The sequence below is a fragment of the Leucopleurus acutus genome (assembly GCF_964270905.1).
Source record: "Leucopleurus acutus genome assembly, chromosome: 3".
Classification (NCBI taxonomy): Eukaryota; Metazoa; Chordata; class Mammalia; order Artiodactyla; family Delphinidae; genus Leucopleurus; species Leucopleurus acutus.
The window spans coordinates 74,462,001-74,606,179 of NC_139145.1; the positions used below are offsets into that span (position 1 = coordinate 74,462,001).

At 36.6% G+C, this 144,179-nt stretch overlaps 1 protein-coding gene across 5 annotated transcripts; it reads left to right on the top strand.

Annotated features, from left to right (window-relative positions):
• Positions 1-2,122: 2,122 nt before the first annotated feature.
• Positions 2,123-115,637, top strand: CEP120 (centrosomal protein 120). 5 transcript variants are annotated; one of them, XM_082837206.1, is made up of 21 exons: positions 35,657-36,205; positions 36,682-36,762; positions 40,445-40,601; positions 42,721-42,835; positions 45,950-46,091; positions 56,236-56,384; positions 64,000-64,197; positions 65,868-66,095; positions 67,067-67,283; positions 68,730-68,907; positions 71,999-72,148; positions 72,949-73,131; positions 74,947-75,043; positions 75,148-75,300; positions 75,859-75,948; positions 79,843-79,935; positions 80,996-81,157; positions 84,724-84,846; positions 92,067-92,165; positions 109,819-109,964; positions 113,795-115,637. In XM_082837206.1, the coding sequence occupies exons 2-21, from the start codon at positions 36,714-36,716 to the stop codon at positions 114,027-114,029; spliced, it is 2,964 nt and encodes a 987-aa protein (XP_082693332.1). In that variant the 5' UTR covers positions 35,657-36,205; positions 36,682-36,713; the 3' UTR covers positions 114,030-115,637. The 5 variants fall into 5 exon arrangements, with proteins under 5 accessions (XP_082693333.1, XP_082693332.1, XP_082693331.1 ...); XM_082837205.1 differs by lacking the exon at positions 35,657-36,205 and adding an exon at positions 36,310-36,435; XM_082837204.1 differs by lacking the exon at positions 35,657-36,205 and adding an exon at positions 36,310-36,435 and having other exon boundaries at positions 36,685-36,762.
• Positions 115,638-144,179: the final 28,542 nt, after the last annotated feature.

A 144,179-nucleotide genomic window follows, 5' to 3' on the forward strand; every position in this document is an offset into this window, starting at 1 on the left:
ATGTGTGATGATAACCATGACTTTCAGTCACCTATATATGAAGAACTGAAAACTCTTCTAATATCCATTTGATGTTTCCAGTCAATGTTATTATCTTATCAGTGATGCCAGAGTTCATCGTGAAAAGTGCACCATCATAATCTTTAAGCACTGACTAGGCTATTAAACCGCAATTACAATATGGTGTGTTAAGTGGAATGATAGGGAAAGTAGACGGTGGTATTTTCAAGGTGGTGAATTTGGAAGACAAGGAAAGTTTCCTGAAGGAAGTGACCTATATTATGAGACCTAAAGAACACATAGGAGGTAGACAGGCAAAGATAGAGGAGGAGTGAGATGGAGAACGTGATTCAAACAGAGGGATTATCACGTGCAAATCTGAAAAGAGAGGGAGCACGGCAACCTGGAAAGCGGAAAGCAATTTCATCTATACTGAGTGTAGATTTTGAGGTTTTGTGGGGGTTTTTTTTTGCGGTACGCGGGCCTCTCCGGACAGGCTCCGGACGCGCAGGCCCAGCGGCACGTGGGATCCTCCCGGACCGGGGCACGAACTCGCGTCCCCTGCATCGGCAGGCGGACTCCCAACCCCTGCGCCACCAGGGAAGCCCTTGAGGTATTTTTGAGGTATGAAGTGGTGATAGGTAAGCCTGGAGAGATAAGCAGAGATCTAATTAATCATAGAGGTCTAAGGCCCATGGACAGGCAGGAGAGTTTAAGCAGGGGGATGGCATGATCAAGTCTGGAGCAATTGCAGTGATCCAGCACAGGGTGATGACGAGCTTGAGAAGTAATTGTAGTTGTATCAGAGGATGTGTAAATGGAGTTGTTGAAGGGGATGGAAAGTTGGTGGAGGCAGAATTGACAATATTTAGCATTGATTTTTCTCAAATTACAAATTCCTAGAGGAATTTCTGATTATTGTTTGACCCCACATTAGGTAGCACAGAGTAAATACTCAATAAATATTTGCAGAATAAATGAATGAATGAAACAAATTCAACCAAATTTATTTTCCTTTTCAACCTAACTTGGGAGAGGAGTTTTCACCTCTGTTTATTATATCGCATTTTTTTCTCCCACATATTTGTCTCTGCTCATTACATTTTATTTGACTCCTACAGGTCTGGAAAACAGGCTTTTCCCACCATTTTTAACGTTGGTGCTCCCTGGAGTGTTTGTTTTCATCAAACTGTCCTAACTGTGAAAGAGAAGTTATTTTCTCAAATTTTTATTATGACAATTTGCAAAAATATAGAAAAGTTGAAAGAATATTGCAATAAGTAACCAAATACCCACCACCTTGTTAATTATTTGCACTATTTCCCGTATTTATATATGTGTATATAATTTTGAAGTTACAGACATCACACCTCACCCTGAAGTATTTCAGCTGCAACTTCTAAGAATAAGGATAGTTTCATGGAAAACTGTGATAGCATTATTGCCCCTAAGAAAATTAATATTAATTCCCTAATATAGTCATTTTCAAATTTCTCCAATTATCCCCAAATGTCTTTTATATATATTTTTCAAATCAGGATCCAATCAAGTTTCACAGATGTCATTGATTGTTAGGTCTCTGAAAATGAGAGCATTTTCAGTGAAGAATAAAAGTGATAGAATTATTTAGCCTGGAACAAAAGTGCTGAGGATGACTTAGTATTCAAAAGGAAGTACTAGGCAACCAGGTTTGTTTCCTAATTGGAAATGCTTTCTTTTTCTTTGGCCAGTGAGTTCAGTTGGCAGTGCATTGTATTTATGAGTCCTAGGTCAAGGGTTCACTCTCTATGTGGGTCTCCTCCCACTCCATGGGGAATAATCTCTGTCCATGTGATCATACATTGTACTCCATGCTCTAGGTAATCACATGGTAAAAGATTGGACTTTTGTCACCAGCAGGAACTGAATGAGTGTATCTAAATGGTTAGGTGAAAGTCTATTATTTCTTTAGAGGGAAAAAAACCCTCAATAAATAATAAATTATTCATTTGGTGGGGCATCTTCATATACAAAATAGTCTATTTGATTTAAGGTGATTACATCATAGCGTGATTTGCACGGTGCTTCCAGTTGAGTTTGTGTCTGGGGACAAATGATAAGCTGAGAGAAATGCCGAACAAAGTTGGGCATTTGTCTCTTCCACTGCACCTGCCAAATCATCAAAGCATTGATAATATTAACAGCAAGTAAGTGAGCCTACTTTTAAGGGCTAAGTTTTTGTCCTCCTTTAATTTCCCTTTCCCTCCCCTCCCACTTCTCTCTCTTTAATGGAAATGCCAATAGGAATTTAACAGTGGTGGACAGCCTAGTGGCACCTTAACGAAGTTTGCAGGTCTGGTCCAGCATCTCTCTTCTAACTGCACAAGATTGAAAAATCATTATAATCTGCATCCTTTGCCTATATTCCGATGCAGTATGGTATTCTAGAGTGATGACTGTCTCTTCTAAAACTGTGAAACTTCCAGTTGTTTGTTAGCTCTGTCGTTCTGAAGAGGCTAAGCGAATGTTGGTTTATATGCTCTAGTTTGTAGCAATAAAAAGGCTACTTGAATCTTTCAGTACTCCCTGTGAGCTGGATTAGAAAGGATAGATGACCAAAACAGGAACATTTGCATTCTCTGAATGACTGGGGTAGCTCCTTTATGAGCTTTATCCTTTCTTTTAAAATTTATAAATAATATATACTTTACTACATTATAAAATCTAGTTTTATGTTAAAACAAGCATCCTTATCTTTCTATGCAGATTACTTTTTAAACATAAATGTTTGTAAGGTGATATTAGTGATAATGATGATAGCACAGTCATAGTGGTTTTGAAAAGTTTGTGCATGAACAATGGTCCTTTGCAGTGGTACATATCAATATTTCAGGCTTCCACTGCTACCTGTAGAGCCTGGTCTTCATGGTAAGCAGCTGTGTCTACTCTTAATATCTTTCCTTAGCCTTTGCTTCATGGAAACTGCCTAGTCTTCAATTGCTCCACAGCAGACTAACCCAACCTCTTGTCTTATAGTACAGTTGAATGGCACCAAAAGGCTGCTAGAATGCATATTTTAGACAATCTCTGTGTAAGGCATTCTTTCAACATTCCAAGGTCACTAGAGTCAAATAAAACTGTACATTCTTGAAATGCACAGGTAAATAGGGTTCCAGAACCAAGTTATTAGAAATGCTTCAAGAAATTGGCATTTTCTATTAAAGTTGATTCAGAGATAAAACTCACAAAACTGGAAACACCGCCAGATGGGAAATCACCTGGAGGTTAGATATACTTCAAGATACATTAGCAACTGCAATCACAAATTGTATGACAGTATGTTCATAGTAGAAAGGATTAATGGTGGAACCAGGGATTCCTAATCACGAGTGTGTGGCAGATTAGTGGGAAATGAAGAGTGGGCTTACAGGCAGCCTTTAGATTTTTGTGTACAACCTGTAGCCAACTGTACTTCTGCTAAGCTTATAGAAACAGTGGGTATATATACTTGTGCATATAAACATTATCCATTAGGAAAACCCTGCAGAAAAATATAGATTGCCACTCTCTACTATCATGAAAAACTTCATATTTTCCCCAGAGCTTTATGCCTATTAATTTCCTTCTCTATCTGCCACTCTGAATCTCAAAGAAAATGCCTTGTAGGTAACATTAAATCAGTTGATTGCCTCAACTGATATAACATTGAGCTGAGAACATTGTTAACAGTTGATATTATGGAGAAATTTAGTAGTCCTGATGGAAAGTTGTTTAAGGAAGTAGACAGACGTGGCACTATCCTACCAGCAGCAAATAGTTCAGGCTTTTATGGTACTCACATAGTGGCATGCTGAAAATCACAAAAGCATATGGAAAGCTTTACTTTGCTTAGAAAATATATTTACTGGAAATAGTACAGGAATGTACAATTGCCCAAAAGCGAGCACTGAAAGGAGTCTCTCTCCACTGGTTGCTCAAAGAAGGTGTCAGGATTTCACTAGCATCTTTGCATAACCAAGTATGCAGGATCAGAGTCCTGGGTTGAAGCTGGGATAAGATTCGAGCCCACCCAAGCATGTCTGAGGAGCTGCTGGGCAGGACTTTCCTGAGCCAATTTTCAGGAGAATTACTCATGGAAGAGTAGAGAGGGAGTAACAAGGACAAGGGGTTTTTGTCCTCAGATATCACTGTTCCCCAACCCAGGGCTTCAAGTGTGGAGCTTATGGGAAATTGGAAGGGAGAAGGGCATGAGAGACAGAAGTCAATTTCCTGAGGCACACAAAGGGTAAAACCTGACATCAGGAGATAAGAGGAGATATATTCCTTTCCCTTACAGGTGGAACAGACTTTGGCTTTGGTGCAGTAGGAATCTGAAAGCATCTAGAGACGGCACCTTTGGTGTGGTGGGATATTAGCCTTGCTACAGGGCCAGAAGCAGGGGAGTCAAAAGATGCCCTTGGGTGGCTTAGGCCAAAGCAGAAGAATATGAGATTTTTGTGGACTCGCGAGAACCGTAATTGGAAAATCCTAGAAGTCAATTGGTGAAACTTTAAATAGAGGCTGAATCCCTGCAATAATAGGCAGAGGAATGAACCAGTGTTCGCCCATGAATATTAGCTCATGTGTAATAATGACCATAGATAGCATTTCTTTTCAGCAGCCTACATGTCCAAAATCATCAATCTATTATTACCCCCATTTTTTTAACGTGAGAAAACTGAGGCACAAAGAAATAATTTGCCTAAGATCACACAGTGAATTAATGGTAGTGCCCCAAATCAGACCCACCTAAGCAGTCTGACTCCAGAACCCACACTTTACCCCTGTGTTACACTGTCTTGTCATAGGTCATCCCACGGGTTTAACAACAATCAGCTTACATATGTGATGTTCTATTTTATTTTAGGAACATCATCTATCCCTTGTAAATCTAAGTAAAAATTAGAGGCTGCTTATATTACTATAAATGAGTTAATATTGAAAGATTTCTAAGTATAGTTTGATTTGAAAGATAAATGGCTCTTTAACTTAGGGGAGGCTAATCAGTATATAAAAACACTGGAATTGTTTATTTCTTAATTTGAGCCCTCTAGCTAAATACTCATGAATAACTATCAAATAAGTGAAGCAAAATTAAAAATATAAAGAGGTCAGTTGAGGTAACTTGACGTATGGAATGGACATGAAGGGAGAAAAAACAAGTTCCATGTTGATTCCTTTGGCCACAGTTTTTACCTTAATCACTTGAATTTCCTATGTGAGAGGTTCTGGTAGATGACAAGAAAGGAAAGAACTTCAAAAACCTCCAGAAATGTCAGTTTATAGCACAGGAACTCAGTACTCTGTAATGGCCTATATGAGAAAAGAATCTAAAAAAGAGTGGATATATGTGTATGTATAACTGATTCACTTTGCTGTACACCTGAAACTAACACAACATTGTAAATCAACTATACTCCAATAAAAATTTAAAAAAAAATCAGAAACATGCAAACACTATTTCATAGTAGTAAGCTAGTTAAGGAACGATGGTGAGAAAGTAGAATAATACCAAACTCTGGGAAATAGGAAGGGCAGCCTTCCTCTCATTTAATTATTCTACCTTCAGAAAGTAGGTGCGTTACAACTTGACGATGGTATCTGCATCTGATGAGAGAAATTTCTGCTTGATCATTGAAAGTGCTACAGATGTTTTCTGGATGTAGTATTTTATTTTCTTTAAGTTCTCATTTTGAGAATTTAGACTAGGGGTTAAGATTTTTTTTATTCAGTCTTATCTGGGCCACTTCTGTGTGTATGTGTGTGGTAAGAACACTTAACATGAGATCCATTCTCTTAACAAATTTTGAAGTGCACAATACCATATTGTTAACCGTAAGGACTATGTTGTACAGCCGATCTCTAGAATTTATTTATCTAGTATAAATGAAACTTTATACCCATTGAATAATGGCTCATTTCCCCAACCCTCCAGCCTCTAGCAACCACTATTATAGTTTCTGCTTCCATGAGTTTGACTGCTTTAGATAACTCACGTAAGTGGAATCAGGCAGTATTTGTCCTTCTGTGACTGCCTTATATTTCACTTAATTTCCTCCAGGTTCATCCACATTGTCACAAATGGCAGGATTCCCTCCTTTTTTTCTAAAGGCCAAATCATATTCCATTGTACGTATAGATCACATTTTCTTTATCCATTTATCTGTCAAAGAAACGTATGCTACCGGCATAAATCAGACATATAGACCAACAGAACAGACAAGAGAGCCCAGAAATAAACCCACATATATATGGTCAACTGATCCTTGACGAGGGTGCCAAGAACACACAATGGGCTACATTCTGTTTAAGTTTTATTCTAGGCTTAAGAAACAGACGCAAAAGTGGATTTACTTTTCTTTCTGGCTTCCCATGATAGATAAAAAGGAAGGGATTCAGGGCCCCAAAACATTGCCCAGGTCTAAAAGCTGACTTAAGCTTGAGCACCAGCTCACAGGACCTTAGACAAGGGGGGAGATCAGAAGGGGGATAAATCCCAATGACTCGAGTGTATTGATCGGTTACCATATGTGTGGTGCCAAACTTCTGAGTCTTGGTGTCTCACCTATAAAATGATAATAGCATTATATATTCTACTTACTATATTGTATTATTATTATATATTCTACTTACAGAGTTTTTTGATAATTAAATAAGATGATGTGTATGTGAATTCTTAGAAAACTATGAAGATCTTGTTTTTAGTAAGCAGTTATTGAAATCTATGATTTTATATTTACTTGCTATCAGTTTTCATTAATAGTCTTGATTATCTTAATATAATAGGGTTCTATATTAGTAGCAAAATCAGGGATATTACAATGTATTTTAGAAAGTAAAGGTCTTACAACACAACACTCTGCACTCTTATTCAAGCCAAATGACTTTTTCTTCATATATTTTTATTCTTTCCTATTCTTTTCGTGACTTGAGTTCAGGGAGTATTGGATTTATCTTTATTCTGAAGTTCATGTCACTCAATAAAATATGTGATGCAGATGCAACCAATCAGTGATTCATTAATAGTCACCAAGGTGAACATGTGAAGGAAATACGATAGAATTTTCATCAACTGAAAAGTGTAGATTCTTAAATAAGTTTTGAGAAGACGAAGTTTTGGATTATTTGTTAAATTACTAAATTAAATGTCCTTAACTCTGGCTTAATGTATTTAGGGCTACAAAAATTCTTTCAGGCTACCAGGGTGCCTTTTAGTTAAACTAAAACTCTCATTTGCTAATGGTACCCTAATGACCTTTAAGCATTAATGAAAACTGACCGATTTATGCCTGAGGCTAACTCATTCATCAAGTGAAGCCCTGCCCAGAGAACAGAGCATAAAGAGAAACAGGGTTAGGCAGCTGCAGGGGCAAGTGGGCACCTGCCCAGTGCCCCAGGAGGCAGGATATTGAAAAACACATCCGAGAGGGAAGAGATGTGGGCCCCAATCCTGACTCTGCCACCAGCTGGCTGTGTGAGCTTGGCAGATCAAAGCCTGTTCCTTCATCTTGAAATGAGCAGTGGCCTCTCAACTAAGAAAAGCATACAGGTAGCATAGATGGCACACCTGAATCTTCTGAACATATTCTAAGATGTTATCGTAATGGTAGAAAGTACAAAACTTTTCAGAGAAAACTTTGTATTTTGGGCTTTGGTTTTTGCTTTTGTTTTTCCTGTTACGATGGGACCCTAGAGCTTGTAGATTTATACCACATAGAGTGTTGAGAACCAATGGAACCAGCTAATTCCAGATGCATCTTCCAAACCACAGGTCTGTGATTCTAGTCAGTTGCTGGATGAGTGTGTGGAAGGAGACAAAGCTGGCCAAGAGCCAGAGTTGGTTCTGTTATCAAGCCAAAGCCTGCCCTTCCAAATAATGAACTTTTGAAGAGGCCAAAACTGGTTTTGTTCTTTCAGTGAGCAGCCTGCTTATAATGAAAGGAAAGCAGACTCCAAGTTAAGAGTGTTCCACTGCCTACAAATCTAATATCCACATCAAATGAATCTGCCATAGACAATTATCATTGCAAAATTAGAAATGATTATCCCTTAGAGTTTAACCATTTATGACAGGGAACATCTTCAAGGTTACCCACTGTATTATAAAGACAACCACTCTCTTATTCTGTGTAAAATGCTAAATGCTTTTTTTAAAAATCAAATGAGATAAAATGATCATTTTCTACATCTCATTGAGAAAAAGAGAACAAGACAGTATGTTCCAATTAGCATAAACAGACAATAGAGATTTTCTTTTCTACTGCAGTCTCAGATCTCTGATAGGAGACATTATGTCTGGCACAAATTATCAAGGAAGGATTAGAAGTATTTTGTAGCATGACATAAACAAAAGCTCTGAAAGCAGAAGGGAGAAGAAAACTGTAACCACAATAGTAATAATGAAACAACATAACAGTTTGGTAACCTTTCAAAATACCCAAGATTCGGGAGTGACTCTAAATTAGTGAGTTGTTTTGCAGGATAAAATCAGAATCTGAACATTTTCTAACAATTCTAAAGGTGGAAAGAACAGAAACCATATAATCATTATGAAAACTTACAGTGATGGAAATAATTAGAAATATCAAGGGGGAAAAGAGTCAGTATTTGAAAGGATATGGCATTTTATGTGTGTATATATATATATACATATATATATATATGCCATTTTTCATTCTTTATTATAACAAATTTGCCTTTATCTCAAAGTAGACTAGGCTGGCTAATAACTTTTATCTCTAATTTATATGAAGAGGATTCTGGAAGGACAAGATTTCTAGAAGTAAACCATTAGCCTATTCGTTAATGTTTTCAGAACTGAGAAGTTTTGCAATATATACTTGTTGGGAGACAATTCTTTGGAGTCTTTCATATTTCTGCACATATTGTAAGTGAGGCACCGATTGCTCTTTGTTCTGGACAATCTCAAGGATGTTTATAAAATGAACACACTTGCAAAATGGAGAAAGTGTTGCCCTTTGGAGCAAAGGGCAGGTTTACTTACAGGCTTGAAAGATAGGGACAGTATCAGCCTCCAGAGCAATGGACAGGCATGCTTAATATTTTGTATAGCAAAGATAACATCGCCCTCCAGAGCAAAGCACAGGCATAATCACTGCCCATTATAAAAGATTCTGGCTCTCTAGGCTCAGGGTTCCTTTACTTCAACACACCAACTGTAGGTTACTGCCGTTCCCTGGCCCTCTTCCTGTTGTCCTGTGGAGACAGGGGTAAGGGAACCAGCACAAAAATGCTGGCACTTTAGCTACTGCTACTGTACTTCATCTCTCATCTGGGGATCTTGTGTTTTCTGCCAGCATCCATGATACTGCTGGCAGGCTAACTTGTGAGCTAGCAGGTAGAGTAAAAAATCTCAGAACCTTCACAGTTCTTGACAATACTTACATTGGTAATTACTTTGGAAACATAGTGGTCTCTTCTCTGGAGTTTTGGTAAGTAGTGAAAAAACTTCATGTATTTCAAATTATTTTTCAGGATGTGTACTATAGAGATACGGATGTGTGTATAGAATCTGACTGACCAATTCATAAGCCCTTAAGGGTACTAGTACTTGCTGATCCAGAAATTCTATATTGTCTGTGTCCTTAGAGTTGATACACCTCAGAGGACTAACAAAACTTATATGAGACTGAGATATAGTCCATAGTGGTGATTTGTTTATTTATATTTAAAAAAAGAACATTTCAAAGCAGATCAGAAGTTTGCCAGAAAAGAAAGGTAAATGCATCTCTCTCCCATATGCAAGTCAGTTGTAATAATCTAAGGGTTAATTAAGTGTTCTCAATGGTTAGTGTCATCAAGTCTGATACATGCATGGCCACTTTAGGTTGTTGATTATTCATACCAGTTAGTCACATTGTTCTCTCTTCTGGATAGTACCAAATAACTACAAATTTTACCTTGAAGGATTTCCTTTTCCAGAGTCTATATAGACCACTCCTTCTCTGTGAATAGCTTTTTTCTTTCTACGGATTACAATTCAACCGATTAGATTTCACCTCTGTGTCACAATCACTTTTTAGTAATTTAATCTCATTGAAGGTATGACCTTTGTACCTTGGCCAGACTTCGTGGTTTCCACATCATCTCTGTCACACATTTACGGATAAAAAAAGGACTAGTTTTGTGAGTTGTATTTACATGGCAAAGATAAGATGTTCTGGTGGCACTTATATGAGGAAACAATGATGCTTACTAAGCAGCCTGTGTTATATTGAAATCTCTCTTACTTTTGCTCTTCATACCCGAGAGAGAGAGAGAGAAACACATGAGTTCCAAAGATACAATGTCTACTTGGGAACTACATGACAAACCATAAACAATTAAATTGATATTATTCAAAATTGAAAATGACATAGAATAAGTGATTATATTAACAAAAAGAGTTTTGTGGCTATTAGAGTTTAATTCATAAAAGTAGATGTGTGAGCTTTATAGATTTTCATTGACATGATCATGCTTCTAAGGATAAAAATGACCATGTGTTAGGGATTGGTCTTTGTATTAGTTCAGGTCCTCTCAGAAGAAGATGCCACAGTAGGATTAGACATGCAAAAAATTTACACGGGAAATGCTTATGAAGGATAAAGGAGAGGAAGTAGGAGTAGGTGGGGAGAGCCATCAGACCACAGTGTAGGTCTAACACCTGTGAAAGGTGAGGGGAAAGCAAAGAGGTTTGGAAAGAAGTCTCAGACTGTAGGGACCTAAGTAAGCTTTGCATTCCAAAGGGAGTCCTTGAACAAAATTTGCCTTGTAAATGTGCCCTTCTGCTGGCAGCAGTAGGCCTGCACTAGCAAGTTCTCTGTGCTGAGTCACTGGCTGGGAGCAGCCCAGGGGAAGTGTGTCCTCAGCCCAAACCCTGAGGTGAATCCAGAGGGCTGGGCTGTCCATCAACTATGCACCCTGTAGCAGATCTGAGTGGTGCACTTTCATAGCTATTGGGGTTTTCAAGTGATTTCAAAAACATAAAAGCATAATTATGAAAATACTATATACTCTGTTCAAACTACATAGTTATCAAGATATAGGTGTCATACTTCAGATCTTCCAAATCATTTTTCTCATACTTGGAAATTGTTGAAATGAATACAATAAATGGCAACTAAGATATTTTTAAAGGAATTTAGTACTAAGATTTTTGAAAATATGGTTTGAGGCCAGAATGTTCTAATGTATCATGTGATGATTAATATAATAGCTTGTATGTATGCACCCAATGTAATTCTTTCATGATTGAAGAATTGAAGGACTTCTGGTTGCTTCCAAGTTTTGGTGATTATGAAAAAAGCTACTATAAATATTCATATGACAATTTTTAACTCATTTGGGCAAATACCATTCAGTTTAAGTTTTTAACTCATTTGGATAAATACCATGGAGTGTGGTTGCTGAGTCATACAGTAAGAGTATGTTTAGTTTTGTACGAAACTACCAAACTGTCTTTCAAAGTGGCTGTACCACATTAATGACTTTTTTATAAGAGAGATTATTGTGTGGCCTCTTTAAAAAGCAAAATAATACCTTTGTGAAATCTTACCAACTTCCCTATTAGCGATGCAAATCTGATTTTCTCTTCAGGTAGTAGAAGGCAACAATAAAGCAGGGAGGACAGGTAGAGGTGTTCTCTGCTCAAGACACCCACAAACCTTTCTAGCACAAAACAAAGCTTTAATCATAAGTGGGAATTTCTGAAGGGAACTTAGTGTTTATGTCTGTTTTCATCTTAACCTCAGCTATTAATTAACATCCTACTCGCAAGTAAACTTTGAGACTCTGGCCTGAGGCAAATCTTGTATTTCCAAAACTTTGTGAACAGTATTGTTGGTAGTTTCTAAATATATATTCACAGAAAATAACAGCAGAGTGCTGTTATTGTAGGATGCTGCATTGTAGGAAAGGTATTAATTTTCTTCTCCTAGATTTTCAGTCAATGAGGATGGATTTTAAATCCTTTTCCATCCTCTTAAAAAAAATCTCTACAAAGAGAAACAGATGGAGGCAGGGTCAAAATGGCGGTGTGTGAAGATGCAGAGTTAGCGTCTCCCTGCAACTAGGGTGCCTGCTGGTCACTGGTGGGGGACTCTGACACCCAAGGAGATGGGAGGAACCCCAAAGTGAACTGGCAGCTTGCGGGATCTTGGTTCACAATCCTGGGGTTGGGCTGAAGCTCCTGTGGTGGGAGCTCTGAGTACAAACCACTGGACTAACAGAGAACCTCAGACCCCAGGGAATATCCATCAGAGTGAGGTCTCATGGAGTTCCCCATCTCAGCACAAAGACCCAGCTCTACCAATAGCCTACAAACCCCAGTGTTGGAAGCCTCAGGCCAAACAACAAGTAAGACAGGAACACAGTCCCACTCGTTAAAAAAAAAAAAAAAAAAGAGAGACGGCAAAAAATATGTCACAGATGAAGGAACAAGGTAAAAACTTACAAGACCAAATAAATGAAAAGGAAGTAGGCAATCTACCTGAAAAAGAATTCAGAGTAATAATAGTAAAGATGATCCAGAATCTCAGAAATAGAATGGAGGCACAGACTGGGAAAATACAAGAAATGTTTAACAAAGATCTAGAAGAACTAAAGAACAAACAAACAGAGATGAACAACACAATAACTGAAATGGAAAATACACTACAAGGAATCAATAACAGAATAACTGAGGCAGAAGAACGAATAAGTGAGCTAGAAGACAAAATGGTGGAAATAACTGCCAAGGAGCAGAATAAAGAAAAAAGAATGAAAAGAATTGAAGACAATCTCAGAGACCTCTGGGACAATACTAAACGCACCAACATTCAGATCATAGGGGTCCCAGAAGAAGAAGAGAAAAAGAAAGGGTCTGAGAAAATATATGAAGAGATTATAGTTGAAAACATCCCTAACATGGGAAAGGAAATATTCACCCAAGTCCAGGAAGCACAGAGAGTCCCATACAGGGTAAACCCTAGGAAAAACACACCAAGACACATATTAATCAAACTAACAAAAATTAAATTTAAAGAAAAAGTATTAAAAGCAGCAAGGAAAAACAAAAAGTAACATACAAAGGAATCCCCATGAGGTTATCAGCTGATTTTCAACAGAAACTCTGCAGGCCAGAAAGGAGTGGCAGGATATACTTAAAGTGATGAAAGAGAAAAACCTACAACCAAGATTACTCTACCCAGAAAGGATCTCATTCAGATTTAATAAAGTCAAAAGCTTTTCAGACAAGCAAAAGCTAACAGAATTCAGTGCCACCAAACCAGCTTTACAACAAATGCTAAAGAAACTTCTGTAAGTGGGAAACACAAGAGAAGAAAAAGACCCACAAAAACAAACCCAAAACAATTAAGAAAATGGTAATAGGAACATATATATCGATAATAACCTTGAATGTAAATGGGTTAAATGCCCCAACCGAAAGACACAGACTGACTGAATGTATACAAAAACAAGACCCACATATATGCTGTCTACAAGAGACCCACTTCAGACCTAGGGACACATACAGACTGAAAGTGAAGGGATGGAAAAAGATATTCCATGTGAATGGAAATCAAAAGAAAGCTGGAGTAGCAATACTTGTATCAGATAAAATACTTTAAAATAAAGACTGTTACAAGAGATAAGGAGGGACACTACATAACGATCAAAAGATCAATCCAAGAGGAAGATATAACAATTATAAATGTTTATGCACCCAGCATAGGAGCAACTCAATACATAAGGCAAATGCTAACAACCATGAAAGGAGAAATCGACAGTAACACAATAATAGCAGGGGACTTTGGCACCCCACTTACACCAATGGACAGATCGTCCAAACAGAAAATAAATAAGGAAACACAAGCTTTAAATGACACCATAGATCAGATAGACCTAATTGATATTTATAGAACATTCCACCCAAAAGTGGCAGAATACACTTTCTTCTCAAGTGCACATGGAACATCCTCCAGGATAGATCACATCTTGGGTCACAAATCAAGCCTCGGAAAATTTAAGAAAATTGAAATTGTATCAAGCATCTTTTCCAACCACAACGCTATGAGACTGGAAATCAATTACAGGAAAAAAAATGTAAAAAACACAAATACATGGAGGCTAAACAGTGTGCTACCAAATAACCAAGAGATCACTGATGAAATCAAAGAAGAAATCAAAAAATACATAGAAACAAATGACAATGAAAACATGACAACCCAAAACCTATGGGACGCAGCAAAAGCGGTTCTAAGAGTGAAGTTTATAGCAACACAATCCCACCTCAAGAAACAAGAAAAATCTCAAATAAACAATCTAACCCTATACTTAAAACAACTAGAGAGAGAAGAACAAGAAAACCCAAAGTCTGTAGAAGGAAAGAAATCATAAATAAATAAATGAGCAGAAATAAATGAAATAGAAACAAAGAAAACAATAGCAAAGATGAATAAAACTAAAAGCTGCTTCCTTGAGAAGATAAACAAAATGGATAAACCCTTAGCCAGACTCATTAAGAAAAAAAGGGAGAAGACTCAAATCTATAAAATTAGAAATGAAAAAAGGGAAATCACAACTGACACTGCAGAAATACAAAGGATTATAAGAGACTACTACAAGCAACTATATGCCAATAAAATGGACAAATTCTTGGAAAGGTACAATTTTCCGAGACTGAACCAGGAAGAATTAGAAAATATAAACAGTCCTATCACAAGTAATGAAATTAAACCATAATTAAAAGTGTTCCAACAAACAAAAGTCCAGGACCAGGTGGCTTCACAGGTGAATTCTACCAAACATTTAGAGAAGGGCTAACCCCAATTCTTGTCAAACTCTTCCAAAAAATTTCAGAGGGAGAAACACTCTCAAATTCATTCTATGAAGGCACCATCACCCTGATACAAAAACCAGAAAAAGATGTCACAAAAAAAGAAAATTATAGACCAATATCACTGATGAACATAGATGCAAATATCCTCAACAAAATACTAGCAAACAGAATCCAACAGCACATGAAAAGGATCATACACCGTGACCAAGTGGGATTTATCCCAGGGATGAAAGAATTCTTCAATATACGCAAATCAATCAATGTGATACACCATATTAACAAACTGAAGATAAAAACCATATGATCATCTCAATAGGTGCAGAAAACGTTTTTGACAAAATTCAACACCGATTTATGATAAAAACTCTCCAGAAAATGGGCATAGAGAGAACCTACCTCAACATAATAAAGGTCATATATGACAAACCCACAGCAATCATCATACTCAATGGCGAAAAACTGAAAGCATATCTACTAAGATCAGGAACAAGACGAGGATGTCCACTCTCGCCACTCTTGTTCAACATAGTTTTGGAAGTCCTAGCCACAGCAGTCAGAGAACAAAAAGAAAGAAAAGGAATATGAATTGGAAAGGAAGAAGTAAAGCTGTCACTATTTGCCGATGACATGATACTACACGTAGAAAATCCTAAAGATGCCACCAGAAAACTACTAGAGCTAATCAATGAATTTGGTAAAGATGCAGGATACAAAATTAATACACAGAAATCTCTGGCATTCCTATACACCACAATGAAAAATCAAAAAGACAAATTAAGGAAACACTCCCATTTACCATTGCAACAAAAAGAATAAAATACCTAGGAATAAACCTGCCTAAGGAGGCGAAAGACTCAGAAAACCATAAAACACTGATAAAAGAAATCAAAGATGACATAAACAGATGGAGAAATATACCATGTTCTTGGATTGGAAGAATCAATATTGTGAAAATGACGATACTATCCAAAGCAATCTACAGATTCAGTGCAATCCCTATCAAACTACCATGGAGCTCAATATCAAAAAAACAAACAACCCAGTTAAAAAATGGGCAGAAGACCTAAATAGACATATTTCACCAAGGAAGACATACAGTTGGCCAAAAGGCACATGAAAGGATGCTCCACATCACTAATTATTAGAGAAATAAAAATTGAAACTACAATGAGGTATCACCTCACACCGGTCAGAATGGCCATTATCAAAAAATCTAGAAACAATAAATGCTGGAAAGGGTGTGGTGAAAAGGGAACCCTCCCACACTGTTGGTGGAAATGTAAATTGATACAGCCACTATGGAGAACAGTATGGAGGTTCCTTAAAAAACTAAAAATAGAACTACCATGTGACCCAGCAATCCCACTACCGGGCATATACCCTGAGAAAACCATAATTCAAAAAGAGACATGTACCACAATGTTCATTGCAGCACTATTTACAATAGCCAGGACATGGAAGCAACCTAAATGTCCATCGACAGATGAATGGATAAAGAAGATGTGGCACATATATACAATGGAATATTTCTCGGCCATAAAAAGAAATGAAATTGAGTTATTTGTAGTGAGGTGGATGGATCTAGAGTCTGTCACACAGAGTGAAGGAAGTCAGAAAGAGAAAAACAAATACCGTATTCTAACACATATCTATGGAATCTAAAAAAAAAAAAAAGTACTGATGAACTTAGTTGCGGAGCAGGAATAAAGATGTAGACATAGAGAACGGACTTGAGGACACGGGGTAGGAGGGGGAAGCTGGGGCGAAGTGAGAGTAGCATCGACATATATACACTACCGAATGTAAAATAGTTGGCTGGTGGGAAGCAGCAGCGTAGCACAGGGAGATGCTCGGTGCTTTGCGATGACCTAGAGTGGTGGGATATGAAGGCTGAGAGGGATGCTCAAGAGGGAGGGGATATGGGGACATGTGTATGCATATGGCTGGTTCTGTTTGATGTGCAACAGAAACTAACACAGTATTGTGAAGCAATTATACTCCAATAAAGATCTATTGAAAAAAAAAAGAGAGAAACAGATGGTCTACCCCACCCAGCACATCTGTTTTACTGATTACTCTTACACAAAGCTTCCAACACAAAAGACTCATGCCGATTTACTAAAAATACTGCATAATTGTAATATGCATGTTCCTCTACAAAGTGTAAAGGAACTGAGGTGTCTTCTAGTTTTATTTTAAAATACCATTGTCATCAATAAAAGATTTTACTTCAAAACTGAGGAGAGATCAACTGCTTTTTCTTCAAACTATAAAAGTAAAGCATGTTCAGTGTAATAATTTTAAGAATGTGGAAAAATGTTAAGAATGTGATAAAAACCACCCCAGATTTCAACACCTAGAAATAATCACTATTAATATTTTGGGTAACATACTTCCAGGTGTCTTTCAACATATAGGCTTATAAAGTAAGGATAATATTATATAAGTTGTTCAGTAATCTGTTTTTTAAAATCTGTGTTATGTTCTTTCCATGGTAAATACAGACATAATTAATCATCATCATTTTTATGGTTGCATAGTATTCCATTGCATGTTTATATTATAATTTATTTTATAAATCTCTTATTGATTAACAGTTAGCTTATTCTAATTTCTTAGTTTTATATGCAAATGTTATATACCTATAAAATATATTTTAGGATTTATTTTATTATCTTCTTCAGATAAATTACTAGCAGTGTAATTATCAAGTTAAACTTGTGTAGTGTATTGAGGTTGCTATATTTTGCCAAACTGCCCTCCAAAAGATTTGTACCAGCCTAACTCTTACCAACATGAAAGAGTTGGCATTTTCTCAACAACTCACCAACCATGGGCATTTGATAGGTTAATAAAGTACTTATAGGTGAAAAATTATATTTCAGTGATATGCCTACTTACATTTATTTAAATTTGAAGTGAAGCATATTTTCATTTGCCTGTTGACCATTTGTTTTAATTTTGTCCTTTGCCCATATTTCTATTAGATAATGTTTTTCTAATTGAATGAAGATCTCACTCTATATTAAACTAAGCAAAATGAGTTTATTGAATTTTTAAAGGAGCTGCTTTTCTTACATTTCAGTTTGGAAGCCTCAAATTTTATATTTTATCTCTAACTGTATAGGCAAATTACTAAAATTCTGCTAAGAAAAAAAATGCATATTGCTAGGACAAAATGATTCAAAAGGCTTTCTTTTCTACTGTCAAAAGAGAGTTCAAATGACAGTTGTAAAAAAGTAATTTCTAATAGTCACTTTCTGACAAATTCAGTTATTCACTAGCAGTGAAAATCAAGGCAAACCAAAGAACACAAAACTAATTTATGTATGTATATACACCACTTTCAGTGTATGGTCCCTGTGAATTCTTTTTTGCACTCTAAAATGATAGCATGTAACGTCTACTCTCTGTATCACTTACAGAAAAGAACTGGAACTGAAGAAGTAAATTAGCACCAGAGCATGCTCCCTTTGTGAAAATCACAGAGCCACCTGTGTCCCCAGTTATGCTTAATTAGTTAGTCCACGTCACCCCCAGGAGAGCAATCCACCCTAAATTAATGCTTCTACATTGTTTCCTGAGGAACATGGTAAATTCAGACATCTACTCAACTAAGTCTCCAGGTTCCACATTATTCCAGGGGCCCTAAAGAATGTGATGTACAGGCAGATGAAAGCTTTTCTTATTCTCTCTGAGCCTAGAAAATAAGTAGGTGCCATCCTCTGAGGTCTCTAGAGAAGAGTCAAAAAACAGAGAGCAGAAGTACATCATATGTGGGTTTGTTGCCACTGGATGGATTTTTTGGTTAGTTTTTCAACCTACCAAGGATGTACTACAATATATGCAGATTTCCTGTCTGTATAGAAAAATTGAGTAGAGATTTAGGCTTATATTCTGGGTTATCAAGAAACAGATCTACAACAAAATTTCTTAGCCTTTATAAACTGTAAAAGAACACACCTCATGGAGACAGGAAGCATCTTATTTAATCTGGCTCTGTTTTTCATCCCTTTCCAGTAGAAAACATGAGCTGTTTACTCAATGCATATGCATAGGATTATTCTGCTCTTGAAAAGCATAGGATCATTCATCCTGGTCAAGCCACAAGTAATACAAAATTAAAAATGAAACTGTGAATTTCTTCTTTCTCTAATTGTCTTTTAGAGAAAGGATGTGTGGAGGAGGTGTCAAACGTTTGTATAAAATCAGAAAAAAGAAGTGATTTTTGTGTTTGTGTAAAAGCCTGTCTTATTCATATGTTCACTCTTGGTTTTATGAGAATATCTTATTTCCCAGTTAGATTGCAAACTCCTTTTGGGCAGTTGACTTTATCTCATAATTTTCTTGTATTCTCTCACAGCATATACAATGAGTATTTGCTTATAGATTGCTTTACAAGGCTTTGGGAAAATGAGCTAAACATTTCTACAGTTATGTGACAGAAATTATTCATAATAAAATAGCATCTTGAAGAAGATATTATAAACTCTATTAAAGAATTCTGCAAGACAGGTTGTATCTCAAAATAATTTAAAAAGACATATTTAATAGTTTCATAGACTATAGTGAATCTCTACTGAAAATAGGCCATTATACATTCTTTGTGTATGTGTGTGTCTGCATGCATTCCCTACCATGGTGTAAAATCAATTTTAATCCCAGACATGATAAATTATTAAGGATAGAAACACAGCACTTTATAAGTTTGATTCCTAGGTTAAAATACATGATTGAAAACCTTTATTTTTCCTGCAAAAATAGCAATCAAATCGAAAACTGACTATCAGCTATTTGTTCTTCTGTAAAAGGCTGCCATTAGATATATCTCTAAAGCCAAACTGGAATTTCAAGTTTCCTTAGCCTCTCTCTTTAACTACAACCCTTTATATTCAGAGGACCCAAGAGTTTATGTTCCTGAAATACACACCCACACACCTACACTCGCTTCTAGATAACAGGTGATTAAATGACATTTTACTGCATGCGTTTTTCAAACAGAAGTGTTTCATTTAGATGCTTATATAAATCAGTCATAATGTGAAGTTTTCATAATTATTTGCATTAATGTCAGGATCCTATATGGACAATTAATAATGGGTAAAGATGTGGAATGCTCTGTTAAATACATAATAATTTTTAAAATAGTTTAATACATTTTTATGCTGTAATTATTTTCAATAAATGTCTTCATTAGCCTACATAATAAATTATGAGTTAATTTTGCATAAAATATGTCGACTAGATTTGAACACCAACATTCTAAAATAAAAATAATAGACTATGATTCTTATAACTAGTACAGTATAAAATGAGCATTTCCAAACATAAGTTTTGGTGGTCAGGATTTTTTTTTAAATAGGAATCTACAAGGCACACAGAAAAAAAAAGAGGTAGTAATAATCAGTGATTTGTATGATCTGCTTTTGCCCAAACAGTCCTTTCTCTGTCAATTAAACAAACAGATTCCATGTTTCTGTTATCTTAGAATAATTATAATGATATTAGTTTTTACTAGGCACTTATGTACCAGGTGCTATGCTAGCTCATTGAATCCTTAAAATAACACTACAAAGTAGGTATTACTATAACTACCTTACAGGTGAAGAAACCGAGGCTTAGGAAGGTTAAATAACTTGGCCAAGGTCACAGAGCTGGTGAATGGGACACCTGAGATTCAAATCTAGTTGCTCTAGCTTCATAGCCTCTGCCCTTAGCTCTTATTTATTACTTCAGAAAATACTTCTTGGGCATATACTATGTGTCAGGCACTCTGCCATATACTGAGGATAAAGTAGTCAACTAGAAAATTCCTGATCTCAATGGGGCTTAGCAGGAGAGACAAACAACAAAAAATTTAAAAGACGAATGACTAAAATAACTACATTTGTGTGAAGTGCTGTAGCACAGGTATATATCTCCTGGGAATGAGGCATTGCTGAGTTAGATGGTTCTCCCTAACATAACTGGGACATCTAGTTTATGCAGTAGCAACTCTTTGATATTCTGCTGTCCTGCACTGTCTCCATTCTCAAGGAGGTTGAAGTAACAGAATACAGAAGAGCCTTTAATGTATATTACTCACAAGTCTATCAGTGGCACTATCTCTTCAACCATAAGGGAAATTAGAGGAATATATGCCTGGATGGATGATCCACATTTTATATGGGGAGTTTGCTGCCAGCCTCAGGAGTCACGCCACCCCTCAAAGTGGCCAGAGTGGGTCTCAGATCCACCTGGTAGACTGGGTCAGTCTTTTTAAATTGTACACCAGGACAGATGGCTATCGCTTGATGGAGACAACCCAATTACTATCCCATTTATGGCTTATTTTATGATTTTATGGAGGCCTCATTTTGGAATAAGTTCCAGTTGCATCTTGTGGCACTTCTAAGAACACTGTCAGACAGACTCGTGTCTCCGTTTTTACCTGAGACTCTTTCCTCACTTGCAGTACACACCTCATGACATACCAATACACAGGATTGCTTTTAATCACTTGAACTGAACGGGTCCCTTATATATGTATTACTGGAAGTCTTCTTACACACAAGTTTCATCAGTAGCCTTAAAAATACCCATTACTACCCAAGGAAGCTAATCCAAATGGTCTCCACAGGAGCTCTAGACCTTAGTACCTTTATGGTATTTCAGGAAACAAGTCAAAGCAGTTGTACACAATTCATCTCTTGAATTTTGTACCACTAGGAAGGTGTATTAATTTGCTAGGGCAGTCCTAGCAAAGTAGCACAGTCTGGGTATGACAGAAGTTTGTTTCCTTACAGTTCTGGTGGCTAGAAATCTGAGATCAAGGTGTCAGTACAGTTTGTTTCTTCTGAGGCCTCTTTCCTGGCTTGTTGCTGGCTGTCATGCCTCTGGGTCTTCACGTGGTTTTCTGTGTGTGCGTGTGTATGTGTCCCAGTTTTCTCTTCTTATAAAGACACCAGTTATGTTGGACTAGGGCCCACCCCTAATGACCTCATGTTAACTTAATTACCTCTTTAAAGGCCCTATCTCCAAATATAGTCACATTCTGAGGTACTGGGAATTAGGACTTCAACATGTGAACTTGGACGGGGAGTGGGGCACAATAGAGCCCATGACAGGAGAGTTTACAAGAAATGAGAGTGAACCCAGTCCAGTCTACCATTCACTTACAGAGTATAGGGGTTTATGGTAACTCCTCAACTCCTAATATCTCCTAAGTATGGCCTAAGAGCAACACTGGAATCCTCTCCCTACCCCTTTACAGAGGGCAGCTTCCCCTAGCACAGTGCTTGCTAGAGAGGCGTGTACACTACTGGACAGGAAGCTAGGTGGTATAAATAACATTGAATCACTTTGTGAAAGTGATTTCATTCCCTTGCAGTTCTTCTGAAGGAGTCCATGGGCAGTCTGGGTTTGTTGGTCATGTTTTTAACACTTGCTAATTCCTCCCTACCCACTTCCCACCTTCCTTTCCCTACACAAACAGAAATCAGGCCTCAGGCTCAAGAGCCTTTGGCAAGCACCAGTATCTAGCCCTAACTAAATACTGTTTTTGTTGCGTATTTGTTTTCAGTGAATTCATGAGGTCACCCACCATTGCATTTGTGGCAAGTGATTCTGTTTTCCATTTAAAATCATGATATGTGTTTTATCTAACATAAAGTATTTAAGTTAAAAAAAGTGAGTCAGTTCAAAGAAAAATATTAATGATAGCACAGGTGGTAGGCAGACATGAAAAAACCATGAAGGTGGTTTACAAGAAAACTAAAGTCTTAGAAATGTGACTCTAACATGTAAGATAAACAGAGATATTGGTCTTACTGACTCTTGAGTTGTTCACTAAGGGAAATTCCTTAGAAAAATGGTACTTCCAACTCCACCCTGAGCCTCCACTGCCAGTCAACTCTTGCTGCCAGGGGCCTGGTCCACTTTCCAAAGTGACATGACTTCTCCACCAGAACCCAAGAGGAGACAGGGTAGGACAGAGCTACCTACCTCTTTTTGTCTCCTAGAAACTCCTCCATATCTAGCATCTAATCAGTCTCTACCCACAGGACCGAGGTTCACTCTCTGGATCCTTTCCCTTTTACTTTAGTTCCAAACTTGATGTAAAGCCCTCACCTCAATTAACGAGCAGCTAATAACAGAAGTTTAGTGCAGACACATGTAGACAAAGTATTTTTGACTTGGATCTGAAAACTTCCAGGAAATTCCAGTACATATCTGATTCATAATTCTTTCCCATGCTTGTTTCCTCTGTCACACTTTTGTTTTACAGTTTGGAGTTTCATTCCTAGCTTTCCATCTGGATTTCTGGTTTAATACTAACTTTAAGACTCAGGTAGTTCATATAGGAGGCTAGGCTTATGTTTGTGTTGGACATTCTAGCTTTGTAAACATTTGTAAAATGTTTTATTTGCAAGACTAAACTATCTGCCCACTAGAGACTGCTTAAATGATCTATCGTGTAACTATATGATGGTTTTAGAAGAATTATTAATACATGGGGGAAGTGTTCATGGTATAATAAACAAAGAAAGCAGGTTACAAAAACAGCATTTCTGGTAAAGTACTACTTTTTAAAAACATTATATATACATATTACAATTTATTCATCTATAATTGGAAGACTATGCCGTAATGTTATCAATGGTTCTTTAGCTAGAGAGATTATGAGGATTTAAAATTTTGTTCTTTATATGCTTCTATATGTTCTTACTTTTTTTTTGGACTATACTTTTTTTTGCAATTTTTAAAATTGAGGAATAGTTGATGTACAATATTATGCAAGTTTTAGATGTATAACACAGTGATTCACAATTTTTAAAGGTTATACTCCATTTATAGTTATTATAAAATATCAGCTATGTTCCCCATGTTATACAATCTATCCCTGTAGCTTATTTATTTTGTACATAGTAGTTTGTACCTCTTAATACCCTACCCCTCTCTTGCCCCTCCCTTCTTCCCTCTCCCCACTGGTAACCACTAGTTTGTTCTCTGAATCTGTGAGTCTGTTTCTTTTTTTTTATATTCACTGGTTTTATTTTTTGTATTTCACATCTAAGTAACATCATACAGTATTTGTCTTTTTCTGTCTGACTTATTTCACTTAGCTTAATATCCTCCAAGTCCATCCTTGTCGTAGCAACTAGCAAAATTTCATTCTATTTTATGGATGAGTAGTATTCCATAGTGTGTGTGTGTATATCTATAGCTATATCTATATTTATATAGAGATGTAGGTATATATCTCATATTCTTTATCCATTCATCTGTTGATGAACAGTTGGCAATTGTAAATAATGCTGCTATAAACATTGGGGTGCAAGTATCTTTTCAAATTAGTGTTTTCATTTTTTTCAGATATATACCCAGGAGTGGGATTGCTGGGTATTATGGTAGTTCTATTTTTAGTTTTTTGAGAAACCTCCATAATGTTTTCCACAGTGGCTGCACCAATTTCCATCCCTACCAACAGTCTTTGAAGTTTATATGTTCTCAATTTTCTACACTGAATTTTTTTTTTTTTTTTTTTTTTGCGGTACACGGGCCTCTCACTGTTGTGGCCTCTCCCGTTGCGGAGCACAGGCTCCGGACATGCAGGCTCAGCGGGCATGGCTCACGGGCCTACCCGCTCCACAGCATATGGGATCTTTCCAGACTGGGGCGTGAACCCATGTCCCCTGCATCAGCAGGCGGACTCTCAACCACTGCGCCACCAGGGAAGCCCTGCATTGAATTTTTATTTTGTTTAAAATTAGAAAAAGAAATCATTAGATTTTAAATTAGCTCACATAAAAAGAAATTCTCCTATTCAAATGTTTCCAAGATGAAGTCTATACAATGTAAAAAGGTGACCACTGCTGGTCAGGGCTTTTTGAGAAATTATTTTTGCCTTTTTTTTTGAGAAAGGGATGACAATGCTACAGTTACTCCTGAACCATCCTCTACCAAAGAGACACACTTAGGTGAGATACAAGATCAACAAAACAAAACAAGTTAGGCTGCTCTCCTTATCACTAGGTTAGGTGAAATCTGGTTTTTTGCCTTTTTTTTGGAAGAGATATTTTTAAAAACCCAGTAATAGCCTTTATCACAGGATTTCTGAAACCAAAACAGCAAGTGAAAAGAGGCTGACATCAGGATGAAATATGAATAACCAGCTACATTATTTTATTCCTTTACAACCATTTATTTTGGCCCCTCACATTAAAAAGTTTTTTCTACAGCCATAGCTCTCAATAATTTTAAAGTCTTCATCCATCAGATCCAACAAGGCTCCCAACAGTAACTAATTTTCAGTGGGACAAGGAAGAGAGCCTCATACAGGTGCAAATCAGAATAGGGACGGGAATTTAACTTCAATAAAAATGGTTTTAGATGCTTGTAATATCCCCCTACTTGGATGATTACTGCTTTATATTGTTTTGTTGCCTTTAACTGAATATTTACTTCAACATCACAGGCAATTACCTATTAAAAAAAAAGCTTTATTCTGCCAAACATTGTTAGTGCTCCTCCATTCTCCATTCTCCCTTCCTAACTGTATCCTATCTTGCTGTCCTGTCTCTGCAAACCATGTGCTTCAGAGAAAGGTGACTTCATCTCCAGCCTCCGGACTAGACCTGGCTGGTTTAAAGCTAATCTCAAACTCTTGCAACAATGTCTGGTTTAGGAATAGGGTATAGATGAGTCAACTGTGGCATTCCCCTGGCCATAGGATTGTTCAGAAATGAGCCCGAGGGACAGTGTGAGCCCATGAGATTCCAGCTGCTTAAAAAGGAATGTCCTTACTGTTAGGAGAAAGGCGCCCCAAAAAGATGCTGTTTCTCTGGAAATCATTCTGTGCTGTTACAGTCTCTCCCCAGTGAGGGATACTGACCTGAGGATGAAATAACTCAAAATGAAGAGCACAGGCGATGGACTTGTAGGGATTGCACGAACACTGAAGCTCTCCCTACTTCTAAAGTACCAAGTACAAACATTTCCTTATGCAAACCAGTTGGGGTCAAGTTTTCCACTTCTTGAAGCTAAAAGCATACTGATACTTATACAACATATGGAATATTGAAGAATTCCTCAACATATTGTTTTATAATTTTAGTGTGAACTGTTTCACGTCATAGGCTGGAATAATAGGGAAAGAGAAGCTGCTTGAATCTCTGTAATTATCGATTTAAGTTAATCACTTTAAATAGCATCTGAAATATTAATTCTAAAAGTTTCCATTAAATACAACGTAATAATATGGCTGGTTATAAGAGACGAGGGCTTTTAGCAATCACAAAATGCCAAAGATCTTAAAGCAAATCTCAGTAATAGGATTTGTGCTTAAACTATGTTTTACCTACAATGTCCTTGAGATCTAATCTTAAAATATCAATGCTGATAAGAAGTGATTAAGATACATCTCTTCCTGAATAATTTATGTACCACATCATCAAGTTGAAGAATTACATTGAAGAGGGAGTTCAATAACTATTTATAGTATTACAAAAATAATCCTTATGTTTTTAAAAAGTGGTCTCTTTTCAGATCATTCATTCCTTTACCTTTATTGAAATATTTAAAAATAACATCAAAAATACAAAAATAGAAGCAAGTGACCTTTAGAAATAAACTTAACTTTTTCCTTCTTTGGTGAAATTTCATGTTTTGTTCCATAGCTCGGATGTCTAGGAAATCAGTATCTTTAAGGGTATGAGGAGAGGGGGAGGTGATAAAAAACAGATGGAAGGTAATCCACATGATTTTTTCTAGCAGAAATGTAACTGCATTGAAAATATATGCTTTTGAAGATTTCTTAGGTGCCAAAATAATTGTGGAAAACTTGTGCTGTATTTTGATAGAAAATCTTCTGCCCTTCAAAGATGCTTATTTTGGGGTTTCTACATTCTCTCCATTAAACTCAGCAGTATTTATTCTGCAGACTACAGATCCATAGGCTCTTTGGCATCCATCCTCCATTATTTACTTATACTTAATCTGTTGGATTCATAATTCCTACATATTATAATACCATGTGGCCACAGAGGAAATAAAATATTCAAGCTAGCTAAATACTGATCATCTAGATTTAAATTGATTTCTATTTTGCTGATATAAGAAAGTAGAAAAAAGATAGAGCTTCATCAAAAGAGAAAGTTCTCAAATTAAGGGAAATGTATTAAATTAACTATCTTCTTCTTTTGTGTTTGGTGGTTCATGTATGAGATTTTAGAATGGAAAGCAGTATCTGATAAGGTACAAACAACTAATATAAGCAGATTTGTTGGTTCTGTTTCCAAAAACCTGTAACATTTTAATCCAATGAGATTTTGTTTTGGGGGGAGGACTTGTAAACAAAATGTCCCAATGAGTGAAATTTTGACCAAAGTAAATAACGTATCTGGATGTTATTATCTTTGAATATAATCATGGATGATTTGAGGGGAGGGAGAGAAAAAAATGTATGGAATAATTGCCTCATTACCAGGTATCAGATTAAATTGTTTGATTTAAATGAATGTGAAGGTAATGAATACAAGGAACTGCTATGAAGTTCCACCTTTTCTTATCAAAATGATAACATTAGGCACCCATACTCATGAGAACCAGGCTGGGTAGGGAGAAAGCTAATTGATCTAGGCAGAAACCTTCAGGGGAAAGGACAAGAAGAAAAGAAACCTGGCCACCTGTGTAAGATGAGCACTCCCTAAGCTCTACTCTGAGAAGTGGTAAGTTAACCATTTGGATGGGCTGATAATTGGGTCCGTTGCAATGCATTTGTTATACCATTTAATACTTTTTAAATGGAAACAAATTCAAGCCCTGGAATCTCTGCTCCGTTTTCCTAAAACTTAGAAGCTTACTTTAATTAAAAAAAAAATCACCAGTGAACTTGACTGAACATAGATATATGATAAATTTATTCAATTCCTCTGATTAAGTTCAGAGGTAAATTTTCCAAGATAGACGGCAATGTGAGTTTGGGTATTTGAAATTTGAAGAAACTCCTGGGAATCTTATGGTTCTATTTTGGTCAAGGTAAGAAACAAGAGAAAGTCCTTGAAAACTTCTGATTGCTACATTAAAAAAATTGAAGTATAGAAGTTTGACAAAAGTAAGCTACTAGCTAAATATAACAAAATAATATTATAGCATTTTATTTGGAAGAAATGAATATTCCAAGAAAATGTTTAACATTTTGATAAATTTACTTTATAATAGAGGATATTAGTCAAATAGGTCATGTCACGTTAGGTTTAGAGTCCATCTACTGGCTAAAATCCTTGTAGTTTTGTCCATTCATTCAACAAATATTTATTAAATGCCTACTGTGTGCCAAGCACTATTCTAGACCCTGGGGATAGAAAGTAGAACAAACAAGATCCTGTCTCATGGAACTTAATTAATGGATTGTACTTCATTGGCATGTGTTCTACTAATATAATGACTTGTTAATTTAAACAAGGATTTGGGATGTTGTTAATTTAAACAAGGATTTGGGATGTGCTGTATCAAAACAGTGTTAACATTCCCGACAAGAAAATAATAGCAAACAAGTAGTAAAATATCTTTTTAACTTCTCCCTGCTGAATAGACATCATTTTGGCATGTACATATTCCTTGATAGAGATGACAGAAGCCAGTTTGTTAATAAACACTGCTGGATGGTGGCCAAAACTATAATATTCCATATCTTGATACAATGCAAATGTTGTTTAACTAAGAATTATTAGAACTGGTTGATAAACACTTTTTTTTTTTTTTTTTTTTTTTTTTTTTTGCGGTACGCGGGCCTCTCACTGTTGTGGCCTCTCCCGCTGCGGAGCACAGGCTCCGGACTAATGCGCAGGCTCAGCGGCCATGGCTCAGGGGCCCAGCCGCTCCGCGGCATGTGGGATCTTCCCGGACTGGGGCACGAACCCGAGACCCCTACATCGGCAGGTGGACTCTCAACCGCTGCGCCACCCGGGAAGCCCGATAAACACTTTTTAAAATGTATTTCGAAAATACGTCTCGTTGTGTCTATAACTATTGGTTTAAATTCTGCAGAAGTCTAGATTTTAAAATAGTTCATTTTTCTTATTTTAAGTATCCTTCTCACTCCCTAATGGAGTAATCCTCTTTCCTTGTCAGGCTTCTTGAGAACACTAATGAAACATAGAATTTAAAATTATATCTTTTTTTCCTTTTCTTCAAATTTTCCTTTCTCCTCTTAACATGTGTAGAATAATCACTTTTTCAAGGGTAGCTCACTCACTCTCATCCTTGACATCCTTGACATCATCTCTTTATTGTCATCTCAGCCTTTGAGCCTTTCCCAAAGCACCACTGTAGGTCTTTCCTCTCTTCTGTAGTCCAATAAATCATTTCTTTTCATATTGTTAAAAAGTTGTTGAAACTAAATGGATTACACAGTGTTTTTAATGTATCAGAGAATGGTTGGTGCAATCTGATCAAGAAAATTTCACAGCTACACTTCTTGAGCTGCACCGAATTATGTATTCACCTCTGTCCTCTGCACATGTACGAATTACATCTCTATTACTCTCTATAACTGATGCAGATATAATTCTATGATTGTTGTAAATTTGGCTTGTTTACTCAATAAGAGTCTATTGAGCCTCTACTACACATTTACTCAGCACTCTTCCAGGCAATAACAATAGGACAATGAACAAAATAGACATGTTTTCTAACTTACTGGAATTTACATTTACTGATATTTGGAAGATGGTATATTTCTGGTTAACATTATGATAAGCCACTCAATGTTAATGTTGCAGTTTTTAGCCAAAATTCTTTTTTAAATCACTGCTTTTTACTTTTTAGTCAGCTCTCATCTGGGACATTAATTATTTTTATGATAAAAAACCAATTCACAGTTGTGAAAATTAACAAAGTGCACTAATATTCCGTTATCACACTCAACTATCCTAAGAGTACCCTTCAGCTGAAAATGTCCAACCATTTAAATCTGGGGTAACTAGAATATCAAAGTCAACCTTCCTAAGAACTTCATTCACTGTATTGAAATAACAATGATTTCAACATATAATTAGGATGACTTTAATCTTCTCTAACCCCACGGAGTGTCATGTGGAAGTAGGATATTACTTCCCCTTGGACATTATATTTCCTCCTTTCACTATTGCAAGCAGCTTTAAAGATGAATCTAGCTCAAGAGTGTAAGTGAGGGGCTTTTCAAAGGGTCCACTAAATTACCCACTAACTGGAGAGGAGGGTTAACATGGACAGAGTCTGGGTTAGTCGAAGGCTGACCGTGTAGTCCAAAGCAAACTTCTTTGAAGTGTTATGTTCTATCTTTAAAAACCATGCAAAATGTTTATTGTATCCATATAGTTTCATGCTTGTTTTAATATAAAAAACATGTTTTCATTTCTCACCACTGATTAACATTGTTGCCCCACAATGTGATATAGAAATTTCTACTCCAGAGCTCTGGCGCAGTTCCATGTTCTCAGGTCATATGTGTACCCCAGTTTGAGAATCACTAGGGTACCTTAACAGAAGCACTCAGAGGACCTGACCTCTGATTGTTATCAAATTGTTCAAGTTAGCCAACTTCAGATTTTCGTTGAAAAGTGGTAAAAACCTTGCTTTATTCTCCATAATGTTGCTGGAAAGATCAGAAGAGTCAGTAGAATATTATTATTATTATCATCATCACCATCATCATCATCAAATGACTGGTTTGTTCAACAATCAGAACTTAGGTCAGGGTACAAATATGAAATGGTTCCATTTTTCTCCAGTTACTGCTTTCAACTATGCAGCATTGAGTTTCCTTCTCCCATCCCTTTATGACAGCTTAGTCAGACCCCACAGCTTTCTGATCACTTTCAGCTATTAAAATATCAGCTCAGTCCAATTTATTTCCAGTTGAAAATTTTACCTCACATCTGTTTGAAATCTCATCTCCTCCCGCCCTCCCTGTTTCAATGAAGTTTCCATTTAAGTAATTTAGATTGGGAAAGGAATGGGATCAACTGTTCTATTCCCTTTCCTCTCTTTCTTCCTCTCTTTTCTTTCTCCAAAGAATTGGGATCAAAGATGCAAGTATCCCTAACTCAGCAGATACAGGTGTGGTCCTCCCTTCTCTGTTGCTCTTTCTTGGTTCAAGACCCATCTATCCCTGATGCCCTCTGAGTGGCTCCCGGCTCAATGCTGAATTTCTCCTGGGACACATGTGTGAGTTCTTGTTATACTTACTAGAACCTGCTTGGAAAAGTACACATTTATGCAAATAAAAAGTATTGTGTTGGCAGCAGGAACACATGTAAAAATTCGGGAAGTATAGTATTGTGATTTATGCAAAATCGCATGGGATAACAGTTTTGTTGTACCCCTCATGAAATGGTGTGTTGCAGCTTGCTATAGCTGCTGATTAGCGGAGCTGCTTGTGCTACGGCTTAGGGATGTGGGTGAGAAGTTAAGGGAGGCTTCTGTCTTCTCTGAATCTAGGCCATATGTTTAGAGACTTTCTCTTAATTTAAGGGGTGGGGCTGTAATTACTTTTATGTAATTTGTTGTGGTTGGTTCAGTCTAACACAGTGAGGTAGGGAATAGCATTATACGCTTCAGGTGTACTTGTAACATCAGCATTAAATAGAACTCTTGTGCCAGGGATATCTTTTAGCACAGAAGACTCTGTTACCATTTAGTGGGGTCAGACTTCTATGGGCCCAACACTCACCCAGAAGCCTGGGGAATTTCTCCACCAGACAGCTGAGTAGGCTGGCACCAGCTCTTCCACCAGTATTGGTTTCAGTTTTTCAAAAGGGAGCATTTTAGAGAAAAACAAACAAAAAAACCACATCAGACATTACATAATAGGTGAAGCAAAGTCCCACAATGTCACATAATGTTTCTCAATGTCAATGTTACTGTGGCGGGTCTTTCATCCCAGCGTCTACCATCTGTTCTATCCTCTACCCCTAAAATGGACCCCTGAAATTCTGCTGCCCCTAGTATGTGGCCACTCTACTGACGGCATAGTCTTTGTAAAGCAAAACTGAGCAGCATTTTCTATTGGCCTGCAGCCCTTTCCACAGTTCAGGAGTGTCTCCAGCTCTTCTGTCTTGAGTAGGGTGCATTCTCCCACTCTCTACTCTACACCTTGCCTCAGAGAGAGCCACGGTGACAACATACCATAACAGGGTGGCTCAAAGCTCACCTCAGCCTAAAGTAACCCCATGAAGCTTACTCCACATAGGAGAGAGTGCCAGAAATGTTGCTTTTCTTTAGACTCTTAACTTCAATCTGAAGCTCCTTTCAACAGCAGAAATTCCATTTCAGTCATCATTGGAGCTCCCCTCATCCACGCACAAAATGTTGTGCAAAGGTGCTAAGGTTCTTACACCGAGTAAATATTGAGGAGGCCTTGAAAATTTTTGTCCTTGCTGGTCACTGCTCAGCTGTCTCTCATCCAAGCCCTTGAAGTCTAGTGAATTTGCTGATTCTATGTGAAATTAGGGGCATAAGAACCTGTGCCAAGGATGATAAATTGGGGCCTAACTCCTCACTTCCCTCCCCATTTCCATCCCCTCCTGAGGGGTTTGCCAAGAAGTGGACTGTGGGTCCCCACCACGTTCCCCTTCACTCCTCTCCTTCCCAGCCGAAGACAACCTCTTCTCCTTTCCTTACCACTCTCCGCAGCCGGTCAGGGACAGCTATTAAAACCACCTTCATGAATTTAGGTTGGGAGTGGGGGATGAGGTGTGGTGTTGGTAATTAACCTGTGGCTGGCAGAAGTTTTGGTTTGGTTCCTGCAGTGGGTTTTTTTTTTTTCTTTAAACTGAAATCAGTTACCAGCATTTAAAAATTGAATCGGTTCACATAAATATCTATAATGCTAGCTTCTTATGGAAATTTGGAAAATCTGCCTATTACTGCATGACAATACCCAGCTGGGGCAGAGAAGGGCTGTCTCTGCTTCTGCTCAGGCCAGGCCCAGCCCACTGCACTAGTTAACAGCACCTGCCTGACATGAGGAGTATCTGACTTTGGAAGGTTCTGCCGTGGTCTTTCACAAAAGGCAAGGAGAGGGGCTGTATGGGGGGATATTACCCCAGAACATAAATATAGGCATAGGTGGGGGGGATATAGAGGATCTGGTTATTTCTGAAGAACCAGAAAAGGAACAAATCACAAAATAATAGCAGAATAAATTATCCCTCCACATTCACAATAAACACAGCTACCATATTCAGAGATTTCATCACATCCTAGGCCCTTAAAAGAGGCAATGCCATTTAATCCTCACAAAAACCATGTGAGGTGAGGACTACTAACTCTGTTTTACTGATGGGAAAACTGAGGTTCAGAGCAAAGTAATTTTGGCTAAGCCGCAAGGCTGATAGGTTGAGAAACTTGGAATGCAGGTGTGTATGACTCTTTACTATGGGGCTCCATTGTGTCCACTACCATAGATACTAGTGGTCCTTCTTTAAGGGATTAAAGGCACAGAAATTAATGACCAAGTTTAATGAGATCAGACCCTAGATTGGAAGTCACCTTGACACTAAGTGAGTACTAGTTATTAAGTCTATTCCTGCTCCCTCTTCTAGAAGGAGGCTATTTTCTAAGCATGCCTTGAAGGTCAGGGTGGCACCATGCTTTTACAAACAGCAGTTATTCAATAGATATGTTAGTTTTATTAGTCCTTGGAGCTTGCCTTAAATTTTACTAAGTGTGAACGTGTGAGTATGTGGGGAGGGGACAAAAAGAGGCAAGGGGCTGAGGAAGGGGAACACAGCTCATGATCCCTCCTGTGGTGGCCACAGACGTGTTGATAAGAAATATAGAGACATACTACTAGGAAAGAGGTTTGCGGGAATATAAAATAGCTACAGAAAAAGAAAGGCTTGAAATGAGTCAAAATGCTTTGTTTGGTTCTGGGAAATCCCTAGAAATAGAAAGCTACCTAATATGATAAGCTTTTAGGTTGACAAACATGATTTCAGAATCAAGGATTTAATCAAACTTGTTAGTTTGAATTTGCATGTTTACAGTGTAATGAATCTCACATTATGTAATAGACACAAATTTTATATCTTATTAGCACTTATGTATTTTGAAACAGTATTGATACTTTATAAACTTATAACAAAATTTCCTCTCATGAATTTAAGCTAAAATACAATGATTTATGCAAGAACTGAAGTTATTACTGCTAAATATCACATATGAGAGGAAATTAGATTGTAGAATAACAGATAAGGAGGCTCTAGATGCTCATAGAATTATAATTCCATTTCTAGGTGGGATAAATGAGAAATTTCATGTCATTAGTTTTATAGTTGTAAAAACAAAAAAACCATGCCAACTAAGTTGATGACTTTTCATTAGCTGTGATGAGGTGATTTTAGAAGTAATAGTGTTGTTTTGGGGGGAAAATCCAGAGAAAGAGAGCCATGTGAAAATTTTACCATGTGAAAAAGTTTCTTAGTTTATGTCGACGATTTGTCAGATTTTTTTTCTCACCTGAGATTACTCTCTGGCATTCAGCGATGGTTTACAATCCAGGTTTTCAGCCCTGGTGGATATCCTAAAGCAAAACAATGAGGTATATTGATGGCAGTTCCTAGTTCTTTTACAGCTACTATTTAAGGTCTGAGATTGTTCATATAAAAAGGTAACAATTAAATGGCATTTACTACATTTAAGTTCTGAACTAAGGCATCATCTATGCTACCACTGTATAGCTGAAACTGAGGCTAAAACAGATAGTGACTTGCTTAAGGTAACCCAGCATGTAAATTGGCAGAAGTAGGTCCCAAACTCTGATCTCTTTCCACTGGAGACCCTTAGTCTCATGCTTTGACCTCCCTTTTTCTAGAGTTTAGGGCTAAGTAGTGTTTTACACCACTGATAACCTTGTGTTTTGCTTGTTGTTGTTCATCTGTTTGCTAATATTCTTTGAGTATTGTCAATGTGGACATATTTATTAGACTGCTCAACAGAGGATATGTTAAATAACAACACTGGTATTGCATCAACAAAATTTTGACAGGGGTAAACTCTATAAAATTACGTGGCCAGTTTCCTCAATGAAGTGTTTCAAGGAAAAAAAAAAAAGTGGAGGCAAGTACCTACAGATTAAAAGTGGCAAGAGATAGATCAACCAAATACATTGTGTTTTGGAACTTGTCTGGGTCCTGATTTGAGCAAACCAACTGAAAAAAAATTATGAGACAATCAGGGAAATTTGAACAGTGTATATTTAATTGTATTAAGGAATTATTGTTAACTTTTAAGGTGTAATATTGCAATTGTGGTTGAGTATCTAATATTTTAAGATATTTTAAAAAATCTTTATCTTTTAGAGGTACATATTGAAAGAGATGAATTGATATGACCTTAGGGATTTCCTTCAAATCCCTGCTCCTCTGCAACAGATGAAGATGATTGGTCTTTAGTTGACAATTTCTGAAGCTGCGTTCTGAGTACCTGCTGGTTCATTATATTATTCTACCTACTTTTGAGTCTGTTTGACATTTTCTGCAAGGGAATGTATTGTTCAATGATGAACCCAAAGTAGATCACTACTTTGATATTATTTTGCATAATGCTTTCTATCAGGGAGGGCTCTGAAGGGGCCTGAAAGGATCTTAGAAGTAGTGTGGTCTCCACATCCTCCTTTTCTTTGGGGCACAAAGCGGAGGTTGGGGTTGAGTGGGGGTGAAGGAGTGGAAATTGTTCTCTCTTCCTCCTCCCTCCCACCTATCCCGCCCAAGATCGTTTCAAACTAGGTGCCCTCCGAAAGATTTCTAATGTTTTCTAAAATAAAGGCTGAAGTGTGTGGGGAAGAAGGGGTAGAAAGAGGAAAATGTCGGTTTACAGCTTTTAGATGCCTTCTTTATTCTGGTCTTGACTTTGCTCATTACTTTGTCGTCAGGGGGTAGAAGAACGTATACCTTTAATTCCCCGGCCCACGTGACAACGTTTTTGTTTTAGGGTAAATTTTACTGGACAGGAAATTCTCAGAGAGCTTACGTCACCGCCAACAGTTTACAGCAATTACCGTATTGACGCTACTTGTTTACAAAGCATGGAAACTTGAGCAGCCGCGCGAGGACAATTTTAGTTTATTTTAGAGTTCAAACTTAAATCATTATTTTAATGTGACTTAAATCTTAAGCAGTGTTGACAATGAGGGCCTGAACAGAGCTAGTTTTTTTTTTTTTTTTTTTTTGTAATCTCTATTGATATATTTCCCAGGCTGTGTCTAGGGCGTAAAGCAGAGAACAAATCCACTTTCGTTTCTGGAGAACTTCCGGAAGCGTTTACTGCAGTAGTGCGCCTGCGCAGTTGGTCTCCACCAAATTGCCCGCTTTCCTTCGTCCGGCTAGCAGGGGGCGCTGTGAGGTAATGGCTAGTCTTCTCCTCAGGCCTCTGGAACTTTGAGTAAAACGGTAGGAGGCGAAGCGGGCTGAGGGGCGTTCTATCCTCGACTGCCCTGGTCTCTATGACCCTTTGTCCTCCAGCCTCGCCCGGGCTGTAGGCCTGCGGGCCTGGTTGCTAGGTGGAAGCGGGGCGCGGCGGCGGCCGCGGCGGCTACCCGGGCGTTTAAAAAGCTGCTACGCAGGCGGCAAAAGGTCCTCAGGCGGCGGACTCGCGTCTCCCTGGAAACAGGCCGGGCCGGGTGGCCGAGCGGCTTTTGAGTCGGGGCCGGGTTGCGGGTGCACTGGCGACCCGGGGCCGGGGAGCCGGGCGCGCTGCAGGCGGACCGCAGAGCGGGGTCCGGGTGTCCCGGGCCGCAGGCGGGTGGCGGGAGCCTCGGCGGGAGTCCAGCCGTGGGTTGCGGGCTGCCAGCCACTCAGCCGGGCTCCTTTTCCTCGCAGCAGACCCCGCCTGCGGGCCGCCGACCGCGACCATGGTCTCCAAGTCCGACCAACTGCTCATCGTCGTGTCCATCCTAGAAGGTGAGTGGCCCGGGACTTGGCGTTTGCGACTGCTGCTTCCTGAATTTTAACAGAGTAGTATGGGACCGAGGCTTTATTAACCTGAAAAACCCTGTCATCTTTGGTTGTGCCGTCCCCAGAAACTTCTTCAAAGTTGTACACAGTGAGGTCTGTTGGCCAGTTGATTTAAAAATCCCCCAAGGGAGTGTGAGAGCTCTTAGGGATAGGTGATATTTAGCGTGACTAGCCGTAGACCTAGAGAATGTTGGAAAAACGATTTCCATCAGAGGCAGCACGTCGATGACGTATATTATGAGCCGAAAGTGTGCCTGGAAAGCACGTTCTGTTTAGCAATCTCCTGGTAGTACCATTGGTGAGAACTTTACTTTGACTCGAGTACACGTTTCCTGCATTTTCAGAAGTGTTGCGGTGGCTGTTCCCTTAACAGCTCTTGACGGGGGACGTAGAGGACTACAGTTGTCGAGAGGGTCTATTACACATGCCTCGAAGTTTGGTTTGTTGAATGAGTGACATTTGTTTATTTGGAGACTCACTGTCAGGCACTGTGCTGGGAACGGAAGAGTAAAATAGTTCTGGTTCTAAAAGCTAAGGGAGTAGCATGGAGAACAATAAATAATTCAAATAATTCATCATGATGTGGAAGAGAGAATGACCATCTCTGTCTGGGGAAAAGCTGGGAAAGGTTTCCCAGAGGAAGTGACATTTATTTGGGTCCTACAGGATGATTAGAAATTTGTCAGACGCAAAAAAAGGAAGGAAGGGCATTCCAGGCAAAGGGAAGAGCCAGTGGCGTGTTTAAGGTATAGAAAAACAAGGCATGTTCTTTGATTGCTTGAGTTCAGTGTGGTTGGAGAGCAGGTTGCAGGAAAGTGGAGGGTATAGGAGTTGATAGGTAAATTGAGGATAGGTTTTGAATAACATGACGCGAAGACGTCATCTTGAGTGGTGAGAGGAATGGCTGGCGACCCCTGCCCTGCCGTGGGAGGTATCTTGTGGAGGCCTGGCACCATTTGGGTGGTGAGAGGAAAGAAAACATTACAAACCCGAATTTTGAGTTTTGGAAGAGAAGACTGACCAGAAGCTTTAGTGTTGGGGCAGATTTAACTGTTAGGTTACTGACTGTTTAAAGACATGGGACTGAAATCCCATTGTAATTTGGTGAACATAAGCTTTTGGACTTGGAACAGTGCCCATGCTATGAGGTAACAGTAATGTCAAGTGCTCTCTCCCTTCAAGGTTGTAGGGTTCTGTCTCCTTGGGGAGATCAAATTAATGTGCAGGACATATGTTGGGATGTAATATAAATAAAATAAAAATAAATGATACAGGCTGTAAATGCAGGTTTTGGAGGTGGGAGAGGATGATGGCTGAAGTGCCTTGAGTGGTAGGTAAGCTTTAGATAAGCGAGGATAGAAGAAAGTCATTCCGGGAGATTGGACAACCCAGGCCACTGTGGGATTGAGCATGGTGGGTGGAACAGTGAAGAGGTCAGCAAGGTGACCAGACCCAAGGAAGGTGAATATTCAGGAATATTGTGGTAAGAAATAAGCTTGTACAGATAGAGTGAATAGGCCTTGGAGGACCTTGAAAGCCAAGGAATTTAGGTTTAATGTTCTAAAAAATAGGGAGCCAGTGTATATTCCTAAATAGGAAAGAGTCTTTTTGCAAATGTACTTTAGTAGCAGCATGCAGGGAAGAGAACCTGGAGTCCGGAAGGTCAGTTAGGGGTTGCTACGAACATATCTAAAACTGGCCCACGGTCCTCCAAACTGTTCCTCCTCTTGTGTTTGTATTTTCATTCATTGTAACCACGCTGTTGCATCAAGCCAAGACCCTGGGAGTCATCATCTTCCTGCGTTCCCTCTCCATCCCCAACTTATAAATGGTCACTGAGTGTTGATTTTATTTTTAAAATAATAGTACGTGCTTCACATAAACTTTTAAATGAATGAGTTTCCATTCTGGGTGTCTTGCTTTGGGCCGTCATTATCCACCTAATCTACTGTAGTAATCGTCTCAGTAATCTGTTTCATGAATGTTTTCTTTTCAGAAAACACTTAGTGTCCACCTTACTGTCTGGGGATAACCTTTCTGAAGTGCCAATCTAATTTTCTTAAAATCCTTCCGTGTGCTGAGGGGTAAGGTCTGTACTTAAGAGTGGCGTACATGGCCCTTTATGGTAGACCTGTTGCCTATCTTTTCACCCTCATCTCCCCTCCTGCCATATGTTCATGTGTTCCCAGTCCTTCAACTATACTGAGCTGCTTGCAATTTCTTGACCACATTTCTAGAAATGCCCTTTATTCAAAATAAAATGATTGGGTTTCTACTATGAGCAAACTTTGGGCTATTTACTGGATTCCAAGGACGAAAATGACAGCGTTTCTGTTCTCAAGGTATTCATTGTCTTTGGGACGAGGCAGGGACCTGTTTGTTCTATTGCTTATCCTCTATTTTCAAGTTTATTGGAGGTTGTAGTTAGGATAGTCTGAAAATACAGGTTTTTTTGACATATATGAAATTCATTTGGGAAACTTAGTGATCTTTCAGAGCAGCTGAAAATGAGGTCCAGCGAGAGGCCTCCAATTAGTGCTAATTGGGAGAGCCATGCCATGTGTGGTAAGACTCTTAATAGGGAATTTCAAATGAGAACATCAGGTTGAAACTCACAGGTTTGCAATCAAGCTCTTTCTGGCCAGCTTAATTCCTTACTAAGTGGCTTGTAGCAGGGTGAGTAGCAGCAGGGATGTATTTACTTAACAGTGGTTAAAACTCCCCTAACTGAAATCCCGCTCACCGAAATCCCCCTCACCAGACCTGGAAACATGTTGGCTGTAAGACTCTTAGTGCTTCTTTCTTAGTTTTTTAACTTTCTGTTTTCAGTGTTTTAAGTTTGTCTCTTTCCACTAGACCCTCAATTCCTCAAGAACAAGTACTCTGTTTTACTCTTTGCATCCCATTTTCTGGCGTATACCCGACTTTGAATATGCCTTCAACAAACAGTAAAGGAATGAGGTCAGGCAGTACAAATGGACAGTAATGTGTAGATAGAATATTTTAAGATTTCTTGATAATATACAACATTGTCCTTGAAAATAACATGAATGAATAAATGTGTTTATTTTCCTTTGGCTAATTTGTAAAGTATTCTTAACTGTGTTAGCAGGAAAATTAAGATGCAGGTGAATTTGTTTTTGCTAATTTATTTCTCAACTCTCCAGATGATTTAACTGTTCTATATTAAGTACTGGTATCGTAATATCTAAAATTGGTGTAATCACATTTTTAACTCTTTAATTCAAATGTTATTAAGATCATTGCTGCTCACAGTGTGAACCAAGGACAACACCATGGACATCTCCTGGGATCTTGTTAGAAATGCAGACTCTCTGGCCCACCCCAGACCTACTGAACCAGAATCTACATTTTAACAGGGTTCCTGGGTAATTCATTGCACATTAGTGTTAGAGAAGCACTAATTTATTAATTATAGCTTTCAATTTGATAAATGTTTTTTATGAATCATGAATTTGAGTGTATCTGTGAGTATGTGCTAGTGAGGTAGTTTATGGACTATACAAGTCAACCACTGTTAACATATGTCAGTTTTTAAAACACATGCTAAATGATCATATTTGATTTTTGTACACTTGTGGTTAACCTGTACAGTCTTTTTTTCTAGGTCGCCATTTCCCCAAACGTCCAAAACATATGCTTGTAGTAGAAGCAAAGTTTGATGGAGAACAGTTGGCTACTGATCCTGTGGACCATACTGACCAGCCAGAATTTGCTACTGAGTTAGCCTGGGAAATTGACAGGAAAGCACTTCATCAGCACAGGTGACTGTTATTTTCAACTTGTTTGGCTCTTTTTCAGTCTGTTATAAATAAATACATATATATCTCTAAGTAGATAATAGTAATATTTGTTGAGTGGTTTTTTAATGTGTCAGGAAATTTGTAAGTACTTTGCAACAGTAATTCATTTAAACATCAGACTAACCCTATGAAGTAGGTATTATTTCCCCCGTATTACAGATGAGAAAACTGAGGACTAAGAGGTTAAGTAACTTGCCTTAAGTCAGTCAGCTGGACCGTGGTAGAGCCCAGCAGCCAGTTCAACTCCAGAGCTAAGCTTTTTTTTTTTTTTTTTTTTTTTTTGCGGTACGCGGACCTCTCACTGTTGTGGTCTCTCCCGTTGCGGAGCACAGGCTCTGGACGAGCAGGCTCAGCGGCCATGGCTCATGGGCCCAGCCGCTCCGCGGCACGTGGAATCTTCCCGGACCGGGGCACGAACCCATGTCCCCTGCATCGCAGGCGGACTCTCAACCACTGCGCCACCAGGGAAGCCCCAGAGCTAAGCTTTTAACCACTACACTTAGCTTAGCTTGCTTTTTTCTTTCTTTTTTTTGCTAATGTCTGAGAGAATAAATATTCTAGGAGTGCCATCATGATGCCTACCCACTATTAAATGTGGGTTGGAATTCACTGTAATTTTTTTTTTTTTTTTTTTTTTTGGCGGTGCGCGGGCCTCTCACTGTTGTGGCCTCTCCCGTTGCGGAGCACAGGCTCCGGACGCGCAGGCTCTGCGGCCATGGCTCACGGGCCCAGCTGCTCTGCGGCATGTGGGATCCTCCCGGACTGGGGCACAAACCGGCGTCCCCTGCATCGGCAGGCGGACTCTCAACCAGTGCGCCACCGGGGAAGCCCCACTGTAATTTTTATTAATAAATTTATTGTATATTTTACCTGGCTTGCCAAGGAGATACATATATATATATATATATATATATATATGTAGTAATTATATAAGGTATTCTTTCTAATTTTACACTTGATTTTAGACCTCTAAATACTTTATTGGTATATAAAACATATTTAAAGTTATAGCTTCTTATTATTTCATGAACTATTACGACCAGAGCAGGCAAGAACACTAATACTTTTATTTTAAAAAGAATTGAAAATATGGTTCCTCTGGGGAACATAGAATCTCTTTAATATTTGTTCTTTCTTAGTACTAAATGAAATAAAAGTACCAAGTTTAAAAAATGAAAGCAAGGAGAAATTTAATTTCTTCTATTGTTAGATTAGTCCATGGATTTATTTGAAAGGGTATCAAATTCCTAGAGGATATTAGAATTTTGTATTTCATCTCAGTGACTTCTGTAATATCTGCTCAGACAGAGACTTGATATATTAGTGCCTGCCTTGGTGGTTGTGTATCTAATTGTGTTAGTGCAGAGTGGTACCACTCTGTATTTTGTAGATTGAGAAAATAACACAGATAAATTAAATATAGAAATGATGATCTTGTGCCAAGTTCAGGTTTCATAGTCATTCCATTAGATGACAGTGGTGGCAAAATCCAATCAGCTTACTATATGAGTGAGCCAGTATAGGGGTTCCAGACTCAAAAGAAGCCATGTTATACCAGTGAAGGTCATGCTTATATGACCTTATCATGTAGTAAATTGAATTGTTGTTAACTTAATTTTAATAATTTGTGATATGACATTTGATTCTTAAGTTTATTTCATTTTTTTAGCAACAAAAAGAGCTATAAGCATATACGTGTGTGTATTTGAAGCTTTATGTGTGTGTGACAGTCTAAGAAAGACAATTTAAAATCAATCTTGAAAATTCATGGTAATTCTTGACTTTAAGAGTTTTGTATGTTACAGAAGCTTGAGAAACATTGATCTAGATGTTAGCTTCTTCGATGAGAGACTAAAATTTTTGACATGTTTTGTATATTACTTTAGTTGGTGTATAGATAAGTAGACATAATTAATAATTATGCCAGTTGAAGAGTTTTTCAGAAAATATAGAACAGATATAGGTTATCCAACAAAATTATAATTGTCTTGATAGTAGTAGGCTGCTTTTTCAAAGCTAATAAAAAGTTCAGTATTAAGCAAAAGCGATTTTATTTATCACATAAATTGTTATGTTGCAGGCTACAGCGTACTCCTATCAAACTCCATTGTTTTGCCTTGGATCCTTTATCTTCAGCCAGGGAAACTATAGGTTACATTGTTCTAGACCTAAGAACTGCTCAAGAAACAAAGCAGGTACTGACCTTTTGATGTTTTGTTACTGATTATGTAAACGGTTATATTCAATAGATAACAGATTGATGGAAAGAACATGGAATATTGGACCTAATAGATAATGGGCTTGAGCCAATATGGTAGTTCTTAGTTCTTATGATGAATTTGATTTAGAAAATCCTGACCTTTTGGTCATTCTTTTGGCCTAGAACCATCTCTCTCAAAGAAACTTCTCTCTGAGTTCAAATCTGTGTTCAAGTTGCTATTACCTTTAACACGTTCAGCTCCTGCACTTCACCTTCAAAGGTGTACCTCTTTTAGAGTTCCTTGCTTCAGTGGATGGTCACCACCCTCCTACCAGTTAGGCGAGCTAGAAGTATAGAAGTCTTCCTTGACACGTCCCTTTCCTGGCCTCCTTGGCCACCCTTTGCAGTTGGTTTTCCCTCCTGATCCATCTGCTATTCTGCATTTTCACACTGCCATTTCAATTTAAGCCACTATCTGTGCTTCTTACCTTGGCTGTCTTAATAGTAGCCTTCTAACTGGTTTCCCTGCTTCCCGCTCCTTGCATTCCTTATGTAGTGGTTAGAGGAAGGGAATTTCTTGAAAGACACTTGTTATGTAAATAGTACTCCCACCACAGGAAGGAAGAACAACTCGGGGTCTTGATTCCTGTGCTTTTTGTTATTGAAAATGCTTCTTATGTCTTTTAAAATATCTTAGAACCTTTTTTTTGTGTTATTGACTTTAGAAATTCTAACTTTCAGTTTTTCCTAATGACTTTTTTCTGGTCCAACTTTCTTAAGAAAATAAAGTAAAAAAAAAAATTTATTTTAAAGTCCTCAATTGACTTGAATCTTAAATTAGGATTCTGTGAAGAAAAATTTACCTGTTACTAACATTTTTGGTACTGATAGCAATGATAGAGGCATACCTTGTTTTATAGCAGTTCACTTTATTGTGCTTCACAGATACTTCTTTTTTTTACACCAATTGAAGGTTTGTGGCAACCCTATGTCAAGCAAATCTGTTGGGGCTGTTTTCCAGCAGCATTTGCTCACATTTTGGTAATTCTTGTAATGTTTCAAACATTTTCATTATTATATTTGTTACAGTGATCTGTGATCAGTGATCTCTGATGTTACTATTGTAAAAAGATTATGACTCACTGAAGGCTCAGATGATGGTTAGCATTTTTAGCAATAAAGTACTTTTTAAATAAGGTACGTACATTGTTTTTTTAGGCATAATGCTACTGCACACTTAATAGACTACAGGATAGTGTAAACATAACTTTTGTATGCACCAGGAAACCAAAAAATTTGTGTGACTCACTTTATTGCAATAGTCACTTTATTGTGGTGGTCTGGAACTGAACTTACAATATCTCCAAGGGTATGTTTGTATTTGCAAATGAGCCAGTCAACCTGGCCCAAACTTGGAATTATTCAAAAGAAACTGAACTGCTTTAAAAGAGGACTTGTTTCTCCTCCATCCTTAGGTACTCATCACCTCTCTGCCCCCAAGTTCTGAAAAAGGTTTTCCTTCTTTAAGCTTAGACCCTGATTACTTCTGCAGTTGCTTTGGTTAAAGAGAAGGTAAATCCTTTCAGGAGAAGGATATCTGAGCTGAGATCATGCCTCTAAATGCTTTTGGTGTTCCTTTTCCCCTTGTCTAGTCCTTTAGGGCAGTTTGTCATCGTATTGGTGAACAAAGTTAAGGAGAAATTTTTTTTTTTTTTTTTTTTTTTGCGGTACGCGGGCCTCTCACTGTTGTGGCCTCTCCCGTTGCGGAGCACAGGCTCCAGACGCGCAGGCTCAGCAGCCATGGCTCACGGGCCCAGCTGCTCCGCAGCATGTGGGATCTTCCTGGACCGGGGCATGAACCTGTGTCCCCTGCATCGGCAGGCGGACTCTCAACCACTGTGCCACCAGGGAAGCCCCCGAGAAATTTTTTTAAATTATGTTAGTTTTGGGAAAACCAAATATTGTCTTGTTTAATGTCTTCTGTTTGCCAGCAGAAGAAATATTTGATGTTGGATAGTAGAATATTTGAATTTCAAGATAAATTGATTCTCTATAAATAAACACAAACAGAAGAGCCTAGGTTTATTTTTCTGAGTTAATAACAAAAATATATCATAAATCCTGTGAACAGCTAAAAATCTTTTTTTCCAGGCTTATACTTAAGATTAGAAAATATCTGTCATAAGAAATACAGCAACAAACTGAGTTTTTGCCTTTAAAAAAACTTGGTTGTGGATTTTTTTTAAATACCTGTGCGCTAGTTCACTCTGTTTTACTTACAAACATAATTTGAATATAAAGCTGCAGTTTTTGGTTTTGATCACTATAAGCACCAGTTCCTATGCCTTTATATTACAGCGGTCAGAGTAAGAGTGCTGTTTACACGTATTGAAATGGTGCCCCTTCACTAATGATACACGTGGTCTTGGTCCATGAGATTTTGATTTCGGTATTAGAATTCTTGAGGTGACCTTGCGGTTTGGGGGAGGAGGTGGCTATTCAGGTAATTTAGGATACCTCATTCTGTGAGAAACCCTTTCTATTTCAGTTTCAGTCAAATACATGGTTCATAACCCAGAACTCTACCATTAGACCTTACTTAAGTATTTTGTTAGTATTTTTATTAACACTAAGCTTTTCGTTTTCTGATTTGATATAAACAGAACAAAACAGAAATGTGGCAGGCAGAAAACGTATAACAGAAAAAGTGAAAAATTAGGGGTTAGGAATGGAAAGTTGATAGTCTTTGTTGTTGTTGTTATAAGGGATGAAGTGAGATTAGGGATATGAGTGAAGATAGAAAGAAATACACATACTGGGTTTCCTCCTCTTTAATATATTATTACCTGTTGAAGCACAGGAGTAGAAACAAGGAAGGCAATCTAAACTTATACTTAATTTTTTCATGAGGAAATTCAGTTAGTTTCCTAAGCAGGATTAATTTCTTTTGAGGAAAATGTGGGGAAAGAAAATACTTTAAAAGAGGAGAAGGTACTGAGAAACTACAGGAAATATATTTAGAACCTTATAAAACATTTCCCACTACTGTATATTTCCTATTAACAATTAAGGAGTTTTGCTTTTATTTTGTTTTGTTGTTACTCTCTAGGCACCAAAATGGTACCAGTTGCTGAGTAATAAATACACCAAGTTCAAGTCTGAGATACAGATAAGCATTGCTTTGGAAACAGATACAAAGGCACCAGTGGATAGTTTTAAAGCAAAGGGAGCCCCTCCTCGAAATGGAAGAGGTTTGTACATCATCTGTAAGGTTATTCTCTGAGAAGTTACATCTGTGCACTAGAACTTGAGGAAGGGAGGGGAGGAGGTATTATAGGAAGATAAATGCAGGAGTGTAAACTGATCTTACTCTAGAGCAGCAAACGTTGGGACATTGTTACACATGAACGCTTGTTGCTCTTATCTCTTGTTTACAAAAATTAGAAATAGGGAAAGATTGTCTTTTCTGTATTTGATATGTATAACAGAACAAAACAGAATTTTATATTGTTTATAAAAATAGCTATTTAGGAAAATTTTCTTCCTAGGATGAGTGCAGGATAGCCAAAAATGCTTATGCTGGTCTCTGTTAACTCAGCTTTAGTTTAAGAAAACCTTCATTTTTTTTCCCCTTTATTTTTAAATTAATAAACCTTTTTTTTAGAGCATTTTTAGGTTCACAGCAAAATTGAGTGGGAAGTACTAAGTGTTCCCAGATATCCACATACACACACAGTCCTCCCCACCACTATCAGCATCTCCCACCAGAGCGGTACATTTGTTGAAATCGATGAACCCACATTGACACATCATTATCACCCAGTATCCATAATTAATATTAGGGTTTGTCCTTGGTATTGTACATTGTATAGGTTTTGACAAATGTGTAAGGACACATATCCATGATTGGCGTATCCTACAGAATAGTTTCACTGCCCTGAAGATCCTCTATGTTCTGCTTGTTCATCCCTCCCGCCCCTCTGACCCTTGGCAACTACTGATCTTTTTACTATCTCGGTAGTTTTGCTTTTTTCGGAATGTTGTATTGTTGGAATCATGTAGCATGGAGCCTTTTCAGATTGGATTTTTTCACTTAGTAATATGCATTTAAGTTTCTTCTGTGTCTTTTTGTGGCATGATAGGTCATTTCTTTTTAGAGCTGAATAATATTCCATTGTTTGGATGTACCACTGTTTATTTAGACACTCAGCTACTGAAGGATATCTTGGTTGCTTCCAAGTTGGGGCAGTTAGGAATAAAGCTGTTACAGACATCTCTGCAGGCTTTTGAGCAGACCTAAGTTTTCAGTTCATTTGGGTAAATACCAAGGAGCGTGATTACTGGATCCTATGGTAAAAGCATGCCTAGTTTTATAAGAAACTGCCAAACTGTAAGAGTATATGGTAAGAATATATTTAATTTTGTAAAAAACCAACAAACTGTCTTCCAAAGTGACTACCATTTTGCATTCCCACCAGCAGTGAATAAGAGTTCTTGTTCCTCCATGTCCTTGTCAGCATTTGGTGGTGTCACTGTTTTTGATTTTGTTCATTCTAATAGATGTGTAGTGGTGTCTCATTGTTTTAATCTGCGATTCTCTAGTAATAAATGATATTAACATCTTTTCATGTGCTTACTTGCCATCAGTATATCTTCTTAAGTGAGGTGTCTGTTCAGGTCTTTTGCCCATTTTTTAATTGGTTGTGTGTTTTGTTTTGTTGCATTTTAAGAGTTCTTTTTATATTTTGGATAACAGTCCTTTATCAAATGTCTCTTTTGCAAATACTTTTTCCAGTCTGTGACTTGTCTTCTCGTTCTTTTGGCATTGTTTTTAGTAGAGCAGAAGTTTTTAAATTTTAATGAAATCCACCTCATCAGTTCTTTCATGCATTGTACCTACAGTGTCACATCTAAAAGGTCATTATCATGCCCAAGGTCATCCAGGTTTTTCCTGTATTGTCTTTTTAGGATTTAATAAAGTTTTGTGCTTTACACTTTGGTCTATGATCTGGTTTTTTTTTTGGTTTTTTTTTTTTTTGCGGTAAGTGGGCCTCTCACTGTTGTGGCCTCTCCCGTTGCAGAGCACAGGCTTCGGACGCGCAGGCTCAGTGGCCGTGGCTCACGGGCCCAGCCGCTCCGCGGCATGTGGGATCTTCCCGGACCGGGGCACGAACCCGTGTCCCCTGCATCGGCAGGCAGACTCTCAACCACTGCGCCACCAGGGAAGCCCTATGATCCATTTTGAGTTCATTTTTGTGAAGGTTTTAAGGTCTGTTTCTGTATTCATTTTTTTTTACATGTGGATGTCCAGTTGTTCCAGCACCACTTTTTTTTTTTTTTTTTTTTTTCCTGTACATGGACCTCTCACTGTTGTGGCCTCTCCCGTTGCGGAGCACAGGCTCCGGACGCGCAGGCTCAGCGGCCATGGCTCACGGGCCCAGCCGCTCTGCAGCATGTGGGATCTTCCCGGACCGGGGCACGAACCCGTGTCCCCTGCATTGGCAAGCGGACTCTCAACCACTGCACCACCAGGGAAGCCCCTCCAGCACCACTTTTTGAAAGAGTATCTTTGCTCCATTGTATTTCCTTTGCTACTTTGTCAAAGATCAGTTGACTGTATTTATGTTGGTCTATTTCTAGTCTCTCTATTCTATTTCACTAATCTTTGTGTCTGTTTCACCAGTACCACACTGTCTTGATTATTGTAGCTTTATACTAAGTCTTGAGGTTGAGTATTATCAGTCTTCCGACTCTGTTGTTCTTCAATGTTGAGTTGCCTGTTCTGGGTCTTTTGCTTCTCCATGTAAACTTCTGAATCATTTTGTCCATGTCCACAAAATAATTTTCTGGGATTTTGATTGGGATTGCATTGATTGTATAGATCAAGTTGGGAAGGACTGACATCCTGACAGTATTGAATTGTCCTATTAGCATAGAATATTTCTCCATTTATTTAGTTCTTCTTTGATTTTATTTATCACAGTTTTATAGTTTACCTCATATAGATCTTCTGCGTGCTTTGTTAGATTTATTCCTAAGTATTTAATTGTTTTGGGTGCTAATATAAATGGTATTTTATTTTATTTTTTGATGGTACATTTTTAAGAAATTTTATTTTATATTGGAGTATATTTCATTTACAATGTTGTGTTACTTTCAGGTGTAGAGCAAAGTGATTCAGTTATACATATACGTATATCTGTTCTTTTTCGAATTCTTTTCCCATTTACGTTATTACAGAATATTGAGTAGAGTTCCCTGCGCTATACAGTAGGTCCTTGTTGGTTATCTATTTTAAATATAGTAGTGTGTATATGTCGGTCCCAAACTCCCAATTTATCCCTCCTCCCCACCTTTTCCCTTTGGTAACCATGAGTCTCTAAGTTTGTAAGTCTCTGTTTTGTAAATAAGTTTATTTGTATCATATTTTTTAAATTTCTACATATAAGTGGTATCATATTAGTCTTTCTCTGTCTGACTTCACTTAGTATGATAGTCTCCATCCATATTGCTGCAAATGGCATTATTTCATTCTTTTTAATGAGTAATATTCCATTGTATACATGTACCACATCTTTTTTATCCATTCATCTGTGGATGGACATTTAGGTTGCTTCCATGTCCTGGCTATTGTAAATAGTGCTGCAGTGAACATTGGGGTACATGTGTCTTTTCAAGTTACGGTTTTCTCCAGATATATGCCCAGGAGTGGGATTGCTGGATCATATGGTTGCTCTATTTTTACTCCATTGGTTTATTTTTGTTTTTATTTCCATTACTCTAGGAGATGGATTGAAAAAGATATTCCTGCGATTTATGTCAAAGAGTGTTTTTCCTATGATTTCCTCTAACAGATTTATAGTATCTGGTCTTACATTTAGGTCTTTACTCCATTTTGAGTTTATTTTTGTGTATGGTGTTAGAGAATGTTCTGATTTCATTCTTTTACATGTAGCTGTCCAGTTTTCCCAGCACCACTTATTGAAGAGGCTGTCTTCTCCATTATATATTCTTGCCTCTTTTGTCGAAGATTAATTGACCATAGGTGCGTAGGTTTATTTCTGGGCTTTCTATCCTGTTCCATTGATCTATCTTTCTGTTTTTGCACCAGTACCATACTGTTTTGATTACTGTAGCTTTGTAGTATAGTCTGAAGTTGGGGAGCCTGATTCCTCCAGCTCTGTTTTTCTTTCTTAGGATTGCTTTGGCTCTTCGGGATCTTTTGTGTCTCCATACAAATTTAAAAATTTTTTGTTGTAGATCTGCAAAAAATGCCATTGGTAATTTGATAGGTATTGCATTAAATTTGTAGATTGCCTTGGGTAGTATAGTCATTTTGACAATATTGATTCTTCCAGTTCAAGAATATGGTATATCTTTCCATCTGTTTGTGACATCTTTGATTTGTTTCATCAGCGTCTTATAGTTTTCAAAGTACAGATCTTTGTCTTCTTAGGTAGGTTTATTCCTAGATATTTTATTCTTTTTGATGTGATGGTAAATGGGATTGTTTCCTTAATTTCTCTTTCCAATCTTTCATTGTTAGTGTATAGAAATGCAAGAGATTTCTGTCTATTAATCTTGTATCCTGCAACTTTACCTAATTCATCGTTGAGCTCTAGTAGTTTTCTGGTAGCATCTTTAGGATGTTCTATGTATAGTATCTTGTCATCTGCAAACAGTGACAGTTTTACTTCTTCTCTTCCAATTTGGATTCCTTTTATTTCTTTTTCTTCTCTGATTGCCGTGGCTAGGACTTCCAAAACTATGTTCAATAAAAGTGGTGAGACGGAATGCTTTCAGCTGTTCCTGATTGTGAATGGTTAGCTGTGGGTTTGTCATATATGGCCCTTATTATGTTGAGGTAAGTTCCTTCTGTGCCCACTTTCTGGAGAGCTTTTAATCATAAATGGTATTGAATTTTGTGAACAGCTTTTTCTGCATCTCTTGAGATGATCATATGGTTTTTATTCCTTAGTTTGTTAATGTGGTGTATCACACTGATTGATTTGCAGATATTGAAGAATCCTTGCATCCCTGGGGTAAATCCCACTTGATCGTGGTGTATGATCCTTTTAATATATTGTTGGATTTGGTTTGCCAGTTTTTTGTTGAGAATTTTTGCATCTATGTTCATCAGTGATATTGGCCCGTGTCCCTCCATGGGTTTATCCTGCCTGGGACTCTCTGCGCTTCGTGGATTTGAGTGTTTCTTTTCCCATGTTAGGGAAGTTTTCACCTATGATCTCTTCAGATGTTTTCTTGGGCCCTTTCTCTCTCTCTTCTCCTTCTGAGACCCCATGTAATGAGAATGTTGTTGCCTTTAATGTTGTTCCATGGGTCTCTTAGAATGTCCTCATATCTTTCCATTTTTTTTCCTTTATTCTGTTCCGCAGCAATATATCCACCATCTGTCTTCTAACTCACTTATCCATTTTTCTGCCTCATTTAGTTTGCTATTGATTCCTTCTAGTGGGTTTTTTGTTTCAGTTCTTGTATCGTTCATCTCTGTTTGCTTGTTCTTTAGATCTTCTAGCTCTTTATTAAACATTTCTTGTATCTTTTCAGTCTCTGCCTTCATTCTTTTTTGAGATCTTGGATCATCTTTACTATCATTACTCTGAATTCTTCTTCATGTATATTGCGTATCTCCACTTCACTTAGTAGTTCTTCTGGGGTTTTATCTTGTTCCTTCGTCTGGGACATACTCCTCTGGCATCTCATTTTGTCTAACTTTCTGTGATTGAGGTTTCTCTTCCACAGACTGCAGGGTTGTAGTTCTTGCTTCTGTTTTCTGCCCACTGGTGGATGAGGCCCAACTAAGAGGCTTGTGCAGGCTTTCTGGTGGGAGTTCCTGCCCACTTGTGGGTGGCCTGGGTCTTGACCCTCTGGTGGGTAGGGCTGTGTCAAGGGATTTGTTTAGCGGGAAGCTGTGGGCTCAGAAAGACTCAGCCTGTCTCCTGATGGGTGGGCTGTGTTCCTGCCCTGTTGGTTGTTTGGCCTCAGGTGTCCCAGCACTGGAGCCTACAGGCTGTTGGATGGGGCCAGATCTTGGGGAGAAAATTGCAGTCTCCAGGACAGCTCACGCCAATGAATACTCCCCAGAAGTACTGCCACCAATGTCTCTGTCCCTGCAGTGAGCCACAGCTGCCCCCCACCTTTCCCGGAGACCCTCCAGTACCAGCAGGTAGGTCTGGCCCGGGCTCCTATGAGATCACTGCTTTTTCACCTGGGTTCTGGTGTGCCTGAGACCTTGTGTGCACCCTCCAAGAGTGGAGTTTCTGTTTCCTCCGGTCCTGTGGATTTCCTGCAATCAAACCCCACAGGCCTTCAAAGCCAGTTTGCTCTGGGGGCTCCTCCTTCCCATGCCAGACCTCCAGGCCAGGGAGCCTGACATGGGGCTCAGAACTTTCACTCCTGTGGGAGAACCTCTGTGACATAATTATTTTCCAGTTTGTGGGTCGCCCACCCAGTGGGAATGGGATTTGATTTTACTGAGTTTGCACCCCTCCTCCCCTGTCTTTGTGGCTTCTCTATCTTTGGATGTAGGATATCTTTTTTGGTAGGTTCCAGCATTTTTTTTGTTGATGGTTGTTCGTCAGTTAGCTGTGATTTTGGTGTTTTTTTGGGAAGAGGTGAGCTTACATCCCCTAACTCTGCCATCTTGTCTCCATGGTGGTTAATTTTCTGCAAATGGTATTTTAAATTTCAAATGCCACTTGTTTATTATTGGTCTTTAGTGAAGCAGTTGACTTTTGCATATTAACCTTGTCTCCTGCAGCCTTGTTATAATTGCTTATTATTAGTTCCAGTAGTAGGTTTTTTTTGTTTTGTTTTTGTTTTTGGTCTTTCCATAGATGGTCATTCTACAGTTACTTGCAAACAAAGACAGTTTTGTGTCTTTCTTTCCAATATGCATGACTTTGTTTCTTTTCTTGTGTTCCTGCATTAGCGAGGACTTACAGTGTGCTATTGAAAAGCAGTAGTGAAAGGGGACATCCTTGCCGTACTCCTGATCTTCGTGGGAAAGCTTCTCACCATTAAGTATGATGTTAGCTGTAGGTTTTTTGTAGATGTTCTTTATCAGGTGAGGAGGTTACTCTCTATTTCTGGTTTGCAGAGTGTTTTATCATGAATGAGTGTTGGATTTTGTCAAATGCTTTTTCTGCATGTATTCACACAATCATGTGGTTTTTCTTCTTTAGCCTGTTGACATGATGGATTACATTAATGGCTTTTTGAATGTTGAACCAGTCTTATGTACCTTGAATAAATCCATTTGGGTGTGGTGTATAGTTCTTTTTACACATTGTGTTGATTTTATTGGCTAATACTTTGTTGAGGATTTTTACATCTATGTTTATGAGATATTGGTCTGTTGTTTTCTTCTCTTGTAATGTCTTTGCTTGGATTTCATATTAGGATAATGCTAGTCTCATATAATGAGTTAGGAAGTATTCCCTCTGCTTCTGTCTTGTGGAAAAAAAAAATTGTAGAGCATTGGTATAATTTTTTCCTTGAATGTTAGGTAGAATTCACCAGTGAATCCATCTGGATCTGGTGTTTTCTGTTCTCTAAAGTTATTGATGCAATTTCATTAAGTGATATAGGCCTATTCAGATTGTTTCTTCTTGTGTGTGTTTTAGCAGATTGTATTTTTGAAAGGAATTGTCCATTTCATCTAGGTTATCAAACTTGTGGGCATAGAGTTGTTCATAGCATTCCTTTATTAAACTTTTAATTTCCATGGGAATCTGTAGTGATGTCCCCTTTTTCATTTCTGTTAATAGTAATTTGTGTCTTCTTTATTTTCTTAGGCTGGCTAGATGCTTATTGATTTTATTGATCTTTTCAAAGAACCAGGTTTTGATTTTGTTAAATTTTTTCTCCATTGATTTCCTGTTTTCAATTTCATTGATTTTTGCTCTAGTTTTTATTGTTTCTCTTCTTCTGCTTACTTTGGATTTAATTTGCTCCTCTTTTTCTGTTTTCCTAAGATTGAAGTGTAGATTATGGATTTTTTTTTTTTTTGCCTTTTAGTGTGCCTTGTAATTTTTTATTGAAAGATGGACATGATATACTGGGTAAAGGAAAATAGACTTTTAGTAATATAGTGGTAAGGGGGAGGGGAAGCATTCTATAGTCTTGTGATTAGGTTTCAGTCTTGGTGAGGCTGTGTCCCCTGTACTGTTTGGGCTTGTCTGGTACTAGATTTTGGTTATGCATCTTTGGCAGGCCTATTAAGATGCTCTGTTCTCATTGCATCTTATCAGGTGGCGCACTATTTTGATGTAGTCTCATTACTGATTATGTTCACTTGATTACTTGATTATGGTGGTGTGTGTCTGTGTTCTCAACTATAAACTTTTGTTTTCTTTTGTACTTAATAAATATTTTGTGGGGAAGATTTAGAAAATTAGAAAAATATTTATTCTTCATTATACCTTCAATTTATTCACTTATTTACATTGCCTAAGTATGGACTTGACAGTTTTCTCTTTATTTAGCGGGTTATAATCTTTAGCCATCATTATTTGTCCCAGATTTGGGCATTGAGAACCCCTTCAAGCTGCTTCTGTTTCCTTTTTATGATCTCAATAATCCTTTGAGCTTTTTTAAAAAAATGTTTATTTATTTATTTATTTATTTGGCTGTGTTGTGTCTTAGTTGCAGCACATGGGATCTTCGTTGTGGCATGCAGGATTTTTTGTTGTGGCTCGCGGGCTTCTCTCCAGTCGTGGTGCGGGCTCTAGAGTGCGCAGGCTCAGTAGTTGCGGCACATGGGCTCTCTAGTTGTGGTGCACGAGCTCTAGGGTGCGCGGACTCAGTAGCTGTGGTGTGCAGGTTTAGTTGCCCTGCAGCATGTCGTATCTTAGTTCCCTGATCAGAGATCCAACCCGCATCCCCTGCATTCTAAGGCGGATTCTTTACCATTGGACCACCAGGGAAGTCTCTTTGAGCTTTTTTTTTTTCCCTGATATAAGAAGATGGTCCAGGTTCATCAAATAATTTTCCTATCTCAGCCCTGGATTCAGCCATTACTTTAAGGAGCCCTACTTCTTTTTAGAAGAGAATGATGTTTACAAGTCAAGATCCAGCTGCTAGGTGTGCTATTGGGGTGTTGTTCCCATGTATGTATACATACACACGCAGACACATGGATACATTTACACAGACACACGTATATATACATATATACTTTATATATCGATTTGCCCATATATATACTGAACAACATATATTCACATTGACACGTTCAATCCTTTTAATCCTACACCACAAGATTTATCCTAGTGTTCTCCCTTTCTGATAATGCGAGACCTGTCATAGTTAGTATTTTGACCTCTTAAGCTCTGCTGACCTTACTATTTAATGGCTACCTTTATTAAAGTACTTAATTGTCAGGTACTGTGCTAAGTGCTTTTGTTATCTAATTTGATCTTCTCAACAACACTGTAAAATCTTTGCAGAAGGAAAAATGGAGACTAAAGGAGATCATATAATTTTCCAATACAACTACTGAATGACAGAACTAGGGTTGGAACTTTGGTCTATGTGAATGTAGTGTCTATACTCTTAACCATTAAACTATTTTTAGCTAGTGCTACTGTAAGCACATTTCTTTTGGCTTAACTCCTGAAGGAGTCGAGGATTGCTGGTTTACAGCATATGCATATATAAAATTTTAATAAGCCCTGATATATTACCCTCCAAAAGGTTGTACTAGTCTGTACCTACCAACGTGGAGAGTGCCAACCTGCTGGCAATCTCCCTGACACTGAATATTGTCTATTATTTTAGTTTTGTGTAGTTTTGCTTTTTTCCTTAATCAGTTTTGAAAAATCCTTGTCCCTCTCCAGTCTCTTCATAACGAAGCCTATTTGATTATAGCTCTTCTCTCCTCAAAATTGTTTTATTGTTTTCTCTTATTCTTAGAAAACTATCCAAATGTTTCAGCATGGCGTTCAAGGAAGCTCTTTATGATACGGCCTCTCCCCGCTTTCTGTACCTGAGTCCTCACGCTATGATCCAGCATGCCATATCTATTTCAGTTCTCTAACCACATGCTTTCTCTTGCTTCAGTGTCTTTGTATATATTGTTTCTTCTGCCTAGAACACCATTTTCCACTCCCTCATTCTCTATCTAGTCACCTTGCTCTTTTTAGCCAAGTTTTACTTATTTTTCAGTTCGCAGTTTAGATTTACTTCCTTGGGGCAACCTGTGATACCTTTTCTACATGGTTTATTAAATTGAAATCAAAGGAAGCCTTACTGAGATATTAACTGTATCTGTGAAAACTGCCAAGTAAATTAAAAAGTATAACCAGCTTTCAAAATCTTATAATGGTTTATGGCAAACTACAATGTAGTTTAATTGTGTTTTTTTCCATAAAGTACCTGCCGGCCTGTCTGGACTTGACGCAAAGGACATTGTGGCGGTGCTGAACGAGGAGGGAGGCTATCATCAGATTGGACCAGCAGAGTATTGTACTGACTTCTTCATGATGTCCGTGACCATAGCATTCGCCACCCAGTTGGAGCAGGTGAGATGAGTGATTCATGAAGAACTTGAAAACATTTTATTTTTAAAATCTGTCTTTTAGGTATTAAAAAGACTTGCAAGTAGACTTACAAAAATAATTTAGAAAAATGTTTTCTTTCATATCAGAAAGCATTTTTGTTTTAGGAAAAGAATAAATTGGGATGATCTTGGTAGTAAGAGAATAAATTAAATCTCTTAGAATTTAGAAGAAAGACCATAAATAAGCATTGTTTCACATTGTATTGTGTGACATTGTAAAGACTGTTACGAAATGATTTTTTTCTAAGTGTTAAATACTTTACTTTTTGGAGAAATATACAATGTTGGGAACATTGTCTCAGTCAGACCTTAATAGCTGTCAGGTCTGGGATTAGATTTTACTTTATTTACACACTAACAAATTAGCCTACATGCTGCCAGAAGACAGAAGATTCTTGGGTCAGAGAGAAAGGAGTGTACTACTCTTAGCACAGCAAGCAACATGAATATCAGCATATTTCTTGCAGTTCCCCCTATCCCAAGTCCCATGGAGGTGACATAGAGGGGCTCAGGTGGTTGCTCCACACTCATTGGGAGCGTGTCACAGCTGAGGAACACAGAACTTAGGGAATGTACGACTTTTACTGTAAGTAGTCTAGGTCTTTGTCTGGGAAGACACGTTACTTTATGAAAGTTATGAGCTGCATAAACAACGCTGGGAGATGGCCTGGGTAAGAGTGGTCAGGGCCTTGCATTCTTGTTACACTCAGCAAGAATGTGCAGGGATGCTCAGGGCCTGTTGCCGATTGCTTCCTCCCAGCATTGGTACAACACAAAAGTAGCTGTTATTTCATTGTCCTTTTCAGGATCCAGTCCAGATTTTTTGACATTATGTTGATCTATAGCACCTGAAATAAATTAATACTTTAAAAAATAGAGAATGTGGCTTATGACTTTAAATTTTTTATCAGACTATTCACTTTCTTAGTGGTATACATTTCCCAGATAATCCGCATTCGTAAGTGAAATATGAGTTAGTGACCACACTAAATCCTAATAAGATCTATCAGGTAAAGATTTTTCTCAGGAAATGTGTTTAGCTCTGTCACACTGAATTCATGCCCACTACAAAAAGTACTTTTTATATATACGTATTCTTTGAGCTTTTTCTCTCCCAATTTGGTACTGTCATTTTCTCATTGACACTATATATATGTGATTTTGTCTCTCTCCATCAATTTCCTTTTTTTCCTCTCTTCAAAAAGCTCTGCTTGTGGATTGCCCCGGCTTAATATGCCACCCTGGTTGCGGGGGAAGCTAGATGTCCACTGTTTGTTCATTAACCTCATCAGAACACACATTAGATAGTGAGTCTACTGTGTTTTTACTGTGTTATTATTAAATACCTGCAAAGTATTTTAAATTGCTACTTTATTTTTTAAAATATTTTTTCAACTCCCTAGGAAGGCATAATTTTACTTGTGTTATGTTTTGTGAAATAGGTATGTATTCACTACTTTGCTAATGTTGTATTTAATCCTAGCACAACTTTAGGGGATTATTATTTTCATTTTTGAGATGAGGAAACCAAGTTTTGAGAAAGTTTTTTAGCTAGTAAATATTCTAGGAATTTCTGGCCATATGGTCACTCTCCACATTCTCTTGTTCCCATATTTTGCTCTCTTGTCTCTGAAGGGGTTTTGGAGTAAGATCAATTTGAGTTGGAATCTAATTCTCACTACTTACTAGCTTCTTTAACTTAGGCAACTTACTTAACCTTTCTCAGACTTGAATTTTCTCAGTTGTATGGTGGCAGTAGTACCAGCCTTGTGGGTGTGCATGAGGAATGAGATAAAACTAATGTGCTTAACATGTTGTTTGTATGTGTGAACCTATATTTATATAGTGAAAGCTTGTGGGTAATTGACCTACTGAATCCACGACTAAAACTAATACAGTTCTTGGTAATACAAAGTAACTTTTTAGGACAAGTCACTCAGTTTAGTTAAAAATAAAAAAACAGATTGATGTCTGGCAAGCTATTTGCTATCTCTGATAAAAATTAAGCCAAGTAGGTTCCTCAAAAGATTAAACAGAATTACCATAGAACCCAGCAATTTCACTACTGGGTATATATCAAAAGAATTGAAAACAAGGTATTCAAATAAAAACTTGTACATAAATGTTCATAGCAGCACTATTTACAGTATCCCAGAATATCACAGAAATAACCCAGATGTCCATTTATGGATGAATAGATTAACAAAATAAATAAATACACACACACACACACACTCTGGAGTATTATTTAACTATAAAAGAAATGAAGTACTGATACATGCTACAACAAGGATGAATGTTGTAAACATGTTGAGTGAAATAAGCCAGACACAAAAGGTCACATACTGTATGAGTCCATTTATATAAAATATCCAGATGGGCAGACCCATAAAGACAAAACGCAGATTTGTGGTCACCAGGGGAGGGAGAAGTTATGGGGGAGTGGAATAGGAGTGGCTGCTCAGTGGTTCTGGTGTTTCTGTTTGGGGTGATGGAAAAGTTCTGGAACTAGGTAGCAGTGATGGTTGCACAACATTGTGAATGTACTTAATGTTCCTGAACTGTACAGTTTTTAATGGTTAAAATGATAAATTTTCTGTTATGTGTATTTTACAATAATTTTTTAAAACACAAAAAATTAAGCCCAATAATTTATTCATCCCTTGATACTGCTTAGTATTACTTGTTTGCTTTTTTCACTCTTTATGGACAAGCCAAGGATTTTAAAAAATAGTTTAGTTTTTTTCTTCTCAAGCTAGTCAAAGGTAGTGTGAGAAAGCATCTAGCAATAAACAAACATACCTTTCAGATGCAAACAAGTGACTTAGAACATTGATACTATAAAGTAGTAGAATGCAGGAATGAAATTAGAGTAAGAATACTGGATTGTGATAATCTTGCTTCCTTTTTAAATATTGAAATTAGGGCAAAAAACATGTTTCTAAATCCAAGGATGATAAAGGATTTTTAAAAGCATCTCTTCTCTTAGTGGGAATTACTTAGAATTAAATGTGCTATGAAATATAAAAGGGCTATCTTTATTTCTTAAAATTTTTATTGCTTTCTGACTATGGAAGAAAGTAAAAGAAAATGAAAGTCTCTTTTAATTAAACTCCTCAGAAATAATCACCCATAAAAGCAGTATATTCTTTTCCTCAGATATTTTCCCATTCACATAATAGCTGACTGTGTGCTAGGCCGACTTGTAGACGTGAACATGTATTATCTCTTTTAATCCTTCCAAGAACTCTAAGAGAAATGGAGGTACAGAGTGATTAAGTACTTGTCTAAAGTCTCATAGCAAGCCATTGGTGGAACCAAAGTTGAGGGTCGGGGCTTACTCCAGAATTTGCACTCTCAACAACTAAAAGTGTATAGGTGCTGGCTCTCAATAAATATAAATCTACATGATTAAAATCCACATGATTAAAATCTAATCAAACAAATACATTTTAAAGTATAGGATTAAAGTAATAACTTGCTTTGTGTATAAAATATATTTAATATAAAATAAATAACTTTATTGACTGTTTACTATGTGCTCAGTACTGGGTTGTTTTAATCTAAGTGGTTAGTACTTTTATTTTCACAAACTTACAGACTTACAAACTGTCCTGTAAGTTTTTTTGACCTAAAAATATTTTAGGTAACTTTCATGTCACTATATCATTATTTAGGAGCCATATTGTTTGATAACTATAATATTTTTAAGCCATCTCCTGTTGCAGAACATGTCAGTTACTTATAGTCTGTTACTTTTAACAATGTGCTAGCAAACATTAAAGGTCTGTTAAAAGGTATTTTGCATTTTATGGGACAAGCATCCCATGTCTTCATGTCACATAGCCAGGAAACTACCAGCTTTGAGAAGTAACACTCCTAGTATGGAAGATATCCTTTCTTTTTTTTTTTTAATTTTGTATTAGACTGTAGTTGCTTTACAATGTTGTGTTAGTATCAGGTGTACAGCAAAATGATTCAGTTATACATACATACATATATATGTATTCTACTTAAGTTACTACAGAATACTGAGCAGAGTCCCCTGTGCTATACAGCAGGTCCTTGTTGGTTATCTGTTTTAAATATAGTGCTGCGTATATGTCAATCCCAAACTCCCAATTTATCCCTTCCCCCCCACCTTTCCCCTTTGCTAACCATAAGTTTATTTTCCATGTCTGCAGATCTGTTTCTGTTTTGTAAATAAGTTCATTTGTATCATTTTTTTCCCACATATAAGTGATATCATACGATATTTGTATTTCTCTGTCTGACTTACTTCACTTAGTACAATAATCTTTAGGTCCATCCATGTTGCTGTAAATGGCATTGTTTCATTTTTTTAATGGCTGAGTAGTATTCCATTGTATATGTGTACCACATCTTCTTTATCCATTCATCTGTCGATGGACATTTAGGTTGTTTCCGTGCCTTGGCTATTGTAAACAGCACTGCAGTGAACATTGGGGTGCATGTATCCTTTCAAACCATGGTTTTCTCTGGATATATGCCCAGGAGTGGGATTGCTGGATCGTATGGTTGCTCTATTTTTAGTTTTTTAAGGAAACTCCCTACTGTTCCCCTCTGAGCATATTTGTGTGTGGATGATGTACTACCTTTACTTTATGTTTGCCTTTACTGGTGAGCCTTCCCATTTGTAATTTTCTTGTTTGTAGTTGTGTCCTTTTCTTTTCTACCTAGAGAAGTTCCTGTAGGATTTGTTGTAAAGCTGGTTTGGTGGTGCTGAATTCTCTTAGCTTCTGCATGTCTTAAAGCTTTTGATTTCTCTATCAAATCTGAACAAGAGCCTTGCTGGGTAGAGTATTATTGGTTGTAGGTTTTGCCCTTTCATCACTTGAAATATATTGTGCCACTCCCTTCTGGCCTGCAGAGTTTCTGCTGAAAAATCAGCTGATAACCTTATGGGGATTTCCTTGTATGTTGTTTGTTGCTTTTCCCTTGTTCCTTTTAATATTATCTCTTTGTCTTTAATTATTGTCAGTTTGATTAACATGTTCTCTGCATGTTCCTCCTTGGGTTTGTCTTGCCTGGGACTCTGCACATCCTGGACTTGGGTGACTATTTCTTTTCCCATGTTAGGGAAGTTTTCAGTTATCTCTTCAGATATTTTCTCAGGTCCTTTCTCTCTTTTTCTGGGACCCCTATACCTACATACGAATGAGTTCTGTTCTGAGAGTGCATTTGTAAGTACTGTTTGTTCGTAAGTCCAATGAAGTTAGCCTAGGTACCCAACTAACACAATCAGCTGTATAGTACTGTACTGTAATAGGTTTATAATACTTTTTACACAAATAATACATAAAAACAAAAAATGAAGAAAACATTTTTAATCTTACAGTATAGTACCTTGAAATGTATGGTAGTACAGTACAACAGCTGGCATACAGGGGCTGGCATCAAGTGAACAGGCAAGAAGAGTTACTGACTAGAGGAGGGAGAGGAGGTGGGAGATGGTAAATCTGAAGGATTATCAGCAATAGATGGAGGGTAAGCCGCAGTTTCACTCATGCCTGACATTGATGGCACAGGTTCTGGTTCCTTGCTGGAACCAGATGCATGTTTGCATCTTTGAAATTTCACAACTTGAAAGTTCGTATGTAAGGGACTTACTGCATTGCGAATGTTGGTGCTCTTCATGTTGTCCTAGAGGCCTCTGAGAGTGTCCTTGCTTCTTTTCATTCTTTTTTCTTTATTCTGCTCTGTGGTTGTGATTTTCACCATTCTTTCTTCCAGGTCACTTACCTGTTCTTCTTCCTTGTTTATTCTGCTATTGATTTCTACTAGTGTATTTTTCTTTTCAGTTATTTTATTGTTCATCTCTGTTAGTTTGTTCTTCAGATCTTCTAGCTCTTTGTTAAACATTTTTTGTATCTTCTCAATCTGTGGCTCCATTCTTTTTCCAAGACCTTGGATCATCTTTCCTATCATTACTCTGAATTCTTTTTCGTGTAGATTGCCTGTCTCCACTTCACTTACTTGTTCTTTTGGGGTTTTATCTTGTTCCTTTGTCTGGGACATACTCCTCTGTCATGTCATTTTGTCTGTCTTTCTGTGACTGTGGTTTCCATTCTGCAGACTGCAGGGCTGTAATTCTTACGACTTCTGCTCTCTGCCCCCTGGTGGATGAGGCTGGTCTTAGTGGCTTGTGCAGACTTCCTGGTGGGAAGGACTTGTTCCTACCCACCGGTGGGTGGACTTGGGTCTTGTCCCTCTGGTGGGCAGGGCCATGTCAAGGGGTGTGTTTATTGGGAAGTTGTGGGCTCAGGAAGGCTTTAAGCAGCCTGTCTGCTGATGGGTGGGGCTGTGTTGGTTGCTTGGCCTGAAGCATCCCAGTACTGGAGCCTAGAGGCTGTTGGATGGGGCCAGGTCTTGGTGAGAAAATGGTGGCTTCTAGGAGGGCTCATGCCAATGGGTACTCCCCAGAAATACAACCACCAGTGTCTTTATCTCAGTAGTGAGCTACAGCCAACCCCTGCCTCTACAGGAGACCCTCCAATACCAGCAATTAGGTCTGGCCCAGGTTCTTATGAGGTCACTGCTCTTTCCCCTGGTTCCTGGTGCACACAAGACCTTGCGTGCACTCTCCAAGAGAGGAGTTTCTGTTTCCCCTGGTCCTGTGGATTTCCTGCGATCAAATCCCTCTGGCCTTCAACGCCAGATGCCTTGCAGGCTCTGCCTCCTGATTCCAGACCCCCAGGCTGGGGATTGTGATATGGGGCTCAAAACTTTCATTCCAGTGGGAGAACCTCTGAGATATAATTATTTTGCAGTTTGTGGGTTGCCCACCCAGCAGGCATGGGATTTGATTTTATCGTGATTGTGCCCCTCCTACCATCTCCTTGTGGCTTCTTGTTTGTCTTTGGATGTAGGATATCTTTTTTGGTAGGTTCCACCTTTTTTTTTGTCGATGGTTGTTCAGCAGTTAGTTGTGATTTTGGGTGTTATTCTTGAGAAGAGGTGAGCTCATGTCCTCCTCCGCCATCTTGTTCCACCCCCAGTAAACATTTCATTTGTGAAGGGCTCCATTTTCCCCCTGCAGCAGCTCCTTACAGTGGGCGGAAGACAGCCTTTTGTAACTTAATTTATAGGTCTCCAAGTTTTGTAAGAGTAGCTACAAAGCTTTTTTTTTTTCCCCATCAAAAGAAGTTATAGTAAATAGCTTGGATTAAGATTTTTAAAAAACCTTCTCTCATTTACAGAGAGGATGGTGGAGTAAGGATATGTGGAAATAAGGAAAGCTCAGTGTAAAATATTTGACCACTTTCTTCTAAAAGAACTTTTATGGCGTTTTCATCGACTAGTTGAATGAAACATAAGCTTTAAAACAACATTAATGTATAAAAATATTTTATTCTCTGTGCTTGTGTAAGATAAACCTTTAAAAATTAAACTAGTGATTTGGTAGTAATTTGGCAGAGATTTAGAAATTTTGAGTTATTAATTTAAGGCTTGAAATAAAAAACCATTTTAGCAAATATTTTTGGAGGTTGTCAGACATCTTTAAGGATGTTTAGTGGTTTATAATATAATAATCCTTTTTTTTCTTAAATATTTAGTTAATTCCGTGTACCATGAAACTTCCAGAAAGACGGCCTGAGTTTTTCTTTTACTATTCTTTACTGGGGAATGATGTTACAAATGAACCCTTCAATGATTTGATCAACCCAGACTTTGAGCCAGAGAGAGCATCTGTTCGAATACGTAGCAGTATAGAAATTCTTCGTGTTTACCTGGCTCTTCAGTCTAAACTACAGGTAGGTATGGCAGAGAATTGTTTCCTATGAGATGATTTTTTAAGCATTAAAGAGGTACCCAAACTCTGTCTTATTTCTGAAGTGGATATCATCTTTCTGCCACATCTTTTAATTTTTAAGGAATTATCCTGACTTGTACAGTCACAGCATGACAGTTATTTCAGAATTTTGGGAGATATACCGCCTTACTTTGTTACTGTGGAAAGAGGTAGATCAGTTATCGGCCATTTATAATAAAAAGTTGTACCTGGAGCTTAAAGCTGCGGGCACCAGGCAGGTTTTATTATTGTTAGTGGAGATTAGCTGTCACCACACAGATCACACTCTAGATTTCAGAATTTATACACCTTATTGCTATTAAAATCAAAGAGATAAAACAACTTTCTAAAACCTGTTCTTGAACTTGGTAGTTTTGTAAACCAGTTTTAAATTGGACTTTATTTAAAAGTGAACCTTACCTAGTCCAAAATTACTTTTCTGTTTGTTATGATTAATTTTAATCAGACTGAAATGGGTGGTGAAGTAGGGTGGGGTAGTCATTTTTTTTTATAGTAAAGTGATCATTCATTAGACTTTGCGTTTTGAGTGGATAGTGAAAAGAGGCATTAAGAAATTTTAGTGGAACTAAATTTTAGAGGTGGTTCTGCTAAATCCAAGGTATTTATTTAGAAAGTTGAAGATTATATAAAATGAAATGCAGGAAAAAAGCACTTTGAATTTTATCTTATAAAATTCCTTACCAAAACTATTTATTAGTTTGATTCTCATGGACATTTAAGTCATAAAAATCCTTTCTCTCCAGCCCATTAAAAATATCACACCTAATGACATTAGGACTGTTATAGGTCATTGCTGATAGTAGAATTAAAAGTTTTGTTTTGTTTTGTGGTAAGCGGGCCTCAGTGAATACCTAGTATTCATTGTTCATATGAATACTAGGTTTGCTGTGGCTTCAATGTAGTAAGGGAAAAGAATAGTTATGTGACACATATCTGGAGCAGCCTTTCTTTTTTTTTTTTGGTTGTTGCAAAAGGTGGTAATGTTTAAGTTTTGATTAGCTAGCAGTGATTAACGGTACATTCCACTACCCCAGAGGTATTCTTTTACGTTTCACTGTTAAGCACTCTGTTTTATATATAAAGTTTGAAAAGCAAAAAAAGAGAGAAAGAAACATTCATGGTGTTTTATGGGTGAATAAAACAGAATTATTTGAGGTTCTTTAATTTCCAAATAGGGCTGGACCCACTCACTTATTAAGAACTGTGTTTAATGTCATAATGGAAATAGAAAAGATGCTTGATGTATTTGTTTTCCGTTTAAATTCATATATTCATGATATAATTTGCATATGTAAGATAGCATAGTAAAATATTAAAGTAACCATAGCTCACCAAAGAGACAGAAAAGAGAACGTGATAACATAGGAGGGTACAGTACTGAAAGGAAAAATGAAAAGAATTAATAACTTTATTATTGAGTTCTGGGTAAATTTTGTGCTTTAGCAACAGTTTTAACAATCATGTGTGAGTACCTTAGTCACTGCAGGTCAGTAAGATAATCTGCATTCTGTTTTCCTTCTATGGATCATTTTATAACTTTTTGTTAAGTTTGTGTGTTTAGAATAAAGGAGAAAATATAAAGCCTGATTCTGATTTTCCCTGTCATATTAGATCCACCTCTGCTGTGGAGACCAGTCACTGGGAAGTACAGAAATACCCTTAACCGGACTACTGAAAAAGGGTAGTACAGAAATCAACCATCGCCCAGTCACAGTTGAAGGTGCTTTTATTCTGGACCCTCCAAACCGAGCCAAACAAAAGCTTGCACCTGTTCCTGTGGATCTAGCCCCCACTGTGGGAGTGTCTGTGGCTCTGCAGAGAGAAGGCTTAGATGCCCAGGCAAGTAGTGACCCTCCTTCCCCTCCTCCAGCTTCTTCGATGTAGTTCATGATTAGTCACAAAAGTTGAGCTTCAGAAGCATTACCCCGCATAAGAAAGTATTTATTATTCTTAGGTAGTGGCCTTCATTATATGATAACCTCCTCTCCAAAAAGACCCTTCTGAAAAGTGCTGTGGCTTCTGCTGCATTTCATAGGTGACACTGTCCAGAGCCCTTCAGTCCAGTCTTTTCATGTAGTGAAAACCATTCCTCACACCCCCAGCTCGTAGTCAGTGACTGTGGCAGAAGAGGGACTATGGTAGAAGAGAATATTTTTAGACCCAGTTTCTGGTAATCTGCGTTAATGGATCCTTTTTGGTTGACTCAGCCTTAGCTAAGATAAGGTTTTTGGCTCAGTATTTTATAGTCCTCATACTGTCTCTAGGCAATAGAGACATTTATTTGAACATATATGTTTTTTGATTATATATAGCCCCAGAATCAACTTTAGTGTCATGGTTCTTTTAAAGAACTGATTTTTATGTAGGCTGTGAACTGAAGTGAGAGTTTAAAAAGACATATATGCATGTATTTTTAGAGGATAGTGGAGCAAAGGAAGAAAATCATACTAGACTTCTGGGTTTTTGGTTTTTTGTTTGTTTTTTAGTAATATAGACCTCCTTTGTATTGCTTTGGTAGGAATAACCATTCCCAAGGACACCTATGCCTGACTTCTTTTACTGAATATCCCTTCTTATGCATTAGGATGCATTTTGATACGGAGCTCTGGATATCATATTTCCTTCCTGTTCATCTTCCTTTTTATGGTCCTAGATGCTATAAGAAAATTTGCAAATTATGAAGAGAAATAGACTAGGAATGTCCAAACTGGGAAAGGAAGTAATATTTTTTAAAAACAACATCACGATTTTTGCTTAATTATGAAGGAGAGTTCTTTGCAAATTATACTTTATTTAAAAATTGTTTTTAGTCTTTAATTGAATTAAAGACCCAGAATGAACATGAGCCACACCATTCAAAGAAGACAGTTTTCACCCCCACAAAGGAGAAGACACACACTGGGGCCAAGTCTCCACGCATGTCCCCTGTTCCACCTCACAGTCAGTCACCTCCAACAAGAGACGACGCAACAGAAAGTGAAGTGGAAAGCTTACAGTATGATAAGGACACAAAACCGAATCCAAAGGGTAAGGTATTCTTTTCGCAGATCTTTTAGGTATAGATTTTTCAGCCATCTAATAAATGACTGTGTGAGTTTTCATGGGTGTAAGTAAAAACTGAGTTTTTTAAAAAGCCAGTGTAAAAAAAGAATCAGATTAAAGTAATTGCAATTTACTTAACTTCATAGTAGAATTTGCTAAAAGGTAAGAGAATTTTTCATTTATTTTCATACTAGAAATAGTAGCTTATTCAAAAGAAATTAAAGAATATAGTTCTTTCTAATAGATTGTTAGCAAACTCTTCAGTATCTCAATTTCACTGGAATTTTAGAGAAAAGAGATACTAACTGCCTCTTATAGTAAACTTAAAATAATCATTTTTGATCCTAAAGTTGAGACAGTCTGAGAATGCATATTTATCTGGTCTTATAAAATTTTTCCATCTGTTACGTAAGAATCTACAGTTAAATTTAGTAGTAAATTGTAAGAGCAGTGGTGGATTAGGAGTTAGAAGTTTGGGTGCAAGTTATAGGTCTGTCACTGAGTAGCTATAGGACTTGGGCCATTCATTAAACATCTCTGGTGTATAATAGGATTGGACTAGATACCTCTGTCTTTTCAAGTTTTAGTGTTTTTGTTTGTTTTTAATTTTTGTTGGAGTATAGTTGATTTACGAAGGTGTGTTAGTTTCAGGTGTACAGCAAAGTGAATCAGTTATTCATATACATATATCCACTCTTTTTTAGATTCTTTTCCCATACAGGCCATTACAGAGTATTGAGTAGAGTTCCCTGTGCTATACAGTAGGTCCTTATTAGTTATCTATTTTATATATAGTAGTGTGTCTATGTCAATCCCAATCTCCCAGTTTATCCCTTCCCCTCCCCTTTCCCCCTTGGTGACCATAAGTTTGTTTTCTACATCTGTGACTCTATTTCTGTTTTGTAAGTAAGTTCATTTGTACCATTTTTTGATTCCACATACAAGCAATATCATATGATATTTGTCTCTCTGTCAAGTTTTAGTTTTTTGTTAGACATAGTCTAACAAACTACTTTTTAAACCCTAACCAAACTACTTTTTAAAAAGTGATGTAATTATATCTGCAATAAGTCTCAAATACAACCCTTCAAATACTAAGCTATATTCACCTGTCTCTTAGAAATATTAGTGCCTGCCAGGCTGCTATCATACATTACCGCATTGGTACTGTATGCTTTTATGTTTTGCAGTATATGTTGAGAGTGAGAGTAAGCTCTTTTTTTTACACAGTTCTATAATGGGAATTAAAGCCTACATAATATTGGACAAGTCACTTTAAGAAGTTTATGCCTCAATTCATATGTTTATAAAATCAGATAGTCAAGTCTTTGCTTGAAGGTAAATGAGATGATATCTTTAAATTATCTGAATAACTTAAGAGAAATTGTTAGCAAACAGAATTTTTTTTTTTAATTTTTGTGTTCATTTTAGCTGTCAGTTCTTCTGAACCTGCTTTACTGGCCCAGCCAGTGACTACATCCATTGCTTCAGGAACAGCTTCAGGACAGAAAATTGCTGTTCCTGCAACATCACATCATTTTTGCTTTTCAATAGACTTAAGGAGTATCCGTGATTTGGAAGTTGGTTTTCCAGTCAACTGTATATTAAGGTATGATTTGATTTTGTTTCAGAATATTTTCTGAGGAGAAATGCCTTTCCTCTGTTTGGGGTTGCAGAGGAGAAATGTCACCAAAGAAGTTATGACATTTGTTAAATCAGTGGACTAAAAGGGTGTAAGGCTATTATGTCCTAATGACTTTGAACTTAACCAAAGGTGGCATTGGTAGTATGAGAGGTAACAGTCTTGCTAATAATTGTAGGTATTGATAATAATTTGTTAATGTTCCTTTTTAAAATATAGTGACTCTTGAAATTAAAATGTATTGTTTCCAGAAAAGGTGCCATAGGTCAAAATAATGGGAGTATAGTATCTGATTTTTCTATAAAACTGTGTTATAATGGGAGGTTATAGTCTTAATATCTACCTTTTATACCTATGAATCTAAAAACCATACCTAATGAACTGGAAGTGTCCACACTGTTCAGTTTAGAGAATTGAAATATATATATTTCAGTCAGTTAAATGGCTTTTACATAATGGCTTGTTTTTTTTGTTTTTTTAAATTTATTTATTTTGGGCTGCGTTGGGTCTTCGTTGCTGAGCTTGGGCTTTGTCTAGTTGTGGTGAGCAGGGGCTACTCTTTGCAGTGCATGGGCTTCTCATTGTGGTGGCTTCTCTTGTTGTGGAGCACAGGCTGTAGGTGTGCGGGCTTCAGTAGTTGTGGCATGTGGGGTCCAGTAGTTGTGGCTCGTGGGCTCTAGCACAGGCTCAGTAGTTGTGGCACACGGGCTTAGTTGCTCCGCGGCATGTGGCATCTTCCCGGACCATGGATCAAACCCATGTCCCATGCATTGGCAGGCAGGAAGTCCTAGGACCAGGGAAGTCCCCATAATGGCTTGTTTTTAATAATATTACATTTCCATAGACTTTGTGGCTAATATATATATTAAATGTAATACAATTATGTGTTTTAGTTTGGAGTCTTTAGGTCCTCATAAATTACTTCGGAATAAGCATTAGCATTTGTAATAAAATTTTTGGTCTTTATGTGATTAAAATGAGAAAATCAGAAAATCTTTCCATCATCTTGGATTGCCATTCCCAGGAACGTCAGCAACTTCTCATTGCTTCCTGCTGTCATTTGAGGCATGTCTGTCTTTCAGATGCATAAATCAACTCCTACTTGTATCTAATTTTTCAGTTGTTTGATTCCTTATCAAGTTGTTTCCAAAGTCCTCTGAGCTTTGGTATGAATAATGGACAGAATCAAAGGGACCCAGCACTGAGTTCACATGGTGAAGTCATAGAATGGAAGTCTGTCCTCACAGCCTAAGTTCTGCATTTTACCTCATGTTAGAGGCTGAGAATCATGACTAAAATGTTTTTTTAAAAATTGAAAGGCAGGAAAAAGTTTTCTGCCATAGACATAGCTTTTCTCACAGGGTTTATATAACATAGAACTGTTCCTTTTTCTCTCCTGCTACTACTGGAGAAACTGATCTTAGGACACTTAGAGATGATGTTGGCCAGAAGCACAGGGATGATCTGAGATTGGATGCTGTGAGGGAGGAGCCTTGAACAAGCCCAGTTAGAAAGCACATATTAGTTTTGTGTTTCCTGCTTGCCATAGGGCCATTTGTTTAATCATTAAGTGCCTACATTATGCCAGCAGTTTGTCCGGTATTAGGGCATGGGGCATATAAACAAAGAGCTCAATCTAGTGAAGACGACAGTCAGAAATATGTCAGTACATGAGGGAGGCTACTAGTTCACTTGACAAAGAAATGGGAAAGAATATACTACCCCGAGGAAATAGGTATGATCCACTTAATACTCTATAGAAATCACTTGAGGACTACTGCTTCTGTCTTTGATTCATTTTAAGGCTTTTTTTTTAAATGTTGGGCATTTTACGTTTGATAGATTTTATGTTATCATGCTGTGTTGATATGAAATTGTTGTGTACAGTTGTCTAATGGAATTTGTGAAATAACTGATATTAGAAAAAGTTTAATGTGTTTGCTTTTTTTTTCCCTTTTAAATCACTACATCTGTAGTAGGGGGTTAAATTTCTAGGGGATGAGCTCTCTGAGATGACCTAAATTCAGTTTATGTAATTGTGTAGGAATTGAGTTTATGAGCAGGATTCTTCTTGTAGGAAAAGCAATTTCTACTAGTAGAGTTTAAAGTCTAGTTTTATTAATGAATAACAAATTATAAAATGAAATTTAAGTGAGCATTACAATATCTCTATTTGGCTTTACGTACAAAATAAGTTCAGCAGTAGTCAGACATTCTTCTGTTTAATCTGGTGTGACTTTTATGATGAAAGAAAGTAATAGTGTTATGCCACTCTTTGATTCATCTGTAGTATATCTGAGTTGCTTTCATGCTTGCTTCTCAATTCAGAGACGAAATACTATGAATGCATCCTTTTGGAGTTGACTAAGGGTTGTTTTAGCTCATACAAAATCAGGACATTATTATATAAAGAAAAATCGGTTTAGAAATTAAATTTAGCAAGCATTTCTTGACAGTTTACTATATGACAGAAACTGTTCTGGGAGCACAAAGATGAAAAAGGTAAGACCCATGCCCTCAGGAACTCTTCCCCCCCCCCCACATTTTAGTATTTATTTTTTTATAAAAATATTTTTGACATATTACATTGTATGAATGTAATGTGTACAGTATGTTAATTTGCTACATTTGTATACCTCAGGGAGCTCTTAACAGATGGCAGCTCTGTCTTTGTTTAGTGGAGTCATTTTCACTTCTGAATCTTTGTCTTATTTGAAGTGTATCAAAGTGACTGTCTCTTTCTTATTTGGTGTATTGCCTTCAAAATACCAGTGTATACTCCTCCTTCCCCAGAGGATCTTGTAAAGGAACTTTGGAAACCAGTGCTGTGCAAATAATGCATTTTCTCTATAATTTTCTCTATAATTCTCTATAATTTCTGTGATTTTTATATCAACACTGAAAATATTTGTATAATTTTAAAGTTGGTGATAGGATTAAAACCATAATGTATTTGTACCATTTATCTATGAAAAAATTTTTATTTAATATTCATATTACACTTTTTAACAGACTATAAATTTGTAAACTATAGGATTTTGTTTTTCTTAAATTCTAGGTACTCATATCCTTTCTTCGGAAGTGCAGCTCCTATTATGACTAATCCTCCTATAGAAGTTCGGAAAAACATGGAAGTTTTTCTTCCCCAATCTTACTGTGCATTTGATTTTGCAACTATGCCTCATCAGCTTCAGGATACCTTCCTAAGGTAATGTATACATGGTGTGTATGATATTAAATTATGATATTATTTTCTCAAATCAACTCTTTGAAAATTTGTATCATATTAACAAGAGGAATTCCTATATTTTTACATCCATAGCTGCTTATGCATTTGCGAATCTAGAAACAAATTTAAAATCTGTGACACTTGTGGTTCCACTATAAAGTTTTATGTGGTTACGAGGGCTCTTTTTAGATCTTCATATCTTGTTTGCCTGAGTTGGGATATTACAACTTTCTTAAAACAATATATGAATAATGAAGGAACCTTGAAAAGTAATCTTGCTTTTTCCTAATATAATATGTGATGATAAATAAACTGTTTAGTTTTTATTATTGATTTACTTAATGACTGTAATGCATTATTTGCTTTTTCTGTTTTTTCATCTATATAAAATGGAAATGTTGATCCAGCCATCTGAAATGGATTTGTGACCAAAAAATGAGATCTGTGAAGTGTCTTTTTACTTTCTCAGAGTATCACAATTTGAAAAGAATTTTAAAAGAAAGAATGAAGAGTAACTAAACGTTATGTAACCATTTGTGGGAATAGTAGTGTTCGGAAGGGTTTTCTTTATTGCACAGGAAGAGGTGTAAAAAAATCTAATAGTATTTTCTGTTTGTTATTGTGGAATTGAGCCTTTACATTCCAGGTAGCAAAAACATCTGTGGCTACATTAAAGGAATTCAAAAATTTTAGTCCAGAAAAGCCTTAGTTCAGAGTTGATAGAAAAGCCTTAGTTCACAGTTGATAGGTATGAACATATGTTTCTCTTTTCCTTTTAGGATTCCATTGCTGGTTGAATTATGGCACAAGGATAAAATGAGTAAAGATTTACTTCTGGGAATTGCCAGAATCCAACTTTCTAACATCTTGTCTTCAGAAAAAACTCGCTTTTTAGGTTCTAATGGTGAACAGTGTTGGCGACAAACTTTCAGTGAAAGCGTGCCTATTATAGCAGCACAAGGGTAATGCATTTCCTAGAGCTGGTCTTAGCTTTGCTTTTTATTCTGTTTAGCCAGCTACAACCTTATCCTTTCATGTCATTTTTTTTTTTTTTCTGATCTTTTTTCTTTGACCTATGGGGGTTATATCCCAGTTTGCTCTTTAGCTTTCTGATACCTACTATATCCTCACAGAGTGAATCTGTGCTACCATAATACTGTTAGAGTGTTGAGTAAGTATTGCTCTCTCCTTTCTTTAGACTGGTAATTTTAAGTTCAGGATCAGTTTGTTTGTTTTTTTTTAGCTTATTAACTCAGGGTCAAATTTATAATGTATTTTTACATTATTTTGAATTTTTCTACTTGAAAAATATTTAAACTTTTGCCTCAAATATACTTGGAGAACGTTGCAAACGTTCGACACTTTTAAAAAATGAATATTCTTTTTTTGCCCTGAAATTCACTGCCACAGTGAAAAACTTGAGTTCACATATTTTACACAAAATCATTCAACAAATATGTTATCTTTTTATATTTAACAATAGAAATTTAAATTGACTTTAACCTTACATATCATATGCCTTTATTTTTAAAGCATAGTAAGACTGTAGAAGAAAATCAGGCCCAGTAAAAAGCTGAGATGTAGAAGTATTATTGGAATTTCTTCCCTTACTTTTCCTCATCCATGCCACTTCCAGAGAGTGAAGGGTTTAGTAAACCTTTATTCACTTGGAGATCTGGGAACAGGTTTTTAGAGAATCAGTTATTCTGGTTAACTGAAAATTCTTTTAAAAATCAGCATTCTTTTCTCTTATTGTAAGTAGAATATAATGAAAATAATCATTACTTGTTGGAAGTTATTTTAATGCTGATTGCTTTGAATAACTTTTCTCGCCCTGCTCTGTAGACAGACGTTTTAAGAGACTTACCTAAGTGAAAACTTCAGAGATGATAGCGCTTCATTTTATTTTATTCATTTCTTCTGAAATCTGACATTAGAAGAAGAAAATGTAAAAGTTATTAAGAGTTCTAATCATGTGGGATCCATTCATTAAAGCTTTGTTTGATTTAAACAAAGCCACATTTTTTTGTTGGTAGAATTTTATTTTCCTCTAACATTGTCCTTTTATTTAATGGTAAATGCTGCATTCAGGTTCTGTGATACAGAAAGGTATTCGTTATAATCCAAGTAACATAATTATCCCACTTCTAGGATTTAATCCTGAAGCAGTGCTCATATCCAGTAAAAGATTTATGAACAAGGCTGTTCATTCCAGGCAAAGTAGAAAAAGAGTCTAGAATAATCTATATATAATTGAGTAGGGGAATTGTTAAGTTTTTAAAATTTTACTACATAAATTCATTAGTGTGTTTTACAGGCATTAAAAATTATATTTTTTAATTAATGTTTGTCATTACACAGGAGGAAAATGCAGGAGGATAAATGGGGAAAAAAGGACAAAACTGTATGATTTTATGTGCATGAGTACATGTGTATCTACAGATCTAAAAAAGAGGAAGGAAATGAAATTTTAGCAGTGATTATCTGTGGGCAGTGAGATTTAAAATTTCTCTTTTATCCTGTTCAGTTTTTTCAAATCTGTAACTGTTGTAGGTCATTTTGTAGTGAATGTAAGTATGTACTTCATACTGTGTTTGTGATCATATAATATCACACATATAGAAGGTCTTGAAGTCTGCAGAAGCTGTTGCACTTTGAGCAGCAAGTGTCAGGTGCAAGACATGCTGTCTACTCAGTGCTCTAGCATTGGGGAAGTAAAAGGAAATAATATAAAAGTGTTTCCATGAGTTTTAAAATATTTCTGATTTCATTTGTAGGTCAAATAACAGGATAGTAGATCTTTCTTACACAGTGACTTTAGAAGACTACGGACTAGTGAAAATGCGTGAGATTTTTGTGTCTGATTCATCTCAGGTATATGTCATTGAATCTTATGAAATTATTCTTTAAAACAGACCTAACGTGTATATATGCGTGAGTGTGTTTGTTTTAGTATGCTTCTTTCATTCATATCTTAGGGTGTATCTGCTGTACAACAAAAGCCATCTTCTGTTCCTCCAGCACCTTGTCCTTCAGAAATCCAGACAGAGCCTCGTGAAACCTTAGAGTACAAAGCAGCACTTGAGCTAGAAATGTGGAAAGAGATGCAGGAAGACATTTTTGAAAATCAGGTTACTTTTTAAATGTTACGTAAAAGATTTTTTGTCTATTTAGTATATTTTCCCTTCTTCATAGTAGGCTTTTCTCTCTTTTCCATGGGTACTCTGTCTAGTCTCTTTGAATTCAAGAATGCCTTACCCTTTAAAAAAATGAAGAATTAAAAATTACTCAAAATGTGACAGCTTCACAGAAGCCACTCAGAAAGGATTCTCCTAAACTTTCTCCATGATTTGTGGGCAAAATTAGCACTGAAGGTTAGAATTCAGAGGTTAAGGACTTGAAGGTTTCTTTTAATTTCAAGATCTCATTTATCATACCCTCCTGGAAGCTGGAATCATTAGTTGTTAAACAAGAGAGGTAGAAAACAGCTATTAACTTTATACTGTCCTGAATTATACTCATATGGGTATTACTCACCTCAGGCATCCTCTGTTTTGTTTTAAATAAAATGGAATGTCTGAAAGAAATATATCATGATCAATATTAATTATTTAACTGAAAACAGCTGGTTTATTTATTTGAAATATTTAGGGTTTCTCTTTTTTACTTTATTTTTCTTCCTTTGACAGCTAAAGCAGAAAGAACTGGCTCATATGCAAGCTCTTGCAGAGGAATGGAAGAAAAGGGACCGAGAGAGGGAATCACTAGTAAAGAAAAAGGTAATGACTTTTATAAAAATTGAAGGAGGAAAGAAAGAATATTAATGATAGTATCTTCTATATACATTAAAATCTCTGGAAGGAATAACTAATTATAGTGGTTATATATTGGCTTGGATAAAGTGAATGAATGGGTCAGGGATAGGAAGAAGGGTTTTCACTGTAAGTTGTTTTGTACTCCTTAGATTTTGAACCCTGCAAATGTGTTACCTGTTCAAAAAGTGAATAAATATAGAAAGTGAATACTTTAGAGAAGAAGCCTATCTCTGTATTTAAAAAGAAAATAGAACATTTAAGTATATATAAATATTACATTATAATCTATTAGTTAATAAAAAGGACCAAAAACTCTTAAGCTGTTTTAAAAGATTGAATCATGAAATGTTATAAGTCACATCTTTTAGAATGATAACGTGAGACCATCTGATCTTATTCCAGAAAGCCAAAATTTAATATTTATCTATTTATACTCAAGGTATTGAGTAAAACAACCCTGAAAATTAGACTTGTCTAAAATATTCCAAATTCAAGTCTGTAAAAACACTCTCATATTAGTGGTTAATGAAATGTCTATAAATGGGAGAAGACCATGGCAGGGTAGTTTGCTACACTAGATCAAGAGACAGGACAGGGTATGGACTAGAAAATTCTTTAAAGTTTTTTTCGGCCATTTATATTTAATTATTGACGTGCTTGGGTTTAAATCTATCTTGCTCTTGGTTTTCAATTTGTCCCATACATTCTTTGTTTTCTCTCTTTTCCTGCTTTCTTTTGCATTCATTGAATTTTTCTTTTTTTTTTATGATTCCATTTTATTTCTACAGTTGCCCTATTAGCAATATCTATTTCTTTTTTTAGTGATTGCTGTAGGGCTTACGGTATGCATCTTATCACAGTAAGACTTCAGATGATACAGCACATTTAGCTTTTAAGACAAGTTAATCTTTGAGCCATTTTTTAATGTGACTGATGTGTTTTTCAGTGTTGATGCTTATATGTAAAAGCAAAATATATGATGAAAATAACACAAAGTATGGAAGTGAGGAAATGGACAAACACTGTTGTAACGTTCTCATACTATTTTACTAGTTTAAGCAATCACAATCTCTTTCCTGGATAACTACGTTTACTTCTTTATTTATTTTTATTTTTATTATTATTATTATTTTCAGCCGCACCGTGCGGCATGTGGGATCTTCCCCTCTCGGGATCAAACCTGTGCCCCCTGCATTGGCACTGAAGAGTCTCTGCATTTACTTCTTAACTTGGTATCCTGTCCTCCATTACTGACCCCTGTAGCTTGAGATATCAGCCAAGAGTAGAGGAAGTCAGATTATGTACTCCTCCTCCTTAAAACACATCATACTCCTCATCACATTTAGAATAAAACTCGAAGTTCTTACCAGGACCTACAAGGCCTTTTGTAATCTGTCCCCTCGCTTTCTCTGTGACCTCATCTTCTGTCAGCCTTCTGTTCGCACAGTCTATTCTAACCATCTTGGCCTCTGTGTATTTCCTCACACAGGCGAAGCCACCTCTCTCCTCAGGATCTGTAGACTGCTTTTCTTTCAGAGATACTTTCTGGTTTCTGCTCAGAGTAATGTGAGCGACGCCTTCCCTGACCACTGTATCCAAAATACTGCTCTCTTCCCCTGCCCCCAGGCACTAACTGTCCCCTCATTCTGCTTTACTTTCTTCGTAGCATTTACCTACTATTACATTAAATATTCACTTCTTTGTTTATAGTTTGTCTTCTCTCAGAGTATAGATTCCACATGACTTTGTTTTGCCCAGCATCTGCTACATATACAATAAATATTTGTTTAAATTAAAAGGATAGGGCTTCCCTGGTGGCGCAGTGGTTGAGAGTCCGCCTGCCGATGCAGGGGACACGGATTCGTGCCCCAGTCTGGGAAGATCCCACATGCCGCAGAGCGGCTGGGCCCGTGAGCCATGGCCGCTCAGCCTGCGTGTCCGGAGCCTGTGCTCCGCAACGGGAGAGGCCACAACAGTGAGAGGCCCGCCCGTGTACGGCAAAAAACAAAAAAAAAAATTAAAAGGATAATGAATGATTTCAGGTTTTATAGTTTTGAGTTTGAGATTTATGGGGACTCTTGGCATGTTCAGCAGGTATTTGGATTTACAGGTCTGCAACTCTGGAGGGGGGGTTGAGTTTGCAAAATAAATTTGGGAGTACTTCGCATCTGTGATGGTACATGGATAAGATGTTTGGGTTGCCAGAGGACGAACATATGGTTTGAATACTTCCTCCCCATCCTGTTTACCTGTCTTTCTATAAGGCTTTTTTACATGTGGCACTCAGAATTTGACACACTTATATTAGTGATTTGGTTAAGAATTTAAAGATGAACCAAAAATCAGTGGTAGAGTTAACAGAATTAATAAATGATCTTGCTTGGTTGGTATGTTGAGCTAAATCATCAAAATAAAGTTTAATAAAGAAAAATGTCATTCTGTAGTCAGAGTAAAACATTCACTTGGACAATGGGTGTAGTTATTCCAAGTTTAAAAACAAAGACCTTGGGGATTTTCTTTGACATAATGAACAGTGTGACTAGGATCCTCAGATAGCAAATGCAATTTTAGATGGAGTTAGAATTAGGAGACATTTGTTGACCTGTCTTTAGCAGTGCACATTCTTTAGTCTCTGAACTAGTGAGATCACATCTGGGTACCTTTTTTTTTTTTTTTTGCGGTAGGCAGACCTCTCACTGTTGTGGCCTCTCCCCTTGCGGAGCACAGGCTCCGGACGCGCGGGCTCAGCGGCCATGGCTCACGGGCCCAGCTGCTCTGCGGCATGTGGGATCTTCCCGGACCGGGGCACGAACCCGCGTCCCCTGCATCGGCAGGCGGACTCTCAACCACTACGCTACCAGGGAAGCCCCCTGGGTACCATATTTTTGAAAGGACTTAGTTTAGAATGTAGACTCCAGATTAAATACAAGTATTAGAGGATGTGGAAATAATAACATGTGAATAATAGTTGACGCTTGTGCTTATCTTGGAGAAAAAAAGACTAGGAGGATGTATGATGGCTATCACTGGAGTCAAATATGTGAAGATAGTTTTTTTCTTCCCAAGGGATAGAAACAGGATTAAAGGCTTAAAAACAGGGCTTCTAACGAGCATCAAACCCAGGCTTGTAAAGAGAAAACCAGGTTGGGGCCTGGGACCTGGAGACTTGTTGGTGAGGAGGACAGAAAATTTGGTTCAGAAAGTCCTAGTAAATATGATCAGTCTGAACTAAAAGATAGAAAACCATGAGAGAGGATCCTATACAGGCCAAGCAGGTAGACCTCTATCCTTAATGGGACTCACATCCTTAAAGACAGAGCAGAGCAGGACTTTAGGCTTGTACAAATTGGGGTACTAGGCTAAGGTCCCAAGCAGGAACTGTAGCTTCAGAAGCAATTAAGAACTCAGTTGTTTAAACTGTAATAAAGGACTAGATCTCAATAATAGGAGAACTGACTTGAAACTGATTGGTGATAGCTGGCCTATCACCAGTCTTAGTTCCAGAGAAAGAGCATAAGTGACTAAGAGGGCTTCAGAAAAATACTGGAATATTGAGCAAGGCAGATTTTTAAGGAGCTAAGTTTTTACTAAAACACAAGATTTTACTGGCAGTCTAACTTACCACCCAGTGGGAGAAGGGCTTCCTCAGGAGACTGAATATTACTAGAGATACCCAAGCAGAAGCTAGATTGGCTTCCTTCCTTAAGAGTATAGTGGAAAGAATTTCTGCTTTGAATTGGTATATGTAATTCATGATTTTCCTAGTCTCAGATCCTCTGTTTCAGTAAAATCATAATATATGCATTTTTGAATTTGTGTTTTGAATTTGGGGAAAAGATAACTTTTATTATATTTTAGGTTGCTGAATATACTGTTCTCGAAGGAAAACTTCAAAAAACCCTAGTTGACTTGGAGAAGCGAGAGCAGCAGCTGGCCCTTGCAGAATCAGAGGTACTCTATTCATCTATCATGCCTTTATTTCACAGAATCCATATATTAAATTCATACCATTCATTTGTTTTTCCTTTGTACTGTATAAAGTATATTTCATGGAAATAGTCTTTCAGACATTATGGAGAAAACTGCTATTCAACTAGGTGAAGCATGTTTTATATGTTAGAAGGTGAGGAATTAGGTAGAAAACTGTTATTTGAAATTCTTAACTATTATTCAGTCAGCTTTGGCTGACTTTTGCAATAGTGGAGATTTTTGGTTACCTTTGCAATTATGTGGAAGGAATGGATAGTTGCACTACCTAGAGAAAAGAGAAAATGTAGTATAGGCTCAGGGACCTAGAATCATGATTTTGTATTTCACTAAGAAGGGAATATACCTCCTTCTTGCCTATTGAAGATTAGATCCCAAGAAAGGATGAACTTACGTTAGTACCATGCCTAGTTAGCATTTTTGTTAGGTCTTATTAAATTGTACCCTAACTACTTTTTTAAATTACTGTAAAGTTCACCTCAAATTATTAGAATTTCTTCCTTGTGAAATACTATATGCCCCTTCCTTACCCAAATGTTTCTTAAAATTTTCTCAGCATATCACCCTAGCCTTATCGCTACACATTTTCGGCAATTTCTAAATTGATTTAGATTGTTAAACCTAAACATAATGTGTATTTGTTCCTAATACTAAGGCTTTGTTATCTTCTATGTGATTAGGTAAAAAAATAAGAAGTTTCTAAAGACGTAAAGAAACTTGGGCATATTTGCTTACATAATAAAATGGGTTTATTCAAATAGGGGTTTTAAGCATTTAGGGCCTTTTCAATTGAATTTATGCATCATATATGGATTTTGGGATATACTTTTTATTTTAGGAGTAAATGATTGAAAATTTATAATTTCAGTACACTTAAACATTAACTCTCTAATACCTGAAAATGATATAAAAATCACTTCATAAAATATTCTGAACATTTGACCATATATAAGGATAATAGAATATTGACTAGTATAATGCAGGTAGTAATAGGTCAGCCTCTTAAAGATGTACCTGTTTTAAGCTTCAGAGAGAAAGAAGGGAACTGAAATCAGAACGTGAACGGAACCTGCAAGAACTCCAGGACTCTATCCGTAGGGCCAAAGAAGATTGTGTTCACCAAGTAGAACTAGAAAGGTTGAAGATGAAGCAACTAGAAGAGGATAAACACCGACTTCAGCAACAGGTTGGTTGAAAATACCTGTCATCTCTTTAAACTTAGAGTTCATTTGCATTCTAGAAATAATAGAAATCATTCACTAAGGAGTTATAAAAATTCCCAGTAATTTGGATTATTAATCACATTTACTACCCTGAGAGTCAAATGTAAGTTGGATCTTCTTTTCCTGAAAGCTGAGGACTATATTGGAATAATCTTACTTCCCTTATAATTATTTGTATGAGATTGTGCTATATTTTAGTTAACTCTCATCTTAAAGTTTTTTGCTCCTTTGAGCAAATGTAGATATTCTTCATATATCACTGGACCAAGTTCAGTTAAGAACCAAATTTCATGAGAGAATTGTCTGTGCTCCTTTCCATTTTCTCACCTCTCAACCCATCCACCTCAGCTTTCCATCCCCATTGTCCCAGCCAGCCAGTTGTCAGAGAAGCCACCAGTGGCTCAGTCATTAAATTCAGTGGGTGTTTTTCATTTCTCATCTTACTCAAACTTACTGACAAACTTATTGACAACATCAACACTGTTGTTCTTGTTTTTATATATTCTCTTCTCTCAATTCTATAACATCACTCTTCTTGTTTTTCTCTACTTTTCTGGCCATGCCTCAGGTCCGTTGCAGGTTTATTTTCCTTTATCTAGCCATTAAATATTGGACTTCCTCCAAGCTCCAGACTTACACTGTGCTAAACAATCTTATTCGTGCCTGTGGTTTCAGAGACAATCTGTATCTCTGAGACTTGTGCATTTATATCCCAAACCTTTCCTTTGCACTCTCAACCCATTTATCTCATTGCCTTTTAGACATCTCTACTTGGGTGTCTTAAAGGCATTTAAAACCCACCATGATCCTCCTATCCATACTTGACCTTGCTGTAAGTATTCTTTGTGTCGGTAATGGACCCCTGTAACCTGTTCTTCCTGTCGCAGCCTGAGTGATATTTTTGAAATTTGGAATCATGACACCCTCCTCTAAATTCAGGGTTGTCTTAATGCTCATAAAGATCAGAATTACTACCTTGCCCTACCAGTCTTTGCATAGTTTGGACCCAGCCTACCTCTCTCACCTCATCTCCCACTCTTTCACCTTTTCTGTGTGCTCTCCAGCCACACTCGTCCTCTTCAGGTCCTCAGGCATACCATGCATGCTTCACCCTTAGGATCTTTGTGTGTGCTGCTTTTTCTTGGCCTAGTGAACTGTACTAACCCCTCAGTTTCCAGCTGAGGCATCACTTTCCCAGAGAAATCTTCCCTGACCCCTGCTGTCCAAGTCTAGGTCAAGTTTTTGTTATATGTTTTCTTGGGGTATTATTCTCTTATTCTATTTCTTTATGATATGTTATAGCAGTTTGTTTTTATTTTCATTAGTGTGATAATTTGATCAGTGTCAGATTATTAGTTCCATAAAACTGTTTTGGTTTCTGTCTGTATGCCTGGAGCCCAGCCAGTCTTCAGCACATAATAGGGGCTTAATAAATATCTGCTGGAAAAAGGAAGGCTCAGGCTTTTAAAAATGAAGCTTATCTGTCTTGAAACATTTCAGTGTAGATTAGATATGTATGATGAATGCCTCTGAAGTCTTTAGTAAATCCTGGCATGAAGAATAGTTTCCATAGCAGTTCAGGGTCAGTTAAGATCATATTATTTAGGTGGTTATAAATATAAATTTGATTGTTATTGTGGTGGTCACATGTAAATTTATGAAAGATAAAGTTGTAAAAGTGGGCAATTGTGATGGGATTCGCCGGTAATGCTTCTCTTCTACCACTTATCAGGGAGATTCAGCCATCTAGAACAAAGGCTTCTAACATGTATTAGAATTACCGGGGGGAGCTCATGAAAAAATCCACGTGTCCACCCTGTCCCAGACTGGTATAATTAGCTTACAACGTTGTGGGAAGAACCCTGGCAACGTTGTGGGAAGAACCTTGGCGGGAAGAACTGGTATTGTGGAAAAATTCCCCGGGGCACTTCTAAAACATAAGCTAAGACCTGGGGAAAAAACTGTGGTGGGCAGCAGAAGTTTCTGGGATGCCCAAATTGCAAAGTCCATGACTGTAAACATTTCCCCTTTTACATATAAGAAAACTTTTTAGGCCCTTACTCTGAACCAGGTTACATGTACTATACACACAATTCTAACTGGACAGGTAGAAGGGACAGATAGATACACTGTCAGTGCAAGGTGATGAAGATAAAGTATATATATTCAAATATGTAAAGGCAGTTATCAGAACTGAAAAAAATCAATGTAGTTTATAGGCCACTTAGCAAAGGAAAAAGAACCCAGTATGCCTAGTAGCTTGATTAGTAATTCTTAATAGTAGATTGATAATGTCCTGAATGGTCAAAAAAATGCCAAATATTAAGTTTATTAGTTTTTGTTTAAAACAAAAATGTGACAGATTCTTTAGAGAGGTTTCTGTTCAACTTTAAACAAAATTTACATGTTCAAAGAGGTAAACTTCAGTTATATGGAAAATTTCCATGTGTGGGATATTCATTACCTAAAGATGCTAGATAAATCCTAATTAGAATTATTGATAATTATTAGCATAAAACAAGAATTTATTATTGGTAATTTAAGTTCCATTTTTGCCACCAGTTTTCTCAGTATTTCGCATTTAGTTAAGTCTTAGTCTTAAAGAGATAATTGGGTTATCTAAAGATGGCTAGTCATATTGGTGTATGTTTTCAGAAAGCATCTTTAAACAGTGCTTCTTTGCATTTGGTTAGAAAAATCCCACATTTAAAAAAAATACCTTTATATCTTTTTTTCTTTTTCTTGGTAGTTTTGAAACCATTCTACGGGAAATTACAGTGTTTAGTCAAGGCAGTCTCTCTCTTTTTTTTTTTTTTTTTTAATTTAAGGAACTATTCATTAGAGCATCATTCCAGGGGATGAAAAGATCTGAATTCTCTTCATTCGTCTCCTAGTGACTAGCTCACTAGCTCTTTGGCACTGCCTCAGTAATTTAGCTCTTTGATCCTCAATTTTCCTACTTATAAATATGAAGGGACTGGGCCAAATAATCTGTAAGTTGTAATAGCATTGGAATTATGAAATTCATACAGTATCAAATTATAGGAACAATAAATAATACTGCATTAAAATTACTTTCATCGATAATCAGGTATAATGCTTTCATTGATAATCAGGTATAATGCTCAATCTTACATGTTGCATTTTAAAAAATTATTTTCAGTATTTTTATAAACCGACTTTTCCATTTGCCATCCAAAATTTAACAAAAATGTTCTCAAGATACTGGTTTTATAAGAAATTTCATACTCCTAAAAAGGTTTTGTATATTGTTAATCGATTGTATTGTAAATTGTATTGTTAATCAATACAATTGTACGATTGTATTGTAATCAATTGTATTGTATATTGTTGATTTACTGAATTTTTAAGATTACTGGAGATTTAATTTTCGTTATACTTTATTTTCTAAATTTTCTAATATAAACATGCCTTAAAGTAAGAAAAAATGACACCATTGAATTGAATTCTGTAATACTAAACTTTGCGTACTGCTGTTTTAAAGTGGCTATAATTTTTTTTAATACAGCTCAATGATGCTGAAAATAAGTATAAGATTTTGGAAAAAGAGTTCCATCAGTTCAAGGATCAGCAAAGCAGCAAACCAGAAATTCGGCTACAGTCTGAAATAAATCTTCTCACTTTGGAAAAGGTACCCATGTCAATTTATGGCAATTTAACTAGCCTTACTGGTAAATTTATAAAATAAAAAATGATACTTGAATATACAATGTAATAACATTTAACTGTAGTATTCTGATACCAAATAACATATCAGAGAATTTGAGGCACATGACATTGTCAATACTTGAATTTCATAGCTTTTATCAGTTATAGCCTATACTACAGTCCTTGGTTACAGACAACAGAACTGAGTAACTCTTGGACTAGAGGAATTCACAAACCTGTCAAGAAAGCTAAAAAACCTGGGGGAAGCAAGTCATGGGCCCATCCTGTCATAAAACAGTCTACTCAGGATGCTACTGTTGGTGCCATGACTGCCATGTCCCTGGATTCTGTCTCCCCTGATTCTAGTGTTAGGCTGTTGAACTCTCAGTTTTGCAGTAGCCATTGTGAATACCCTCTCTCCGTATTAGTGCCCTTTAGATTCACTGTCTCAGGTAGGAGCACACATTTAAATCACAGGTCTGTACTCTACTCTTAGTTTGGAAGAAGCGATAGCCATCCTATCTTGCTTTCTGCAGTTGGAAGCCAGGTCCTGACTCTCATTTATATTGGGATTCCCCACAGACAGAATGTTCAAGTTCTAGGCATTAAAAAATGTGTAATATCCGACAGACAATCTAAATTTGACAATATGAGCTCTTGCATTTTAGAGTTTGATAAATTTTAGGCATTATTAAAAAGATATAGCATACTTAAGAAAATAACAGAGTTAATAATAAACAGGAAAATAAGCTTTAGAAGCTTAAGGATTTAATTGTCGTGGCAGCCATTGCCTGTCTGTTCCCACTCAGCATTGTAGTGAAGGCTTCCTTGCCCTTTCTCTTCTGTAGATTCAGCCACTAGGGGACACTAACAGAAGATTGGTAGATAGGAGTTGGGAAGATGCCAGAGTAGTTCTTTCTTCTCTCTCTTTCTGCCTCTCTACCTCCCTTATTTTCTCTGGCAGTAGTTACATCTTTTTATGGTTCCATCTCCCACCAGGCATCCCTTCTCCAGCTTCCTTTAGTCAGTCTCCACTGTGGTTCTAGCCCACTGGACATCCCCAGTTTGTGGGTTGCTTGTATTAAGAACTACTATTTCCTGGTACCTTTTTGTAGTCCCTCCTACCTAGGAGAGGTGGGGGCTTCTTGCTGCTGCTGATTACTGGGTTGCCTCACCATATCCTCTTTGGCCTTTCTGCTCTTCCTTTATCTGTTGAACCGGTTTCCTGTATTAAATTGCTTCTGATTTCTAGATTCCTGGCAGGATGCTGATTGATAGAGTTGGTTTTTCATTATCCAGCAAAGTTGTATGCTATTTATGATACCATGCTAAATGCCATTATGAATGATTCAGAAATGTTCAGGATACCGTCAAGTAAATAACAAGTTACAGAAGGAGACGAGGAACATACCCAAATAATTAAAGCAAAAGGCAAACGAGCAGATATCGTCTAACTTTCTCTTGCTAAATGCCATGAGTCCAAAGGGAAAACAAAGTCAACTTCTGAAATCAACACACTAAGTATAAAGAAGGAATGACATTGTATATGGAGGCTAAGAATAGGTGAAACTTTAAATAGGTAAATATGTGGGTGAGGTTATTCCAAAAAGAAGTACTGAACAAAAGTATAAAAAAGATTAAAATATCTATTGCATATTTGGATAGCTGCTTGACTAGAACCTAGAGTCTAATCATTATAGTAGTATGGTTTACCCTTGAACAACATGAGTTTGAACTGTGAGGGTCCACTTATACACAGATTTTTTTCAGAAAATACATTCTACAGTACCACATGACCCGTGGTTGGTTGATTCCTCAGATGCGGTACCACATATTCAGAGGGCCAACTGTAAAGTTATAGGCATTTTTTTTGACAGCATGGAGGATTAGCATTCATACCCCTGCATTGTGCAAATGTCAGCTGTAATTTTAAAATAAATGTAGGCCTGATAAGAGAATGCTGGAAATAAAGGTAATTTTCAGCCATATGAGGGAAGAGCTTAGATGTTTGCTTAAAGAATTCATATTTCATCTGGTAAGAAAAGTCAAAGATTACTCTCAAATTTATAAGATTGGCTTAATGGATGTTAATATTAAGAGAAATGAAGATTTTCGATGAACTTTTTTGGAGGGATGGAAGTTGTAGGGAATTCAGATTTTAGACATACTACATTTGAGATGCTAGTGCAGTAATCTAAGTGAAGGAGTTAACTAAATGGTTAAAAAATGAGAAAATACAGTAGGGAGAGAATAGGGCTAGACAAACAGATTTGAGAGTCATTTGAATAAAGTAACAGCTTACAGGTATATGCAATTGCTTAAGGAGTGTTTAGGAAGGCTAATTGATGATAAAACTTAGGGGGACGTTCAGCTTTGAGAACAATCAAGAGTTGAGGAAGGAGGCTAATGAGATTTAGAGAAGTAATAAAAACAGTCTAGTGCTGTGCCCAAAAGGAAAGGGGGAGTTTAAAGAATGAGGAAGTGAAAGTAATCTCTCATGATGGGCAAGTCAAGAGTGGTTGAGGAAAGACCCCCCATGTGTTTGGCAGTTAAGAGGTCACTGAGTTTTAAGAAGCCAAATTGCAGAAGGTTATAGAAAGTTTGGCTGTGAAAAGAAAACAAGAAAAGGGCTTCCCTGCTGGTGCAGTGGTTAAGAATCCACCTGCCAATGCAGGGGACATGGGTTCGAGCCCTGGTCCGGGAAGATCCCTCCGGGAAGATCCCACATGCCGAGGAGCAGCTAAGCCCGTGAGCCACAACTGCTGAGCCTGTGTGCTGCAACTACTGAAGCCTGCGCACCTAGAGCCCGTGCTCCGCAACAAGAGAAGCCACCGCAGTGAGAAGACCACGCACCGCAACGAAGAGTAGCCCCCGCTCACCACAGCTAGAGAAAGCCCACGCACAGCAACGACGACCCAACGCAGCCAAAAATTTAAAAAATAAAAAAATAAATTTCGGAAAACCTCAGAAGACAAGAAAAAATGTAGCCCAAGGGCCTAAAGCTCTTGAGAAAAGCTTATTTAGAGGTAGGAAAATCAGAGAATATTTTTAGATTAAGGAGAAGAAATTAACAGCAAGGAGAAATTGAAGCTTTAAGAGAGATGGGGATGGTTGGAGCATAGATATAAAATTTAGCCCTTGATATGACTATTCAAGAGGCAGAAGGGTGCATATAGAAAATTTGGAGACAAGAATAAGAGTGGTTAAAAAAAATTGAGTTGAAAAGGGTATTAACTGCTTTCCTCTAGCGTTTCTGAATTCATTAAATGTTTCTGCAGCTTGTCAAATGCCATGCTATTTTTGGTTCCTCTTCTTACCCCAGTATCTATTTAATTGCAAAGTCTTGTTGATTCTGCTTTGTTCTTTTCTGGACAATCTCTTCATTCTCCATTTTTGGCCTTCTCATTTCTCTACCAGTAACCTTGAATTTGAATCAAACTGGACATTTCCCACTCCTTTTGATTAAACCAAATATTAAAGTATTTCTGTTTATATATTATGAATTATGTGGCCTGCCAGAGATATTTGAAGCATTCAGACAATATCTCATCAATTCTCACAAGTTCTCTTAAGTAGTTGTCAAGAGTATTTCCATTTTATCTTGGAGAAATTCAGGGCCAAATATCTCAAAATTGGAACAGAGGGCTTATGATATTCATCTTTTCTGGATATATACTAGATAATATCACCATAGAAATAATTGTAAATGATTTTTAAAAATTTCTTCCAATTACACTTCTACCAAAAGGATAAAAATCACCAAACATATTACAAATATAAACAGCACCATGAACTTGTTGAGGGAAAAAAAAAGTGTAATGGAAGCGCCTTTATATCAGACCTAATGAATTCATCCACTGTTTTTAAATGCCTAGCAAAACAAGGCTTCTCAGCTCTTTTGAACATTCTTTGTAAGTTTTTTTGGAGCCAGAAGAGGGCAGAATCTTATTTCTTAAGTAACAAAGAGATAAAAGCATAAAAAGGAAGACTTAAGTGAAAAAGTACCTGATTTAGTCTACAACTTCTGGTTATGTCTGATTGAGAGCTTTTTTCTTTTCTGTTTACTGGTCTCTTCAGTATAACACAAATATTTCCATTTTCACTGAAATAGTCTAAAAATAAGTTAACATTAAGATACAGTTTTACCAAATGTAATTCTTGATTCCCTTAAGAAGTGAATAGTTTGATGTGCTTTTAGCTAGGAAATGACTTTTAGATGGCTTAAAAACAGTTGGAACTTTTAACAAATAAAATAGGGAAAGCATTATAATTTAGTAATGCATACAGAAGATTAAGACAGAAACTAAATTTGTGTATTTAAGAACATTTGGTGAGTATCTAATGTGTCTTAGGACAAAAGGAAAAATCAGAGAAAAGAAAAGAGTAAAAGTATGTTATCCTTTTGGGACCTCACTTTTTTTTTTTGATGACCATTTTTAAAGTCTTTATTGAGTTTGTTACAGTATTGCTTTTGTTTTATGTTTTGGTTTTTGGGCTGCGAGGCATGTGTGATCTTAGCTCCCCGACCAGGGATTGACCCACACCCCCTGCATTGGAAGGCGAAGTCTTAACCACTAGACCGCCAGGGAAGTCCCTGGGACCTCACTTGTAGAAGAGTTTGTAATATAATTGGGGAGATGACTCAGAGAACCTTAAATGACCATATATAATCGAATACCAGGGAATGTGATAGGAACTCTTTGCAATTCAGAAGTCATTTGGTGTTCAGAATATAGTAGTTTTAAGACAGCTCCATGGAGAGGTAGAATTTCAGCTGAATCTGAAGTTTTAAATAAGCGATGAAGAAAAAGAATCGACAGGCTCAGGAAGTAACTTGGACAAGGTGAATGTAGGGGAGACAAACCCGGTGGTTGGAGTAGAGGGTTTCCTGTTGAGGAATACCAAGAAAGTAGTAGAACAAGTAGGATGGAAATTATATCTTGGAGTGCTTTAACACCTAGGCAGAGGAGTTTAGGCTCAGTCCTGTAGGCAAGTAGTAGCTGTTGTAGATCTTTTAGTAGAGAGTAAATTGATATAATAGTTATTTCCAGGATTTGTAGATAGAATACGTTTGAGGCTGAGCAGACAAGAGATGAGATAAGCCTGAGCTTAGGAAATGGTAGAAAGAACATAAAAGAATAAAACTGGAAAATATTTCAAGGGAGAAATCTATAGTTTTTTGTGACACATTGGAACTGGGGAATAGGAAATTAGAGGCAAAGACAATGCCATGCCTCCAGTAGAGAATTAGAGTTGTGGGTATATCAGGGATAGAAACAGGGACATTGAGAATCAGTGAAAGTCTGTGCTTGGTCTTCACTAGCCTCTGAATTGACTCTAGGTCCTGAGCCAAGTTTTAATTTGAGTCTGTAACTTGGCTTATGATTTAAGTCAAAAAAGCCTTCCCAAAGTCTCATGTCTACCCACAAAAAAGGGCTCTTAACTCGAGGTCTTTGAATGCCCTGAAATTGTGTCAAAATTTTGGTTGTGTACCTTTTTCTGGGAGTTGGGTCCATATATTTCTTTAGAATCACAGAGGCATCTGTATCCTTAAAAAAAGTTAGGCATCACTGATTTGGTAGTTTGGGATGAATTAGAAAAATGATGTGTAACGTCTCAGATTTGTTAGCTGCAGTTTTTTTTGGTTTGTTAAGAATAAAGACATTATATGTTTTGATTATATATGCATTTTAAATTAGTGTGAACTACTGTGTGAATATCAATGCAAATGTGAGTTATTTTGATAATCATGGCAAAACTGACAAAACCTCCCCAGCTTTTTCTGATGGAGTCAGTTCAGTGGGTATAAGTGATCTCTCTAGGTTGTCCTAACCCTCATTCTGAGGCTCGTCCAGGATACTGTACCTTCTCCAAGACCCAGGGACATGGTCACTTTTATAATTGAATACTATTCTTTTATCACACAGTCATAAAACAGATTTTTGCTTTTCCTCTGACATATGTCCTCTTGTTAAAATTACCAGCTAATAAGTATAAGTCTTTAGGGCATAAGTGGAAGAGATCATCTTTGATAATCTCAGAGTATTAGTCAACTTAAGATGTATGAGTATAGTTGTAAAATGTCAACACATTTAAATCCAAGCACTAGGGATTTGTAAAGCAGAAAAGACCTTGACTCCATGAAGTCATATATTACTGCAGAGAACATTCTGGTCTTTTGTGAAGGGATTTTGGCAATCTGCTTTTCCTTTCATTTTATTTTCCTTCTGAGCTTTCTGAAGCTTGAATTTTTGGATAGTGTCTTCGATTTTATTTTTCTGCAAAACATTAGGAGTTGTGTGTATGGGAAAAACTGGACTTGATATAAAAAAATTAGACCAGTTTAGATTAACAGTATTTTACTGTAATTCATCCATATAATTACCTTATCACTTAAATAGTAAAACTGTCTGTTGGCTACATGAATTTGTTTGGTACTTGGTTTGAAACTTTGAGAGTACATTCCAAAACGTAGCCAAGTTGGCTTCAGTTCATACACAACAGATTGCCTGCTGCAAGTATAAATAACCGTATTTTAAAAATCAAATCTGTTTCGTGTTTTTCTTTATATATTTGAGGAAAAATAGAAAATAAAAGTTAGATGAGTGTTTTTAGGAGCATTATTTTTCTTACTCTTGGGTTTAACATTCTTAAAATATTTTTGACTTTGTACTCTCAGTAAACTGCCTTCTGATAAAACAGTTCACTGTTCTCAGCATTCTATGATTTTTGCCAAAATAGAGTTATAAAAGTATCTCTACAAGCTCTCTTCAATGTAAGACAAAATTCCACATAATGAGAGGTCTCCAAAAGGAATAATTTGGTTTCAAGGTTGAGAGTGTCAGTGAAATGGAATGCTAACAACTGCTTTTTGTTATATTAAAAAAAAAATGTATTTTTCACTCTGTGATCTTTATGTAATATATATGTTTTAAATACATTTATAGTAACTGCCTGGAGGTTAAGACTGATTCAGTTCCTTTTAGTATAGGCTGTTAGGCAGTAAAAATACAACTATATTTTAAACAAGAAAATGTTCATGTGCCATAATATTTACAGTAAATTATATAACAGTTTTAGATGATGTCGTATGTTACACTATATAAACTCTTTTCTTAAGCCAGAGTCTTTGTATATATTATCTTTCAGTGATTGTACACAGTGGTATAGTGTTTCACTTGATATGATTTTAATCACTGTTAGGTTGAACTTGAAAGAAAGTTGGAATCCACAACTAAGTCTAAGCTGCATTATAAGCAGCAGTGGGGACGAGCTTTGAAAGAACTTGCCAGACTTAAACAGGTATGTAGTTTATAGCTAATGATGGATTATTCTTTTTATGTCTTTCTCCCTTGATTTTTTTTTTTTTTTTTTACAAGTTTGCACATTTGGCAATATCTGTTAGGTTCATATGTCTGTATTTAAATGTCCAGTTCTGTATTTGAGATTAGGCCCCACCCCCCCTTTTTTTAATGTGTTACATATAAGATCCTCCTTTATAAAAACTAAAACTTCTAGTTCCTTTTTCTTTTCCTTTCTTTTTTTTTTTTTTTTTTAAAGCCAACTATCCTCTTCCCCACAGCAAGTTGGGAATAATTTCTACTTTCACTTTAAAAACAATCATTCTTTTTCTCCTTTTACTTTCACTTATAAAACTACCATCCTTTTTTCCTTAGTATTAATTTCCTTCTATTGGGAGTGGCTTTGGGGGGAGAATTTTAAGAACGTATTTTAAAAGTCATTCCTAGGAAGACACAGTAATTTATTCATTAAAAAAAGGGATCACGGGATTTTTGCATAATTTTACAAGGATTTAAAAGTGAGAGTAGTTTCCTAAATTCTTTACATTACTTTTTTTTTTTCCTTCCTGGTACCAGGTAACAAATGCCATTAGCTTCCTGAGGAATTAACCTTAATTTTGGCTATAATTTCTTCAAATTATTAAGATCAAATAAAATATGAGCAAGATTTTTATTTTGAATCGCATCTATGTGACCTAAACTTTTAAGGATGATTAGTGGTTAGTTTATCGTAAGTTTTGCTTTTCTGAAATGTGTCCGTTATATGCCGAATGCAATTTTGGTACGTAGGGTCTCTCAGATTTGTATTTTTTTTTAATGTGTCTCCCAAACCATCAAATGTCATTAAATATCTTTGTGGTATTGTACTAAATGCTTACCACCTTCATAGAAGAGTATGTACTAGACTGCCTGAGAATAAATAGTGCAGTTTGCCTTAACATAGCTTTTAGATGAATTGAGATTGTAAGCATAAGTATAAAATAATATTACACACACTGAATATGTTTTATAGATGCTCACAAGACTAAGGATAGATGAATGAATGAATAGTCATATATAGTACTGAGGGCCTCCTGTGTTCAAGGCACTGTCCTAGATTTATAGTTATAAGTAAAACATAGGTCTTTGCCTCAGGGAGCTTGCAGTTTAGTAATAGGGAAGAAAACTGTAAATATAACATTTACTGCCAAATAGTAAGAGCCCTGAAAAGACCTGTACAGAGTACTCAGGAGGGGAAGTACATCTATTTAATAGAACTTAGGAAAGGTGTCATAGAAGATGAGATATTTGAGATGGATCTCTGGAGAATTGGTTGTGGTTTAGGAAAGCTGTGGGGAAAATGTATATACAATGAATAGAATGATTATAGCAAGGAGGCACAAAGTCAGAAAGCATAGACTCTCCATGGAGAACAGAGGAGGTCCCATTTTAGAAGTCATTTCAGGAAATAAGGACTAGGTAGCAGTGGGAACATGACAAGGAGATTATTTTAAAAGACATGGTTTTGGTAGATTCTATACAATACACTATACCTAATCAGAATGCAGAGTGGAAAGTCAAAGATGATGTCAAGGGTTCAAGCCTTAGTGTCTGGAAAGAGAGTTTTCCAGGATTGTAATGATGGTTATTAAGGCAAGAAGCTGATTGAGGCATGGGGAGGAGACAGGACTTGCAGATTTGAACATTTTAATTTTTACAGAAAGAAATTCAGCAAGCATTTAGAAATATGGACTGATGTTGGGAGGATGATTGAGCTTAATAACATGAAGGAATCCTTTTGCAGAGGTGATAATTGAAGATGTGGCAGATAGAACTTAGAATTCTTATGTTTAAGGAGGAAGGAAAGCTGATAAGTGCTTGGTATTATGCTAAGCCCTTCATACGTTTTCATTTGATCCTAACCAAGATCCCTATATAGCAGGTAATATTTCCATTTTATCGATGAAAGAAACAGAGACATTAAGTAAGTTGCGCACGATCACACAGGTACTAAGTGATAGAGCAAGGATTAGACTCATTTGACTAGAGTGCGGTCTCAGGCTCTTCCTGCTTTATAATGTTATGGTTTAATTCCATAGAAGCCACATAGTGAAAGAATTTCAAATAGAACAAAGTGAGCTGTGGAAGACATTAGGGATTTCTGACAGAGTGAGTGTTGAAGCAGAAGAAGTCATGATTTGGCATATCATAAGCAAGGAAAATGACATCACTGACAGATAGACTAGCTCAGGTAATGAGAATTAAAGTGACTTTGAAAGAGAATAAGCTAATATAAAGTCATGATGGCAAGATAGTTAAGTTACATTTAGTACCACAGGGAGGAGTCCCTGTGGAATTGGGAGCAAGGAAATAACGTGGTGAGAGTGGCTATTAAAAATAACAGGATACAAATTCTACCACAGGCAGCATACATAGCAGTTTAGAACATCGCCTTGGAGTCAAGAGAGCTGTATTGAATCTTGGCTGTACTTCTTAACTACCTCTGGGACTTGGGGAATATAATTTCTCTGATTAGTCTCCTCATTTGGAAAATGAAAAATCTTTCCTCACAGGTTGTTCTGAGAATTAAATGAGTGGTCTGTAAAGCATGTAACACAGTGTTTCGTACATAGTGTGTGCTCAATAAATGGTAACTGTTGTTAAAAGGATATGAGCCATAAAGCTATTGTGTAGTATTCTTGGTTTCAGTCATTGGGGACCTAATCAGATGGTAGCTTTGGAATATTGATGAATAGAACAAATATTAGAAGGATTTACGACTGAGTAGCTGAAAAATGACAGACACCAACCAAAACCAGAAAATTTTTAAGTCTACAAGATAGGAGAATGTTGTTATATAATTGTAGCAGTGGGGAAGTGAGGTTCAGTATAGTTTGACTAGTAACAGTACTTTGCATTTGGATGGTAGATTTAATATAGATGTTCTGTAGAAACTGACAAAAGGGGGAAAACCTATGTTAGGGCTAATTGTGCAGATATGCAATACTGTCAGTCGGTAGGTGAACTTCCTAAAGTTAGGTGTAAAGAGATGAGAGTGCATTGAGTCTGAAGAAACATCTATAGTTGTTTTATTTGTTCATTTTTCATTCATCAAGTACTTATTGAGAGCCTATTATGCACCTTGCACACTGGTAGATGGTCTAGATACAGCAATTCTCTCCCCACAGTAAACGTAAAGTTCAGCTGGGAGGGCTGATATTTAACAAGAACATGGCAGAGTGGTAAGAAATGCAAGTGAAGTTAGCATAAATAATAGAAAATAAGTATTAGAAAAACACGAGGACACTGGGTTATCATTGTATTTTGTCATTCAAAGCTGAGGGAGAAATGGTTCAAAAACGGTGTTTCAAATATCAGTATTAGAAAAAGGAATCCAAACTGGAAAAGAAGTAAAACTGTCACTGTTTGCAGATGACATGATACTATACATAGAAAATCCTAAATATGCTACCAGAAAACTGCTAGGGCTCATCAATGAATTCGGTAACACCGCAGGATACAAAATTAGTGCACAGAAATCTCTTGCATTTCTATACACCAACACCAAAAGATCAGAAAGAGAAATTAAGGAAACAATCCCGTTTACCATCACATTAAGTAACTAGGAATAAACCTACCTAAAGACCTGTACTCTGAAAAGTATAAGACATTGATGAAAGAAATTGAAGATGACACAAACAGTTGGAAAGATATACCATGTTCTTGAATTGAAAGAATCAATATTGTGAAAATGACTTTACTTCCCGAGGCAATCTACGGATTCAGTGCAATCCCTATCAAATTAGTAATGGCATTTTTCACAGAACTAGAACAAAACTTTAAAGTTTCTGTGGAAACACAAAAGACCCCAAATAGCCAAAGCAATCTTGAGGAAAAAAAAACAGAGCTGGAGAAATCATGCTCCCTGACTTCAGACTATATTACAAAGTTACAATCATCAAAACAGTATGGTATGGGCTTCCCTGGTGGCGCAGTGGTTAAGAGTCCACCTGCCAATGCAGGGGACACAGGTTTGAGCCCTGGTCCGGGAAGATCCCACATGCCATGGAGCAACTGAGCCCGTGCACCAAAACTACTGAGCCTGCGCTCTAGAGCCCGTGAGCCTAGAGCCCATGCTCTACAACAAGAGGAGCCACTGCAACAAAAAGCCCACACACTGAAATGAAGACCCAGTGCAGCCAAAAATAAATTAATTAAAAATAAAAAACACAGTATGGTATTGGCACAAAGACAGAAATATAGATCAAAGGAACAGGATAGAAAGCCCAGAGATAAACCCACGCACCCATGGTCACCTAATCTATGACAAAGGAGGCAAGAATATACAGTGGAGAAAAGACAGTCTCTTCAATAAGTGGTGCTGGGAAAACTGGACCAGCTACATGGAAAAGAATGAAATTAGAACACTCCCTAACACCATACACAAAAATAAACTCAAAATGGATTAGAGACCTAAATGTAAGATCGGACACTATAAGACTCTTAGGGGAAAACATAGGCAGAACACTCTTTGACATAAATCACAGCACTATCTTTTTGGATCCACCTCCTAGAGTAATAAAAATGAAAACAAAAATAAACAAATGGGACCTAATCAAACTTAAAAGGTTTTGCACAGCAAAGGAAGCCATAAACAAAATGAAAAGACAACCCACAGAATGAGAGAAAATATTTGCAAACAAAGCAACCGACAAGGGATTAATCTCCAGAATTTACAAACAGCTCATGCAGCTCAATATGAAAAAAACAAACAACCCAATCAAAAAATGGGCAGAAGATCTGAATAGTTCTCCAGTGAAGACATACAGATAGCCAAAAAGTGCATGAAAAGAGGCTCAGCATCACTAGTTATTAGAGAAATGCAAATCAAATCTACAGTGAGATACCACCTCATACCGGTCAGAATGGCCATCATCAAAAAGTCTACAAATAGTAAATGCTGGAGAGGGTGTGGAGAAAAGGGAACCCTACACTGTTGGGAACGTAAATTGGCACAGCCATTATGGAAAACAGTATGGAGATTCCTTAAAAAATTAAAAATGGAGCTACCATATGATTCAGCAATCCCACTCCTGGGCATATATCCGGAGAAAACCATAATTCGAAAAGATACATGCACTGAGTGTTCATTGCAGCACTATTTACAATAGCCAGGACATGGAAGCAACCTAAATGTCCATTGACAGAGGAAAGGATAAAGAAGATGTGGTACATATGTACAATGGAATATTACTCAGCCATAAAAAAGAATGAAATAATGCCATTTGTAGCAACATGGATGGACGTAAAGATTATCATACTATGTGAAGTAAGTCAGAGAAAGACAAATACCATGATATCACTTATATGTGGAATCTTAAAAAAAAAAGATACAAATGAACTTATTTACAAAACAGAAACAGATGCACAGACATAGAAAACAAACTTATGATTACCAAAAGGGAAATGTTGGGGGGAGGGATAAATTAGGAGTTTGTGATTGACTTATACACACTACTATATATAGAATAGATGATCAACAAGAATATAAGCACAGGATTGTATAGCACAGGGAACTCTACTGAATATTATGTAACAACCTAAATGGGAAAAGAATTTGAAAAAGAATGGACATATGTATATGTATAACTGAATCACTCAGTTGTACACCTGAAACTAACACAACATTGTAAATCAACTATACTCCAATATAAAATAAACATTAAAAAATAATAATAAATATCAGTATTAGATATGAAATCATTTCAAGTGTTTTGTTTTTTGCGGTATGCGGGCCTCTCACTGTTGTGGCCTCTCCCGCTGCGGAGCACAGGCTCCGGACACGCAGGCTCAGCGGCAATGGCTCACGGGCCCAGCCGCTCCATGGCATGTGGGATCTTCCCAGACCGGGGCACGAACCCGTGTCCCCTACATCGGCAGGTGGACTCTCAACCACTGCGCCACTAGGGAAGCCCCTCATTTCAAGTTTTAAAATGGAGCGTAGATTGGGAGGAAGTGGCAGACAGTGCCTACCACTGAAGAAATTTATGCAACTTATGAAGGATAAGAGCTAATGCAATCGTAATTAATTACAAGGCATTGCCAAAGTTAGTAATGAAAAGATGGAAGCCTGTGAGCTGTTGATAGGGCATTTCTTCTGGAGAAATGAGTGATTAATTATCAGAGCATAATTTCATTATAATTGTTATGTTTCTTAAGAAATATCCATGCAAAAATTTATTACTTTGAGTAAATTGATTTTTAAGTTATGTTAATATGTGTATGTTGACAGACATTGTTTTCACTGTTTGAGGTGGTTTTTCAAATGTAAGACAATAATCTGAACAAAAACCCCCCAGTTCATGGACTGAGACTCTTAAAAAAACGTTCAGTTTAAAAGGCTCCCACCCAAGCACCCCTCCTTCCTAACATATGCATTCTCATACACTTTTTCTATCTTCTGGATTTTTCCTTTAATTCATTGTCTTCTGTTTACCCTTTTTTCCTAAGTGTTTTCTATCTTCTTGCCTAAAAAGCATTGGCAAAGTAATTTTAACTATTTGTGCCTAATAACAGAGGATATCACAAAAGTTCAGATGCCTCTTTTCTCTTAAGTTACTGTAAGTGAATTAAGAAGAAAAGAAAACATGGTGTTAAATTCCTGGTTCAACTCCAGACTTCTACTTCATGAAAGAAAATAGTCTCATTCTTTCAGTACAGTAACCTTCATTGCAGACCACTTCTATTCCTTATCCCACAGACTTTCTGCTTTAGAAACAACACTGTAAACATATTTCAAGGTCACTAGGAATCACTGATGTTCTACAGACCACATTTGAGATGCAACACTTTAAGAAGAAATTTAATAGACCTTGCGATTACCATAGTGAATTGTGTTCTGCCACTGTTTTTGGAAGATTAAAATTAATACCTTCATCAAATAGGCACAATTTATATGTGTGAAAGTTACTTCAATTTTTTTTCTAAAGCTTTTTATTAAAAACACATTGTATTTGAATATAAAATTGGAATCCTCTATCTGCTTTTGTTCAGAGGATTGTTTGTGCAACTTCTTGTTTAAATTGGATTAGTACCATGTTAATTTTACATTGCCTCTGGTGAATAGCCACGGGGCTATAATCTCTGCCAGTAATTTGTCACAGCAAAATCCTCTGGAGGGCCATACAAAACATTTGTGTAGTACGGATTAGACGGCGAAAGCCGTATCTTAGATTGTTAATAAATGTTAATGACAAAACCCAGCTGGTAAAGCTTGGAAATAAGACCTAATGCTCCGTGCCTGTTGCCAAAAGAATGTTTAAACAGAGATTTCCATTACTCAAAGGTGACCCAGTATAGTCAATTTGTGAATTTAAAAAATCATAATCTTCCAATTATTTGGAAAAAAATCTTTTCTCCTGATTCAAAAGCATAAAACCCTGTTTCCATGTTGTAAACCTTTTTGTTCTTGGGTAACTGGGTAGGCAACAGCTGTAAAATATAAATAAGTGTAACGTAAAATGGGTCCTAACTTAGAAGACAAGGAAACGATATCCATACAGTCTGGATTTGCTATCTTTGGTATGATGTATAACACTGACTTTAAAGAGTTCTGGTTGTTAGACATTTAAGGGGTAATTTAGTTTCTTTTTTTCCCATCTCCAAGTTAAGATTGTTACTTTACTGTGTTCTAAGTAGCATATTTATCTTAAAACATTTCTTGACACATTAGAATATAGTTATGGAGGAAGAATAACAGCCACTACTTTTTATAAATAAATGAATCATTGTTAAAAGGTATGAATGTGTTGTTCTGGGAAATTTAACATTTTTATCAAGTCTGATACATTAAAACTAGGTATGTTTGTTCACAGGACAGGAAACAGAACTAAGATTTTGGGTAGGATGTGAGTCCCTTACCATATTTGTGCACAGTAGATCTGTTTAAAACTAAGCTGATATATTTAGTTAAAACAACACAGACTTCATTGGCTGACATCAGCACTATCTTGTCCAGCCTCCTGCTTATCCACTCAGAGTAATTAATTTGATTAATTTACAAGTAATTTAGCCAAGGATGGGATGTAAATCTTTGTTTAAGAAAACAGTTGGAGGTCCAAGTCTTGGTTAAAAACTGTGTCTTGAAACCATCCAGGCCCTCCTACTGACTTGTCAGCTCTGGGTTATTTTCAGAAAACTTGACTTGAGCTCCTTAGTTTAGCTGTAAGTTTTTTCCCACAGACTTACATGGTATGTGTGAGTGGGAGAGTAAGTAGTGGCCACGTTTTAGCCGCTGTTTAGTCTAGTGTATGCATGTTTACATCTCCTCTCTGGATTTATAGGCAGCCAAGGCAAAATAAAGATTATACTCACTTGATTGAGGAGCCTTTAACCCAGAGCACCTGGCAGCAGAGAGGATTTCTTCCTCTAACCTCTAATTTTTGTGTGTGCATGTGTGATTATTATTAATGATATATACTTGACTAAAAATTCAAGGCATTTAAAGGCTTTTCTTATGTTTAAGGATTAAAATGTTTCAAGTTTCATACAGTTTTACAAAATAACCTAAAATTAAATAATTGACCAATTTTTTCCTGTTTGCAATTATATTTGCTTAGTGTAAAAGAAATCCAAATTTTGCAGCATCATGACATAGAAAAATAATAGTCACTGGTAACCTTATCACCTCCTCAGCCAGAGATAACAACTTGGTGTATCCTTGTCTGGATTTCTTTTCCTTTATTTTTTAATAATTACTCTTTAAATGAAATATATCATACATTCCAAAGAGGGGGAAGAAAGAAGATTCTTCTGCACTTCAACCCCCACCTTCTAGTGTAAGAAACAGCATTATCAGTGCTCCTTGTGCCTTTTCTAACCTGCATCCTCTCCACAGGTAACTACTTAGCTGAATTTGGTATTTATTATTCCTTTGCTTTTCTTTATAAGCTTATAAGGTATTAAAAATATCAGTAAACAACAGTTTACTTTTGTATGTTTTTAAACTTTATATACATGGAAATATTCTGTTTGAATCATTCTTCTGTGACTACCTTGTGTGATTCAAAATTTAGCTATTTTGATGCAGTAGCTAAAGTTTATTTTATTGCTTTATAAAACTTAAACATATGAATATTCTAAGTTTTCTCATAATAAGACAACAGTGAAATATTTTATACATTAAAATTTTTCTCTAGTGTTTAAATCTAAAAGTAGAACTTCTGGTCATAGGGTTCACTCATTTCTTCTGCTTCACTAAATGTTGTGAAATTACTTTCCAAAGTGGTTGTACAAATCTGCAGTTCCCAAGAATGGTGTATAATTGTTATTCTTCACACCATGTCTAACACTTGGCTGTTATCAGATGTATTAATTTTTTCCAGTTTGGTGGGTCTGAAATCATATCATTCTGTGGCTTAAATTTTCATTTCCCCGATTACTGACTTTGAGCATCTTTTCATTTGTTTATTAGACTTGCATGTGGAATGTCTTATTGTCTTTTGCTCAACAGAAATAAATCAACAGATTTTGGAATCACCAGACACAAAGTTAGAGATAACTACTAGAAAATAGGTGATATGATGGAGAGATGTATTAGAGAAGTAGAACCTTTTCAATCATATAGACATTCTGGAACTGAAAAGTATCACAAATGAATTGTAAGATTAATAGATGAATTAACAGCAGAACCAAGGATATGTGAACTGAAGATAAACCAATAAAAAGTGTCTAAACTGGAACAGAAGAATGGATGGAAAATACAACAAAGAACATAAGTGACATACAGGATAGGGTATATGAGACTGACTACTTTTTGTGTAGCCACAGACCCCTGTGTTAGTCTGTTTGGGCTGCTGTAACCAAATAGCACAGACTAGATGGCTTATAAACAACAGAAATTTGTTTCTCACATGTCTGAAGGCTGGAAGTCTGAGATCAAAGTGTACACATGGTCAAGTCCTGTGTCGAGAGGGCCCACTTCCCCATTCATAAATGGCCATCTTTCCACTGTCTTCACATAATAGAAGAGCTAGAGAACTCTGCTGGGTCTCTTTTGTAAATAATTTAAAATAGTCAAACTACTAGAGCTCGTTAATGAATTTGGTAAAGTTGCAGGATACAAAATTAATACACAGAAATCTCTTGCATTCCTATACACTAACAATGAAAGATCAGAAGGGAAATTAAGGAAACAATCCCATTTACCATCACATCAAAAAGAATAAAATAGCCAGGAATAAACCTACCTAAGGAGGCAAAAGACCTGTACTCAGAAAACTATAAGATACGGATGAAAGAAATCAAAGATGACACAAAGAGATGGAAAGATATACCACGTTCTTGGTTTGGAAGAATCAGTATTGTCCAAATGACTACCCAAGGCAATCTACAGATTCAGTGCAACCCCTATCAAATTACCAATAGCATTTTTCACCGAATTAGAACAAAAAAATTTACAATTTCTGTGGAAACACAAAAGACCCCAAATAGCCCAAGCAATCTTGAGAAAGAAAAACGGAGCTGGGGGAATCAGATTCCCTGACTTCAGGCTATACTACAAAGCTACAGTCATCAAAACGGTATGGTACTGGCACAAAGACAGAAATATAGATCAATGGAACAGGATAGAAAGTCCAGAGATAAACCCATGCACCCATGGTCACCTAATCTATGACAAAGGAGGCAAGAATATGCAGTGGAGAAAAGACAGCCACTTCAATAAGTGGTGCTGGGAAAACTGGGCAGCTGCATGTAAAAGAATGAAATTAGAACGTTCTCTAACACCATACACAAAAATAAACTCAAAATGGATTAAACACCTAAATGTAAGACCAGACGCTATAAAACTCTTAGAGGAAAACATAGGCAGAAACTCTGACATAACTCACAGCAATATCTTTTCAGATCCACCACCTAGAGTAATGAAAATGAAAACAAAAATAAACAAATGGGACCTAATCAAGCTTAAAAGCTTTTGCACAGCAAAGGAAACCATAAAGGAAAAGACAACCCACAGAATGGGAGAAAATATTTGCAAATGAAGCTACTGACAAGGGATTAATCTCCAAGATATACAAACAGCTCATGCAGCTCAATATGAAAAAAAACAGACAACCCAATCAAAAAATGGGCAGAAGATCTGAATAGACAGTTCTCCAAGGAAGACATACACATGGCCAAAAAGTACATGAAAAGAGGCTCAACATCACTAGTTATTAGAAAAATGCAAGTCAAAACTACAATGAGGTATCACCTCACACTGGTCAGAATGGCCATCATAAAAAGGTCTACAAACAGTAAATGCTGGAGAGGGTGTAGAGAAAAGGGAACCCTCCTACACTGTTGGTTGCAATGTAAATTGGTACAACCACTATGGAAAACAGTATGGAGGTTACTTAAAAAACAGCTACCATGTGATCCAGCAATTCCACTCTTGGGCATATATCTGGAGAAAACCATACGTGCACCGAGTGTTCATTGCAGCACTATTTACAATAGCCAAGGCATGGAAGCAACCTAAATGTCCATTGACAGAGGAAAGGATAAAGAAGAAGATGTGGTACGTATGTACAATGGAGTATTACTCAGCCATAAAGAAAGAATGAAATAATGCCATTTGCAGCAACATGAATGGACCTAGAGATTGTCATACTGAGTGAAGTAAGTCAGAGAAAGAAAAAGATCATATGATATCACTTATATGTGGAATCTAAAAAAATGGTACAAATGAACTTATTTACAAAACAGAAAGAGAGTCACAGTTATAGAAAACAAACATATGGTTACCAGGGGGAAAGGGGGAAGGAGGGGTAAGTTAGAAGTTTGGGATTGACATATACACACTACTATATATAAAATAGTTAACAAATAAGAACCTACTGTATAGAACAGGGAAGTCTACTCAATACTCTGTAATGACCTATATGGAAAAATAATCTAAAAAAGAGTGGATATATTTATATGTATAACTGATTCACTTTGCTGTAGAGCAGAAACTAACACAACATTGTAAATCAACTGTAGTCCAATAAAAATTAATTTAAAAAAATAGCCCCAAAGCAAAGAAAATATTTAAAGCCATGGATGAAGAGGGAAACGTTTCCTTCACAGGAGCAACAATGAGATTGACAGATGAACTTTCAACAGTAGTAAAGGAATTCATAGTGGAATAACATCCTTAAAGTACTGAAAAGAAGTAATGGCCCACCTAAATTGAGTAGCCAGTGAAAATGTACTTCATTATTGAAAGCGACGTAAGACTTTCAGACTAACAAAAATTGGGAGAAAACAATAATCACAGTATTTGTTGGGTTTAAAATATAGAGAATTAAAATTCATGGCAAATAATAATACAAAAGATATGAAGGGATAAATAGAGTTAAAATGTTTAAAGTATGTTGCATTTTCTGTGAAGTTGTAAAGGTCCTAATTTCTATGTAAAAGAAGAGTAAAAATAAGCTGATAGAAGGGAAAAATAGAATGACATAAAACGTTAGGTAAATCTAAAAAAAGACAAAAGGAGAGAAGCAGAACATAAAATAGATGGAAGAAGTAGAAAATAGTAATATGTAAAGATTTAAACCCATATATATCACCCATTTCTTTAAATATAAATGGACTGAATACCATTATTAAAGACATATTCAACTAAAACCTGAATTAAAAAAACAACAGTATGTGACTTAAATATAAGGACGCTTTAACTATAAGTACAAAATGGTTGAATTTAAAAAGAGGGGAAATTGTATGTTACATTAATATTAACCCACAGAGCTTAGACTCTAGGGCAAGAGGCATTACTGTAGATTAAGAGTTTTCATAATCATAAAAGGGTCAGTCACCTAGAAGTTGACAACAGTTCTACATTGAGTGTTCCTGGTAACAGCCACAAATTTATATAAAGCAAAAATTAATAGAACTAAAAGGAGAAATGGACAAACGCATAATAATGGTAGATTTTACCGTAACCCTCTTGGGAACTGATAGAGCAAACCAACAATGGATAATAAGATTTAGAAGATTTAGATGACCTAACCATTGTTATATGTAGAATACTTCATCAAAAAAGTCCCAGGGGGCTTCCCTGGTGGTGCATTGGTTGAGAATCTGCCTGATAATGCAGGGGACACAGGTTCGAGCCCTGGTCTGGGAGGATCCCACATGCTGCAGAGCAACTAGGCCCGTGAGCCACAACTACTGAGCCTGCGCTCTGCAACAACAGAGGCCACGATAGTGAGAGGCCCGTGCACCGCGATGAAGAGTGGCCCCCACTTGCCACAACTAGAGAAAGCCCTCACACAGAAATGAAGACCCAACACAGCCATAAATAAATAGATAGATAGCCAAGCATTTGAAGCCCTTTAAAAAATAAATAAATAAACAAGTCCCAGGATACACATCATTTTCTAGTGCACTGGAACATTTAGCTAAATTGCTCATATGCTGAATCGAACAGCAATTCTAAACAAATTTCAGAGGATTGTAATTCAGAATATGTTCTCTGAGCACAGTGAGATTAAGCTAGAAATTAGTAATAAAAAGATAATAAGTATCCCCCATGATTGAAATAGTACACTTCTTATAACCCATGGCTAAATTGGAGACCACAAATGAAATTAGAAAATGTCTTGAACTAAATATTTAAAACATGTAAAGACATGAGCTTTAATGACAATTGTGCTTAAGGAGATTTATAGCCTCAGGTTCACTTGAAAAATATCAATAAGAAAAGCATGAAATCTACTCTCTAAATATCTCTTTCAAACAGTCAGTAAGCAAATAGGAAATTAGGAGGAAGGAAATAATCAAAATGAGTAAAAATTGATGAAATATGGGGAAAATGTACAGCAAAATCAACAAAGTTGGCAAAGAGTGTTCAAGGACCAAAACAATAGGCAGTAACTCCCAATATCAATGTTTAAAAAAAATGGGACAGGGCTACAGATCCACAGACATTTAAGGAGATAAGAGAATGGTATGAAACTTTTATGTGAATATGAGAGACAGAACTCACAAAACCAATACAAAAAGAAACAGATAATAGAATTAGTCATATAGCTATTAGAGAAATTTAATATGTAATGAAAAACCTTCACCAAAAGAAGGCTCCAGACCTAAGTGGCTTCACGTTTCAATTTTAGTAAACATTTTAGAAAGAACTAACACTAATCTTACACAAACTGTTTCAGAAACTATGAAGAGAGAATACTTCTCACTTTTTAAAAAAACGAGACCAGCATTATCTTGATCCTAAAATCTGACAAGGACATTATAAGAAAATTAATTGGCCAATCTCATGAACATAGATATAAAACTTGTAAGCATCACAACTAAGTTTATTTATTAAACAAAGGGGAAGTTTACTATTTACCCCCTTAAAAAATAAAGGAGGACTTCCCTGGTGGCGCAGTGGTTAAGAATCCACCTGCCAATGCAGGGAACACGGGTTCGAGCCCTGGTCCGGGAAGATCCCACATGCCACAGAGCAACTAAGCCCGTGTGCCACAACTACTGAGCCTGCACTCTAGAGCCCGTGAGCCACAACTACTGAGCCCACGTGCCGCAACTACCGAAGCCCGTGCGCCTAGAGCCCGAGCTACGAAACTCGGAGAAGCTACTGCAATGAGAAACCCACTCACCACAACTAGAGGAAGCCCGCACGCAGCAACGAAGACCCAACAACAAAGACCCAATGCAGCCAAAAATAAATAAATTTATAAAAGAAAAAAAAATAAAGGAGAAGAAATCAAATGCTCCTATCAAAAATGCAGAAAAAGTTAGTACCCATTCATAGTAACAATTCTTAGCAAACTAAGAATGTAGGGGAAATTTCTTAATCTAATAAAACCTACCAAAAAATATTTCTTAAAGGTTTTCCTCTGAGATCAGGAATGAGAGAAAAATGCCCTCTATTATCATTTCTTAATATTGTACTAGAGGTTCTATCCAGTGTAACAGGCCGAAAGGGTCTATCATCTGGAAAGGAAAAAGTAAAACTGTTGTCATTTGCAGATGACAGTTGTTATGTACATAGTAAACCAGAAAGTATCTACAGATGAACTATTAGAATTAATAAGTGAGTTTAGCAAGCTTGCTGGAAACAAAATGAGTATGTAAATATCAATTTTAATTCTCTATACCAGAGACAGAGAACAGAAATTTTTAAACTCTGCCATTTGCAGTAGCATTTAAAAACTTGAAACTCTTAGGCGCACATTCCAAGAAAGATGCTAGTCAGTATATAGAGAAGTATAAAATATTGTTAGACAAAATAAAAGAAGACCTCAATAATTGGAGAGGTAAACTGTGTTCACTGTTTGAAGAATTAATATTGTAAAGATAATGGTTTTGGCCAAATTGATTTGTAGATTCAGCATAATCATAAGCAGTTCCAGCAGGCCTTTTTTTTCCACCCTAGAAATTGATATTTATATGAAAATACACAAGTCAAGAATAACTAAGAATTTTGAAGACAGAAGACATACTATCATATATCCAGAGTTATTGTTACAAAAGTTACAGTAATTAAGACAGTGAAGTTTACTGGAAGGATAGAGAGTCCAGAAACAACTCATATAAAAGGACAGAGGTGATGTATAACAGGTGACACTGCCAAGCAGTGGGGGAAAAAGTTGTTTTCCAGTAAATGTTGCTAAGTCAATTGGAGCTCTATATGCGGAGAAGAAGAAACTTGATCTCACCATACACAAAACCAATTGCATATGAGTTTTTGATAAATGAAGCTTCAAGAGGGTAATGTAAAGTAGTGTCTTCAAAACAGGCACATAGGGACTTCCCTGGTGGCACAGTGGATAAGACCCCACGCTACCAATGCAGGGAGCCTGGGTTTGATCCCTGGTCAGCAAACTAGATCCCACGTGCATGCCGCAACTAAGACCCCATACAACCAAATAAATAAATAAAAATTAAAAAACTGAGGCAGACAAAAAGACAGATAAATTTGGACCATATTAGAATTAAATAAACAACACCATTAAAGTAAAAGGCAAGACAAAGACTAGTGGAAAATATTTACAATTTAAATAATTGACAAAGGATTTATCCAGTATATGTAAAGAACCACACACATATCAATAAGGAAGGATGGACTGCCAAGTAGAGCAAAAGGCCAAATGGTTGAACAGGAATTTTACAGAATAAGAATGCCATTAAAAATATTAAAACACGTTCAACCTCATTAGTATTTGAAAAAATGCAAAATAAAATCATGAGATACCACTGCATAAGTTATCAGAATGGTTTAAATGAAAAAAAAAAAAAAAGAAAAAACTGACATTACCCAGTTTTGGCAAGAGTGTAGAGCACTGGAATGCTTACATGGGAGTGTAAATTAGTACTACTACTTTAAAAACAGACGATATTTACTAATATTGAAATTCTTAAACCCAATGACCCAGCACTTTGAATCGCACGTATATACACAGTAGAAATGCATACGAAAGTCCATGAATGTACGATAATGTTCACATCAGCTTTAAAATACAAAACTGGAAACTTAATGCAAATATCCCTCGGCAGTGGAATGAAAAGACTGTATATTCATCCAATAGAATGCTAAGTAGTACTGTGAATCATCAACTACACATAATACGAACGGATCTGAAAAAATGTTTAGCGAAAGAAGCCAGACATAAACTTACATTGTACAGTTCCACGTACACAAAGTTCAAAGCAGTGAAAACTTACTCATGGTGTTAGAAATTAGTCCTATCTTTGGTGAAGGATGAGTGGTCAGTGACTTGGGCGGGAGCACAGAGGGGCTTCTGGGGTTATGATAATCTCCTGTTTCTTGTGCTGGATGGTGGTTATGTGAGTAGTTCACTTTGTAAAATTTGACCAAAGTGCACCTTTATGATTTGGTAGTTTTGTTATTATTCAGTAAACGCTTCTTTTTTAAAAAAGATGATATTACCTATTGATCTAAGCTTTCCCATTTAGGGGTTCTGTCCTAAAGAAAGAAAAGCACTTCTGATCCCTAAGGAAATATATAGAAAGATTCATGAGCTAACTGTGTTAGATGACAGGATGTCTTACTGCAGCATTCCAAAATGTCTGTTATTGAGAGAGTGGTTGACTAAATCATGGAATATCCATTGTGTGGAATGTCACACATTTATATAAAAGAAATTTTATCATGTGCATAGATTTCTATGTAAGCCTTGAGAAAAGAGTGGAAAGGCATATTATTTCTTGAGGTAGGAGTGGAGTTACTAGTACAGGGACAGTTATTGAACCTTAGTACCTCTTTGTATAATTTGTATTTTGTATAATTAATTTGTATAATTTACCATTCCTTTATATAATTGTAATTTCTTAGATGATTTTGTATAATTAACCATTTCTTAAATACTTCTCTTACCATTGGTCCTGTGGCAACTCATTGTGTTGATAGCAGACTCTTTCTTGCCTCTAACTACTATTAGATCTTACGATATTTAGCTAACCTCAATCACTGATTGGGCCGTGAGTGGTTATGGCTTATAACAAGAAGGGAGATCACAGAAAAGTTTGTAAAGAGAACCTGGGCTTTCTAGATAATAGAATCTGCAGTGTGTGGCTCTATCATGGGTGCTGTCAAGGAGGATTATAATCATAAGTCAAAGTCAAAAATATATTTATTCCTAACATTAGAGATCTGCCTTGTTTCTTTCAAGCGGGAGCAAGAAAGTCAAATGGCTCGTCTTAAAAAACAGCAAGAAGAGTTGGAACAGATGAGACTACGTTACTTGGCTGCTGAGGAAAAAGATACAGTAAACACCGAGAGACAAGAATTGTTGGATATAAGAAATGAACTGAACAGGTATAATAACTAAGAAATTACTTTTTTTCATACAAAAACTAAAGTTCAAATAGGACAACTTTTTATTTAGTCATTGGTCTAGGGAAAGTACAACATCAGGTCTTTCAAGAATAAGGTACATCATATATAAAATGTAGCTGAATTATACAATAGAAAATCTTTGCCAAAGACCATTACTCTTAACATTTTTTTGCCATGAACGTAGCCGTATTTAGCTTTTTTGTTTCCACTCATAGGATTAGTACTTTAAATTTTAGTCCTGTGTGACTATTTTAGGATTATTGCTACTATTTCAAGGTAATTGATTATACTGAATTTTTAATTACATAAAGTAAAATAAATTTCAAATATTGTTATATTCTTAATGTAAGTAATACAGAATATAGCTCTTAATTATTGCCGTGTGTGTCAGCAGCTATTTTAAATGCCTTATATGCCTATCTCCACTTTTTTTAATCCTCGAAGCAACTTTTTGAGGAAGATATTATCCCCATTTCGAGATGAAGAAACCAAGGATTAAAGAGATTTAAGTACCCTTTCCAAGGTCACACAGCTAGTAAATCGGGGAGCCAGAGTTCATATCTAATTCCAGAGGTTGTATTTTTAACTACTCTGCAACAGTGGGCTTCTCTATAGTGTCATGTTCATCTTAGTTACAATTTCAAGTATTTGATGTTAGAAAAGTAATCATTAGGAAGCAGTATTAGAACAAATTACTGTCTTTTTAAGGGGAGTGTACAGGAAGACTTTCTAACTTAGTTTAGCAAGAGACTAGTATTTTTGTTGCAGCGAAGCATACTGTCTTAGCTCAGGCTGGCATAACAAAATACCATAGATTGGGTGACTTAAACAACAGAAATTTATTTTCTCACAGTCCTGGAGGCTAAAAGTTCAAGATCAAAGTGCCAGCATGGTTAGTTTCTGGTGAGGACTCTCTTCCTGACTTGTTAGACAGCTGCCTTACCTCTGTGTCCTCACAAGCTCTACTGTGTCTCTTCTAGTAAGTGCATAAATCTCATCATGACACCCCTGCTCATGATCTCATCTAAACCTAATCATCTCCCAAAGGTTCCATCTCCAAATACCATCACATTTTGGGCTGGGGCTTTAAACATATGAATTTTGGGAGGACACAATGTGTACATAGGACATACATTTGACAGAATATCCCATGATATATCCCTATATAAATGGGGAAAATTCAGTCACTATATTAGGTGGGTTTGGAGCTGAATTACACCACTGCATTTAGAATATTAATGTATAAATATCAGTTGGAAAAGGTCAAGGTCTATAATGCATGCTACAGGGCTCAATTCACACTATTATTCTCTTTTTGTTCAGCAAATATTTATTTGGTATCTACTATGTCATAGGTTTGGAAGATGTTACAAATTAATTTTAACATGTCCTTTGCCTTGCAAAATTTTGCTATTATATATAGCAATTTGTTTTAGTTTAGCAAATACATATTAAGCACCTACTGTTTGCCGAGCACTGTTTTGGTGGTTTAAACGAAGATAGCTATTTGCCGATAAGTCATATAAAATTAAAACTTATTATTAATGTCTTAATCAGTTAAGATTTAGGGAGAACTGAAACCAACAAGATTAAATACATTAGAAACAAAAGCAGAGTTCTCTGTATAAATTATAAGAAAAATCTCTCAAGTGATGGGCAAGACATAATAAAACAGTTGATGTGAGGAAGCCTAGGAGGGTTTAAGTGACTACTACTAACAATGTGACTTGGCTGCCAAAGAGCCAGTGCAGTTAGGGACATTCATAGAAGGAGTGTTCAATACACACTGTGGTAAAACCACCTCTGGGTTGTTCTTACCAGTGTGCAACAGACTTTAAGGGAAATCAGCTACCTAGAGAGCTGCCAAAGGAATGTGACCAAAAAGTGGTTAGGAGAGTGAAGGATATTAATTTGTAGAGAAGTCTTGGGCAAAGTATTAGAAAGTTCTCTTCAGATAGCTGGAGGGCTACCATGTTAAAAATAACTCAGTAGGATTTCCTCTTGAACAGAATCATAGCCAGTTATTGGAGAGTATAAAGGCGCATACTGAGTTCAATATAAGAAGGAACTTTCTAACAGCAATTCTAAAAGCAGTAAGTTCCTAGTGACACGAAGCTGGGTGAGTGGAGTCCATACATAGTGTTTGTCAGGGAAGTAAAGTTTCCTTTGATAACTTTATGGACTTCTTCAGCCACGGGTTCTAAAATCCTGTTGTGATCATGAATGTTGATTGCATTTTAGTAAAGACTTGATAGGGATAATCTCTCAGTTGTGTAAAAATTTCATTTGTCCTTCATGCATAAACAGATGAACAGGGAGATGGTTGAACTTCCTGGTACATAGTCTGGCACTGTGTGTCATTAATCTCCCAAGAGGACCTCTTCCTCCAAGAGAGCTGTTGTAAGAGTTAGAGTAGGGGAAACAGCTATTCAGAAATCTTCTCTTACTCATCCCCATGTGTTGCTCAGTTTTACTAGTGTCCCATTAATCACTTGATTTCCACCCCAGTCTCAAAGCACAGGGCCCTCACTATTTAGGGTTTTTTTCTTAGAACAGAGAGAGGTATTTGGTGTCCTTTTTGGACTGTATACCTCAGTTTCTTGTTCTTTTGTGAGGGATCTTAGGAGTCAGTTCAGGTTTCAGAGAGGTATATGAACAAACAAGACTGTACACTCCCAGTGCTCCTTGTCTGTCGGGGCAGGACACTCTCCTCCCAGGCTCTTCCTCCCTCTCCCCCCCAAACGCCATGTGTAATTTGAGAAGTGGATTTGGTTCTCATTGGCTTACTTACCATGAAGACCATCTAGAAGCAGGGCCTTAGACTCAATTGCTTTTTTATCTTATTTATAAAGACAAAGGTTAGGGGTAGTTGCAAATTAAATATTTTCGTAGCCAGTTACGTAGAGTATAAAGTTATGTCTTAGTTGTAGATTCCAAATTAAATTAAAACCTACTCTGTGTCCAAACTTAGTATACTTACTAAGTGATAGTAATGCCAAGTATACTTCCCATTTTCAAGGTAAAGTGATTGATGATATTCCATTGTAAAGACCCAAATCCCAGGCTGGCACCTGCTCCCCTTTCTTCATCTCTTAGATAAGATCATCATGCATATAACTTGAAGCTATCCATACAGTCTCTTAAAATGTACATGCCCTTTGAACCAGGCATTCACAGCTATAGAATATCACTTTCTATGAATACTTAGTAATATAAGCTCCATAATAACGGGAACTTTTCTTCTTGATTCAACTGCAGTATCCCCCAAACCTAGCACTGTTTATTAGTAAGAGTAAATATTTGTGGGGTGAATTTAGAAGAAAATTTTATGTTCAAAAAACATAACAAAAGTTTAATAACAACCTAAAGATCAATAATAATGATATAGGAAGATATTCATTATAGTAATAAGTGATACATATAATGTACAGAATTGCCTATATAGTTTTCTAAAAAGTTAGCAATACTGTGTTTAAAATACATGCATTTTTAAATTGAGAATACAGAAAATTATTACTCAGATTGGTTATCTCTGGTTAATAAGATTGTGATGATTTTCTTTTCTACACATTCCCCAAATTTCTACAGTTTTCATGTATTATATAATTAGAAAAACAAGTATTGTTTTTAAAACTGTCTTTTATAAGTGCCCTAACTCTGCCCAACCAAGTGGTTTTTGTTTTCTTCCTGAAAATATTACTAAAAAATGTATTTTACCACTAAATCATTTTGTTTTTAAGTGGTGTTGTTAACCGAAAACCAAGAGTGTTTGTTGCTTGCTAGAGTGGCATGCGTTCTTGACTTCTCAGGTTAAGGCAACAAGAACAAAAACAGTACCAGGATTCCAGAGAGATTGCGAGTGGAAAAATGGATGGCCCACATGGCAGTGCATTGGAAGAAGGTTTGGATGATTATTTGACTCGCCTCATAGAAGAAAGGGATACTTTGATGAGGACGGGTGTGTATAATCATGAGGATCGAATAATAAGTGAACTTGACCGACAGATCGGAGAGATTTTGGCAAAAAACAATGCCAGTAATTAATAACATTTGGAAAATCTTCACAGAGACTCCAGGTCTAAATTTTAATTTAATAGTAAAGCCCTCAAAAGAAGGGAAAATGGATGTTTTACAATGCAATTTTCAGTTTTTTATAAGCAAAATTTTGTATGTTATTGTATAGTATTTATTCGATTTTATTTACTTTATGCTACCTCTCCCACTCTGGTTTATTTGTAATTGCGTTTTATATTCTCATTTTTAATGACTTTTCAGTGTTTCTCATAATTTATAATTTCATGGCTAACTTTCAAAACAGCTTTTCACTAAATTTGTTCTCAGAGAAATGACTGTAGTAATTTCCAGTTACATAATTTTTTATGTTGAGCCAAAAGAGTACATGTTGCACTTTAAAAATGCTGTCCTGTTCATTTGAATAGAGGTATCTTAAAAGTTGAGACGACTTGTAAATGCAGCTAGTTTTATTTAATTCATTTTAGATGAGCTGTCTTTTTTAACTTGTAACATTTGCAGGTGACACGTTCGAAAACAGAAAGCAGGATCAGTGCAGAGAAGCCATTTGTGATCTGTTGAGTGACAAATTAGTCATTTATTTAAATAAAGTTAATACAGATTAAACTTGTTTCAACAGCTATTGAATTTTCAATTTTTTAGTATACTCTTAACTTTTAAGAATATGAAGTAATAGCTTAGTAAGTTTTCTCTGTCAGTCTCCTGCTCAAGATTGCATTGTTTTCTTTTGTTAAAAATAGAGAATTCATTTTGCAGTAATAGTAATACTAGTTGTTAATGTAAACCCTCTGTAATAAAACATGGAAACAGATGCATAAACGCTTTCGCTAAGAAAGTAGAGTGAAGACCTACTATTTTTGACTCCCCCTGAATTTAATCAGTCTTTTACAAAAGAACATGAGATTAAGCCATTGGATTTATGTAGTGCCATGTCAGTATAAATTTTTAAGAATTCCTTTACATCGTATTCTTCAGAGCCAACATTTGCCCTCAAAGCAACACTTTCCACTTCCTTTTACAGGGTACTAAAAAGGTTTGATTAGCAAATTCACAGATTAGGTGAGCTTTGAAATATATGTAGTTTAAAATTTCTTACTTCCAAATATAATAAATTTTAAGTATATATTTAAGAAATATTTACTGATAACTTCCACAAAAACAGAATAGGCTATTTGGTGACACTAAATTTTCTGTTGTTTTCAAGGTGGTGTATTTCTTGTTTGGGAAATTAAAGTCCCTACATGCTTTATATGTTTTTTTCCTCCCCCCTTGTTAACAAGTATTAATCTGAAAACAACCCAAGAGTAAATAGAGAAATTACTGAGAGAATAATGAATATGTGAATTATAGCAAGAATGTGAAGTATTAATTATGGCTGTATATTTTCTCTCATTGATTTTTGTGCCACATGAATGGAACAGAAGTATTCTTTTTATTTGGGAAGGTCTTGGGGAAATATTGTGACTGTGCCTTCAATTGCACTGTGTGCTGCATGTGACTGTTTTCAAACACTAGAGGGGGCCTTAGATTTAAAGAAACAAAAAGGACGTTTCTAAAATGGATGTGCGGTTTGCCTTCTCTAATCTTTTGGCTATGTATTTCATCAAATAAAAATGACACTTGTATGCATCTTTGAGTTTCTGAGCAGTCTGTTAGTTTTTTGTTAAATGGATTGGGCAAGTGCTTGGCACTTCCTGTATCAAGTTACTTTGTATTTTTGGTTTTTAAGTGCTTATTACATTGCAGATAGATACTTTTATATGTTCTAAAATTGATTGGGAGAGTCTGAAATTTTAACACCTTTTTGTGGTCCTGTAGCAACAGACATTTCATTTGTAAGTGGCATTTACCGTATTTATACTGATTGCTCTTACTAAATTATCATCGGTGCCTGGGAGTTGAGTTATGACCATAGTAGAGAGATGAGTGAATGACCAAGTGAGTAGGTGAGTGAATAAGAAGTTTCCTCAGTACTATATGTAACAGCAGACCTTTCATCAGGTATTTTCATGTGAAACAAAGTTTACCTTTAAAATGTTTGTGATTCCTTTTCACGGAGAAAGCCTAGTTCCACGTGTAAGGCTAGCACACACTGCGCGGAAGGTGTATTACTACGTCTTCCCGGTATGTGTGGTGCCGTGTCTGTATAAATTGCAAGAGTTCCTTTACAGGTATATCCCAGTGATTTCTATATAGACTTGGGATCCTGTTGCTTCCAGCAGGTGTGGAAGTTTTGAGTATGATTTAAGGATGTGTTAAGGCACTGCATGAACAATTTAAGATTACAACAGGCAAGTCTGATCAGATGACGTTCTCATCCACTTACTGCTCTGTCCAGATACGTCCCAGCCCGAATCTGAGTCCTCAGATTGCCCCAGTACATATTGCTTGTCCTCAGCCACCTCAGAATGGACTGACTGACCTGGTTCTTACAGTCTATAAAAAGGGTCCCCTGGTAGCTATGGATGGACTTTGAAAATTTGGCCTCTCACTACCATTGTGTCTGGCTTGACTGAATACCTGACTTGACTTTTTTATTGATATAATTCACATACCATAGGATTCACCATTTTAAAGTATGCACTTCCGTGAATTTTAGTATATTCACACGGTTGTGCAGCCATCATTGCTATTTAATACTGAAACGTTTTCACCATCCCCTAAAGAAGCACCACGCTCATTAGCAATCATTCCCCCTTTACACTCATTAGCAATCATTCCCCCTTTACCCCTCTCCCCAGCCCTTGACAGCCACTTAGCTACTTTCTGTCTCTGTGGATTTGCCTATTCTGGACATTTCATATAAATGAAATTCCAAATTTGATCCTAAAACTGGAAACCTTAAGTATTTTTGTATGCCCAGCTTCTATGGTATATAGCATTTTATCAGATGTTAAATTAAATGAAACAGATGCAGAAGGCCCAAATAAGGGTATAACATTTATCAATCAGTTAGTATAGCTCAGCTGCTCTTATCCATTACCTAGTAAAGCAGTGACCTAAAATAGAGAACGGTAGATAATGTTCTGCCATAACACCTCTGAGCAGTCCTCTTATGCTGGAAATGGATTATTGATACCGGGCATGTGTTGTGCCACTGGTATCCTATCAAAATTGCACACTTTCCCAGGTGATTTCTAGAGTGGGGATAAGGAGAAGCATGGTTAACTAGAATAGAAGGTCCATGAGGACAGAGGTTAGGTCTGTCTTACTTTCTGCCATTTGCCAGGACTAAAATAGTGGCTTCCCCAGGTAGGTACTCAATAGTTGCTGCATTCATGAAGAAAAAATAGTGTATGGTCTGCCAGTCAAAATAGACATAAAAATTAATGACTGAGGTACTGGGAGAATGCGCTTTCCTGGCCTCACTGACCCAGCTCTGTTGAAACTGAGGGATTTGTTTGTTGGATTGTTTGGCTTTTATTTATTTATTTTTGTTTTTGCGGTATACGGGCCTCTCACTGTTGCGGCCTCTCCTGTTGCGGAGCACAGGCTCCGGACGCACAGGCTCAGTGGCCATGGCTCACGGGCCCAGCCGCTCCGCGGCATGTGGGATCTTCCCGAACCGGGGCACGAACCCGCGTCCCCTGCATCGGCAGGTGGACTCTCAACCACTGCGCCACCAGGGAAGCCCTGTTTGGCTTTTTAAAAGTATGCTTCAATTGCATTGCGACAGAAGGTACAATAGAGGTTACCTGGGAGAGGGGGTGCAGGAATTGGGGAGTTACTGCTGAATAGGTACAGAGTTTCTGTTGAGGATGATGATAGTGGAAATGGTTGCATTGTGAATATATGTAACGCCACTGAATTGTATGCTTAAAATTGTTAAAATTTTGTGTTATATACATTTTACTACAATTTAAAAAAAAAGTTTGCTTCAGATCTGCCTACCCAGTGTTTAAATACTAAAAGGGTTTTTGCCCATGAGCCTCCTGGCAAGCCATTTTTAAAGATACTATCTTTTCATTCCTTGATTGTAGGAGTGGATCAGATACTTCATTATACGTTTGTAGTGCCTTTGTTGGCAAATTCTGAAATTAGTGAAAATTAATGGCTACTTTTTCATCCCAACCTCTAAAGGTAAAATTGGAGCATCCTTGAAACTTGGAATTGTAATGCCTTCATGTATTATAAAATTAAGGTCTTATTATCCTTTTAAAAAAGAATAATGACAAAATCAACACAAAACAGTACTGGTTATTTAATTTAGCAGGTAGTCCAGAACACGGACATAAATTTGAGAATTTTTCACAGTGGATTACTAGTTCCCTAAATTAGGCTTAATATCTTTTCGATTGAGGTAGTCTGTTAGTTTGGTAGTCTGGTAGTTTGTTGCTACTGTGAGGTAGTCTTATTGTTGGTTGGTGGTCTTATTAATTGATGAAATGGTTTGTGTGGGAGTGCTGAATAAAGTCTGGGTGGATAATTTTTAACATGATATGACTTGAAAATTCAAATCCGTCTTTGATATTTGTGTTTTGGCAACTGGGACAAAGGCCTCAGAACCCAGACTTTCCAGCATGCACTTCTTCTGCCACCTGCCTTAGAACACAATCTATGTATCTTCCTATCCGATGGGCCCTCGGCTTCTGTGACTTGGCAGACAAAGACATAACTCCTCCATCTTGGTGTAAATGTGGAAGTACAGACGGAAATGTTTAAGCACCTAAATTTTTCACTGAAACCAAAAGCACTAGAGTGCTCACTGATTTTGTTATATAACCTCTATTTGGCATCAAATTAGAACCCACTATTGTTAGGAATGTAACAGTAGAAGGGCTGCTATATACTTAAATCTCATTTTATTTGCTTCTCTGGGGGTTGTCTTCATGTTTTCTTTAGAAATGTTTTTACAGATGTAGGCTCTTCAGATATAAAGTTGCTGAAATAGAGACTCAGAAGTTTAGCTTTCAAATTGAAGGGGGGTGGAAATCTGTTTAGAAAGATTAATTTATAGATAAATAATTTACTGACTCTGATATGTTAATGTACAATAATCCCTAGAGGCTTTTAAAGATGTAGTCATTATATTCTTAGGGTTTCTAAGAATGTTAAACCTGTCATTCATAATAGGAGAGAACTAAAATAGGGTCCATTTATAATTTCTTCTTGGAAACATTTCATCCACAAATTCACAGACAAATATTTTTTCTTTTCCAAATAGCTTATCTAATAGTTGGACAGCACAACCCTTTTCTTGATTAACATGTTAACTAGTCAAAAGCATGCAGATTCATTGGATGAGTGCTGAATTTTCCTCAATATTTTAGATTAGAACTTGGCCAGGGCAAATGAAATATTATTGCAAAATCCTACTTTGACATTATTGTAAATTTTAGTGAATGCCAACCCAATAGTGAGAGAGTCTATGCCTAGTAGATTTGCTCATTTTTTAAGCAAATTCTCATATTAATGCATAGATGGAGCAAGGTGAAAAGCATTAAAGAACTCATTTCATTTCTATGACTTCTTTCTGTAATCTGAAAAATTGAGAAAGATTTGGTTACTAAAATTTCCATCTGTTTTCTTGAGAGAAATTCTGAATTTCAAGCAAGGCTGTTATTGCATTACTTGAATTCAGTTCAGATTGTGTGCCAAGATGCCCTGAAAATGGGATGTCAAATCAAGAACTTGATATATTAATATTCAGCACATATCTTGAGTCATCCTGTTTAGATTGGATGAGATAGTATAGCAGACTGGTGTAGTGCCCGGTTGTTGCCTCAAGGAAGGAACTTTCAATTCCTGATTTAGCTTCATTGTTGGCAGATGAGATTAATGGTATTCTCTTGAAGGTTTCTGGCAGAAGTTTATTTAGGTAACCAACTGAAATTTGTAAAATTTGCACAAAGAGAATAAAGGTACCAAATAGGAAAGTTTAATAAATAGTCTTCAGAAGTGATTTAGCCCACGGACTTTTTTTTCACCAATAAAAACTGTAATAGCCAGCCCACATTTGGCCTACCACCTCTCTCCCTGTTATCAATCCACACTTCTTTCTCTCTTATCTCCCTATGAATGTGTAAGTGTTTACTGGGAACAAATGACACCCAAAATTTGTCTGTAAAAGATTCTTTATAAACCCCCCAAAAACGAAAAGGAAGAAAGAAAGAAAAACGGGGGAAAGAAAGAGTGGAAAGAAGAGCTCACACCTCAATTTTCCTGTGGTATACCTTTTCTTTTTCTTCTTAAGGTCTATAAAATTGTCAGGTGGGTTCACTGGTTCGATTACTCTTTACCCCTTATATTATCACTTGAACCTCAGTGTCACTGTCCAGATCTATCTGAATATGTCTATGAATCTAGCAGTATACGTACACATGAGAAGTAATTGTCAATCTAGTATATTCTGGCATGAATCTAAGCTTAAAATTTGGAGCACATGTGCAGTATTCATTTCAATGCTTCCTTCAGTGTGTGTACATAGTTAGCAATTGCTAGTGGCATGCTGTTCTACCAAGTGAAAGAGAATAATCTGCCTGTTCCACAGAGATCAAATTATAGATTTATATACATTTATTATATATAATATATATATATACACATACACACTATATGTAAGTGCTTTATGTAGTATACAGTTCTACATACAGTTGATTATTGAACAATGCATGTGTTAGCAGTGCCAAGCCTGGCAGTCAAAAATCCACCTGTAACTTTAGGACGACCCTCCTACCTGCGGTTCTGCATCTGAAGATCCAACCACAGATCACATAGTTCTATAATATATATTTGTATAAGTGGACCCATACAGTTCAAACCCATGTTGTTCAAGGGTCAACTGTAGTTATATATAAAGTATTACTATTGTTCTTCCTAGTATGTAATCTTGGGAAGAGATTATACCCTTCATGGTTATCAGGAAAAACTACAGGTGACAGTGTACCTCCAATCCCTTCATGTAATCAACAGCAAAGAATGACCAAAATAGCATTTCTGCATTTTCCTTCTCCTCATCCTTTATCTACACTCACTGTTCTGTTTCTGATAGATTCTGTTACTATAAAGTAGAGTAAGCAACAAAGTTTCCAATCACAGCTTTATTAGTAGAAGCTTTGCTCATGCATGTTATTTTATATCAAGACTTTTTCTCAGATTTTGTAAGAGTATTTGGATACTAAATTTGATATTAAAAGTAGCATCAAACTTGTTTGAACCAGCGGAACAATTTATGTCATAAGCTACATCAGAGTAGTTGCTAGTCACACTAAAACTTCAGAGGTAGGTATAGGGGGAGAATGAGAAAAACAACAACAACCCAGTATGTTTATAAGCCTGTGCTCCCAAAGCTTAGCTAGCAAAGCAGGGTGTGTATGTAGGCAAACTCAGCTGGAATCTAAGATGGCCTTAAAATCCATAGCGTCCAAAGCATTTCCATAGAATGTGTCATAGCCAATTCTGGGTACGAGTGACAATAGCAGTCAAGTGAGAAAAAGCATTTGTCAAAATCCAACATCCATTCCTGATAAACACTCCCAGCAAACTAAGAATATAAGGGAACTTCTTCACTCTGATAAAGGACATCTACAGGACCCTATAGCTAACATACTTAATAGTAAAAGAGTGAGTGCTTTCCCAAAAGATCAAGAACAAAACAGTATCTGCTCTCATTATCTCTGTTTAAGACTGTATGAAAGGTTCATAGCCAGTGAAATAAGGCAGAAGAGAACCAGATAATGGAGTAGGAGATACCAGCCTTCATTCCTCAAGAAAATGTAACAAGTATGCAGCTATTCATGAATGAAAACAGCCCTGGGAGGACTCAAGAGTCCAATTAAGAGCCTATAGCAACACAGTAGAACCAAACGAGAATAACTGCACGACAAAGATCTCCGAGGAGATCAGCATAGCTGAGGTGTCCAGAGACAGCTAGGAACCAAAAAATAAAAAAGGTGAAGGCTATCGGTGTCAGCCACATGGCAAAGGCCACCACATTCCCCATGGCATGCTCTGTGGAGAATCCCAACAGACTTTGCCACTGAGGAGCTCAACAGCCCCCATGACAGTATGGACTACTCCATTGTGTTTGTGCATATGAATCCCAATGGCCTGCTCCACAGAGAATACAAGCAGATTTCACTACTGAGATAAGCAACAACCATTGCCATCATGGACCCCTCAGAGTGGAGATACTACAACCCCCCAAGAAAGAGTCTGGTGTCCTGGGACCAAGGATGCCACCCCTCCCACCAAGCCCCATACTTACCCCAGACCCCAGAGCCACAGCTGTTCTGCATGTCCCAAAACTTCAGACCCTGACTGTGCATGTGCTCTTTGTGTGCCTGTTCTGTGTGTACCCACATCTTGGGCACTGGAGTCAACACCACTGAGGGCTAGGCAGTGCCCCAGATTCTGGAGTTACTGTCTCTACAAATGCACCCACTCTCCAGCTCCTTGGCTGCTTAGCTTGCACCAACATCTCAGATACCAGAGCAACCACCACTGTGGGCAGCCAGTGCCCCAATCCCTGGAGCCGCTGTTGCTCTGTGGACATCCACTCCAGAGCCCAACTTCATAGCTGTTCCATGGTGCCTATGCATCAGACACCAGTGCCAACTCTACCACGACGGCTCTCATGAGCTCTCATGGATCCAAAAGGGATACCCTTTGCCATGACAACTCCAGCAGGAGAAGAAAGATCAGGAGTTCCCTAGAAGACTTTAACCGCCAAAGACCCCATCAGACCCCACCACTGCTTCAGACAGTCACGGTCCTGGCCAATGAAGACCCCAGCAATCTTTGTGAACAGTGACCTCAGCTGATGGAGCTGCAGGGAGCAGCAGCACCAGGACTTACCTGGAGCCAGAACTACCAAACCCCACTCAGCCACTGCCCTTGTACCACATGCTGATGATCTTTTCCCACCAAAACCTGTCCATAAATTCTGGAAGAGGTTACTGTTCCATCAAATGCAGAGACATCAACACAAGCCTACAATAAAGGTGAAAAATCAAGGAAGCATGACACAACCAAAGAAACACAATAATTTTCCAGTAATCAACTCCAAAGAAATAAACACTATGAATTGACAGAGAATTCAAGCTAATTGGTTTAAGGAAGACTAGTGAGCTATAAGAGAATACAAATAGACAAATTAGGAAAACAATACATAAACCAAATGAGAAGCTCAACAGAGAGAGAGAGAAATCATAAAAACAAAACAAAACAAAATCCAAAAAAAAAAAAACCATATTCTGGAGCTGAAGATTATAATGGAATGAAAAAAAACGCAAGAAGAACATCAACAGCAGGCTTTAATGATACAGAAGAAAGAATCTGTGAACTTGAGAACAGGTCATTTGTTATTATCCAGTCAGAGGAGAATAAAGAAAAAAAAAAAAGAAAAACAGTGAAGAAATCCTATGTGAATTATGGGATACCATTAAGTGAAACAATTTATGTACTATGAGAGTACCAAAAGAGAGAAAGGGGGCAGAAAGCTTATGTAAAGAAATAATGACTAGAGAGATCAAGATGGTGGAGTAGGAGGACGCTAAGCTTGTCTCCCCTCCATGAACACATCAAAAAAAAACATATATATATATATATATACATGTGGAGCAATTCTCACTGAAAACAAACTGTAGACTGGCAGAAAGACTATAAAGGTGATAAAGAAACCAAGGCTATAAAGAAAGAGCCACACAAAGTCAGGTAGGAAGGAAAGAGAAGTGATCATCTCAGGACCTGCACCCCTGGGAGGGGACACAGAAGGGGGGTATTACACAGGCCTGGAGATAATTCCTGGGAAGTGAGTGGTTCAAACCACATATGGGACGTGCCAGACCTTGAGTCCAATACCAGGAAGATGAGTCCCCTTGGCTTGTTTGAGGACCAGTAAGACTGGTAGGGGGGCTGTGAGAAACTTGGACTGCACTTGTGAAGTGCAAGCACATGCTTCCTTGTTCCCCAAACAAGGCTGAGTAAGCAGTTTGAGACTGCCTGGGACTCTGGCCAGTTTCCCATGACACCCCACCATGCACCCTGGCCCACACTGAGTGCCCACTCTGGCCCCTCTTGCTCTGTGGGGCAGCATCCCACTAGGATGAAGGTTGCAGCTGCCAGGGGGAATGTGCAGTTGTGGAGGACGGAGCTGGCTTATACCTGGCACTACATCTGAATGGGTTTGGAGTGGCCCTTCCTGGCACTCTTGGAGGCAGCAGATCAGGAGTGGTCTGGAACTCTGAATGGTATATGGGACCACTCCAGTACAGGCCCTGGCCTGCACTGGGTGCCTGATCTGGCCCCTATTGCTCCAACTCTGCTTCCATCTGGAGCTAAGGTATTAATGCTGGGCGGAGTGAGGAGCACACACTTAGAACAGAACCAGCTTGGATCCAAACCTCAGGGCCTCTTCTTTAGCACCTTGAGACCTGAAGCCACCCTCAATACAGTGGTGTCAGGCACTGAACATAGGAGAAGCCCCAGCTCACACCTGGCTCTGGTTCTAGCTCTGCCATCTCTGTGGCCCACCTCAGTGATAGCTGTCAGCATACCCTGGGGGAAGACATGACTCGTGTTCTCCCATCAAAAGCCACTAGACACACACAGACTGTAGATGGACACACCCACATAAGGACACCCCTTCAAGACCAGGATGGGTAACTCTTACATCTAATTTCATAGAAATAGAGAAACTTATGGAAAATGAAAAGACAGGAATTTGTTTCAAATGCAAGAATAAGAAGAAAACCTCTGCACACATCCTGAGCTGACATGTCAGTGCATCCATTTCTCACCAGGATCTCTACCTGAATCACCAGGTAAAAGGCCTCTGCTCACAACACATTATAAACAAGTGAAACTAGACAGAGCACAAAGGAAAACAAAAGCTTTGTAGGGTCTGAGGACAAGAAGGCAGAGTAGAAGGACCTGAGCTCACCTGCTCTCATGAAAACACCCAAATCACAACTAACTGCTGAACAACCATCAACAAAAGAGACTCGAACCTACTGAAAATGATATTCTACTTCCAAAGACAAAGAAGAAGCAACAACAAGATGGGGGCAGACACCAGAAGCAGCAGCAACTAAATTCCTGCAGCCTGTGGGACTGCAAACACAGAAAGTTAGATGAAATGAGATGGCAGAGGAATATGTTCCAGATGAAGGAACAAGATAAAACCCCAGAAAAACAAGTGAAACAGAGATAGGCAATCTACCTAAAAAAATAATTCAGAGAAATGATAGTAAAGATGATCCAAGATCTCAGAAAAAGAATGGAGGCACAGACCAAGAAGACATACGAAATGCTTAACAAAGAGCTAGATGATATAAAAAAACAAACAGAGTTGAACAATACAATAACTGAAATGAAAAATACACCAGAAGGAATCAATAGGAAAATAAATGAGGCAGAAGAATAGATAAGTGAGCTGGAAGAAAGAATTGTGGAAAGCATTACCGTGGAACAGAATAAAGAAAAAAGAATGAAAAGAAATTAGGACCCTTTAAGAGACATCTGGGACAACATCAAATTCACCAACATTCACATTATAGGGGTCCCAGAAGGCGAAGAGAGAGAGAAAAGGCCTGAGAAAATACGTGAAGAGATAATAGCTGAAAAGTTCCCTAACATCGGAAAGGAAACAGTCACCCAAGTTCAGGAAGCACACAGAGTCCCAGGCAGGATAAACCCAAGGAGGAACACACTGAGGAACATATTAATCAAACTGACAAAAATTAAAGACAAAGAAACAATATTAAAGCAACAAGGGAAAAGCAACAAACAACATACAAGGAAATTCCCACAAAGTAATCAGCTGATTTCTCAGCAGAAACTCTGTGGGTCAGAAGGGAGTGGCATGATATATTTCAAGTGATAAAAGGGAAAAGCCTACAGCCAAGAATACTCTACCCATCAAGGCTCTCATTCAGATTTGACAAAGAAATCAAAAGCTTTACAGACAAGCAAAAGCTAAGAGAATTCAGCACCACTAGACCAGCTTTGTAACAAATGCTAAAGGAACTTCTCTAAAAGGAAAGGAAAGGTCACAACTAGAAACAAGAAAATTACAAATGGGAAGGCTCACCAGTAAAGGCAAACGTAAATGTAGTAGATCATCCACACACAAATATGATATCAAAACCAGCAATTGTGAGAAGAGGAGAGTACAAATGCAGGATATTGGATGTGCATTTGAAATTAAGAGACCAGCAACTTAAAACAGTTGTGTATATATATAGACTGCTACATCAAAAACTCATGGTAACCACAAACCAAAAGTCTACAATAGATGTACACACAAAAAAGAAAATGCAATACAAACACAACACTAAAGATAGTCATCAAATCACAATAGAACAAAAGAGGAAGGGAAGAAAAAAGACCTACGAAAACAAGTCCAAAACAATGAATAAAATGGCAATAAGAACATACATATCAATAATTACCTGAAATGTAAACAGATTAAACCAAAAACATAGACTGGCTGAATGCATACAAAAACAACACCCATATATGTGCTGTCTAAAAGAGACACACTTCAGATCTAGGGACACATACAGAATGAAAGTGAGGGGATGGAAAAAGGTATTTCATGCAAATGAAAATCAAAAGAAAGCTGGAGTAGCAATACTGATATCAGACAAAATAGACCTTAAAAAAAAAGACTGTTACAAGAGACAAAGAAGGACACTACATAATGATCAAGCAATCCATCCAAGAAGAAGATATAGCAATTGTAAATATATATGCACCCAACATAGGAGCACCTCAATATATAAGGCAAATGCTAACAGCCATAAAAGGAGAAATTGACAGTAACACAATAATAGTGAGGGGCTTTAATACCCCATTTACATCAAGGGACAGATCATCCAGACAGAAAATCAATAAGGAAACACAGGCCTTAAATGACACATTAGACCAGATGGACTTAATTGATATTTATAGCGCATTCCATCCAAAAGCAGCACAATACACCTTCTCAAGTGCACATAGAACATTCTCCAGGATAGATCACATGCTGGGACACAAAGCAAGCCTCAGTAAATTTAAGAAAATTGAAATCATATCTAGCACCTTGCCTGACCACAACACTATGAGATTAGAAATCAACTACAAGAAAACAATTGTGAACACAAACATGTGGAGGCTAAACAATATATTACTAAACAACCACTGGATCACTGAACAAATCAAACAGGAAATAAAAAATACCTAGAGACAAATGAAAACGAAAACAGGATGATCCAAAACATATGAAATGTGGCAAAAGCAGTTCTAAGAGGGAACTTTACAGCAATACAATCTTACCTCAGGAAATAAGAAAAATCAAAAATAAGCAACCCAACCTTATACCTAAGCAACTAGAGAAAGAACAAATAAAACCTAGAGTTAGCTGAAAGAAAGAAATCATAAAAATCAGAGCAGAAATAAAAGAAATAGAGACGAAGAAAACAATAGAAAACATCAATGAAACTAAAGGCTGGTTCTTTGAAAAAATAAGCAAAATTGATAAACCTTGAGCCAGACTCATCAAGATAAAAAGGGAGAGGGTTCAAATCAATAAAGTTAGAAATGAAAAAGGAGAAGTTACAACTAACACCATAGAATTACAAAGGATTATAAGACATCACTACAAGAAACTATATGCCAATAAAATGGACAATCTAGAAGAAATGGAAAAATTTCTAGAAAGGTACAATCTCCCAAATCTGAACCAGGAAGAAATAGAAAGTATAAACAGACCAATCACAAGTACTGAAATTGAAACTCCCAATGAACAAAAGTACAGGACCAGATGGCTTCACAGGCGAATTCTATCAAACATTTAGAGAAGAGTTAACACTGATCCTTCTGAAACTGTATCAAAAAACTGCAGAGGAAGAAACACTCCTTAACTCATTCTATGAGGCCATCATTCTGATACCAGTACCAGACAAAGATACTGCAAAAAAAAAAAAAAAAGAGAATTAAAGACCAATATCACTGATGAACATAGATGTAAAAGTCCTCAACAAAATACTTGCAAACCGAATCCAACAGTGCATTAAAAGGATTATGCACCATGTAAAGTGGAATTTATTGAAGGGATGCAAGGATTTTTCAGTAACTGCAAATCAGTGTGATACTCCATGTTTACAAATTGAAAAATAAAACCATATGTTCATGCTCACTTTGGCAGCACATATGCTAAAATTAGAATGATACAGAGAACATTAGCATGGCCCCTGTGCAAGGATGAAATGGAAATTCATAAAGCATTTCATATTTTTAACAGACATAAAGGGAGAAATTGATAGGAATACAATAATACTAGGAGAATTTAACACCCTACTCACATCAATAGACAGATCTTCCAGGCAGAGAATCAATAAGACAACAGAGATACTAAATGATACACTAGAACAGTTAGATTTAATTGAGATTTTTAGGAAATTACATCCAAAAAAACCAGAATACACATTCTTTTTGGTACACATAGAACATTCTCTAGGATTGAACACATACTAGGGCACAAAACAATGTTCAGCAAATTTAAGAGTATAGAAATTATCTCAAGCATCTTTTCCGACCACAACAGCATGAAACTAGAAATTAATGACAGAAAAAGAAATGAGGAAAAACAATTACACAGAGACTAAAAAACATGCTACTAAAAAACCAATGGGTCAATGATGAAATCAAAGACAAAATTTAAAAATACTCAGAGACAAATGACAATGAACACACAAAATCTGTGGGATACAGAAAAGCAGTTCTTAGAGGGAAGTTCTAATAATACAGGCCGTCTTCAAAAATATAAGAAAAATCTCAAATAAACAACCTAACCTACCGCTTAAAAGAATTAGCAAAAGAAGAAGAAACAAAACCTAAAGTCAGCAGAAGGAAGGAAATAATAAAGATCAGAGAGGAAATAAATAAAATAGAAATTTAAAAAAATAGAAAAATTCAATAAAACCAAGATCTGACTCTTTGAAAGGATAAACAAGATTGACAAATCTCTGGCTTGGCTCCCCAAGAAGAAAAAAGAGAACCCAAATAAACAAAATGAGAAATGGAAAAGGAGACATAACAACACATACTGCAGAAATATAAAAAACCTTAAGGGAATACTATGAACAATTATATTAAAACAAATTCAACAATCTATAAAAAAGGACAAGTTTCTAGAAACATACAGTGCACCAAAATTGAATGACAAAGGAATTAGATAGTTTGAACAGACTGATCACTAGAAGTGAAATAGAATCTGTAATTTAAAAAATCCCTACAAACAAAAGTCCAGGACCAGATGGCTTCACAGGCAAATGCTGCCAAACATACAAGGAAGAAGTCATACCAATCCTTCTCAAACTCGTCCAAAAAACTGAAGAGGAGGGAAGACTCCCAAAGACATTCTATGAGGCCACCATCTCCCTGATACGAAAACCAGACAAAGACACCACCAAAAAAGAAAATTGCAGGCCAATATCTTTGATGAACATAGATGCAAAAGTTCTCAACAAAATATTAGCAAACCGTATCCAACAACCCATAAAAAAGATCATACACCACAACCAAGTGGAATTCTTCCTAAGTTCACAAGGATGGTTCAACATACACAAATCAATCAACATGATACACCACATCAAAAAAAGAAAAGACAAAAAACACATGATCATCTCAATAGATGCAAAAAAAGCATTTGACTAAATTCAACATCCAATCATGATAAAAACTCTTATCAAAGTCGGTATAGAGGGAACATATCTCAAAATAGTAAAAGCTATTTATGACAAACCCACAGCCAATATAATACTCAATGGTGAAACATTGAAAGCCTTCCTGCTAAAATCTGGAACAAGACAAGAATGCTCACTCTCATCTCTTCTATTCAACATAGTATTAGAAGTCCTGGCCACAGCAATGACACAAGAAAAAGAAATAAAACATATCCAAATTGGAAGGAAAGAGGTAAAACTGTTATTATATGCAGATGATATGATACTATGTATAGAAAACCCTAAAGACTTCACACAAAAAGTACTAGAACTGATAAACGAATTCAGCAAGGTAGCAGGATACAATATTAACATACAGAAATTAGTTACATTTCTTTACACCAACAATGAAACATCAGAAAGGGAATGCTAAAAAAAAATAACTTTTAAAATCACAACCCCAAAAATAAAATAAATAGGAATAAACCTCACCAAGGAGGTGAAAGACATATGTTGAGAACTATAAAACATTAATAAAGAAAATTGAAGATGATTCAAAGAAATGGAAAGATATCCCATGCTCTTGGATTGGAAGAATTAATATTGTTAAAATGGCCATACTACCCAAAGCAATCTACAGATTGAAAGTGATCCCTGTCAAATTACCCATGACATTTTTCATAGAACTAGACCAAATTATCATATAATTCATATGGAACCATAAAAGACCCAGAATTACCAAATCAATCCTGAAGAAAAAGAACAAACCAGGAGCATAACCATCCCAAACTTCAGACAATACTACAAAGCTACAGTAATCAAAGCAGCACGGTACTGGCACAAAAACAGACATATGGAGCAACAGAACAGAATAGAGAGCCCAGAAATGAACCCACACATCTACAGTAAGTTAATCTTTGGCAAAAGAGGCAAGAATATACAATGGGAAAAAAGACAGTATTTTCAGCAAGTGGCGCTGGGAAAGTTGGATAGCCACATGTAACTCAATGAAGTTAGAACACACCTTCTTACCATACACAGAAATAAACTCAAAATGGCTTAAAAACTTAAATATAAGACATAACACCATAAAAATCCTAGACGAGAACATGGGCAAAACATTCTCTGACATAAATCGTACCAATGTTTTCTTAGGTCAGTCTCCCAAGGCAAAAGAAATAAAAACAAAAATAAACAAATGGGATATAATCAGACTTACAAGCTTTTGTGCAGGAAAGGAAACCATAAACAAAATGAAAAGACAACCCACAGAATAAAAGAAAATATTTTTAAATGATGTGACTGACAAACGATTAATCTCCAAAATATACAAACAGCTCATGCAGCTCTATATAAAAAAAAACAACCCAATCAAAAAAGGGGCAGATCTAAATAGACATTTCTCCAAAGAAAACACACAGATGGCCAAGAAGCACATGAAAAGATGCTTAACATAGCTAATTATTAGAGAAATGCAAATCAGAACTACAATGAGGTATCATCTCACACTAGTCAGACGGCCATCATTAAAACCTCTACAAACAATAAATTCTGGAGAGGGTATGGAGAAAAGGGAACCCTCCTACACTGTTGGTGGGAATGTAAATTGGTGCAGCCACTATGGAAAACAGTATGAAGGTTCCTCAGAAAACTAAAAATAGAGCTGTCATATGATCCAGCAATCCCACTCCTAGGCATATATCTGGAGAAAACCACACTTTGAAAAGATACATGCACCCCTATGTTCACAAAAGCACTATTCATAATAGCCAAGACATGGAAACAACCTAAATGTCCATCGACAGATGAATGGATAAAGAAGACGTGGTACATATATACAATAGAATATTACTCAGCCATAAAAAAAATGAAATAATGCCATTTGCAGCAACATGGATGAACCTAGAGATTATCATACTAAGTAAAGTAAGTCAGAAAGAGAAAGACAAGTACCATATGATATTAATTATATGTGGAATCTAAAATATGTCCAAAATGAACCTATCTGTTAAACAGAAACAGAATGACAGACTAAGAGAATGGACTGGTGGTTGCCAAGGGGGAGGAGAGTGGGATAAGGATGGATTGGGATTTGGGGATTAGCAGATGCAAACTGGCATATTTAGAATGGATAAAAAACAAGGTCCCACTGTCTCACAGAGGGAATTATATCCAATCTCCTGTGGTAAACTATAATGGAAAAGAATATGAAAAAGAATGTGTGTGTATGTATATGTATGTATGTATGTATATATATATATATATATAAAATGAAGTCACTTTGCTGTACAGCAGAAATTAACACAACATTGTAAATCAACTACACTTCAATTAAACAAAAAGAAAAAAACCCCATATTATCATCTCAATAGATGCAGAGAAAGGTTTTGACAAAATTCAACATCCATTTATGATAAAAACTCTCCAGAAAATGGGCATAGAGGGAACATACCTCAACATGATAAAGGCAATATATGATAAACCCAGAGCTAACATCATACTCAATGGTGAAAAGCTGAAAGCATCTCCTCTAAGATCAGGAACAAGATAAGTATGTCCATTCTCACCACTTTTATTCAACATAGTTCTGGAAGTCCTAGCCATAGCAGTCCAAGAAGAAAAAGAAATAAAACAAGTCGAAATTGGAAAAGAAGTAAAACTGTCACTGTTTGCAGATGACATGATACTATACATAGAAAATCCTAAAGATGCTACCAGAAAACTACTAGAGCTCATTAATGAATTTGGTAAAGTTGCAGGATATAAAATTAATACACAGAAATCTGTTGCATTTCTATACACTAACAATGAAACATCAGAAAGAGAAATTCAAGAAACAGCCCCATTTACTATCACATCAAAAAGAATAAAATACCTACCTAAGGAGGCAAAAGACCTGTACTCTGAAAACTGTAAGATGCTGATGAAAGAAATCAAAGATGACACAAACAGATGGAAAGATATACCATATTCTTGGAATGCAATAATCAATATTGTCAAAATGACTGTATCACTCAAGGCAATCTACAGATTAAATGCAATCCCTATCAAATTACCAATGGCAATTATCTTTTTTGCAGATCTAGAACAAAAATCTTAAAATTTGTATGGAAACACAAAAGACGCCAAATAGCCAAAACAATCTTTAGTAAGAAAAATGGAACTGAAGGAATCAGGCTACCTCACTTCAGACTATACTACAAAGCTACAGTAAGCAAAACAGTATGATATTGGCACAAAGACAGACTTACAGATCAGTGGAACAGGATAGAAAGCCCAGAAATAAACCCACACGCCTATGCTCAATTAATCTACAGCAAAAGAGGCAAGAATATACAATGGAGAAAAGACAGTCTCTTCAGTAAGTGGTGCTGGGAAAACTGGACAGCTACATGTAAAAGAATGAAATTACAACATTCTCTAATACCATACACAAAAATAAACTCAAAAAGGATTAAAGACCTAAATGTAAGACCAGATACTGTAAAACTCTTAGAGGAAAACACAGGCAGAACACTCTTTGACATAAATCACAGCAATATCTTTTTGGATCCACCTCCTAGAGTAATGAAAATAAAACCAAAAATAAACAAATGGGACCTAACTAAACTTAAAAGGTTTTGTACAGCAAAAGAAGCCATAAATAAAACAAAAAGAAACCAAAACAAAACAAAAAACCCACAGAATGAGAGAAAATATTTGTAAATGATGCGACTGACAAATCAGGCGACAAGGGATTAATCTCTGAAATATACAAACAGTTCATGCAGCTCTATATGAAAAAAAAAACCCAATCAAAAAAGGAGAAGATATAAATAGACATTTCTCCAAAGAAAACACACAGATGGTCAAGAAGCACATGAAAAGATGCTTAACATAGCTATTAGAGAAATGTCAATCAGAACTACACTGAGGTATGACCGCACACTGGTCAGAATGGACAGCATCAAAACGTCTACAAACAATAAATTCTGGAGAGGGTATGGAGAAAAGGGAACCCTCCTACACTGTTGGTGGGAATGTAAATTGGTGCAGCCACTAGAGAGAACAGTATGGAGATTCCTTAAAAAAAAAAAATAGAGCTACCATATGATCCAGCAATCCCACTCCTGAGCATATATCCAGAGAAAACCATACTTTGAAAACATACATGCACCCTAATGTTTATTGCAGCACTATTTACAACAGCCAAGACATGGAATCAACCTAAATGTCCATCGACAGAGGAATGGATAAAGAAGACGTGGTACATATATACAATAGAATATTACTCAGCCATAGAAAAGAATGAAATAATGCTATTTGCAACAACATGGATGAACCTAGAGATTATCATACTAAGTAAAGTAAGTCAGAAAGAGAAAGACAAATACTGTATGATATCACTTATATGTGGAATCTAAAAAAACGATACAAATGAAGTTATTTACAAAAGATCAACAGACTCACACACTTCAAAAACAAACTTATTATTGCCAAAGCAGAAATGTGAGGCAGGGGTATAAATTAGGAGTTTTGGATTAACATATACATACTACTATATATAAAATAGATAATCAAGAAGGACCTACTGTATAGAACAGGGGACTGTACTCAATACTCTGTAATAACCTATTTTGGAAAAGAATCTTAAAAAGAATACATATATGTATATGTATAACTAAATCACTTAGCTGTACACCTGAAACTAACACAACATTGTAAATCAACTATACTCCAATGTAAAATAAAAATTTTAAAAACAAAGCACACCTCTTGGAGGTAATGTAAACTGGTAAAACATCATGAGAAGGCAATTGGCCATTAATATATATCTATGATATATTTAAAGGGAAATCAGCTTACAGAGCAATATGTGTAATATGATACTATAATGTGTAAACCATACACGTGTATATATGTCTAATATATATAAATATAAAGGCACACAAACACATATTTTGGTAAATGCATAGAAATGGTTTGGGAAGGATATGGTATACAAAATCATTAACAGTGTTTATCTCTGGATGAGGAAAGGGGTATTATGGAAAAGGAATACAAAAAGAGCAAATGTCACTCTTCTCCTTTATACATGTGTATGTTTTTGCATTTTTATAATGAACATGTTTTCATTTAGGGGAAAAATTACATTATGATGATAAATACACTACTCAAAAAAGAAAGAAAAAAACCTCTGAAATAAACAACTAATGAAACAGATAAATAATTTACCAGATACACAGTTCAAAGCATTAGCAATAAGAATGCTAACTAGGGAAAATAATAGATGAACATAGAATTTTAACAAAGAGCTAGAAAGTTTTAAAGAGAACCAATCAGAGCTGAAGAATACAATAACTGAAATGAAAACCACACTAGATGATACAGAAGAACACATAAGTGATCTGGAAGATAATAGAATACTGGAAATCATTCAATCAGAAGAGCAAAGAACATATAAATTTTTTAAAAAATTAGAACAGTTTAAGGGACCTGTGGAAAAACATTGAGCATACTAACATTTGTATTATAGGGGTCCCAAAAAGAGAAGAAAGAAAGGGGTCAAAAACGTATTTGATGAAATTATGTCTGAAGACCTCCCAAACCTGAAGAAGGAAGCAGATATTCAGGTGCAGGAAGCAGACAGTGTCCCACACAAGATAAACCCCAAAAGACCCACACCAAAATATATCATAATTAAAATGGCAAAGTAAAAGATAAAGAGAGAAATCTAAAGGGAGCAAGAGAAAAACAGAATCACATACAAGGGAACCCCCATAAGTTTATTAGCTGATTTTTCTGCAGAAACTTTGTAGGCCAGAATGGAGTGACATGATATATTTAAAGTGCTGAAAGGGAAAAACCTACAACCTAGGATACTCTACCCAGCAAGATTCTCCTTCAGACTTGAAGGAGACATGAAGAACTTGGATAAGCAAAAACAGTTCATCAATACTAAACTGACCCTAAAAGGAATGTTGAAGGATCTTCTCTAAGTGGGGGGAAAAAAAGGGTTACAATAAGAAGTAAAAATTTATAGGAAAAGAAAAATCCCACTAGTAAAGGTAAATAAATAGTAAAGGTTGTGGATCAACCACTTAAATAAGCTAGTATAAATATTAAAAGGTAAAAAACTGTACAATCAACTATAACTACAATAAACAGTTAAGGGATAAACATGAAGTATAATACATCAAAAACAGAAAATGTGGGGGAGGGGAGTAAAAAATGCAGATCTTTTAAAATGTGTTTGAACTTAAATGATTACCCGTTTAAAACAAGTAGATATAGGTCATCATATATGAACCCCATGGTAACCACAAATCAAAAACATGCAAAGGCACACAAAAACTAGACAGAAAGAAACATAAACATACAACTAAAGAAAATAATCAAACCAGAAGGGAAGAAACTGAAAGAAGAAAATAAGAGAGAAGAACTACAAAAACAACCAGAAAACAAGTAACAAAATTGCAGTAAGTACATACCTATCAATAATCACTTTAAATGTCAATAGACTAAATGCTACAATCAAAAGACATAAGGGGCTGATTGGATTTGAAAAAAAAACAAGATGCATCCATATGGTGCTTACAAGAAACTCACTTCAGAGCTAAAGACACACACAGAATGAAAGTGAGAGCCAAGAGAAAGATATTTCATGAAAATAAAAATGACAAGAAAGCTGGTGTGGCAAATTCACACCAGACAAAATAGACTTTAAAATAGTCTATAAAAAAGACAAAGAAGGACATTATATAATGATAAAGAGATCAGTACAAGAGGAGGATATAAAACTTGTTAATATATATACAACTTATATAGCAGGACCTAAATATACAAAGCAAATATTAACAGACACAAAGGAAGAAACTGACAGTAATACAATAATAGTAGGGGACTTTGATGTCAGTGGGATGTTAAAGGACAGGTCATCCACACAGATAATCAGTAAGGCAACAGAGGTCCTAAATGACACAATAGACCAGTTGGACTTAACAGATGTCTATTGAACATTACAAGCTAAAACAGCAGAATACACATTCTTTTCAAGTGCACATGGAATGTTCTCCAGGATAGATCACATGCTAGACCACAAAACATGTCTCATTACATTTAAGAGGATATAAATTATATCAAGCACTTTTTCTGCCCACAAGGGTGGTTGGAAAATGGTAAAGAAGAAAGGGGGGGGGGGAAACACAAGGAAGAAAAATTGGAAAACTCAAACACATGCAAACCAAACAATATGCTACTAAAAATGGGTCAGTGAAGAAAGTGATGAGGAGATTGGAAAATATCTCAAGAAAAATGAAAACAATAACACAACTTTCCAAAATCTATGGGATGCAGCAAAAGCTGTTCTAAGAGAAAAGTATAGTGATACAGGCCTACCTCAAGAAATGAGAAAAATATCAAATAAACAACATAACCCACCCTCTAAAGGAATTAGAAAAGGAAGAATATACAAAGCCCAAAGTCAGAAGAAGGAAGGAAATAATAAAGATCAGAGAGGAAATAAATAAAATAGAACCCCCTCCCCCCAAAAAAGAAAGAAAAAATCAGACAAAAAGCTGTTTTTTTTTTTAAAGATAAAGAAAATTGATAAACCTTTAGCCAGGCTCATCAAGAAAAAAAAGGGGACCCAAATAAACAAAATAAGAAGTGCAAGAAGAGAAACTACAAGTGCAATCACAGAGATACAAAAAATCATAAGAGACTACTACAAATAGTTATATACCAACAAAATGGGTAATGTAGAAGAAATGGATGTTTCTAGGGACATACAATCTTCTAAGACTGAATCAGGAAGAAACAGACAATCTGAACAGAGCAATCAGCAGTAGTGAACTTGAATTTGTAAGTTAAAAACTCCCAGCAAAGGAAAGTCCAGGACCAGATGGGTTCACAGTGGAATTCTACCAAACACAGAAAGAAGAGCTGATATCTATCCTTCGCAAAGTATTCCAAAAAATTGAAGAGGAGAGGAGAACACTCTCAAACTCATTCTATGAGGCCACCATTACCCTGATACCAAACCCAGACAAAGATGTAACCAAAAAAACAAAATTACAGGCCAATATATGATAAATAGATGCAAAAGTCCTCAGCAGAATATTAGCAAACTGAATTCAACAATATATAAAAAGTGTCATACACCATGATCAAATGAGATTTATTCCAGGGATGCAAAGATGTTCAATATCCACAAATCAATCAAGATGGTACACCACATTAACAAAAGAAGGATAAAAACCATATGGTCATCTCAATAGATGCAGAAAAAGCATTTGACAAAATTCAACATCATTCACAATGAAAACTCTCTCATCAGATCAGGAATATGATAGGCCACTTATAAGAAAACCACAGCTAACATCATACTCAATGGTGAAAGCCTGAAAGCTTTTCCTCTAATATAAGGAAAAAGACAAGGATGCCTACTCTCACCATTCATATTTAGCATAGTATTGGAAGTCCTAGGCACAACAAGCATACAAGAAACAGAAAAGGCATCCAAATTGGAAGAGAAAAATTTAAACTGTCACTATTTGCTGATGACATGATACTATATAGAGAAAACCCGATAGTATCTTTCTGAAAACTATTAGAATTCAGTAACTAATAAATGAATTCAGTAAAGTTTTAGGATACAAGATGAATATACAGAAATATGTTGCTTTTCTATACACTAATAATGAACTATGAGAAACAGAATGTTAAAAAAAAATCCCACTTAAAATCCCATCAAGAATCAAATACTTAGGAATAAACTTAACCAAGGAGGTGAAAGAGCTATACTCTGAGAGGTATAAAACAATGATGAAGGAAATTGAAGATGATACAAAGAAATGAAAATATAAACTGTGTTCATGAATTGGCAGGTATAGTATTGTTAAAATGGTAATACTACCCAAAGCAATTTACAGGTTTAATGAAATCCCTACCAAAATACCCATGACATTTTCCTCAGAGCTAGAACAGATAATCCTAAAATTTACATGGAACCACAGAAAACCCTGAATTGCCAAAGCAATCTTGAAGGGGAAAAAAAAAATAACAAAAAAACCAAAGTTGGATGTATCATGCTCCCTGACTTCAGACTAAGCTACAAAGCTACAGTCATCAAAACAGTATGGTACTAGACTTCCCTGGTGGTGCAGTGGTTAAGAATCCACCTGCCAATGCAGGGAACACGGGTTTGAGCCCTGGTCCAGGAGGATCCCACATGCTGCAGAGCAACTAAGCCCATGCACCACAACTACTGAGCCTCTGCTCTAGAGCCTGTGAGCCACAACTACTGAAGCCCATGCTCCACAACAAGAGAAGCCACTGCAATGAAAAGCCTGTTCATCACAACAAAGAGTAGCCCCTGCTCGCTGCAGCTAGAGAAAGCCCACTCTCAGCAATGAAGACCCAATGCAGCCAAAAATAAATAAATAGATAAATAAATTTATAAAACATGCAAACAGTATGGTACTGGCACAAAAAGAGACATATAGATCAATGAAACAGAACAGAGAGCCCAGAAATAAACCCATAGATTTATATGGTCAATTAATCTATGACAAAGGAGGCAAGAATATACATTCTCTTCAATGAATGATGCTGGGGAAACTGGATAGAATGAAATTAGAATATTTTTTACACCATATGCAAAAATAAACTCAAAATGAATTAATGACCTAAATGTGAGACCTGAAACCATAAAACCCCTAAAAGAGAACATAGGCAAAACACTCTGACATAAATTGTAGCAATATTTTTTTTAATCTGAGTCATAAGGCAAAGGAAACAAAAGCAAAAATAAGGGGATCTAATTAAATTTAAAAGCTTTTGCACAGCAAAGGAAACCATCAATAAAACAAAAAGACAACCTATAGCCTGGGAGAAAATATTTGCAAATGAGGCAACTGACAAGGGGTTAATATCCAAAATATTAAAGTTTGTCATAAATGGCCTTTATTAGGTTGAGATATAAATTTACACTGAAATATCAAGGACCTAGAATAGCCAAAGGAACTTACCAAAATGAAAAACAAATTTGGACAATGAACACTACCCAATTTCAAGTTTTATAAAGATATAGTAATAAAGACCACATATATACACAGAACTGATTTTTTACCAAAATGCAAAGTCAATTCAGTGAAGAAAGAATTGTCTTTGACAAATTGTTCTGGAAAATTTGGATGTCCTTAAGTAAAAAAACTGAACTTTTCATATTTCACACCATATACAAAAGTTAACTCAAAATATTTCATAAAACTATAAGACTTCTGGCAGGAAACCTTGTAGTTTGGGGTTAGAAAAAAATGCCCTATATATAATACCAAAAGCACAATCCATAAAGGAATAAATTGATAAATAGAACTTCATCCAAATTAAAAACTCACGCTTCAAAGACACTGATCAGAAAATGAATAAACAAGCTACAACTAGGGAGGAAAAAATCTGCAAATCACATATCTGATACAGGACTTGTATTCAGAATATATAAACAGCTCTTGCAAGAAAATAATAGAAAACAAACCACTCAAATTTTAGGAAGGTAAAGCTTTGAACAAATGCCTCACTAAAGAAAGATATATGAATATCCAATAAGTACATGAAAAAATATTCAACATCAATAGTCATTAAAAAATGCAAATTAAATCCACAATATTACTATGCAACAATTAGAATGGCTAAAATTAAATACACTAAACAGACTAAATACATTAAATAGTCCATTCTTTTCCTAGGTGTTTACCAAAAAATAAATAAATAAATAAAAATAAAGCATATGTCCATACAAAGACTTGTAAATAACTGTTCATAGAAGCTTTATTTGTAGCCACACTGGAAACAGTCCAAATGTTCATCAGTATGAGAATGGGTAAATTATGGCATATCCATACAATGGAATATTAGTCCCCAATAAAAAGGAATGAGTTATTGATGCAACAAGGATAAATCTCAAAATAATTTCAAAGAATGTATTCGTAGGCTGAATAAAGTCCAACTAAAAGAGAGCATTTAATGAATGATTATACTTATAGAGATTCTTAAAAGCTAAAATTAATGCATAATAACCAAAAGCACATCAACATTTCATTTGTATTAGGGTGTAAGGTAAGGAAAGGAACAGTGTGGAGGAATTATAAAGTGATACAAGGAAACTTCTAGGGGTGATGGATATGTTTATTATCTTGACTTAGGTGGTGATTTCACAGGTTTATACATATTTCAAAACTTTTTCAATTGTATACTTTGAATATTTGCTATTTACTTTATGTCACTAATGCCTTAATAAAGGCACTCTTGGTTGTTTTTCAATTGTATTCAGTTTTTAATATACTATTTACTATATTGATAATGCATCTGTTTCCCATATTAGGGCATAGAGAGTTGACCTTGAATAACATGGATTAGAACTGTGCAGATCCACTTATATGTGGGTTTTCTTCAATAAATACTTACTACAGTACTACACAATGAACAGCTGGTTGATTCCATAGATGCAGAATATCAGATACAGAGTGCCAACTGTAAAGTTCAATTCTGAGGAAGGTCAGTGCCTCTAATTCCTGCATGTTCAAGGATCAACTGTACATTTCCATGTAAGTGGATTTTCCAGATAACTGAGAAATACTGCATTGAAAATTGCTTATTCTAACCATTTTAAAGATAAATATTTAAAGTGTCAAAGTCATCTTTGCTTTTTGAAACAGAGAATACAGAAACCAAGTAATCTTTATGTCACAGACTAACATTATGACAGCTGCAGCAGAGGTGGAAAAGTACTCTATTTGAAGTTACTTGATATTATGTACAGGTTTATATTTGCTGCCCTTAACAAGGAATTTCAGATGATTTACAAAATTAAATTTAATTCAAAAGGAAATAAAAAATAATTGAAGAATCAGTATGAGAGAAAAACATAAACTGGCAAATACTAATGCCAGAGAAAATATTAGTGATATCATCATACTTAAGTCTCTTTCTCTAAGTGACAGAAAATCCAGCTTGAAATTGCCTGGGCACTAAAGAGGATAAAATTGCCAAAAAAATACAGCAGTAATGAAATGGGAATGGCCTTGAGATTAACATCATTAGGATTCTGAGTGTTGTTATCTTTGCTTCTCTGTACTTAAAGGCTCCTTCCTTCACTACATTAAGGGGCAAAAAAAAGGATGTAGAAGACCTTCAATATTATTAATTAGATAGATATAATTTTTATATATGCATTTTGTACCCAGAAAACCGTATATAAACCTTTACAAGTTCACATGAAATATGCAAAAATTGAGTATGTTAGGCCACAGAATATTTCATGACCTAAAAATGTAGAAAGCACAGTCTTGATAAAACTAAAAATTAAACCCAGCAATCCCACTACTGGGCATATACCCAGAGAAAACCATAATTCAAAAAGACAAATGCACCCCAATGTTCATTGCATCTATTTACAATAGCCAGGTCATGGAAGCAACCTAAATGCCCATTGACAGACAAATGGATACAGAAGATGTAGTACATATATACAATGGAATATTACTCAGCCATAAAAAGGAATGAAACTGGGTCATTTGTAGAGATGTGGATGGACCTAGAGACTGTCATACAGAGTGAAGTAAGGCAGAAAGAGAAAAATATCATATATTCACGCATATATATGGAATCTAGAAAAATGGTACAGATGAACGTGTTTGTAAGGCAGAAATAGAGACACAGACATAGAGAACAAATGTATGGACACCAAGGGGGGAAGTGGGGGAGGGATGAATTGGGACATTGGGATTAACAATATATACACTAATAGGTATAAAATAGATAACTAATGAGAACCTGCTGTATAGCACAGGGAACTCTACTTCACTTCGCTGTTTGTTAGAAACTAACACAATATTGTAAAACAACTATACCCCAGTTAAAAAGAAAAAACTAAAAATTAATACAAAAACTAGATTATAAAGAGGCTCTTCTACTTAAAAATTACTTAAACACTCTCTTTACACTTGCATCAAAGAGAAAAATACAAATCAATACAAATTACAAGACCTCTAGAATATAAAAGTGATGAAAAGTACACTTATTAAAATTAATGTTATAGTGACACAAGCAAGATGGTGGACCAGGAAGCTCCAGGCCCTCATTCCCCCATGGAAACATCAAGCAAAACAACGGACTGACTAGAATAATTTTGGTGAGCTCTAGAAATCGAAGTTATGCAGCAACCAAGTGAATAACAATTTAAAAAAGGCACACAAAAAATCACACAAAATGATAGGAAATTTTGTGGCATATTCTGCTCACATTTACCCCTCCCTATCCCTGATGTGGAATGGTGCAGAGTAAGGCAGTCACGAGAAAGCTGCCAAATCCCTGGTCCTCTCCTCAGGACAGAAGGGAAAGAGTAGAAGTTGCTTGCAACATTTTGGCTTATCTGAAAAACCCTGAGGGACTAGTTTCTGTTTCTCCTGACTTGAATCTCAGACAGGAACAGTGGCATAATTTTGATTATCAGGTTGGAGGCTGCTGAGAGCAGTGGCAGGCAAAATAACACATGAAAACTACAGGGGACTGCAGACCCATGGGTGCCTGGGGGCAAGATAACTATAGGCTGAAGAATACAATAAAGCCTTGAAGACCTGAGAAAAAGCAGGGGTAAAACTCAGGGAAATTAACAGATTTAAAAGCAGGCATGTATACTGGGGAGTTAGGGGAAAACACACACACAGGCTCAGGGAAGACACAAGCCCTGAAAATGTCTGAAAAGAATTAAACCTTCAGGCCAGTTGAACTAGTGAAATTCTTCCTTTGCTCAGAGCCTGTCTGCAAAGACTTGGAGAGGTGGCTCATTCCTCCTGTGCCCAATTTTCAACAAAAGATCTCAAGTCATACAAAGAAAAAAGGAAACATGGCCTATTCAAAGTAACAAAATAAATCTCTAGAAACCAACCCTACAAAAACACAGGTTTCAGTTTTACCAGACAAAAATTTTTAAATAATTATATTTAGGTGATCAACTATATTGAGCACCTAAATACATAAAGCAAAAACTAACAGAGCTAAAAGGAGAAATAAACAGCAATAGAATAGCTGGAAACTTTAATACCCCACTCTCAACAATAGATATATCATCCAAAAAGAGAATCAATAAAGAAACAGTGGATTTGAACAACACTACAGACCAAATGAACTTAACATATATAGAACATTCAATCTGACAACCAGCGAAATACACATTCTTCTTAAGCACATATGGAACACTATCTAGGATAGACCAAATGTTAGACCACAAAAGAAGTCTTAGAAAGCTCGAGAGCATACCATATACATATCTTCTCTGACCACAATGATATGAAACTAGAAATCAATAACAGAAGGAAAACGGGAAAGCTCATGAATTCTTAGAATTTAAACAATATCCACCTGAACAAAAGGATAAAAGAAAAAAATTAAAGAAATTAAAAAGTTTCTTGAGAAAAATGAAAATGGAAATATAACATATCCAAACTTATGGGATACAGCAAAAGCAATTCTAAGA

Bases quoted from the DNA above. Each gene is read 5' to 3' on its own strand.
- CEP120 (XM_082837206.1), top strand. From the start codon at position 36,714: ATGGTCTCCAAGTCCGACCAACTGCTCATCGTCGTGTCCATCCTAGAA. The intron at 40,602-42,720 runs GTGACTGTTATT...GTTATGTTGCAG, and splicing joins AAAGCACTTCATCAGCACAG to GCTACAGCGTACTCCTATCA. The intron at 67,284-68,729 runs GTAAGGTATTCT...TGTTCATTTTAG, and splicing joins CACAAAACCGAATCCAAAGG to CTGTCAGTTCTTCTGAACCT.